General features: G+C 31.7%; 2 long non-coding RNA genes across 2 annotated transcripts in view; both read right to left on the bottom strand.

The window, feature by feature from the left end:
- Nucleotides 1-44,166, bottom strand: part of LOC146992870 (uncharacterized) — a 65,500-nt gene extending 21,334 nt beyond the window's left edge. Inside the window, exons 1-2 of the long non-coding RNA XR_015038958.1 lie at nucleotides 44,057-44,166; nucleotides 40,127-40,229 (exon numbers count right to left, since the gene is read on the bottom strand). This is a non-coding gene — a long non-coding RNA (uncharacterized LOC146992870). The remainder of the gene's footprint in view (nucleotides 1-40,126; nucleotides 40,230-44,056) is intronic.
- Nucleotides 44,167-47,987: 3,821 nt separating this feature from the next.
- Nucleotides 47,988-137,737, bottom strand: LOC146992869 (uncharacterized). Its single transcript, XR_015038932.1, has 7 exons — nucleotides 137,628-137,737; nucleotides 133,694-133,796; nucleotides 114,016-114,118; nucleotides 110,082-110,184; nucleotides 106,148-106,250; nucleotides 51,925-52,027; nucleotides 47,988-48,091 (listed from the first exon to the last, which is right to left on the bottom strand). It is a non-coding gene; the product is annotated as an uncharacterized LOC146992869 (long non-coding RNA).
- Between the last annotated feature and the right edge of the window lie 6,442 nt (nucleotides 137,738-144,179).

Below are 144,179 nucleotides of genomic sequence, written 5' to 3'. Positions count from 1 at the left end.
CAACAATGAACTTGTTAAAATCAATGTTTAGATACGGGATAACAAATCAACATCCCAACGACTGCAAGGATTTAGCCATAACATCGCATGTATCAGAGGCAAAAAAAAAAAAAACTCGCAGAAGAAATGCAGTGTTAAATTTCACATTAAAATACGATTTCCCTGTATTTAACTTTCATCTTGCTGAATTTTTTGTAAATAATGCAAAGAGTATACCTTTTCTTTAACTTATTATACCACACATTTTTATACTTTGTGTAATGTATTTATAACTGAAATATTAAAAGTGCACTAGATACTTGTGCTCGCCAAAATTTTATAAACTCAAAATTGGCTCCCTTTAAGTTAAAGTTGCACATAACTGCACTAAGGGAAGGAATGCAATTTTATTTCTTTGTCTGTATTTGGTTTCATTTTCATATAAAAAGAGTTAAAAATAGGGTTATCTAATTTTGTTATCTAGGTAACAAAATTTAAACACACATTTTCAGTAAAAATTACAGAATAAAAGATTTTGTTTCCCTGAAGATGCAACACCTCCCTATTCCAGGTATGGTACAGACTGCATACTGTCAGAAAGAAATTCCTTTCTTAAACAGGGAATCCATATACTTTAATCTGTTTTTACACAAGTACTGTTTATGACTAATGGTCCAGGAGTAAAATACTTTATAGTTAATCCATCTAAATTTTTATTATTTCCAGTCATCTGTATAGACTGTTTATTTATCACGACTAAACTACCAATCTGCATTCTAGATACCTCATATGATTCTTCAAGTCACGTTTCTTAGCCTATCATTTCTAATACAACAGGTACTTGCTGAGCGCAGACTTGTAAAGCGTGATTTCGCGTATAGCAGTACCTTACAGGATTCCATTTAATTTGTCCACTGCTAGAATTTCATTCATACGTGGTTCAACATTCATCCATCAACACCAGAAAGAATTTATCTGCTACTTTAAACAATTTCCATAGACTGAAAATGAAGTTCAAAAAAATCTTGCAAATCTCAAATGCAAAGCATTCCGAAGAATTTTCACATATGGAAGATAAAGAAGTCAAACAATGAATCAGAAAATTACAAAAGAAGAATTGGGTGCTTATAAAACCCCTTGATAATAAAAGCGCTCATTACGAGAAACAGCTTTTAACTGAAGATTAGATGAAGGAATCGTTAAATAACAGAGAAGCAATGTCTGATCTTCTAGTGGAGATGGACACAATTAAAGAAAAAAACGGACACTTTAAAAGAGCTACTGGGAAATATGTGCTCTTTACAGCGACATGGTTACAGTTGCATCAGTCATTCTTATAAGCAAAAGACATCAGCTTTTTCAAAAAATAATTCTGTCATGTATTTGCCAAGAGAACGAAAACAAGTCCTAAAGAAACTTTCAGAGTGCTTTTCAAAACCAAGTTGAAAGTTAGTCTGCAGAATTTTACTTCGATAATAATAAAACATCTCTGATTTTATTTCAAAATGAATATTTTTTAATCGATTTTAAAGAGATCTTCGCAAATTGGTTCATAAAACTTCACAATATGCCAAAATTGTTCAGATTAGGGACAAAATATAATAAAGTATGCTTAAAACAACTAAGAAAAAGCACATTTTGAGCATCCTTAACAGAAGACAATTTGGCTCCACTAACTTTCTTTACGAGTATACATTAAATTTTTATTTACATTTCTTTTTTATTCAACACTTAACTTTCAATGGTTTTAAGAGAAACAGCACTTGATAGAGAGACTCTAAATTCGGAAAAAACTGAAACAAAATTGGTTTATACCCAGGCAGTGCAATTACACTGGCCTGTTGGGAAGACAAGACCCCGTTGGACATGGAAAATATTAGGCCACACAGAGAGGAAAATGTTTAGCCTCCTCCTCGTAATGTGAAAGGAGGCCACTTGGGAAAAAATTACATCACAGCAGTACTTTTGAAACCACTACGAAGCAACAGAACTCTAACAAATCTCAGACTTCTGATAATTATAGTGTGATTAACAGTTCAACCTCACTTCGAATATTACAATACAATATAGAGAAAGCACCAATTCATACACTTCAATATGAAATTCAAAACCTACGAAATTAATGAACAAATGCTACCCTAAACATTAAAACATAATGTGACACGTTCATGTAAAATAAATAACTAGTAAAGCTTCAATATAAAGCAACATGTGAAAAGGGATGGACAAATTATAACATTCAAGTATTTCTAGTGGAAATAAAGTTGATATAAAACAAGAATTACCAGCCACAGATGTCTTTTTGCTCTGCATTATTCATCCATTCTTTTTCTTTCACGATATCATGTTCTGCATTCCAAGAGTGCACAAAAATGATCACAAATTACACTAGAAGGGGCCAAAAGGGGAAAAAAGGAATCATTAGATTTTAACTACTTTGATATTAAAGAATAATTATACACAAAGAGAAATATCTAATATTGTTTCTTAATATATAAAACTTCAAGAGTCGCCTTCTTTGTTTTAAACTCCAGCAATGTGCTACATTGTTACTAAAAGCATGACTGCAATGCAGGTACTCTCATCCATGAGAGAGGACAGCTTAGTCCGATATACCAGAAATTATCTTGAAATATTACCAGGTGACTTTAATGTAATTATAGAAATATTTCACTCAGGGAAAGAACATATTGTATAGCTGCCCGGGTTCGAGCCCAGCTTTAATATAGCAAGCTAAAACACATCAAATGCCATTGAATGATACAGCATTTTGAAATGTTACAAAAAATTTAAATGCAATTTCGTGGAAGAGCTATTGCAATTACCTACATACTAAAATTTTGACCAAAAATTCAAGAAAACTAAGATACTCCTTTTTCTTTCGAAGGAATCAAAGTCAAATACTAATGTAGGGATGCTCAACCTATTGTACTATGAAACCTACACATAGGAATGAAATTTTGTCACCTATGTGAGATGTCCAATACCCAGAAATTCCGTAAATTGTAGAACAGAACCTGCGTCTGAAAACAGACAAAAGGTAGAACATTATTCAAATACTTTACCTTTAGCCTTGAAGCAGGTGTTCTATATTAAACTGTGTTAATTCACATACAGAATTAGTAATATAATAGCTCAAAATATTTTAAGAACCAAACACACATTAAATAAACATTAAAAAATCTATATACATTTATTAGTGTTATGAGGGTTTATTCTGAAATATTATCAGGTCACTTTCAAAGAAATGATAGAACTTTTCACTCAGGGAAGGGACATTCTGTCTGGCTGCCCGGGTTCCATCCCAGCTTCTGTTACAAAAGTTTCATAGAAGAATTTTAAAAATCCAGAAACAAAACTTATGAAGAAATTATTGAACATACCTGGTTCTATGATTTAGCCATTCTTACAGACATAGTAACTAAATCTTAAATTTGAGGGAGGGGGCGAGAGAACTAAACTAGAGTCTTTGAATTAAAGGGTATTATAAATTCATTTTAAATCAAAATTAATTTTGTGAAAATATTACACAAATATGAGGAATATACATTTTTACCATAATGTAATGTACGTTTTGCCCCATTGAAAATCTGGAGAACTAAGGGATGAAATATAAGAAAACTGAAAGAATCATTTGGAAAATCTCATCGAGCTTAAATTAGTTTCTCAATTAGATGTGTTTAGTGTATTTAAAATTAGGCTAACTACTTCATTCACTTCAAACCCATTACATAATACTAGTATTTAAGAAAAATGGTAAAAGATTGCAAATATGTTAAATAACCATTCTATTGATCAAGAAATGGAAATAACTGATTTTCGTCCTAATTAAGATCAAGAATATCACAAAAAGCCAATTGAATAGTCCTAGAACAGAAACATCATGAACAGTTAAACTTTTAAAAAGATAAATTCCTGCTTCCAATCTGCTTAAAAATGTGAAAGAGGATTTTCAACAATGAACTTGTTAAAATCAATGTTTAGATACGGGATAACAAATCAACATCCCAACGACTGCAAGGATTTAGCCATAACATCGCATGTATCAGAGGCAAAAAAAAAAAAAACTCGCAGAAGAAATGCAGTGTTAAATTTCACATTAAAATACGATTTCCCTGTATTTAACTTTCATCTTGCTGAATTTTTTGTAAATAATGCAAAGAGTATACCTTTTCTTTAACTTATTATACCACACATTTTTATACTTTGTGTAATGTATTTATAACTGAAATATTAAAAGTGCACTAGATACTTGTGCTCGCCAAAATTTTATAAACTCAAAATTGGCTCCCTTTAAGTTAAAGTTGCACATAACTGCACTAAGGGAAGGAATGCAATTTTATTTCTTTGTCTGTATTTGGTTTCATTTTCATATAAAAAGAGTTAAAAATAGGGTTATCTAATTTTGTTATCTAGGTAACAAAATTTAAACACACATTTTCAGTAAAAATTACAGAATAAAAGATTTTGTTTCCCTGAAGATGCAACACCTCCCTATTCCAGGTATGGTACAGACTGCATACTGTCAGAAAGAAATTCCTTTCTTAAATATTAAAAGTGCACTAGATACTTGTGCTCGCCAAAATTTTATAAACTCAAAATTGGCTCCCTTTAAGTTAAAGTTGCACATAACTGCACTAAGGGAAGGAATGCAATTTTATTTCTTTGTCTGTATTTGGTTTCATTTTCATATAAAAAGAGTTAAAAATAGGGTTATCTAATTTTGTTATCTAGGTAACAAAATTTAAACACACATTTTCAGTAAAAATTACAGAATAAAAGATTTTGTTTCCCTGAAGATGCAACACCTCCCTATTCCAGGTATGGTACAGACTGCATACTGTCAGAAAGAAATTCCTTTCTTAAACAGGGAATCCATATACTTTAATCTGTTTTTACACAAGTACTGTTTATGACTAATGGTCCAGGAGTAAAATACTTTATAGTTAATCCATCTAAATTTTTATTATTTCCGGTCATCTGTATAGACTGTTTATTTATCACGACTAAACTACCAATCTGCATTCTAGATACCTCATATGATTCTTCAAGTCACGTTTCGTAGCCTATCATTTCTAATACAACAGGTACTTGCTGAGCGCAGACTTGTAAAGCGTGATTTCGCGTATAGCAGTACCTTACAGGATTCCATTTAATTTGTCCACTGCTAGAATTTCATTCATACGTGGTTCAACATTCATCCATCAACACCAGAAAGAATTTATCTGCTACTTTAAACAATTTCCATAGACTGAAAATGAAGTTCAAAAAAATCTTACAAATCTCAAATGCAAAGCATTCCGAAGAATTTTCACATATGGAAGATAAAGAAGTCAAACAATGAATCAGAAAATTACAAAAGAAGAATTGGGTGCTTATAAAACCCCTTGATAATAAAAGCGCTCATTACGAGAAACAGCTTTTAACTGAAGATTAGATGAAGGAATCGTTAAATAACAGAGAAGCAATGTCTGATCTTCTAGTGGAGATGGACACAATTAAAGAAAAAAACGGACACTTTAAAAGAGCTACTGGGAAATATGTGCTCTTTACAGCGACATGGTTACAGTTGCATCAGTCATTCTTATAAGCAAAAGACATCAGCTTTTTCAAAAAATAATTCTGTCATGTATTTGCCAAGAGAACGAAAACAAGTCCTAAAGAAACTTTCAGAGTGCTTTTCAAAACCAAGTTGAAAGTTAGTCTGCAGAATTTTACTTCGATAATAATAAAACATCTCTGATTTTATTTCAAAATGAATATTTTTTAATCGATTTTAAAGAGATCTTCGCAAATTGGTTCATAAAACTTCACAATATGCCAAAATTGTTCAGATTAGGGACAAAATATAATAAAGTATGCTTAAAACAACTAAGAAAAAGCACATTTTGAGCATCCTTAACAGAAGACAATTTGGCTCCACTAACTTTCTTTACGAGTATACATTAAATTTTTATTTACATTTCTTTTTTATTCAACACTTAACTTTCAATGGTTTTAAGAGAAACAACACTTGATAGAGAGACTCTAAATTCGGAAAAAACTGAAACAAAATTGGTTTATACCCAGGCAGTGCAATTACACTGGCCTGTTGGGAAGACAAGACCCCGTTGGACATGGAAAATATTAGGCCACACAGAGAGGAAAATGTTTAGCCTCCTCCTCGTAATGTGAAAGGAGGCCACTTGGGAAAAAATTACATCACAGCAGTACTTTTGAAACCACTACGAAGCAACAGAACTCTAACAAATCTAAGACTTCTGATAATTATAGTGTGATTAACAGTTCAACCTCACTTCGAATATTACAATACAATATAGAGAAAGCACCAATTCATACACTTCAATATGAAATTCAAAACCTACGAAATTAATGAACAAATGCTACCCTAAACATTAAAACATAATGTGACACGTTCATGTAAAATAAATAACTAGTAAAGCTTCAATATAAAGCAACATGTGAAAAGGGATGGACAAATTATAACATTCAAGTATTTCTAGTGGAAATAAAGTTGATATAAAACAAGAATTACCAGCCACAGATGTCTTTTTGCTCTGCATTATTCATCCGTTCTTTTTCTTTCACGATATCATGTTCTGCATTCCAAGAGTGCACAAAAATGATCACAAATTACACTAGAAGGGGCCAAAAGGGGAAAAAAGGAATCATTAGATTTTAACTACTTTGATATTAAAGAATAATTATACACAAAGAGAAATATCTAATATTGTTTCTTAATATATAAAACTTCAAGAGTCGCCTTCTTTGTTTTAAACTCCAGCAATGTGCTACATTGTTACTAAAAGCATGACTGCAATGCAGGTACTCTCATCCATGAGAGAGGACAGCTTAGTCCGATATACCAGAAATTATCTTGAAATATTACCAGGTGACTTTAATGTAATTATAGAAATATTTCACTCAGGGAAAGAACATATTGTATAGCTGCACGGGTTCGAGCCCAGCTTTAATATAGCAAGCTAAAACACATCAAATGCCATTGAATGATACAGCATTTTGAAATGTTACAAAAAATTTAAATGCAATTTCGTGGAAGAGCTATTGCAATTACCTACATACTAAAATTTTGACCAAAAATTCAAGAAAACTAAGATACTCCTTTTTCTTTCGAAGGAATCAAAGTCAAATACTAATGTAGGGATGCTCAACCTATTGTACTATGAAACCTACACATAGGAATGAAATTTCGTCACCTATGTGAGATGTCCAATACCCAGAAATTCCGTAAATTGTAGAATAGAACCTGCGTCTGAAAACAGACGAAAGGTAGAACATTATTCAAATACTTTACCTTTAGCCTTGAAGCAGGTGTTCTATATTAAACTGTGTTAATTCACATACAGAATTAGTAATATAATAGCTCAAAATATTTTAAGAACCAAACACACATTAAATAAACATTAAAAAATTTATATACATTTATTAGTGTTATGAGGGTTTATTCTGAAATATTATCAGGTCACTTTCAAAGAAATGATAGAACTTTTCACTCACGGAAGGGACATTCTGTCTGGCTGCCCGGGTTCCATCCCAGCTTCTGTTACAAAAGTTTCATAGAAGAATTTTAAAAATCCAGAAACAAAACTTATGAAGAAATTATTGAACATAACTGGTTCTATGATTTAGCCATTCTTACAGACCTATAGTAACTAAATCTTAAATTTGAGGGAGGGGGCGAGAGAACTAAACTAGAGTCTTTGAATTAAAGGGTATTATAAATTCATTTTAAATCAAAATTAATTTTGTGAAAATATTACACAAATATGAGGAATATACATTTTTACCATAATGTAATGTACGTTTTGCCCCATTGAAAATCTGGAGAACTAAGGGATGAAATATAAGAAAACTGAAAGAATCATTTGGAAAATCTCATCGAGCTTAAATTAGTTTCTCAATTAGATGTGTTTAGTGTATTTAAAATTAGGCTAACTACTTCATTCACTTCAAACCCATTACATAATACTAGTATTTAAGAAAAATGGTAAAAGATTGCAAATATGTTAAATAACAATTCTATTGATCAAGAAATGGAAATAACTGATTTTCGTCCTAATTAAGATCAAGAATATCACAAAAAGCCAATTGAATAGTCCTAGAACAGAAACATCATGAACAGTTAAACTTTTAAAAAGATAAATTCCTGCTTCCAATCTGCTTAAAAATGTGAAAGAGGATTTTCAACAATGAACTTGTTAAAATCAATGTTTAGATACGGGATAACAAATCAACATCCCAACGACTGCAAGGATTTAGCCATAACATCGCATGTATCAGAGGCAAAAAAAAAAAAAAAACTCGCAGAAGAAATGCAGTGTTAAATTTCACATTAAAATACGATTTCCCTGTATTTAACTTTCATCTTGCTGAATTTTTTGTAAATAATGCAAAGAGTATACCTTTTCTTTAACTTATTATACCACACATTTTTATACTTTGTGTAATGTATTTATAACTGAAATATTAAAAGTGCACTAGATACTTGTGCTCGCCAAAATTTTATAAACTCAAAATTGGCTCCCTTTAAGTTAAAGTTGCACATAACTGCACTAAGGGAAGGAATGCAATTTTATTTCTTTGTCTGTATTTGGTTTCATTTTCATATAAAAAGAGTTAAAAATAGGGTTATCTAATTTTGTTATCTAGGTAACAAAATTTAAACACACATTTTCAGTAAAAATTACAGAATAAAAGATTTTGTTTCCCTGAAGATGCAACACCTCCCTATTCCAGGTATGGTACAGACTGCATACTGTCAGAAAGAAATTCCTTTCTTAAACAGGGAATCCATATACTTTAATCTGTTTTTACACAAGTACTGTTTATGACTAATGGTCCAGGAGTAAAATACTTTATAGTTAATCCATCTAAATTTTTATTATTTCTGGTCATCTGTATAGACTGTTTATTTATCACGACTAAACTACCAATCTGCATTCTAGATACCTCATATGATTCTTCAAGTCACGTTTCGTAGCCTATCATTTCTAATACAACAGGTACTTGCTGAGCGCAGACTTGTAAAGCGTGATTTCGCGTATAGCAGTACCTTACAGGATTCCATTTAATTTGTCCACTGCTAGAATTTCATTCATACGTGGTTCAACATTCATCCATCAACACCAGAAAGAATTTATCTGCTACTTTAAACAATTTCCATAGACTGAAAATGAAGTTCAAAAAAATCTTACAAATCTCAAATGCAAAGCATTCCGAAGAATTTTCACATATGGAAGATAAAGAAGTCAAACAATGAATCAGAAAATTACAAAAGAAGAATTGGGTGCTTATAAAACCCCTTGATAATAAAAGCGCTCATTACGAGAAACAGCTTTTAACTGAAGATTAGATGAAGGAATCGTTAAATAACAGAGAAGCAATGTCTGATCTTCTAGTGGAGATGGACACAATTAAAGAAAAAAACGGACACTTTAAAAGAGCTACTGGGAAATATGTGCTCTTTACGGCGACATGGTTACAGTTGCATCAGTCATTCTTATAAGCAAAAGACATCAGCTTTTTCAAAAAATAATTCTGTCATGTATTTGCCAAGAGAACGAAAACAAGTCCTAAAGAAACTTTCAGAGTGCTTTTCAAAACCAAGTTGAAAGTTAGTCTGCAGAATTTTACTTCGATAATAATAAAACATCTCTGATTTTATTTCAAAATGAATATTTTTTAATCGATTTTAAAGAGATCTTCGCAAATTGGTTCATAAAACTTCACAATATGCCAAAATTGTTCAGATTAGGGACAAAATATAATAAAGTATGCTTAAAACAACTAAGAAAAAGCACATTTTGAGCATCCTTAACAGAAGACAATTTGGCTCCACTAACTTTCTTTACGAGTATACATTAAATTTTTATTTACATTTCTTTTTTATTCAACACTTAACTTTCAATGGTTTTAAGAGAAACAGCACTTGATAGAGAGACTCTAAATTCGGAAAAAACTGAAACAAAATTGGTTTATACCCAGGCAGTGCAATTACACTGGCCTGTTGGGAAGACAAGACCCCGTTGGACATGGAAAATATTAGGCCACACAGAGAGGAAAATGTTTAGCCTCCTCCTCGTAATGTGAAAGGAGGCCACTTGGGAAAAAATTACATCACAGCAGTACTTTTGAAACCACTACGAAGCAACAGAACTCTAACAAATCTCAGACTTCTGATAATTATAGTGTGATTAACAGTTCAACCTCACTTCGAATATTACAATACAATATAGAGAAAGCACCAATTCATACACTTCAATATGAAATTCAAAACCTACGAAATTAATGAACAAATGCTACCCTAAACATTAAAACATAATGTGACACGTTCATGTAAAATAAATAACTAGTAAAGCTTCAATATAAAGCAACATGTGAAAAGGGATGGACAAATTATAACATTCAAGTATTTCTAGTGGAAATAAAGTTGATATAAAACAAGAATTACCAGCCACAGATGTCTTTTTGCTCTGCATTATTCATCCATTCTTTTTCTTTCACGATATCATGTTCTGCATTCCAAGAGTGCACAAAAATGATCACAAATTACACTAGAAGGGGCCAAAAGGGGAAAAAAGGAATCATTAGATTTTAACTACTTTGATATTAAAGAATAATTATACACAAAGAGAAATATCTAATATTGTTTCTTAATATATAAAACTTCAAGAGTCGCCTTCTTTGTTTTAAACTCCAGCAATGTGCTACATTGTTACTAAAAGCATGACTGCAATGCAGGTACTCTCATCCATGAGAGAGGACAGCTTAGTCCGATATACCAGAAATTATCTTGAAATATTACCAGGTGACTTTAATGTAATTATAGAAATATTTCACTCAGGGAAAGAACATATTGTATAGCTGCCCGGGTTCGAGCCCAGCTTTAATATAGCAAGCTAAAACACATCAAATGCCATTGAATGATACAGCATTTTGAAATGTTACAAAAAATTTAAATGCAATTTCGTGGAAGAGCTATTGCAATTACCTACATACTAAAATTTTGACCAAAAATTCAAGAAAACTAAGATACTCCTTTTTCTTTCGAAGGAATCAAAGTCAAATACTAATGTAGGGATGCTCAACCTATTGTACTATGAAACCTACACATAGGAATGAAATTTTGTCACCTATGTGAGATGTCCAATACCCAGAAATTCCGTAAATTGTAGAACAGAACCTGCGTCTGAAAACAGACAAAAGGTAGAACATTATTCAAATACTTTACCTTTAGCCTTGAAGCAGGTGTTCTATATTAAACTGTGTTAATTCACATACAGAATTAGTAATATAATAGCTCAAAATATTTTAAGAACCAAACACACATTAAATAAACATTAAAAAATCTATATACATTTATTAGTGTTATGAGGGTTTATTCTGAAATATTATCAGGTCACTTTCAAAGAAATGATAGAACTTTTCACTCAGGGAAGGGACATTCTGTCTGGCTGCCCGGGTTCCATCCCAGCTTCTGTTACAAAAGTTTCATAGAAGAATTTTAAAAATCCAGAAACAAAACTTATGAAGAAATTATTGAACATACCTGGTTCTATGATTTAGCCATTCTTACAGACATAGTAACTAAATCTTAAATTTGAGGGAGGGGGCGAGAGAACTAAACTAGAGTCTTTGAATTAAAGGGTATTATAAATTCATTTTAAATCAAAATTAATTTTGTGAAAATATTACACAAATATGAGGAATATACATTTTTACCATAATGTAATGTACGTTTTGCCCCATTGAAAATCTGGAGAACTAAGGGATGAAATATAAGAAAACTGAAAGAATCATTTGGAAAATCTCATCGAGCTTAAATTAGTTTCTCAATTAGATGTGTTTAGTGTATTTAAAATTAGGCTAACTACTTCATTCACTTCAAACCCATTACATAATACTAGTATTTAAGAAAAATGGTAAAAGATTGCAAATATGTTAAATAACCATTCTATTGATCAAGAAATGGAAATAACTGATTTTCGTCCTAATTAAGATCAAGAATATCACAAAAAGCCAATTGAATAGTCCTAGAACAGAAACATCATGAACAGTTAAACTTTTAAAAAGATAAATTCCTGCTTCCAATCTGCTTAAAAATGTGAAAGAGGATTTTCAACAATGAACTTGTTAAAATCAATGTTTAGATACGGGATAACAAATCAACATCCCAACGACTGCAAGGATTTAGCCATAACATCGCATGTATCAGAGGCAAAAAAAAAAAAAACTCGCAGAAGAAATGCAGTGTTAAATTTCACATTAAAATACGATTTCCCTGTATTTAACTTTCATCTTGCTGAATTTTTTGTAAATAATGCAAAGAGTATACCTTTTCTTTAACTTATTATACCACACATTTTTATACTTTGTGTAATGTATTTATAACTGAAATATTAAAAGTGCACTAGATACTTGTGCTCGCCAAAATTTTATAAACTCAAAATTGGCTCCCTTTAAGTTAAAGTTGCACATAACTGCACTAAGGGAAGGAATGCAATTTTATTTCTTTGTCTGTATTTGGTTTCATTTTCATATAAAAAGAGTTAAAAATAGGGTTATCTAATTTTGTTATCTAGGTAACAAAATTTAAACACACATTTTCAGTAAAAATTACAGAATAAAAGATTTTGTTTCCCTGAAGATGCAACACCTCCCTATTCCAGGTATGGTACAGACTGCATACTGTCAGAAAGAAATTCCTTTCTTAAATATTAAAAGTGCACTAGATACTTGTGCTCGCCAAAATTTTATAAACTCAAAATTGGCTCCCTTTAAGTTAAAGTTGCACATAACTGCACTAAGGGAAGGAATGCAATTTTATTTCTTTGTCTGTATTTGGTTTCATTTTCATATAAAAAGAGTTAAAAATAGGGTTATCTAATTTTGTTATCTAGGTAACAAAATTTAAACACACATTTTCAGTAAAAATTACAGAATAAAAGATTTTGTTTCCCTGAAGATGCAACACCTCCCTATTCCAGGTATGGTACAGACTGCATACTGTCAGAAAGAAATTCCTTTCTTAAACAGGGAATCCATATACTTTAATCTGTTTTTACACAAGTACTGTTTATGACTAATGGTCCAGGAGTAAAATACTTTATAGTTAATCCATCTAAATTTTTATTATTTCCGGTCATCTGTATAGACTGTTTATTTATCACGACTAAACTACCAATCTGCATTCTAGATACCTCATATGATTCTTCAAGTCACGTTTCGTAGCCTATCATTTCTAATACAACAGGTACTTGCTGAGCGCAGACTTGTAAAGCGTGATTTCGCGTATAGCAGTACCTTACAGGATTCCATTTAATTTGTCCACTGCTAGAATTTCATTCATACGTGGTTCAACATTCATCCATCAACACCAGAAAGAATTTATCTGCTACTTTAAACAATTTCCATAGACTGAAAATGAAGTTCAAAAAAATCTTACAAATCTCAAATGCAAAGCATTCCGAAGAATTTTCACATATGGAAGATAAAGAAGTCAAACAATGAATCAGAAAATTACAAAAGAAGAATTGGGTGCTTATAAAACCCCTTGATAATAAAAGCGCTCATTACGAGAAACAGCTTTTAACTGAAGATTAGATGAAGGAATCGTTAAATAACAGAGAAGCAATGTCTGATCTTCTAGTGGAGATGGACACAATTAAAGAAAAAAACGGACACTTTAAAAGAGCTACTGGGAAATATGTGCTCTTTACAGCGACATGGTTACAGTTGCATCAGTCATTCTTATAAGCAAAAGACATCAGCTTTTTCAAAAAATAATTCTGTCATGTATTTGCCAAGAGAACGAAAACAAGTCCTAAAGAAACTTTCAGAGTGCTTTTCAAAACCAAGTTGAAAGTTAGTCTGCAGAATTTTACTTCGATAATAATAAAACATCTCTGATTTTATTTCAAAATGAATATTTTTTAATCGATTTTAAAGAGATCTTCGCAAATTGGTTCATAAAACTTCACAATATGCCAAAATTGTTCAGATTAGGGACAAAATATAATAAAGTATGCTTAAAACAACTAAGAAAAAGCACATTTTGAGCATCCTTAACAGAAGACAATTTGGCTCCACTAACTTTCTTTACGAGTATACATTAAATTTTTATTTACATTTCTTTTTTATTCAACACTTAACTTTCAATGGTTTTAAGAGAAACAACACTTGATAGAGAGACTCTAAATTCGGAAAAAACTGAAACAAAATTGGTTTATACCCAGGCAGTGCAATTACACTGGCCTGTTGGGAAGACAAGACCCCGTTGGACATGGAAAATATTAGGCCACACAGAGAGGAAAATGTTTAGCCTCCTCCTCGTAATGTGAAAGGAGGCCACTTGGGAAAAAATTACATCACAGCAGTACTTTTGAAACCACTACGAAGCAACAGAACTCTAACAAATCTAAGACTTCTGATAATTATAGTGTGATTAACAGTTCAACCTCACTTCGAATATTACAATACAATATAGAGAAAGCACCAATTCATACACTTCAATATGAAATTCAAAACCTACGAAATTAATGAACAAATGCTACCCTAAACATTAAAACATAATGTGACACGTTCATGTAAAATAAATAACTAGTAAAGCTTCAATATAAAGCAACATGTGAAAAGGGATGGACAAATTATAACATTCAAGTATTTCTAGTGGAAATAAAGTTGATATAAAACAAGAATTACCAGCCACAGATGTCTTTTTGCTCTGCATTATTCATCCGTTCTTTTTCTTTCACGATATCATGTTCTGCATTCCAAGAGTGCACAAAAATGATCACAAATTACACTAGAAGGGGCCAAAAGGGGAAAAAAGGAATCATTAGATTTTAACTACTTTGATATTAAAGAATAATTATACACAAAGAGAAATATCTAATATTGTTTCTTAATATATAAAACTTCAAGAGTCGCCTTCTTTGTTTTAAACTCCAGCAATGTGCTACATTGTTACTAAAAGCATGACTGCAATGCAGGTACTCTCATCCATGAGAGAGGACAGCTTAGTCCGATATACCAGAAATTATCTTGAAATATTACCAGGTGACTTTAATGTAATTATAGAAATATTTCACTCAGGGAAAGAACATATTGTATAGCTGCACGGGTTCGAGCCCAGCTTTAATATAGCAAGCTAAAACACATCAAATGCCATTGAATGATACAGCATTTTGAAATGTTACAAAAAATTTAAATGCAATTTCGTGGAAGAGCTATTGCAATTACCTACATACTAAAATTTTGACCAAAAATTCAAGAAAACTAAGATACTCCTTTTTCTTTCGAAGGAATCAAAGTCAAATACTAATGTAGGGATGCTCAACCTATTGTACTATGAAACCTACACATAGGAATGAAATTTCGTCACCTATGTGAGATGTCCAATACCCAGAAATTCCGTAAATTGTAGAATAGAACCTGCGTCTGAAAACAGACGAAAGGTAGAACATTATTCAAATACTTTACCTTTAGCCTTGAAGCAGGTGTTCTATATTAAACTGTGTTAATTCACATACAGAATTAGTAATATAATAGCTCAAAATATTTTAAGAACCAAACACACATTAAATAAACATTAAAAAATTTATATACATTTATTAGTGTTATGAGGGTTTATTCTGAAATATTATCAGGTCACTTTCAAAGAAATGATAGAACTTTTCACTCACGGAAGGGACATTCTGTCTGGCTGCCCGGGTTCCATCCCAGCTTCTGTTACAAAAGTTTCATAGAAGAATTTTAAAAATCCAGAAACAAAACTTATGAAGAAATTATTGAACATAACTGGTTCTATGATTTAGCCATTCTTACAGACCTATAGTAACTAAATCTTAAATTTGAGGGAGGGGGCGAGAGAACTAAACTAGAGTCTTTGAATTAAAGGGTATTATAAATTCATTTTAAATCAAAATTAATTTTGTGAAAATATTACACAAATATGAGGAATATACATTTTTACCATAATGTAATGTACGTTTTGCCCCATTGAAAATCTGGAGAACTAAGGGATGAAATATAAGAAAACTGAAAGAATCATTTGGAAAATCTCATCGAGCTTAAATTAGTTTCTCAATTAGATGTGTTTAGTGTATTTAAAATTAGGCTAACTACTTCATTCACTTCAAACCCATTACATAATACTAGTATTTAAGAAAAATGGTAAAAGATTGCAAATATGTTAAATAACAATTCTATTGATCAAGAAATGGAAATAACTGATTTTCGTCCTAATTAAGATCAAGAATATCACAAAAAGCCAATTGAATAGTCCTAGAACAGAAACATCATGAACAGTTAAACTTTTAAAAAGATAAATTCCTGCTTCCAATCTGCTTAAAAATGTGAAAGAGGATTTTCAACAATGAACTTGTTAAAATCAATGTTTAGATACGGGATAACAAATCAACATCCCAACGACTGCAAGGATTTAGCCATAACATCGCATGTATCAGAGGCAAAAAAAAAAAAAAAACTCGCAGAAGAAATGCAGTGTTAAATTTCACATTAAAATACGATTTCCCTGTATTTAACTTTCATCTTGCTGAATTTTTTGTAAATAATGCAAAGAGTATACCTTTTCTTTAACTTATTATACCACACATTTTTATACTTTGTGTAATGTATTTATAACTGAAATATTAAAAGTGCACTAGATACTTGTGCTCGCCAAAATTTTATAAACTCAAAATTGGCTCCCTTTAAGTTAAAGTTGCACATAACTGCACTAAGGGAAGGAATGCAATTTTATTTCTTTGTCTGTATTTGGTTTCATTTTCATATAAAAAGAGTTAAAAATAGGGTTATCTAATTTTGTTATCTAGGTAACAAAATTTAAACACACATTTTCAGTAAAAATTACAGAATAAAAGATTTTGTTTCCCTGAAGATGCAACACCTCCCTATTCCAGGTATGGTACAGACTGCATACTGTCAGAAAGAAATTCCTTTCTTAAACAGGGAATCCATATACTTTAATCTGTTTTTACACAAGTACTGTTTATGACTAATGGTCCAGGAGTAAAATACTTTATAGTTAATCCATCTAAATTTTTATTATTTCTGGTCATCTGTATAGACTGTTTATTTATCACGACTAAACTACCAATCTGCATTCTAGATACCTCATATGATTCTTCAAGTCACGTTTCGTAGCCTATCATTTCTAATACAACAGGTACTTGCTGAGCGCAGACTTGTAAAGCGTGATTTCGCGTATAGCAGTACCTTACAGGATTCCATTTAATTTGTCCACTGCTAGAATTTCATTCATACGTGGTTCAACATTCATCCATCAACACCAGAAAGAATTTATCTGCTACTTTAAACAATTTCCATAGACTGAAAATGAAGTTCAAAAAAATCTTACAAATCTCAAATGCAAAGCATTCCGAAGAATTTTCACATATGGAAGATAAAGAAGTCAAACAATGAATCAGAAAATTACAAAAGAAGAATTGGGTGCTTATAAAACCCCTTGATAATAAAAGCGCTCATTACGAGAAACAGCTTTTAACTGAAGATTAGATGAAGGAATCGTTAAATAACAGAGAAGCAATGTCTGATCTTCTAGTGGAGATGGACACAATTAAAGAAAAAAACGGACACTTTAAAAGAGCTACTGGGAAATATGTGCTCTTTACGGCGACATGGTTACAGTTGCATCAGTCATTCTTATAAGCAAAAGACATCAGCTTTTTCAAAAAATAATTCTGTCATGTATTTGCCAAGAGAACGAAAACAAGTCCTAAAGAAACTTTCAGAGTGCTTTTCAAAACCAAGTTGAAAGTTAGTCTGCAGAATTTTACTTCGATAATAATAAAACATCTCTGATTTTATTTCAAAATGAATATTTTTTAATCGATTTTAAAGAGATCTTCGCAAATTGGTTCATAAAACTTCACAATATGCCAAAATTGTTCAGATTAGGGACAAAATATAATAAAGTATGCTTAAAACAACTAAGAAAAAGCACATTTTGAGCATCCTTAACAGAAGACAATTTGGCTCCACTAACTTTCTTTACGAGTATACATTAAATTTTTATTTACATTTCTTTTTTATTCAACACTTAACTTTCAATGGTTTTAAGAGAAACAACACTTGATAGAGAGACTCTAAATTCGGAAAAAACTGAAACAAAATTGGTTTATACCCAGGCAGTGCAATTACACTGGCCTGTTGGGAAGACAAGACCCCGTTGGACATGGAAAATATTAGGCCACACAGAGAGGAAAATGTTTAGCCTCCTCCTCGTAATGTGAAAGGAGGCCACTTGGGAAAAAATTACATCACAGCAGTACTTTTGAAACCACTACGAAGCAACAGAACTCTAACAAATCTAAGACTTCTGATAATTATAGTGTGATTAACAGTTCAACCTCACTTCGAATATTACAATACAATATAGAGAAAGCACCAATTCATACACTTCAATATGAAATTCAAAACCTACGAAATTAATGAACAAATGCTACCCTAAACATTAAAACATAATGTGACACGTTCATGTAAAATAAATAACTAGTAAAGCTTCAATATAAAGCAACATGTGAAAAGGGATGGACAAATTATAACATTCAAGTATTTCTAGTGGAAATAAAGTTGATATAAAACAAGAATTACCAGCCACAGATGTCTTTTTGCTCTGCATTATTCATCCGTTCTTTTTCTTTCACGATATCATGTTCTGCATTCCAAGAGTGCACAAAAATGATCACAAATTACACTAGAAGGGGCCAAAAGGGGAAAAAAGGAATCATTAGATTTTAACTACTTTGATATTAAAGAATAATTATACACAAAGAGAAATATCTAATATTGTTTCTTAATATATAAAACTTCAAGAGTCGCCTTCTTTGTTTTAAACTCCAGCAATGTGCTACATTGTTACTAAAAGCATGACTGCAATGCAGGTACTCTCATCCATGAGAGAGGACAGCTTAGTCCGATATACCAGAAATTATCTTGAAATATTACCAGGTGACTTTAATGTAATTATAGAAATATTTCACTCAGGGAAAGAACATATTGTATAGCTGCACGGGTTCGAGCCCAGCTTTAATATAGCAAGCTAAAACACATCAAATGCCATTGAATGATACAGCATTTTGAAATGTTACAAAAAATTTAAATGCAATTTCGTGGAAGAGCTATTGCAATTACCTACATACTAAAATTTTGACCAAAAATTCAAGAAAACTAAGATACTCCTTTTTCTTTCGAAGGAATCAAAGTCAAATACTAATGTAGGGATGCTCAACCTATTGTACTATGAAACCTACACATAGGAATGAAATTTTGTCACCTATGTGAGATGTCCAATACCCAGAAATTCCGTAAATTGTAGAATAGAACCTGCGTCTGAAAACAGACGAAAGGTAGAACATTATTCAAATACTTTACCTTTAGCCTTGAAGCAGGTGTTCTATATTAAACTGTGTTAATTCACATACAGAATTAGTAATATAATAGCTCAAAATATTTTAAGAACCAAACACACATTAAATAAACATTAAAAAATTTATATACATTTATTAGTGTTATGAGGGTTTATTCTGAAATATTATCAGGTCACTTTCAAAGAAATGATAGAACTTTTCACTCACGGAAGGGACATTCTGTCTGGCTGCCCGGGTTCCATCCCAGCTTCTGTTACAAAAGTTTCATAGAAGAATTTTAAAAATCCAGAAACAAAACTTATGAAGAAATTATTGAACATAACTGGTTCTATGATTTAGCCATTCTTACAGACCTATAGTAACTAAATCTTAAATTTGAGGGAGGGGGCGAGAGAACTAAACTAGAGTCTTTGAATTAAAGGGTATTATAAATTCATTTTAAATCAAAATTAATTTTGTGAAAATATTACACAAATATGAGGAATATACATTTTTACCATAATGTAATGTACGTTTTGCCCCATTGAAAATCTGGAGAACTAAGGGATGAAATATAAGAAAACTGAAAGAATCATTTGGAAAATCTCATCGAGCTTAAATTAGTTTCTCAATTAGATGTGTTTAGTGTATTTAAAATTAGGCTAACTACTTCATTCACTTCAAACCCATTACATAATACTAGTATTTAAGAAAAATGGTAAAAGATTGCAAATATGTTAAATAACAATTCTATTGATCAAGAAATGGAAATAACTGATTTTCGTCCTAATTAAGATCAAGAATATCACAAAAAGCCAATTGAATAGTCCTAGAACAGAAACATCATGAACAGTTAAACTTTTAAAAAGATAAATTCCTGCTTCCAATCTGCTTAAAAATGTGAAAGAGGATTTTCAACAATGAACTTGTTAAAATCAATGTTTAGATACGGGATAACAAATCAACATCCCAACGACTGCAAGGATTTAGCCATAACATCGCATGTATCAGAGGCAAAAAAAAAAAAAAAACTCGCAGAAGAAATGCAGTGTTAAATTTCACATTAAAATACGATTTCCCTGTATTTAACTTTCATCTTGCTGAATTTTTTGTAAATAATGCAAAGAGTATACCTTTTCTTTAACTTATTATACCACACATTTTTATACTTTGTGTAATGTATTTATAACTGAAATATTAAAAGTGCACTAGATACTTGTGCTCGCCAAAATTTTATAAACTCAAAATTGGCTCCCTTTAAGTTAAAGTTGCACATAACTGCACTAAGGGAAGGAATGCAATTTTATTTCTTTGTCTGTATTTGGTTTCATTTTCATATAAAAAGAGTTAAAAATAGGGTTATCTAATTTTGTTATCTAGGTAACAAAATTTAAACACACATTTTCAGTAAAAATTACAGAATAAAAGATTTTGTTTCCCTGAAGATGCAACACCTCCCTATTCCAGGTATGGTACAGACTGCATACTGTCAGAAAGAAATTCCTTTCTTAAACAGGGAATCCATATACTTTAATCTGTTTTTACACAAGTACTGTTTATGACTAATGGTCCAGGAGTAAAATACTTTATAGTTAATCCATCTAAATTTTTATTATTTCTGGTCATCTGTATAGACTGTTTATTTATCACGACTAAACTACCAATCTGCATTCTAGATACCTCATATGATTCTTCAAGTCACGTTTCGTAGCCTATCATTTCTAATACAACAGGTACTTGCTGAGCGCAGACTTGTAAAGCGTGATTTCGCGTATAGCAGTACCTTACAGGATTCCATTTAATTTGTCCACTGCTAGAATTTCATTCATACGTGGTTCAACATTCATCCATCAACACCAGAAAGAATTTATCTGCTACTTTAAACAATTTCCATAGACTGAAAATGAAGTTCAAAAAAATCTTACAAATCTCAAATGCAAAGCATTCCGAAGAATTTTCACATATGGAAGATAAAGAAGTCAAACAATGAATCAGAAAATTACAAAAGAAGAATTGGGTGCTTATAAAACCCCTTGATAATAAAAGCGCTCATTACGAGAAACAGCTTTTAACTGAAGATTAGATGAAGGAATCGTTAAATAACAGAGAAGCAATGTCTGATCTTCTAGTGGAGATGGACACAATTAAAGAAAAAAACGGACACTTTAAAAGAGCTACTGGGAAATATGTGCTCTTTACAGCGACATGGTTACAGTTGCATCAGTCATTCTTATAAGCAAAAGACATCAGCTTTTTCAAAAAATAATTCTGTCATGTATTTGCCAAGAGAACGAAAACAAGTCCTAAAGAAACTTTCAGAGTGCTTTTCAAAACCAAGTTGAAAGTTAGTCTGCAGAATTTTACTTCGATAATAATAAAACATCTCTGATTTTATTTCAAAATGAATATTTTTTAATCGATTTTAAAGAGATCTTCGCAAATTGGTTCATAAAACTTCACAATATGCCAAAATTGTTCAGATTAGGGACAAAATATAATAAAGTATGCTTAAAACAACTAAGAAAAAGCACATTTTGAGCATCCTTAACAGAAGACAATTTGGCTCCACTAACTTTCTTTACGAGTATACATTAAATTTTTATTTACATTTCTTTTTTATTCAACACTTAACTTTCAATGGTTTTAAGAGAAACAGCACTTGATAGAGAGAATCTAAATTCGGAAAAAACTGAAACAAAATTGGTTTATACCCAGGCAGTGCAATTACACTGGCCTGTTGGGAAGACAAGACCCCGTTGGACATGGAAAATATTAGGCCACACAGAGAGGAAAATGTTTAGCCTCCTCCTCGTAATGTGAAAGGAGGCCACTTGGGAAAAAATTACATCACAGCAGTACTTTTGAAACCACTACGAAGCAACAGAACTCTAACAAATCTAAGACTTCTGATAATTATAGTGTGATTAACAGTTCAACCTCACTTCGAATATTACAATACAATATAGAGAAAGCACCAATTCATACACTTCAATATGAAATTCAAAACCTACGAAATTAATGAACAAATGCTACCCTAAACATTAAAACATAATGTGACACGTTCATGTAAAATAAATAACTAGTAAAGCTTCAATATAAAGCAACATGTGAAAAGGGATGGACAAATTATAACATTCAAGTATTTCTAGTGGAAATAAAGTTGATATAAAACAAGAATTACCAGCCACAGATGTCTTTTTGCTCTGCATTATTCATCCGTTCTTTTTCTTTCACGATATCATGTTCTGCATTCCAAGAGTGCACAAAAATGATCACAAATTACACTAGAAGGGGCCAAAAGGGGAAAAAAGGAATCATTAGATTTTAACTACTTTGATATTAAAGAATAATTATACACAAAGAGAAATATCTAATATTGTTTCTTAATATATAAAACTTCAAGAGTCGCCTTCTTTGTTTTAAACTCCAGCAATGTGCTACATTGTTACTAAAAGCATGACTGCAATGCAGGTACTCTCATCCATGAGAGAGGACAGCTTAGTCCGATATACCAGAAATTATCTTGAAATATTACCAGGTGACTTTAATGTAATTATAGAAATATTTCACTCAGGGAAAGAACATATTGTATAGCTGCACGGGTTCGAGCCCAGCTTTAATATAGCAAGCTAAAACACATCAAATGCCATTGAATGATACAGCATTTTGAAATGTTACAAAAAATTTAAATGCAATTTCGTGGAAGAGCTATTGCAATTACCTACATACTAAAATTTTGACCAAAAATTCAAGAAAACTAAGATACTCCTTTTTCTTTCGAAGGAATCAAAGTCAAATACTAATGTAGGGATGCTCAACCTATTGTACTATGAAACCTACACATAGGAATGAAATTTTGTCACCTATGTGAGATGTCCAATACCCAGAAATTCCGTAAATTGTAGAATAGAACCTGCGTCTGAAAACAGACGAAAGGTAGAACATTATTCAAATACTTTACCTTTAGCCTTGAAGCAGGTGTTCTATATTAAACTGTGTTAATTCACATACAGAATTAGTAATATAATAGCTCAAAATATTTTAAGAACCAAACACACATTAAATAAACATTAAAAAATTTATATACATTTATTAGTGTTATGAGGGTTTATTCTGAAATATTATCAGGTCACTTTCAAAGAAATGATAGAACTTTTCACTCAGGGAAGGGACATTCTGTCTGGCTGCCCGGGTTCCATCCCAGCTTCTGTTAAGTTTCATAGAAGAATTTTAAAAATCCAGAAACAAAACTTATGAAGAAATTATTGAACATAACTGGTTCTATGATTTAGCCATTCTTACAGACCTATAGTAACTAAATCTTAAATTTGAGGGAGGGGGCGAGAGAACTAAACTAGAGTCTTTGAATTAAAGGGTATTATAAATTCATTTTAAATCAAAATTAATTTTGTGAAAATATTACACAAATATGAGGAATATACATTTTTACCATAATGTAATGTACGTTTTGCCCCATTGAAAATCTGGAGAACTAAGGGATGAAATATAAGAAAACTGAAAGAATCATTTGGAAAATCTCATCGAGCTTAAATTAGTTTCTCAATTAGATGTGTTTAGTGTATTTAAAATTAGGCTAACTACTTCATTCACTTCAAACCCATTACATAATACTAGTATTTAAGAAAAATGGTAAAAGATTGCAAATATGTTAAATAACAATTCTATTGATCAAGAAATGGAAATAACTGATTTTCGTCCTAATTAAGATCAAGAATATCACAAAAAGCCAATTGAATAGTCCTAGAACAGAAACATCATGAACAGTTAAACTTTTAAAAAGATAAATTCCTGCTTCCAATCTGCTTAAAAATGTGAAAGAGGATTTTCAAAGAGGATTTTCTGGAGAACTAAGGGATGAAATATAAGAAAACTGAAAGAATCATTTGGAAAATCTCATCGAGCTTAAATTAGTTTCTCAATTAGATGTGTTTAGTGTATTTAAAATTAGGCTAACTACTTCATTCACTTCAAACCCATTACATAATACTAGTATTTAAGAAAAATGGTAAAAGATTGCAAATATGTTAAATAACAATTCTATTGATCAAGAAATGGAAATAACTGATTTTCGTCCTAATTAAGATCAAGAATATCACAAAAAGCCAATTGAATAGTCCTAGAACAGAAACATCATGAACAGTTAAACTTTTAAAAAGATAAATTCCTGCTTCCAATCTGCTTAAAAATGTGAAAGAGGATTTTCAACAATGAACTTGTTAAAATCAATGTTTAGATACGGGATAACAAATCAACATCCCAACGACTGCAAGGATTTAGCCATAACATCGCATGTATCAGAGGCAAAAAAAAAAAAAAAAACTCGCAGAAGAAATGCAGTGTTAAATTTCACATTAAAATACGATTTCCCTGTATTTAACTTTCATCTTGCTGAATTTTTTGTAAATAATGCAAAGAGTATACCTTTTCTTTAACTTATTATACCACACATTTTTATACTTTGTGTAATGTATTTATAACTGAAATATTAAAAGTGCACTAGATACTTGTGCTCGCCAAAATTTTATAAACTCAAAATTGGCTCCCTTTAAGTTAAAGTTGCACATAACTGCACTAAGGGAAGGAATGCAATTTTATTTCTTTGTCTGTATTTGGTTTCATTTTCATATAAAAAGAGTTAAAAATAGGGTTATCTAATTTTGTTATCTAGGTAACAAAATTTAAACACACATTTTCAGTAAAAATTACAGAATAAAAGATTTTGTTTCCCTGAAGATGCAACACCTCCCTATTCCAGGTATGGTACAGACTGCATACTGTCAGAAAGAAATTCCTTTCTTAAACAGGGAATCCATATACTTTAATCTGTTTTTACACAAGTACTGTTTATGACTAATGGTCCAGGAGTAAAATACTTTATAGTTAATCCATCTAAATTTTTATTATTTCCGGTCATCTGTATAGACTGTTTATTTATCACGACTAAACTACCAATCTGCATTCTAGATACCTCATATGATTCTTCAAGTCACGTTTCGTAGCCTATCATTTCTAATACAACAGGTACTTGCTGAGCGCAGACTTGTAAAGCGTGATTTCGCGTATAGCAGTACCTTACAGGATTCCATTTAATTTGTCCACTGCTAGAATTTCATTCATACGTGGTTCAACATTCATCCATCAACACCAGAAAGAATTTATCTGCTACTTTAAACAATTTCCATAGACTGAAAATGAAGTTCAAAAAAATCTTACAAATCTCAAATGCAAAGCATTCCGAAGAATTTTCACATTTGGAAGATAAAGAAGTCAAACAATGAATCAGAAAATTACAAAAGAATTGGGTGCTTATAAAACCCCTTGATAATAAAAGCGCTCATTACGAGAAACAGCTTTTAACTGAAGATTAGATGAAGGAATCGTTAAATAACAGAGAAGCAATGTCTGGTCTTCTAGTGGAGATGGACACAATTAAAGAAAAAAACGGACACTTTAAAAGAGCTACTGGGAAATATGTGCTCTTTACAGCGACATGGTTACAGTTGCATCAGTCATTCTTATAAGCAAAAGACATCAGCTTTTTCAAAAAATAATTCTGTCATGTATTTGCCAAGAGAACGAAAACAAGTCCTAAAGAAACTTTCAGAGTGCTTTTCAAAACCAAGTTGAAAGTTAGTCTGCAGAATTTTACTTCGATAATAATAAAACATCTCTGATTTTATTTCAAAATGAATATTTTTTAATCGATTTTAAAGAGATCTTCGCAAATTGGTTCATAAAACTTCACAATATGCCAAAATTGTTCAGATTAGGGACAAAATATAATAAAGTATGCTTAAAACAACTAAGAAAAAGCACATTTTGAGCATCCTTAACAGAAGACAATTTGGCTCCACTAACTTTCTTTACGAGTATACATTAAATTTTTATTTACATTTCTTTTTTATTCAACACTTAACTTTCAATGGTTTTAAGAGAAACAGCACTTGATAGAGAGAATCTAAATTCGGAAAAAACTGAAACAAAATTGGTTTATACCCAGGCAGTGCAATTACACTGGCCTGTTGGGAAGACAAGACCCCGTTGGACATGGAAAATATTAGGCCACACAGAGAGGAAAATGTTTAGCCTCCTCCTCGTAATGTGAAAGGAGGCCACTTGGGAAAAAATTACATCACAGCAGTACTTTTGAAACCACTACGAAGCAACAGAACTCTAACAAATCTAAGACTTCTGATAATTATAGTGTGATTAACAGTTCAACCTCACTTCGAATATTACAATACAATATAGAGAAAGCACCAATTCATACACTTCAATATGAAATTCAAAACCTACGAAATTAATGAACAAATGCTACCCTAAACATTAAAACATAATGTGACACGTTCATGTAAAATAAATAACTAGTAAAGCTTCAATATAAAGCAACATGTGAAAAGGGATGGACAAATTATAACATTCAAGTATTTCTAGTGGAAATAAAGTTGATATAAAACAAGAATTACCAGCCACAGATGTCTTTTTGCTCTGCATTATTCATCCGTTCTTTTTCTTTCACGATATCATGTTCTGCATTCCAAGAGTGCACAAAAATGATCACAAATTACACTAGAAGGGGCCAAAAGGGGAAAAAAGGAATCATTAGATTTTAACTACTTTGATATTAAAGAATAATTATACACAAAGAGAAATATCTAATATTGTTTCTTAATATATAAAACTTCAAGAGTCGCCTTCTTTGTTTTAAACTCCAGCAATGTGCTACATTGTTACTAAAAGCATGACTGCAATGCAGGTACTCTCATCCATGAGAGAGGACAGCTTAGTCCGATATACCAGAAATTATCTTGAAATATTACCAGGTGACTTTAATGTAATTATAGAAATATTTCACTCAGGGAAAGAACATATTGTATAGCTGCACGGGTTCGAGCCCAGCTTTAATATAGCAAGCTAAAACACATCAAATGCCATTGAATGATACAGCATTTTGAAATGTTACAAAAAATTTAAATGCAATTTCGTGGAAGAGCTATTGCAATTACCTACATACTAAAATTTTGACCAAAAATTCAAGAAAACTAAGATACTCCTTTTTCTTTCGAAGGAATCAAAGTCAAATACTAATGTAGGGATGCTCAACCTATTGTACTATGAAACCTACACATAGGAATGAAATTTTGTCACCTATGTGAGATGTCCAATACCCAGAAATTCCGTAAATTGTAGAATAGAACCTGCGTCTGAAAACAGACGAAAGGTAGAACATTATTCAAATACTTTACCTTTAGCCTTGAAGCAGGTGTTCTATATTAAACTGTGTTAATTCACATACAGAATTAGTAATATAATAGCTCAAAATATTTTAAGAACCAAACACACATTAAATAAACATTAAAAAATTTATATACATTTATTAGTGTTATGAGGGTTTATTCTGAAATATTATCAGGTCACTTTCAAAGAAATGATAGAACTTTTCACTCAGGGAAGGGACATTCTGTCTGGCTGCCCGGGTTCCATCCCAGCTTCTGTTACAAAAGTTTCATAGAAGAATTTTAAAAATCCAGAAACAAAACTTATGAAGAAATTATTGAACATAACTGGTTCTATGATTTAGCCATTCTTACAGACCTATAGTAACTAAATCTTAAATTTGAGGGAGGGGGCGAGAGAACTAAACTAGAGTCTTTGAATTAAAGGGTATTATAAATTCATTTTAAATCAAAATTAATTTTGTGAAAATATTACACAAATATGAGGAATATACATTTTTACCATAATGTAATGTACGTTTTGCCCCATTGAAAATCTGGAGAACTAAGGGATGAAATATAAGAAAACTGAAAGAATCATTTGGAAAATCTCATCGAGCTTAAATTAGTTTCTCAATTAGATGTGTTTAGTGTATTTAAAATTAGGCTAACTACTTCATTCACTTCAAACCCATTACATAATACTAGTATTTAAGAAAAATGGTAAAAGATTGCAAATATGTTAAATAACAATTCTATTGATCAAGAAATGGAAATAACTGATTTTCGTCCTAATTAAGATCAAGAATATCACAAAAAGCCAATTGAATAGTCCTAGAACAGAAACATCATGAACAGTTAAACTTTTAAAAAGATAAATTCCTGCTTCCAATCTGCTTAAAAATGTGAAAGAGGATTTTCAAAGAGGATTTTCTGGAGAACTAAGGGATGAAATATAAGAAAACTGAAAGAATCATTTGGAAAATCTCATCGAGCTTAAATTAGTTTCTCAATTAGATGTGTTTAGTGTATTTAAAATTAGGCTAACTACTTCATTCACTTCAAACCCATTACATAATACTAGTATTTAAGAAAAATGGTAAAAGATTGCAAATATGTTAAATAACAATTCTATTGATCAAGAAATGGAAATAACTGATTTTCGTCCTAATTAAGATCAAGAATATCACAAAAAGCCAATTGAATAGTCCTAGAACAGAAACATCATGAACAGTTAAACTTTTAAAAAGATAAATTCCTGCTTCCAATCTGCTTAAAAATGTGAAAGAGGATTTTCAACAATGAACTTGTTAAAATCAATGTTTAGATACGGGATAACAAATCAACATCCCAACGACTGCAAGGATTTAGCCATAACATCGCATGTATCAGAGGCAAAAAAAAAAAAAAAAACTCGCAGAAGAAATGCAGTGTTAAATTTCACATTAAAATACGATTTCCCTGTATTTAACTTTCATCTTGCTGAATTTTTTGTAAATAATGCAAAGAGTATACCTTTTCTTTAACTTATTATACCACACATTTTTATACTTTGTGTAATGTATTTATAACTGAAATATTAAAAGTGCACTAGATACTTGTGCTCGCCAAAATTTTATAAACTCAAAATTGGCTCCCTTTAAGTTAAAGTTGCACATAACTGCACTAAGGGAAGGAATGCAATTTTATTTCTTTGTCTGTATTTGGTTTCATTTTCATATAAAAAGAGTTAAAAATAGGGTTATCTAATTTTGTTATCTAGGTAACAAAATTTAAACACACATTTTCAGTAAAAATTACAGAATAAAAGATTTTGTTTCCCTGAAGATGCAACACCTCCCTATTCCAGGTATGGTACAGACTGCATACTGTCAGAAAGAAATTCCTTTCTTAAACAGGGAATCCATATACTTTAATCTGTTTTTACACAAGTACTGTTTATGACTAATGGTCCAGGAGTAAAATACTTTATAGTTAATCCATCTAAATTTTTATTATTTCCGGTCATCTGTATAGACTGTTTATTTATCACGACTAAACTACCAATCTGCATTCTAGATACCTCATATGATTCTTCAAGTCACGTTTCGTAGCCTATCATTTCTAATACAACAGGTACTTGCTGAGCGCAGACTTGTAAAGCGTGATTTCGCGTATAGCAGTACCTTACAGGATTCCATTTAATTTGTCCACTGCTAGAATTTCATTCATACGTGGTTCAACATTCATCCATCAACACCAGAAAGAATTTATCTGCTACTTTAAACAATTTCCATAGACTGAAAATGAAGTTCAAAAAAATCTTACAAATCTCAAATGCAAAGCATTCCGAAGAATTTTCACATTTGGAAGATAAAGAAGTCAAACAATGAATCAGAAAATTACAAAAGAATTGGGTGCTTATAAAACCCCTTGATAATAAAAGCGCTCATTACGAGAAACAGCTTTTAACTGAAGATTAGATGAAGGAATCGTTAAATAACAGAGAAGCAATGTCTGGTCTTCTAGTGGAGATGGACACAATTAAAGAAAAAAACGGACACTTTAAAAGAGCTACTGGGAAATATGTGCTCTTTACAGCGACATGGTTACAGTTGCATCAGTCATTCTTATAAGCAAAAGACATCAGCTTTTTCAAAAAATAATTCTGTCATGTATTTGCCAAGAGAACGAAAACAAGTCCTAAAGAAACTTTCAGAGTGCTTTTCAAAACCAAGTTGAAAGTTAGTCTGCAGAATTTTACTTCGATAATAATAAAACATCTCTGATTTTATTTCAAAATGAATATTTTTTAATCGATTTTAAAGAGATCTTCGCAAATCGGTTCATAAAACTTCACAATATGCCAAAATTGTTCAGATTAGGGACAAAATATAATAAAGTATGCTTAAAACAACTAAGAAAAAGCACATTTTGAGCATCCTTAACAGAAGACAATTTGGCTCCACTAACTTTCTTTACGAGTATACATTAAATTTTTATTTACATTTCTTTTTTATTCAACACTTAACTTTCAATGGTTTTAAGAGAAACAGCACTTGATAGAGAGACTCTAAATTCGGAAAAAACTGAAACAAAATTGGTTTATACCCAGGCAGTGCAATTACACTGGCCTGTTGGGAAGACAAGACCCCGTTGGACATGGAAAATATTAGGCCACACAGAGAGGAAAATGTTTAGCCTCCTCCTCGTAATGTGAAAGGAGGCCACTTGGGAAAAAATTACATCACAGCAGTACTTTTGAAACCACTACGAAGCAACAGAACTCTAACAAATCTAAGACTTCTGATAATTATAGTGTGATTAACAGTTCAACCTCACTTCGAATATTACAATACAATATAGAGAAAGCACCAATTCATACACTTCAATATGAAATTCAAAACCTACGAAATTAATGAACAAATGCTACCCTAAACATTAAAACATAATGTGACACGTTCATGTAAAATAAATAACTAGTAAAGCTTCAATATAAAGCAACATGTGAAAAGGGATGGACAAATTATAACATTCAAGTATTTCTAGTGGAAATAAAGTTGATATAAAACAAGAATTACCAGCCACAGATGTCTTTTTGCTCTGCATTATTCATCCGTTCTTTTTCTTTCACGATATCATGTTCTGCATTCCAAGAGTGCACAAAAATGATCACAAATTACACTAGAAGGGGCCAAAAGGGGAAAAAAGGAATCATTAGATTTTAACTACTTTGATATTAAAGAATAATTATACACAAAGAGAAATATCTAATATTGTTTCTTAATATATAAAACTTCAAGAGTCGCCTTCTTTGTTTTAAACTCCAGCAATGTGCTACATTGTTACTAAAAGCATGACTGCAATGCAGGTACTCTCATCCATGAGAGAGGACAGCTTAGTCCGATATACCAGAAATTATCTTGAAATATTACCAGGTGACTTTAATGTAATTATAGAAATATTTCACTCAGGGAAAGAACATATTGTATAGCTGCACGGGTTCGAGCCCAGCTTTAATATAGCAAGCTAAAACACATCAAATGCCATTGAATGATACAGCATTTTGAAATGTTACAAAAAATTTAAATGCAATTTCGTGGAAGAGCTATTGCAATTACCTACATACTAAAATTTTGACCAAAAATTCAAGAAAACTAAGATACTCCTTTTTCTTTCGAAGGAATCAAAGTCAAATACTAATGTAGGGATGCTCAACCTATTGTACTATGAAACCTACACATAGGAATGAAATTTTGTCACCTATGTGAGATGTCCAATACCCAGAAATTCCGTAAATTGTAGAATAGAACCTGCGTCTGAAAACAGACGAAAGGTAGAACATTATTCAAATACTTTACCTTTAGCCTTGAAGCAGGTGTTCTATATTAAACTGTGTTAATTCACATACAGAATTAGTAATATAATAGCTCAAAATATTTTAAGAACCAAACACACATTAAATAAACATTAAAAAATTTATATACATTTATTAGTGTTATGAGGGTTTATTCTGAAATATTATCAGGTCACTTTCAAAGAAATGATAGAACTTTTCACTCAGGGAAGGGACATTCTGTCTGGCTGCCCGGGTTCCATCCCAGCTTCTGTTAAGTTTCATAGAAGAATTTTAAAAATCCAGAAACAAAACTTATGAAGAAATTATTGAACATAACTGGTTCTATGATTTAGCCATTCTTACAGACCTATAGTAACTAAATCTTAAATTTGAGGGAGGGGGCGAGAGAACTAAACTAGAGTCTTTGAATTAAAGGGTATTATAAATTCATTTTAAATCAAAATTAATTTTGTGAAAATATTACACAAATATGAGGAATATACATTTTTACCATAATGTAATGTACGTTTTGCCCCATTGAAAATCTGGAGAACTAAGGGATGAAATATAAGAAAACTGAAAGAATCATTTGGAAAATCTCATCGAGCTTAAATTAGTTTCTCAATTAGATGTGTTTAGTGTATTTAAAATTAGGCTAACTACTTCATTCACTTCAAACCCATTACATAATACTAGTATTTAAGAAAAATGGTAAAAGATTGCAAATATGTTAAATAACAATTCTATTGATCAAGAAATGGAAATAACTGATTTTCGTCCTAATTAAGATCAAGAATATCACAAAAAGCCAATTGAATAGTCCTAGAACAGAAACATCATGAACAGTTAAACTTTTAAAAAGATAAATTCCTGCTTCCAATCTGCTTAAAAATGTGAAAGAGGATTTTCAAAGAGGATTTTCTGGAGAACTAAGGGATGAAATATAAGAAAACTGAAAGAATCATTTGGAAAATCTCATCGAGCTTAAATTAGTTTCTCAATTAGATGTGTTTAGTGTATTTAAAATTAGGCTAACTACTTCATTCACTTCAAACCCATTACATAATACTAGTATTTAAGAAAAATGGTAAAAGATTGCAAATATGTTAAATAACAATTCTATTGATCAAGAAATGGAAATAACTGATTTTCGTCCTAATTAAGATCAAGAATATCACAAAAAGCCAATTGAATAGTCCTAGAACAGAAACATCATGAACAGTTAAACTTTTAAAAAGATAAATTCCTGCTTCCAATCTGCTTAAAAATGTGAAAGAGGATTTTCAACAATGAACTTGTTAAAATCAATGTTTAGATACGGGATAACAAATCAACATCCCAACGACTGCAAGGATTTAGCCATAACATCGCATGTATCAGAGGCAAAAAAAAAAAAAAAAACTCGCAGAAGAAATGCAGTGTTAAATTTCACATTAAAATACGATTTCCCTGTATTTAACTTTCATCTTGCTGAATTTTTTGTAAATAATGCAAAGAGTATACCTTTTCTTTAACTTATTATACCACACATTTTTATACTTTGTGTAATGTATTTATAACTGAAATATTAAAAGTGCACTAGATACTTGTGCTCGCCAAAATTTTATAAACTCAAAATTGGCTCCCTTTAAGTTAAAGTTGCACATAACTGCACTAAGGGAAGGAATGCAATTTTATTTCTTTGTCTGTATTTGGTTTCATTTTCATATAAAAAGAGTTAAAAATAGGGTTATCTAATTTTGTTATCTAGGTAACAAAATTTAAACACACATTTTCAGTAAAAATTACAGAATAAAAGATTTTGTTTCCCTGAAGATGCAACACCTCCCTATTCCAGGTATGGTACAGACTGCATACTGTCAGAAAGAAATTCCTTTCTTAAACAGGGAATCCATATACTTTAATCTGTTTTTACACAAGTACTGTTTATGACTAATGGTCCAGGAGTAAAATACTTTATAGTTAATCCATCTAAATTTTTATTATTTCCGGTCATCTGTATAGACTGTTTATTTATCACGACTAAACTACCAATCTGCATTCTAGATACCTCATATGATTCTTCAAGTCACGTTTCGTAGCCTATCATTTCTAATACAACAGGTACTTGCTGAGCGCAGACTTGTAAAGCGTGATTTCGCGTATAGCAGTACCTTACAGGATTCCATTTAATTTGTCCACTGCTAGAATTTCATTCATACGTGGTTCAACATTCATCCATCAACACCAGAAAGAATTTATCTGCTACTTTAAACAATTTCCATAGACTGAAAATGAAGTTCAAAAAAATCTTACAAATCTCAAATGCAAAGCATTCCGAAGAATTTTCACATTTGGAAGATAAAGAAGTCAAACAATGAATCAGAAAATTACAAAAGAATTGGGTGCTTATAAAACCCCTTGATAATAAAAGCGCTCATTACGAGAAACAGCTTTTAACTGAAGATTAGATGAAGGAATCGTTAAATAACAGAGAAGCAATGTCTGGTCTTCTAGTGGAGATGGACACAATTAAAGAAAAAAACGGACACTTTAAAAGAGCTACTGGGAAATATGTGCTCTTTACAGCGACATGGTTACAGTTGCATCAGTCATTCTTATAAGCAAAAGACATCAGCTTTTTCAAAAAATAATTCTGTCATGTATTTGCCAAGAGAACGAAAACAAGTCCTAAAGAAACTTTCAGAGTGCTTTTCAAAACCAAGTTGAAAGTTAGTCTGCAGAATTTTACTTCGATAATAATAAAACATCTCTGATTTTATTTCAAAATGAATATTTTTTAATCGATTTTAAAGAGATCTTCGCAAATTGGTTCATAAAACTTCACAATATGCCAAAATTGTTCAGATTAGGGACAAAATATAATAAAGTATGCTTAAAACAACTAAGAAAAAGCACATTTTGAGCATCCTTAACAGAAGACAATTTGGCTCCACTAACTTTCTTTACGAGTATACATTAAATTTTTATTTACATTTCTTTTTTATTCAACACTTAACTTTCAATGGTTTTAAGAGAAACAGCACTTGATAGAGAGAATCTAAATTCGGAAAAAACTGAAACAAAATTGGTTTATACCCAGGCAGTGCAATTACACTGGCCTGTTGGGAAGACAAGACCCCGTTGGACATGGAAAATATTAGGCCACACAGAGAGGAAAATGTTTAGCCTCCTCCTCGTAATGTGAAAGGAGGCCACTTGGGAAAAAATTACATCACAGCAGTACTTTTGAAACCACTACGAAGCAACAGAACTCTAACAAATCTAAGACTTCTGATAATTATAGTGTGATTAACAGTTCAACCTCACTTCGAATATTACAATACAATATAGAGAAAGCACCAATTCATACACTTCAATATGAAATTCAAAACCTACGAAATTAATGAACAAATGCTACCCTAAACATTAAAACATAATGTGACACGTTCATGTAAAATAAATAACTAGTAAAGCTTCAATATAAAGCAACATGTGAAAAGGGATGGACAAATTATAACATTCAAGTATTTCTAGTGGAAATAAAGTTGATATAAAACAAGAATTACCAGCCACAGATGTCTTTTTGCTCTGCATTATTCATCCGTTCTTTTTCTTTCACGATATCATGTTCTGCATTCCAAGAGTGCACAAAAATGATCACAAATTACACTAGAAGGGGCCAAAAGGGGAAAAAAGGAATCATTAGATTTTAACTACTTTGATATTAAAGAATAATTATACACAAAGAGAAATATCTAATATTGTTTCTTAATATATAAAACTTCAAGAGTAAAGCTTCAATATAAAGCAACATGTGAAAAGGGATGGACAAATTATAACATTCAAGTATTTCTAGTGGAAATAAAGTTGATATAAAACAAGAATTACCAGCCACAGATGTCTTTTTGCTCTGCATTATTCATCCGTTCTTTTTCTTTCACGATATCATGTTCTGCATTCCAAGAGTGCACAAAAATGATCACAAATTACACTAGAAGGGGCCAAAAGGGGAAAAAAGGAATCATTAGATTTTAACTACTTTGATATTAAAGAATAATTATACACAAAGAGAAATATCTAATATTGTTTCTTAATATATAAAACTTCAAGAGTCGCCTTCTTTGTTTTAAACTCCAGCAATGTGCTACATTGTTACTAAAAGCATGACTGCAATGCAGGTACTCTCATCCATGAGAGAGGACAGCTTAGTCCGATATACCAGAAATTATCTTGAAATATTACCAGGTGACTTTAATGTAATTATAGAAATATTTCACTCAGGGAAAGAACATATTGTATAGCTGCACGGGTTCGAGCCCAGCTTTAATATAGCAAGCTAAAACACATCAAATGCCATTGAATGATACAGCATTTTGAAATGTTACAAAAAATTTAAATGCAATTTCGTGGAAGAGCTATTGCAATTACCTACATACTAAAATTTTGACCAAAAATTCAAGAAAACTAAGATACTCCTTTTTCTTTCGAAGGAATCAAAGTCAAATACTAATGTAGGGATGCTCAACCTATTGTACTATGAAACCTACACATAGGAATGAAATTTTGTCACCTATGTGAGATGTCCAATACCCAGAAATTCCGTAAATTGTAGAATAGAACCTGCGTCTGAAAACAGACGAAAGGTAGAACATTATTCAAATACTTTACCTTTAGCCTTGAAGCAGGTGTTCTATATTAAACTGTGTTAATTCACATACAGAATTAGTAATATAATAGCTCAAAATATTTTAAGAACCAAACACACATTAAATAAACATTAAAAAATTTATATACATTTATTAGTGTTATGAGGGTTTATTCTGAAATATTATCAGGTCACTTTCAAAGAAATGATAGAACTTTTCACTCAGGGAAGGGACATTCTGTCTGGCTGCCCGGGTTCCATCCCAGCTTCTGTTACAAAAGTTTCATAGAAGAATTTTAAAAATCCAGAAACAAAACTTATGAAGAAATTATTGAACATAACTGGTTCTATGATTTAGCCATTCTTACAGACCTATAGTAACTAAATCTTAAATTTGAGGGAGGGGGCGAGAGAACTAAACTAGAGTCTTTGAATTAAAGGGTATTATAAATTCATTTTAAATCAAAATTAATTTTGTGAAAATATTACACAAATATGAGGAATATACATTTTTACCATAATGTAATGTACGTTTTGCCCCATTGAAAATCTGGAGAACTAAGGGATGAAATATAAGAAAACTGAAAGAATCATTTGGAAAATCTCATCGAGCTTAAATTAGTTTCTCAATTAGATGTGTTTAGTGTATTTAAAATTAGGCTAACTACTTCATTCACTTCAAACCCATTACATAATACTAGTATTTAAGAAAAATGGTAAAAGATTGCAAATATGTTAAATAACAATTCTATTGATCAAGAAATGGAAATAACTGATTTTCGTCCTAATTAAGATCAAGAATATCACAAAAAGCCAATTGAATAGTCCTAGAACAGAAACATCATGAACAGTTAAACTTTTAAAAAGATAAATTCCTGCTTCCAATCTGCTTAAAAATGTGAAAGAGGATTTTCAAAGAGGATTTTCTGGAGAACTAAGGGATGAAATATAAGAAAACTGAAAGAATCATTTGGAAAATCTCATCGAGCTTAAATTAGTTTCTCAATTAGATGTGTTTAGTGTATTTAAAATTAGGCTAACTACTTCATTCACTTCAAACCCATTACATAATACTAGTATTTAAGAAAAATGGTAAAAGATTGCAAATATGTTAAATAACAATTCTATTGATCAAGAAATGGAAATAACTGATTTTCGTCCTAATTAAGATCAAGAATATCACAAAAAGCCAATTGAATAGTCCTAGAACAGAAACATCATGAACAGTTAAACTTTTAAAAAGATAAATTCCTGCTTCCAATCTGCTTAAAAATGTGAAAGAGGATTTTCAACAATGAACTTGTTAAAATCAATGTTTAGATACGGGATAACAAATCAACATCCCAACGACTGCAAGGATTTAGCCATAACATCGCATGTATCAGAGGCAAAAAAAAAAAAAAAAACTCGCAGAAGAAATGCAGTGTTAAATTTCACATTAAAATACGATTTCCCTGTATTTAACTTTCATCTTGCTGAATTTTTTGTAAATAATGCAAAGAGTATACCTTTTCTTTAACTTATTATACCACACATTTTTATACTTTGTGTAATGTATTTATAACTGAAATATTAAAAGTGCACTAGATACTTGTGCTCGCCAAAATTTTATAAACTCAAAATTGGCTCCCTTTAAGTTAAAGTTGCACATAACTGCACTAAGGGAAGGAATGCAATTTTATTTCTTTGTCTGTATTTGGTTTCATTTTCATATAAAAAGAGTTAAAAATAGGGTTATCTAATTTTGTTATCTAGGTAACAAAATTTAAACACACATTTTCAGTAAAAATTACAGAATAAAAGATTTTGTTTCCCTGAAGATGCAACACCTCCCTATTCCAGGTATGGTACAGACTGCATACTGTCAGAAAGAAATTCCTTTCTTAAACAGGGAATCCATATACTTTAATCTGTTTTTACACAAGTACTGTTTATGACTAATGGTCCAGGAGTAAAATACTTTATAGTTAATCCATCTAAATTTTTATTATTTCCGGTCATCTGTATAGACTGTTTATTTATCACGACTAAACTACCAATCTGCATTCTAGATACCTCATATGATTCTTCAAGTCACGTTTCGTAGCCTATCATTTCTAATACAACAGGTACTTGCTGAGCGCAGACTTGTAAAGCGTGATTTCGCGTATAGCAGTACCTTACAGGATTCCATTTAATTTGTCCACTGCTAGAATTTCATTCATACGTGGTTCAACATTCATCCATCAACACCAGAAAGAATTTATCTGCTACTTTAAACAATTTCCATAGACTGAAAATGAAGTTCAAAAAAATCTTACAAATCTCAAATGCAAAGCATTCCGAAGAATTTTCACATTTGGAAGATAAAGAAGTCAAACAATGAATCAGAAAATTACAAAAGAATTGGGTGCTTATAAAACCCCTTGATAATAAAAGCGCTCATTACGAGAAACAGCTTTTAACTGAAGATTAGATGAAGGAATCGTTAAATAACAGAGAAGCAATGTCTGGTCTTCTAGTGGAGATGGACACAATTAAAGAAAAAAACGGACACTTTAAAAGAGCTACTGGGAAATATGTGCTCTTTACAGCGACATGGTTACAGTTGCATCAGTCATTCTTATAAGCAAAAGACATCAGCTTTTTCAAAAAATAATTCTGTCATGTATTTGCCAAGAGAACGAAAACAAGTCCTAAAGAAACTTTCAGAGTGCTTTTCAAAACCAAGTTGAAAGTTAGTCTGCAGAATTTTACTTCGATAATAATAAAACATCTCTGATTTTATTTCAAAATGAATATTTTTTAATCGATTTTAAAGAGATCTTCGCAAATCGGTTCATAAAACTTCACAATATGCCAAAATTGTTCAGATTAGGGACAAAATATAATAAAGTATGCTTAAAACAACTAAGAAAAAGCACATTTTGAGCATCCTTAACAGAAGACAATTTGGCTCCACTAACTTTCTTTACGAGTATACATTAAATTTTTATTTACATTTCTTTTTTATTCAACACTTAACTTTCAATGGTTTTAAGAGAAACAGCACTTGATAGAGAGACTCTAAATTCGGAAAAAACTGAAACAAAATTGGTTTATACCCAGGCAGTGCAATTACACTGGCCTGTTGGGAAGACAAGACCCCGTTGGACATGGAAAATATTAGGCCACACAGAGAGGAAAATGTTTAGCCTCCTCCTCGTAATGTGAAAGGAGGCCACTTGGGAAAAAATTACATCACAGCAGTACTTTTGAAACCACTACGAAGCAACAGAACTCTAACAAATCTAAGACTTCTGATAATTATAGTGTGATTAACAGTTCAACCTCACTTCGAATATTACAATACAATATAGAGAAAGCACCAATTCATACACTTCAATATGAAATTCAAAACCTACGAAATTAATGAACAAATGCTACCCTAAACATTAAAACATAATGTGACACGTTCATGTAAAATAAATAACTAGTAAAGCTTCAATATAAAGCAACATGTGAAAAGGGATGGACAAATTATAACATTCAAGTATTTCTAGTGGAAATAAAGTTGATATAAAACAAGAATTACCAGCCACAGATGTCTTTTTGCTCTGCATTATTCATCCGTTATTTTTCTTTCACGATATCATGTTCTGCATTCCAAGAGTGCACAAAAATGATCACAAATTACACTAGAAGGGGCAAAAGGGGAAAAAAGGAATCATTAGATTTTAACTACTTTGATATTAAAGAATAATTATACACAAAGAGAAATATCTAATATTGTTTCTTAATATATAAAACTTCAAGAGTCGCCTTCTTTGTTTTAAACTCCAGCAATGTGCTACATTGTTACTAAAAGCATGACTGCAATGCAGGTACTCTCATCCATGAGAGAGGACAGCTTAGTCCGATATACCAGAAATTATCTTGAAATATTACCAGGTGACTTTAATGTAATTATAGAAATATTTCACTCAGGGAAAGAACATATTGTATAGCTGCCCGGGTTCGAGCCCAGCTTTAATATAGCAAGCTAAAACACATCAAATGCCATTGAATGATACAGCATTTTGAAATGTTACAAAAAATTTAAATGCAATTTCGTGGAAGAGCTATTGCAATTACCTACATACTAAAATTTTGACCAAAAATTCAAGAAAACTAAGATACTCCTTTTTCTTTCGAAGGAATCAAAGTCAAATACTAATGTAGGGATGCTCAACCTATTGTACTATGAAACCTACACATAGGAATGAAATTTTGTCACCTATGTGAGATGTCCAATACCCAGAAATTCCGTAAATTGTAGAATAGAACCTGCGTCTGAAAACAGACGAAAGGTAGAACATTATTCAAATACTTTACCTTTAGCCTTGAAGCAGGTGTTCTATATTAAACTGTGTTAATTCACATACAGAATTAGTAATATAATAGCTCAAAATATTTTAAGAACCAAACACACATTAAATAAACATTAAAAAATCTATATACATTTATTAGTGTTATGAGGGTTTATTCTGAAATATTATCAGGTCACTTTCAAAGAAATGATAGAACTTTTCACTCAGGGAAGGGACATTCTGTCTGGCTGCCCGGGTTCCATCCCAGCTTCTGTTACAAAAGTTTCATAGAAGAATTTTAAAAATCCAGAAACAAAACTTATGAAGAAATTATTGAACATACCTGGTTCTATGATTTAGCCATTCTTACAGACATAGTAACTAAATCTTAAATTTGAGGGAGGGGGCGAGAGAACTAAACTAGAGTCTTTGAATTAAAGGGTATTATAAATTCATTTTAAATCAAAATTAATTTTGTGAAAATATTACACAAATATGAGGAATATACATTTTTACCATAATGTAATGTACGTTTTGCCCCATTGAAAATCTGGAGAACTAAGGGATGAAATATAAGAAAACTGAAAGAATCATTTGGAAAATCTCATCGAGCTTAAATTAGTTTCTCAATTAGATGTGTTTAGTGTATTTAAAATTAGGCTAACTACTTCATTCACTTCAAACCCATTACATAATACTAGTATTTAAGAAAAATGGTAAAAGATTGCAAATATGTTAAATAACAATTCTATTGATCAAGAAATGGAAATAACTGATTTTCGTCCTAATTAAGATCAAGAATATCACAAAAAGCCAATTGAATAGTCCTAGAACAGAAACATCATGAACAGTTAAACTTTTAAAAAGATAAATTCCTGCTTCCAATCTGCTTAAAAATGTGAAAGAGGATTTTCAACAATGAACTTGTTAAAATCAATGTTTAGATACGGGATAACAAATCAACATCCCAACGACTGCAAGGATTTAGCCATAACATCGCATGTATCAGAGGCAAAAAAAAAAAAAACTCGCAGAAGAAATGCAGTGTTAAATTTCACATTAAAATACGATTTCCCTGTATTTAACTTTCATCTTGCTGAATTTTTTGTAAATAATGCAAAGAGTATACCTTTTCTTTAACTTATTATACCACACATTTTTATACTTTGTGTAATGTATTTATAACTGAAATATTAAAAGTGCACTAGATACTTGTGCTCGCCAAAATTTTATAAACTCAAAATTGGCTCCCTTTAAGTTAAAGTTGCACATAACTGCACTAAGGGAAGGAATGCAATTTTATTTCTTTGTCTGTATTTGGTTTCATTTTCATATAAAAAGAGTTAAAAATAGGGTTATCTAATTTTGTTATCTAGGTAACAAAATTTAAACACACATTTTCAGTAAAAATTACAGAATAAAAGATTTTGTTTCCCTGAAGATGCAACACCTCCCTATTCCAGGTATGGTACAGACTGCATACTGTCAGAAAGAAATTCCTTTCTTAAACAGGGAATCCATATACTTTAATCTGTTTTTACACAAGTACTGTTTATGACTAATGGTCCAGGAGTAAAATACTTTATAGTTAATCCATCTAAATTTTTATTATTTCCGGTCATCTGTATAGACTGTTTATTTATCACGACTAAACTACCAATCTGCATTCTAGATACCTCATATGATTCTTCAAGTCACGTTTCGTAGCCTATCATTTCTAATACAACAGGTACTTGCTGAGCGCAGACTTGTAAAGCGTGATTTCGCGTATAGCAGTACCTTACAGGATTCCATTTAATTTGTCCACTGCTAGAATTTCATTCATACGTGGTTCAACATTCATCCATCAACACCAGAAAGAATTTATCTGCTACTTTAAACAATTTCCATAGACTGAAAATGAAGTTCAAAAAAATCTTACAAATCTCAAATGCAAAGCATTCCGAAGAATTTTCACATATGGAAGATAAAGAAGTCAAACAATGAATCAGAAAATTACAAAAGAAGAATTGGGTGCTTATAAAACCCCTTGATAATAAAAGCGCTCATTACGAGAAACAGCTTTTAACTGAAGATTAGATGAAGGAATCGTTAAATAACAGAGAAGCAATGTCTGATCTTCTAGTGGAGATGGACACAATTAAAGAAAAAAACGGACACTTTAAAAGAGCTACTGGGAAATATGTGCTCTTTACAGCGACATGGTTACAGTTGCATCAGTCATTCTTATAAGCAAAAGACATCAGCTTTTTCAAAAAATAATTCTGTCATGTATTTGCCAAGAGAACGAAAACAAGTCCTAAAGAAACTTTCAGAGTGCTTTTCAAAACCAAGTTGAAAGTTAGTCTGCAGAATTTTACTTCGATAATAATAAAACATCTCTGATTTTATTTCAAAATGAATATTTTTTAATCGATTTTAAAGAGATCTTCGCAAATTGGTTCATAAAACTTCACAATATGCCAAAATTGTTCAGATTAGGGACAAAATATAATAAAGTATGCTTAAAACAACTAAGAAAAAGCACATTTTGAGCATCCTTAACAGAAGACAATTTGGCTCCACTAACTTTCTTTACGAGTATACATTAAATTTTTATTTACATTTCTTTTTTATTCAACACTTAACTTTCAAAGGTTTTAAGAGAAACAGCACTTGATAGAGAGACTCTAAATTCGGAAAAACTGAAACAAAATTGGTTTATACCCAGGCAGTGCAATTACACTGGCCTGTTGGGAAGACAAGACCCCGTTGGACATGGAAAATATTAGGCCACACAGAGAGGAAAATGTTTAGCCTCCTCCTCGTAATGTGAAAGGAGGCCACTTGGGAAAAAATTACATCACAGCAGTACTTTTGAAACCACTACGAAGCAACAGAACTCTAACAAATCTAAGACTTCTGATAATTATAGTGTGATTAACAGTTCAACCTCACTTCGAATATTACAATACAATATAGAGAAAGCACCAATTCATACACTTCAATATGAAATTCAAAACCTACGAAATTAATGAACAAATGCTACCCTAAACATTAAAACATAATGTGACACGTTCATGTAAAATAAATAACTAGTAAAGCTTCAATATAAAGCAACATGTGAAAAGGGATGGACAAATTATAACATTCAAGTATTTCTAGTGGAAATAAAGTTGATATAAAACAAGAATTACCAGCCACAGATGTCTTTTTGCTCTGCATTATTCATCCGTTATTTTTCTTTCACGATATCATGTTCTGCATTCCAAGAGTGCACAAAAATGATCACAAATTACACTAGAAGGGGCCAAAAGGGGAAAAAAGGAATCATTAGATTTTAACTACTTTGATATTAAAGAATAATTATACACAAAGAGAAATATCTAATATTGTTTCTTAATATATAAAACTTCAAGAGTCGCCTTCTTTGTTTTAAACTCCAGCAATGTGCTACATTGTTACTAAAAGCATGACTGCAATGCAGGTACTCTCATCCATGAGAGAGGACAGCTTAGTCCGATATACCAGAAATTATCTTGAAATATTACCAGGTGACTTTAATGTAATTATAGAAATATTTCACTCAGGGAAAGAACATATTGTATAGCTGCCCGGGTTCGAGCCCAGCTTTAATATAGCAAGCTAAAACACATCAAATGCCATTGAATGATACAGCATTTTGAAATGTTACAAAAAATTTAAATGCAATTTCGTGGAAGAGCTATTGCAATTACCTACATACTAAAATTTTGACCAAAAATTCAAGAAAACTAAGATACTCCTTTTTCTTTCGAAGGAATCAAAGTCAAATACTAATGTAGGGATGCTCAACCTATTGTACTATGAAACCTACACATAGGAATGAAATTTTGTCACCTATGTGAGATGTCCAATACCCAGAAATTCCGTAAATTGTAGAATAGAACCTGCGTCTGAAAACAGACGAAAGGTAGAACATTATTCAAATACTTTACCTTTAGCCTTGAAGCAGGTGTTCTATATTAAACTGTGTTAATTCACATACAGAATTAGTAATATAATAGCTCAAAATATTTTAAGAACCAAACACACATTAAATAAACATTAAAAAATTTATATACATTTATTAGTGTTATGAGGGTTTATTCTGAAATATTATCAGGTCACTTTCAAAGAAATGATAGAACTTTTCACTCACGGAAGGGACATTCTGTCTGGCTGCCCGGGTTCCATCCCAGCTTCTGTTACAAAAGTTTCATAGAAGAATTTTAAAAATCCAGAAACAAAACTTATGAAGAAATTATTGAACATACCTGGTTCTATGATTTAGCCATTCTTACAGACATAGTAACTAAATCTTAAATTTGAGGGAGGGGGCGAGAGAACTAAACTAGAGTCTTTGAATTAAAGGGTATTATAAATTCATTTTAAATCAAAATTAATTTTGTCAAAATATTACACAAATATGAGGAATATACATTTTTACCATAATGTAATGTACGTTTTGCCCCATTGAAAATCTGGAGAACTAAGGGATGAAATATAAGAAAACTGAAAGAATCATTTGGAAAATCTCATCGAGCTTAAATTAGTTTCTCAATTAGATGTGTTTAGTGTATTTAAAATTAGGCTAACTACTTCATTCACTTCAGACCCATTACATAATACTAGTATTTAAGAAAAATGGTAAAAGATTGCAAATATGTTAAATAACAATTCTATTGATCAAGAAATGGAAATAACTGATTTTCGTCCTAATTAAGATCAAGAATATCACAAAAAGCCAATTGAATAGTCCTAGAACAGAAACATCATGAACAGTTAAACTTTTAAAAAGATAAATTCCTGCTTCCAATCTGCTTAAAAATGTGAAAGAGGATTTTCAACAATGAACTTGTTAAAATCAATGTTTAGATACGGGATAACAAATCAACATCCCAACGACTGCAAGGATTTAGCCATAACATCGCATGTATCAGAGGCAAAAAAAAAAAAAACTCGCAGAAGAAATGCAGTGTTAAATTTCACATTAAAATACGATTTCCCTGTATTTAACTTTCATCTTGCTGAATTTTTTGTAAATAATGCAAAGAGTATACCTTTTCTTTAACTTATTATACCACACATTTTTATACTTTGTGTAATGTATTTATAACTGAAATATTAAAAGTGCACTAGATACTTGTGCTCGCCAAAATTTTATAAACTCAAAATTGGCTCCCTTTAAGTTAAAGTTGCACATAACTGCACTAAGGGAAGGAATGCAATTTTATTTCTTTGTCTGTATTTGGTTTCATTTTCATATAAAAAGAGTTAAAAATAGGGTTATCTAATTTTGTTATCTAGGTAACAAAATTTAAACACACATTTTCAGTAAAAATTACAGAATAAAAGATTTTGTTTCCCTGAAGATGCAACACCTCCCTATTCCAGGTATGGTACAGACTGCATACTGTCAGAAAGAAATTCCTTTCTTAAACAGGGAATCCATATACTTTAATCTGTTTTTACACAAGTACTGTTTATGACTAATGGTCCAGGAGTAAAATACTTTATAGTTAATCCATCTAGATTTTTATTATTTCCGGTCATCTGTATAGACTGTTTATTTATCACGACTAAACTACCAATCTGCATTCTAGATACCTCATATGATTCTTCAAGTCACGTTTCGTAGCCTATCATTTCTAATACAACAGGTACTTGCTGAGCGCAGACTTGTAAAGCGTGATTTCGCGTATAGCAGTACCTTACAGGATTCCATTTAATTTGTCCACTGCTAGAATTTCATTCATACGTGGTTCAACATTCATCCATCAACACCAGAAAGAATTTATCTGCTACTTTAAACAATTTCCATAGACTGAAAATGAAGTTCAAAAAAATCTTACAAATCTCAAATGCAAAGCATTCCGAAGAATTTTCACATATGGAAGATAAAGAAGTCAAACAATGAATCAGAAAATTACAAAAGAAGAATTGGGTGCTTATAAAACCCCTTGATAATAAAAGCGCTCATTACGAGAAACAGCTTTTAACTGAAGATTAGATGAAGGAATCGTTAAATAACAGAGAAGCAATGTCTGATCTTCTAGTGGAGATGGACACAATTAAAGAAAAAAACGGACACTTTAAAAGAGCTACTGGGAAATATGTGCTCTTTACAGCGACATGGTTACAGTTGCATCAGTCATTCTTATAAGCAAAAGACATCAGCTTTTTCAAAAAATAATTCTGTCATGTATTTGCCAAGAGAACGAAAACAAGTCCTAAAGAAACTTTCAGAGTGCTTTTCAAAACCAAGTTGAAAGTTAGTCTGCAGAATTTTACTTCGATAATAATAAAACATCTCTGATTTTATTTCAAAATGAATATTTTTTAATCGATTTTAAAGAGATCTTCGCAAATTGGTTCATAAAACTTCACAATATGCCAAAATTGTTCAGATTAGGGACAAAATATAATAAAGTATGCTTAAAACAACTACGAAAAAGCACATTTTGAGCATCCTTAACAGAAGACAATTTGGCTCCACTAACTTTCTTTACGAGTATACATTAAATTTTTATTTACATTTCTTTTTTATTCAACACTTAACTTTCAATGGTTTTAAGAGAAACAGCACTTGATAGAGAGACTCTAAATTCGGAAAAAACTGAAACAAAATTGGTTTATACCCAGGCAGTGCAATTACACTGGCCTGTTGGGAAGACAAGACCCCGTTGGACATGGAAAATATTAGGCCACACAGAGAGGAAAATGTTTAGCCTCCTCCTCGTAATGTGAAAGGAGGCCACTTGGGAAAAAATTACATCACAGCAGTACTTTTGAAACCACTACGAAGCAACAGAACTCTAACAAATCTCAGACTTCTGATAATTATAGTGTGATTAACAGTTCAACCTCACTTCGAATATTACAATACAATATAGAGAAAGCACCAATTCATACACTTCAATATGAAATTCAAAACCTACGAAATTAATGAACAAATGCTACCCTAAACATTAAAACATAATGTGACACGTTCATGTAAAATAAATAACTAGTAAAGCTTCAATATAAAGCAACATGTGAAAAGGGATGGACAAATTATAACATTCAAGTATTTCTAGTGGAAATAAAGTTGATATAAAACAAGAATTACCAGCCACAGATGTCTTTTTGCTCTGCATTATTCATCCGTTATTTTTCTTTCACGATATCATGTTCTGCATTCCAAGAGTGCACAAAAATGATCACAAATTACACTAGAAGGGGCCAAAAGGGGAAAAAAGGAATCATTAGATTTTAACTACTTTGATATTAAAGAATAATTATACACAAAGAGAAATATCTAATATTGTTTCTTAATATATAAAACTTCAAGAGTCGCCTTCTTTGTTTTAAACTCCAGCAATGTGCTACATTGTTACTAAAAGCATGACTGCAATGCAGGTACTCTCATCCATGAGAGAGGACAGCTTAGTCCGATATACCAGAAATTATCTTGAAATATTACCAGGTGACTTTAATGTAATTATAGAAATATTTCACTCAGGGAAAGAACATATTGTATAGCTGCCCGGGTTCGAGCCCAGCTTTAATATAGCAAGCTAAAACACATCAAATGCCATTGAATGATACAGCATTTTGAAATGTTACAAAAAATTTAAATGCAATTTCGTGGAAGAGCTATTGCAATTACCTACATACTAAAATTTTGACCAAAAATTCAAGAAAACTAAGATACTCCTTTTTCTTTCGAAGGAATCAAAGTCAAATACTAATGTAGGGATGCTCAACCTATTGTACTATGAAACCTACACATAGGAATGAAATTTTGTCACCTATGTGAGATGTCCAATACCCAGAAATTCCGTAAATTGTAGAATAGAACCTGCGTCTGAAAACAGACGAAAGGTAGAACATTATTCAAATACTTTACCTTTAGCCTTGAAGCAGGTGTTCTATATTAAACTGTGTTAATTCACATACAGAATTAGTAATATAATAGCTCAAAATATTTTAAGAACCAAACACACATTAAATAAACATTAAAAAATTTATATACATTTATTAGTGTTATGAGGGTTTATTCTGAAATATTATCAGGTCACTTTCAAAGAAATGATAGAACTTTTCACTCACGGAAGGGACATTCTGTCTGGCTGCCCGGGTTCCATCCCAGCTTCTGTTACAAAAGTTTCATAGAAGAATTTTAAAAATCCAGAAACAAAACTTATGAAGAAATTATTGAACATACCTGGTTCTATGATTTAACCATTCTTACAGACATAGTAACTAAATCTTAAATTTGAGGGAGGGGGCGAGAGAACTAAACTAGAGTCTTTGAATTAAAGGGTATTATAAATTCATTTTAAATCAAAATTAATTTTGTGAAAATATTACACAAATATGAGGAATATACATTTTTACCATAATGTAATGTACGTTTTGCCCCATTGAAAATCTGGAGAACTAAGGGATGAAATATAAGAAAACTGAAAGAATCATTTGGAAAATCTCATCGAGCTTAAATTAGTTTCTCAATTAGATGTGTTTAGTGTATTTAAAATTAGGCTAACTACTTCATTCACTTCAAACCCATTACATAATACTAGTATTTAAGAAAAATGGTAAAAGATTGCAAATATGTTAAATAACAATTCTATTGATCAAGAAATGGAAATAACTGATTTTCGTCCTAATTAAGATCAAGAATATCACAAAAAGCCAATTGAATAGTCCTAGAACAGAAACATCATGAACAGTTAAACTTTTAAAAAGATAAATTCCTGCTTCCAATCTGCTTAAAAATGTGAAAGAGGATTTTCAACAATGAACTTGTTAAAATCAATGTTTAGATACGGGATAACAAATCAACATCCCAACGACTGCAAGGATTTAGCCATAACATCGCATGTATCAGAGGCAAAAAAAAAAAAAAAAAACTCGCAGAAGAAATGCAGTGTTAAATTTCACATTAAAATACGATTTCCCTGCATTTAACTTTCATCTTGCTGAATTTTTTGTAAATAATGCAAAGAGTATACCTTTTCTTTAACTTATTATACCACACATTTTTATACTTTGTGTAATGTATTTATAACTGAAATATTAAAAGTGCACTAGATACTTGTGCTCGCCAAAATTTTATAAACTCAAAATTGGCTCCCTTTAAGTTAAAGTTGCACATAACTGCACTAAGGGAAGGAATGCAATTTTATTTCTTTGTCTGTATTTGGTTTCATTTTCATATAAAAAGGGTTAAAAATAGGGTTATCTAATTTTGTTATCTAGGTAACAAAATTTAAACACACATTTTCAGTAAAAATTACAGAATAAAAGATTTTGTTTCCCTGAAGATGCAACACCTCCCTATTCCAGGTATGGTACAGACTGCATACTGTCAGAAAGAAATTCCTTTCTTAAACAGGGAATCCATATACTTTAATCTGTTTTTACACAAGTACTGTTTATGACTAATGGTCCAGGAGTAAAATACTTTATAGTTAATCCATCTAAATTTTTATTATTTCCGGTCATCTGTATAGACTGTTTATTTATCACGACTAAACTACCAATCTGCATTCTAGATACCTCATATGATTCTTCAAGTCACGTTTCGTAGCCTATCATTTCTAATACAACAGGTACTTGCTGAGCGCAGACTTGTAAAGCGTGATTTCGCGTATAGCAGTACCTTACAGGATTCCATTTAATTTGTCCACTGCTAGAATTTCATTCATACGTGGTTCAACATTCATCCATCAACACCAGAAAGAATTTATCTGCTACATTAAACAATTTCCATAGACTGAAAATGAAGTTCAAAAAAATCTTACAAATCTCAAATGCAAAGCATTCCGAAGAATTTTCACATATGGAAGATAAAGAAGTCAAACAATGAATCAGAAAATTACAAAAGAAGAATTGGGTGCTTATAAAACCCCTTGATAATAAAAGCGCTCATTACGAGAAACAGCTTTTAACTGAAGATTAGATGAAGGAATCGTTAAATAACAGAGAAGCAATGTCTGATCTTCTAGTGGAGATGGACACAATTAAAGAAAAAAACGGACACTTTAAAAGAGCTACTGGGAAATATGTGCTCTTTACAGCGACATGGTTACAGTTGCATCAGTCATTCTTATAAGCAAAAGACATCAGCTTTTTCAAAAAATAATTCTGTCATGTATTTGCCAAGAGAACGAAAACAAGTCCTAAAGAAACTTTCAGAGTGCTTTTCAAAACCAAGTTGAAAGTTAGTCTGCAGAATTTTACTTCGATAATAATAAAACATCTCTGATTTTATTTCAAAATGAATATTTTTTAATCGATTTTAAAGAGATCTTCGCAAATTGGTTCATAAAACTTCACAATATGCCAAAATTGTTCAGATTAGGGACAAAATATAATAAAGTATGCTTAAAACAACTAAGAAAAAGCACATTTTGAGCATCCTTAACAGAAGACAATTTGGCTCCACTAACTTTCTTTACGACTATACATTAAATTTTTATTTACATTTCTTTTTTATTCAACACTTAACTTTCAATGGTTTTAAGAGAAACAGCACTTGATAGAGAGACTCTAAATTCGGAAAAAACTGAAACAAAATTGGTTTATACCCAGGCAGTGCAATTACACTGGCCTGTTGGGAAGACAAGACCCCGTTGGACATGGAAAATATTAGGCCACACAGAGAGGAAAATGTTTAGCCTCCTCCTCGTAATGTGAAAGGAGGCCACTTGGGAAAAAATTACATCACAGCAGTACTTTTGAAACCACTACGAAGCAACAGAACTCTAACAAATCTCAGGCTTCTGATAATTATAGTGTGATTAACAGTTCAACCTCACTTCGAATATTACAATACAATATAGAGAAAGCACCAATTCATACACTTCAATATGAAATTCAAAACCTACGAAATTAATGAACAAATGCTACCCTAAACATTAAAACATAATGTGACACGTTCATGTAAAATAAATAACTAGTAAAGCTTCAATATAAAGCAACATGTGAAAAGGGATGGACAAATTATAACATTCAAGTATTTCTAGTGGAAATAAAGTTGATATAAAACAAGAATTACCAGCCACAGATGTCTTTTTGTTCTGCATTATTCATCCGTTCTTTTTCTTTCACGATATCATGTTCTGCATTCCAAGAGTGCACAAAAATGATCACAAATTACACTAGAAGGGGCCAAAAGGGGAAAAAAGGAATCATTAGATTTTAACTACTTTGATATTAAAGAATAATTATACACAAAGAGAAATATCTAATATTGTTTCTTAATATATAAAACTTCAAGAGTCGCCTTCTTTGTTTTAAACTCCAGCAATGTGCTACATTGTTACTAAAAGCATGACTGCAATGCAGGTACTCTCATCCATGAGAGAGGACAGCTTAGTCCGATATACCAGAAATTATCTTGAAATATTACCAGGTGACTTTAATGTAATTATAGAAATATTTCACTCAGGGAAAGAACATATTGTATAGCTGCCCGGGTTCGAGCCCAGCTTTAATATAGCAAGCTAAAACACATCAAATGCCATTGAATGATACAGCATTTTGAAATGTTACAAAAAATTTAAATGCAATTTCGTGGAAGAGCTATTGCAATTACCTACATACTAAAATTTTGACCAAAAATTCAAGAAAACTAAGATACTCCTTTTTCTTTCGAAGGAATCAAAGTCAAATACTAATGTAGGGATGCTCAACCTATTGTACTATGAAACCTACACATAGGAATGAAATTTTGTCACCTATGTGAGATGTCCAATACCCAGAAATTCCGTAAATTGTAGAATAGAACCTGCGTCTGAAAACAGACGAAAGGTAGAACATTATTCAAATACTTTACCTTTAGCCTTGAAGCAGGTGTTCTATATTAAACTGTGTTAATTCACATACAGAATTAGTAATATAATAGCTCAAAATATTTTAAGAACCAAACACACATTAAATAAACATTAAAAAATTTATATACATTTATTAGTGTTATGAGGGTTTATTCTGAAATATTATCAGGTCACTTTCAAAGAAATGATAGAACTTTTCACTCACGGAAGGGACATTCTGTCTGGCTGCCCGGGTTCCATCCCAGCTTCTGTTACAAAAGTTTCATAGAAGAATTTTAAAAATCCAGAAACAAAACTTATGAAGAAATTATTGAACATACCTGGTTCTATGATTTAGCCATTCTTACAGACATAGTAACTAAATCTTAAATTTGAGGGAGGGGGCGAGAGAACTAAACTAGAGTCTTTGAATTAAAGGGTATTATAAATTCATTTTAAATCAAAATTAATTTTGTGAAAATATTACACAAATATGAGGAATATACATTTTTACCATAATGTAATGTACGTTTTGCCCCATTGAAAATCTGGAGAACTAAGGGATGAAATATAAGAAAACTGAAAGAATCATTTGGAAAATCTCATCGAGCTTAAATTAGTTTCTCAATTAGATGTGTTTAGTGTATTTAAAATTAGGCTAACTACTTCATTCACTTCAAACCCATTACATAATACTAGTATTTAAGAAAAATGGTAAAAGATTGCAAATATGTTAAATAACAATTCTATTGATCAAGAAATGGAAATAACTGATTTTCGTCCTAATTAAGATCAAGAATATCACAAAAAGCCAATTGAATAGTCCTAGAACAGAAACATCATGAACAGTTAAACTTTTAAAAAGATAAATTCCTGCTTCCAATCTGCTTAAAAATGTGAAAGAGGATTTTCAACAATGAACTTGTTAAAATCAATGTTTAGATACGGGATAACAAATCAACATCCCAACGACTGCAAGGATTTAGCCATAACATCGCATGTATCAGAGGCAAAAAAAAAAAAAAAAAACTCGCAGAAGAAATGCAGTGTTAAATTTCACATTAAAATACGATTTCCCTGCATTTAACTTTCATCTTGCTGAATTTTTTGTAAATAATGCAAAGAGTATACCTTTTCTTTAACTTATTATACCACACATTTTTATACTTTGTGTAATGTATTTATAACTGAAATATTAAAAGTGCACTAGATACTTGTGCTCGCCAAAATTTTATAAACTCAAAATTGGCTCCCTTTAAGTTAAAGTTGCACATAACTGCACTAAGGGAAGGAATGCAATTTTATTTCTTTGTCTGTATTTGGTTTCATTTTCATATAAAAAGAGTTAAAAATAGGGTTATCTAATTTTGTTATCTAGGTAACAAAATTTAAACACACATTTTCAGTAAAAATTACAGAATAAAAGATTTTGTTTCCCTGAAGATGCAACACCTCCCTATTCCAGGTATGGTACAGACTGCATACTGTCAGAAAGAAATTCCTTTCTTAAACAGGGAATCCATATACTTTAATCTGTTTTTACACAAGTACTGTTTATGACTAATGGTCCAGGAGTAAAATACTTTATAGTTAATCCATCTAAATTTTTATTATTTCCGGTCATCTGTATAGACTGTTTATTTATCACGACTAAACTACCAATCTGCATTCTAGATACCTCATATGATTCTTCAAGTCACGTTTCGTAGCCTATCATTTCTAATACAACAGGTACTTGCTGAGCGCAGACTTGTAAAGGGTGATTTCGCGTATAGCAGTACCTTACAGGATTCCATTTAATTTGTCCACTGCTAGAATTTCATTCATACGTGGTTCAACATTCATCCATCAACACCAGAAAGAATTTATCTGCTACATTAAACAATTTCCATAGACTGAAAATGAAGTTCAAAAAAATCTTACAAATCTCAAATGCAAAGCATTCCGAAGAATTTTCACATATGGAAGATAAAGAAGTCAAACAATGAATCAGAAAATTACAAAAGAAGAATTGGGTGCTTATAAAACCCCTTGATAATAAAAGCGCTCATTACGAGAAACAGCTTTTAACTGAAGATTAGATGAAGGAATCGTTAAATAACAGAGAAGCAATGTCTGATCTTCTAGTGGAGATGGACACAATTAAAGAAAAAAACGGACACTTTAAAAGAGCTACTGGGAAATATGTGCTCTTTACAGCGACATGGTTACAGTTGCATCAGTCATTCTTATAAGCAAAAGACATCAGCTTTTTCAAAAAATAATTCTGTCATGTATTTGCCAAGAGAACGAAAACAAGTCCTAAAGAAACTTTCAGAGTGCTTTTCAAAACCAAGTTGAAAGTTAGTCTGCAGAATTTTACTTCGATAATAATAAAACATCTCTGATTTTATTTCAAAATGAATATTTTTTAATCGATTTTAAAGAGATCTTCACAAATTGGTTCATAAAACTTCACAATATGCCAAAATTGTTCAGATTAGGGACAAAATATAATAAAGTATGCTTAAAACAACTAAGAAAAAGCACATTTTGAGCATCCTTAACAGAAGACAATTTGGCTCCACTAACTTTCTTTACGACTATACATTAAATTTTTATTTACATTTCTTTTTTATTCAACACTTAACTTTCAATGGTTTTAAGAGAAACAGCACTTGATAGAGAGACTCTAAATTCGGAAAAAACTGAAACAAAATTGGTTTATACCCAGGCAGTGCAATTACACTGGCCTGTTGGGAAGACAAGACCCCGTTGGACATGGAAAATATTAGGCCACACAGAGAGGAAAATGTTTAGCCTCCTCCTCGTAATGTGAAAGGAGGCCACTTGGGAAAAAATTACATCACAGCAGTACTTTTGAAACCACTACGAAGCAACAGAACTCTAACAAATCTCAGACTTCTGATAATTATAGTGTGATTAACAGTTCAACCTCACTTCGAATATTACAATACAATATAGAGAAAGCACCAATTCATACACTTCAATATGAAATTCAAAACCTACGAAATTAATGAACAAATGCTACCCTAAACATTAAAACATAATGTGACACGTTCATGTAAAATAAATAACTAGTAAAGCTTCAATATAAAGCAACATGTGAAAAGGGATGGACAAATTATAACATTCAAGTATTTCTAGTGGAAATAAAGTTGATATAAAACAAGAATTACCAGCCACAGATGTCTTTTTGCTCTGCATTATTCATCCGTTCTTTTTCTTTCACGATATCATGTTCTGCATTCCAAGAGTGCACAAAAATGATCACAAATTACACTAGAAGGGGCCAAAAGGGGAAAAAAGGAATCATTAGATTTTAACTACTTTGATATTAAAGAATAATTATACACAAAGAGAAATATCTAATATTGTTTCTTAATATATAAAACTTCAAGAGTCGCCTTCTTTGTTTTAAACTCCAGCAATGTGCTACATTGTTACTAAAAGCATGACTGCAATGCAGGTACTCTCATCCATGAGAGAGGACAGCTTAGTCCGATATACCAGAAATTATCTTGAAATATTACCAGGTGACTTTAATGTAATTATAGAAATATTTCACTCAGGGAAAGAACATATTGTATAGCTGCCCGGGTTCGAGCCCAGCTTTAATATAGCAAGCTAAAACACATCAAATGCCATTGAATGATACAGCATTTTGAAATGTTAATAAAAATTTAAATGCAATTTCGTGGAAGAGCTATTGCAATTACCTACATACTAAAATTTTGACCAAAAATTCAAGAAAACTAAGATACTCCTTTTTCTTTCGAAGGAATCAAAGTCAAATACTAATGTAGGGATGCTCAACCTATTGTACTATGAAACCTACACATAGGAATGAAATTTCGTCACCTATGTGAGATGTCCAATACCCAGAAATTCCGTAAATTGTAGAATAGAACCTGCGTCTGAAAACAGACGAAAGGTAGAACATTATTCAAATACTTTACCTTTAGCCTTGAAGCAGGTGTTCTATATTAAACTGTGTTAATTCACATACAGAATTAGTAATATAATAGCTCAAAATATTTTAAGAACCAAACACACATTAAATAAACATTAAAAAATCTATATACATTTATTAGTGTTATGAGGGTTTATTCTGAAATATTATCAGGTCACTTTCAAAGAAATGATAGAACTTTTCACTCAGGGAAGGGACATTCTGTCTGGCTGCCCGGGTTCCATCCCAGCTTCTGTTACAAAAGTTTCATAGAAGAATTTTAAAAATCCAGAAACAAAACTTATGAAGAAATTATTGAACATACCTGGTTCTATGATTTAGCCATTCTTACAGACATAGTAACTAAATCTTAAATTTGAGGGAGGGGGCGAGAGAACTAAACTAGAGTCTTTGAATTAAAGGGTATTATAAGTTCATTTTAAATCAAAATTAATTTTCTGAAAATATTACACAAATATGAGGAATATACATTTTTACCATAATGTAATGTACGTTTTGCCCCTTTGAAAATCTGGAGAACTAAGGGGTGAAATATAAGAAAACTGAAAGAATCATTTGGAAAATCTCATCGAGCTTAAATTAGTTTCTAAATTAGATGTTTTTAGTGTATTTAAAATTAGGCTAACTACTTCATTCACTTCAAACCCATTACATAATACTAGTATTTAAGAAAAATGGTAAAAGATTGCAAATATGTTAAATAACAATTCTATTGATCAAGAAATGGAAATAACTGATTTTCGTCCTAATTAAGATCAAGAATATCACAAAAAGCCAATTGAATAGTCCTAGAACAGAAACATCATGAACAGTTAAACTTTTAAAAAGATAAATTCCTGCTTCCAATCTGCTTAAAAATGTGAAAGAGGATTTTCAACAATGAACTTGTTAAAATCAATGTTTAGATACGGGATAACAAATCAACATCCCAACGACTGCAAGGATTTAGCCATAACATCGCATGTATCAGAGGCAAAAAAAAAAAAACTCGCAGAAGAAATGCAGTGTTAAATTTCACATTAAAATACGATTTCCCTGTATTTAACTTTCATCTTGCTGAATTTTTTGTAAATAATGCAAAGAGTATACCTTTTCTTTAACTTATTATACCACACATTTTTATACTTTGTGTAATGTATTTATAACTGAAATATTAAAAGTGCACTAGATACTTGTGCTCGCCAAAATTTTATAAACTCAAAATTGGCTCCCTTTAAGTTAAAGTTGCACATAACTGCACTAAGGGAAGGAATGCAATTTTATTTCTTTGTCTGTATTTGGTTTCATTTTCATATAAAAAGAGTTAAAAATAGGGTTATCTAATTTTGTTATCTAGGTAACAAAATTTAAACACACATTTTCAGTAAAAATTACAGAATAAAAGATTTTGTTTCCCTGAAGATGCAACACCTCCCTATTCCAGGTATGGTACAGACTGCATACTGTCAGAAAGAAATTCCTTTCTTAAACAGGGTATAGACTGTTTATTTATCACGACTAAACTACCAATCTGCATTCTAGATACCTCATATGATTCTTCAAGTCACGTTTCGTAGCCTATCATTTCTAATACAACAGGTACTTGCTGAGCGCAGACTTGTAAAGGGTGATTTCGCGTATAGCAGTACCTTACAGGATTCCATTTAATTTGTCCACTGCTAGAATTTCATTCATACGTGGTTCAACATTCATCCATCAACACCAGAAAGAATTTATCTGCTACATTAAACAATTTCCATAGACTGAAAATGAAGTTCAAAAAAATCTTACAAATCTCAAATGCAAAGCATTCCGAAGAATTTTCACATATGGAAGATAAAGAAGTCAAACAATGAATCAGAAAATTACAAAAGAAGAATTGGGTGCTTATAAAACCCCTTGATAATAAAAGCGCTCATTACGAGAAACAGCTTTTAACTGAAGATTAGATGAAGGAATCGTTAAATAACAGAGAAGCAATGTCTGATCTTCTAGTGGAGATGGACACAATTAAAGAAAAAAACGGACACTTTAAAAGAGCTACTGGGAAATATGTGCTCTTTACAGCGACATGGTTACAGTTGCATCAGTCATTCTTATAAGCAAAAGACATCAGCTTTTTCAAAAAATAATTCTGTCATGTATTTGCCAAGAGAACGAAAACAAGTCCTAAAGAAACTTTCAGAGTGCTTTTCAAAACCAAGTTGAAAGTTAGTCTGCAGAATTTTACTTCGATAATAATAAAACATCTCTGATTTTATTTCAAAATGAATATTTTTTAATCGATTTTAAAGAGATCTTCGCAAATTGGTTCATAAAACTTCACAATATGCCAAAATTGTTCAGATTAGGGACAAAATATAATAAAGTATGCTTAAAACAACTAAGAAAAAGCACATTTTGAGCATCCTTAACAGAAGACAATTTGGCTCCACTAACTTTCTTTACGAGTATACATTAAATTTTTATTTACATTTCTTTTTTATTCAACACTTAACTTTCAATGGTTTTAAGAGAAACAGCACTTGATAGAGAGACTCTAAATTCGGAAAAAACTGAAACAAAATTGGTTTATACCCAGGCAGTGCAATTACACTGGCCTGTTGGGAAGACAAGACCCCGTTGGACATGGAAAATATTAGGCCACACAGAGAGGAAAATGTTTAGCCTCCTCCTCGTAATGTGAAAGGAGGCCACTTGGGAAAAAATTACATCACAGCAGTACTTTTGAAACCACTACGAAGCAACAGAACTCTAACAAATCTCAGACTTCTGATAATTATAGTGTGATTAACAGTTCAACCTCACTTAGAATATTACAATACAATATAGAGAAAGCACCAATTCATACACTTCAATATGAAATTCAAAACCTACGAAATTAATGAACAAATGCTACCCTAAACATTAAAACATAATGTGACACGTTCATGTAAAATAAATAACTAGTAAAGCTTCAATATAAAGCAACATGTGAAAAGGGATGGACAAATTATAACATTCAAGTATTTCTAGTGGAAATAAAGTTGATATAAAACAAGAATTACCAGCCACAGATGTCTTTTTGCTCTGCATTATTCATCCGTTCTTTTTCTTTCACGATATCATGTTCTGCATTCCAAGAGTGCACAAAAATGATCACAAATTACACTAGAAGGGGCCAAAAGGGGAAAAAAGGAATCATTAGATTTTAACTACTTTGATATTAAAGAATAATTATACACAAAGAGAAATATCTAATATTGTTTCTTAATATATAAAACTTCAAGAGTCGCCTTCTTTGTTTTAAACTCCAGCAATGTGCTACATTGTTACTAAAAGCATGACTGCAATGCAGGTACTCTCATCCATGAGAGAGGACAGCTTAGTCCGATATACCAGAAATTATCTTGAAATATTACCAGGTGACTTTAATGTAATTATAGAAATATTTCACTCAGGGAAAGAACATATTGTATAGCTGCCCGGGTTCGAGCCCAGCTTTAATATAGCAAGCTAAAACACATCAAATGCCATTGAATGATACAGCATTTTGAAATGTTACAAAAAATTTAAATGCAATTTCGTGGAAGAGCTATTGCAATTACCTACATACTAAAATTTTGACCAAAAATTCAAGAAAACTAAGATACTCCTTTTTCTTTCGAAGGAATCAAAGTCAAATACTAATGTAGGGATGCTCAACCTATTGTACTATGAAACCTACACATAGGAATGAAATTTCGTCACCTATGTGAGATGTCCAATACCCAGAAATTCCGTAAATTGTAGAATAGAACCTGCGTCTGAAAACAGACGAAAGGTAGAACATTATTCAAATACTTTACCTTTAGCCTTGAAGCAGGTGTTCTATATTAAACTGTGTTAATTCACATACAGAATTAGTAATATAATAGCTCAAAATATTTTAAGAACCAAACACACATTAAATAAACATTAAAAAATTTATATACATTTATTAGTGTTATGAGGGTTTATTCTGAAATATTATCAGGTCACTTTCAAAGAAATGATAGAACTTTTCACTCACGGAAGGGACATTCTGTCTGGCTGCCCGGGTTCCATCCCAGCTTCTGTTACAAAAGTTTCATAGAAGAATTTTAAAAATCCAGAAACAAAACTTATGAAGAAATTATTGAACATACCTGGTTCTATGATTTAGCCATTCTTACAGACATAGTAACTAAATCTTAAATTTGAGGGAGGGGGCGAGAGAACTAAACTAGAGTCTTTGAATTAAAGGGTATTATAAGTTCATTTTAAATCAAAATTAATTTTCTGAAAATATTACACAAATATGAGGAATATACATTTTTACCATAATGTAATGTACGTTTTGCCCCTTTGAAAATCTGGAGAACTAAGGGGTGAAATATTGTAAGGATCTTAAGTTTTACTAACGTTTATTTTATTTTAAATCTTTACTATCACTTCTTATTTTCTACTTCCGGCCAGAATTATAAGCGTGAAGGAGTTTATGCAAAGTTGTCTGGCGAACGCCAAGTATTTAAGTGTGGCCTTTTTGCCAAGCAGAAGAGAGGAAGCCGTGAGTTCGAAGCAGGCCGCTTACCTTAGAAGTTACGCAGTTGCTACTTTGCCTTCCAGGCCAGAGGTTTTAATCCTCTTGATAAATTAAACGTATTGTAGTGTTCACAGTCTCTGTGCTACATACGCTTTCTGTTATTATAAGGCCAATCTTATTCTAAAGTTAAATTAGAGTTTAGTTTTATTTTGATATCTTTTAAGTTAGACCCCGAGTGGAGGGTCATTGTATTCCGAAGTACGGAAGTCATTGTATATAAAGAAAAAAATAAAGGGTTTTGTATACCCTTCGTCTGTATCCTGTCCACTTACTACAATTAGTGAACATAGCTTTAGTAAGCTCTCTGTTCTAGTCAGGTCATTGTATGTTTCCGAAGAAAGTTAGAAGAAACATTGAACCTGATAGTGGCGCCCGACGAAGAATAACCATGGCCGAGTTTCAAGAAGAACCTGTGCTGCCTGCAGAAACAGCTCAGAATCCAGAAATGCCAGCTGCCGCCCTGGAAGGATTTGGGTATATTGTCCAGACCATGCGCGCTTCGATGAAACTGGAAGCAACGTTTAATGGAAACTCACAGGTAACCAGTTTTTTGGAAAAATTGGATGACCACTTCATGCTCTACCCCGTGCACGAGTTTCAAAAAGTTACCTTAGCTACCAGCGCTTTGAGGGGCCAAGCGCTTAACTGGTTCAAATGTATCGGCAGAAGTCTCTTGGGTCAAGCAGGAAGTCCCACCTATACCTACGAAAATTTCAAGACTGCCCTACTAAAAGCCTTCCCTGTTGTAAGGGATCGTGCGAAATTAGAAACAGAACTGTTCAGTATATATCAACAAAGAATGGAAAACCTCTCCAGGTTTATTTTAAGAAAAATTCACGTTTTCAAGCTCTTGTATGGAAACCGTCCGGATCCTGAAATAATTCAAGTGATTTTGCCGAGGTTACTACCCCAAGTGCAAGACTTTATTGAATTGAGAAATCCGACTACACTGGAAAAATTATTTGAGCTAGCAATCCAGTTTGAAAGTAGAAGAACGGCGGACGTCGAAAGAAGACGCCAATATCAACAGCGAAACCAATTTGGTACGCCAAGACTACAGCAAACTCAAGCACATGGCTACGGAGAAAAAGCGAATCAGTGGGCAAGGAAACCCGAGCATTCAAAAACAGCCGGCGAACGTCGACAGTTCAATAGCAACCCAGGAAAAAAGTCTCAAGGCCAGTGGAGAAAGAAGGAAAGCACCGAAAGAAAAAATAATTTAAACTAAAACGGATTTCTGCTGACGAGAGGGTGCGGAAATCCGAAGGCCACGAAAACCCCTCTTCCTACAAGTTAAATACAGTAATGGTGAAAAATTTAACTCTTCCGAAGATTGAAGTCTTGGTAAATAATATCCCGGCCACCGCACTCCTGGATACCGGCGCGCAGTGTTCCTGTGTGGCAGAAGTCTTTTTTAGAAAGTATTTTCACAAATACCGCATATATAATGCGGATAATACAACAGTATTAGCGGCGCAAGGAGAACAATGTAAGTGCGTAGGTAAAGTACCTTTGTACATCCGTATCAAGGACGAACAAGTAAAGGTGATGTTTTTTATAGTAAAGAATTTGCAAGCACACTTAATACTAGGAATAGACTTTCTTTCAGACGCACAAGCTACACTGGATTTTAATGCAGCGTCTCTTAAGCTGACGATGAAGCCAGTGCGTGTAGAAAAGGTTGAACCGCCAAGGGTAAATCTCGACCACCTGCCTAATGACGAGCAAGATAGAATCCGACAAGTGGTAAGTGAATTTGCTTCCTTATTTAGTGATATTCCAGGATTTACCCAGGTTACCAACCATAGTATTGACACCGGAGATGCATTGCCGGTTCGTCAAAAACCATACCGGTATGATAAGAATAAGGAAAAAATTATAGAATGGCATATTACCGATATGCTACGTAAAAAGATCGTAACGCCTATCTCAAGTAGTTATGCTAGTCCGGTGGTTTTATGTAAGAAAAATAATGATTATCCTTTGGAGCATCCAAAAAGGTGGAGATTCGCTATTGATTACCGTAAATTAAATTCCATAACGAAATATCCGGTATATCCGTTACCGATTATAGAAGAAATTTTAAGGAACATAAAATCAACCAAATTTATGACAACTTTAGACTTAACGAATGGTTATTTTCAAATAGGGATCAGGCCTGAGGACGTGCCTAAGACTGCTTTTATAACCAAGTCTGGCACTTATGCATTTTTGCGAATGCCGTTTGGCCTTTCAGGCGCCCCAGCAACATTTCAGCGATGCATGGACATTGTGTTAAGACCTGTTCTCGGAAAGTCCACATTTATCTATTTAGACGATATCATTATTACTAGTGATAATCTAGACCAACATGTACAGGATTTAAGACAGGTGTTTTCTTTATTAAATGAGGCCGGTCTAAAAGTTAATGTCGAAAAATGCAAATTTGCAGCCCCTGAATTAAAATATTTAGGTTACAAAATATCGCAAAAAGGGATCGAGACAGATGAATCAAAAATAATCGCGGTACAAAAGTATCCCACTCCAAACACGGCAAAGAAGCTCTCTTCTTTTCTAGGACTTTGTTCATATTATAGGTCCTTTATAAAAGATTTTGCGGCTATCGCTGAGCCATTGTTAAAATTAAAAAGGAAAAAGGCAAGATTCTCGTGGACGGCCGAAGCCAATAGTGCTTTCGAAAAATTAAAACAAGCATTAACGCAAGCCCCTGTGTTGAAATTTCCTGAAAAGGATGAAAATTTAGAAATTTCAGCGGATGCTTCGGATTATGCGGTAGGAGCGGTACTTTCGCAAAATCAGCAGCCAGTAGCATTTTTTAGCCGAACTTTAAATCAAACACAAAGAAACTATTCCGCGACCGAGAGAGAGGCACTTGCAGTTCTGTTAGCAGTGCAAAAGTTCCGAGTCTATTTTGGAAAGGCGCCGATAACAGTATATTCTGATCATGCGGCGGTAACTAGATTGTACTCTGGAAAAAATTTATCCCCAAGGTTAATAAGATGGGCACTCAAGCTGCAAGAATATAATCTGGTAATCAAGCATACCCCCGGAAAGGAAAATATCGTAGCAGATGCCCTGTCACGAATTAAATTAGACGAACAGGGTAATACCGTAAAAGTTGCAATGCTGACAGCGTGTACAATAAATTCCCGAGAAACTGTAATAACCGAACTGGGTAAGGATCCTGAGTTTGGAAGTATTTATGAGTATTTGAAGGATCCTGAAAATTTTAGCCACCAAGATATTGTGGCGATAAGAAATAGGGCGGCCCATTACGAACTAATAGATGGTCTATTATTTTATACAAAAACTACGAATTCCAACAACGAATTTCGACCTGTTATCCCAGCTAGTCTTAGATTAAATATCCTGCAAGAGCTCCATGACAGCCCTTTAGCTTCTCATGCTGGTATTCGAAAAACTACTCAACGCGTACGCGAGGCAGTCTACTTTCCTGAACTGCAAAAGTTAACAAGGGCGTATGTCCAGTCCTGCCCAACATGTCAAGCCGTTAATTATATTAATTTCCGCCCGGCCGGGTTTCTAAATAGTATTAAATCCGAATTTCCAAATGAAATAATCGGTATCGATTTATTGGGCCCTTTCCCAAAAAGTCAGTTAAACAAAAGTCGCTATCTCCTTGTTATAGTTGATCATTTTAGTAAATGGACCGAAATTGTTCCCTTAAAACGAGCCTCCGCGAAATTAGTTACCGATTCTATTTTAAATAAATATATTTTAAAATACGGGGCGCCCCTAAAAGTTATATCGGATAATGGTCCTCAATTTGTAAGTAATATATTTGAAGACATGTGCCAAAAACTGGGCATACGTCATTTAAAAATGGTCCCGTATCGGCCGCAATCAAATATAGCGGAACGGGTCAACAGAAATATAGTGAAAATTATCCGTAGTTATGTTAAAAATTTTCATAAAAGCTGGGATAACTATGTCAATGAATTTGCTTTCGCCCTTAGGACCGCAAAACATGATACAACGGGCAAAACTCCTGCTGAGTTATTTCTAGGCAGAAAGATTATAACACCGTTAGATAAATTATTTTATGTGCAACAAAGAGCCCCAGAATTTAAAATGGGTGATATAGAAAAACTAATTAAGGAAGCAAAGAAGAATACGGAAGTAGCACAAAGAAAACAGAAGCTCTATTATGATTTGAAACGACGGGGAGTAACTTATAAAGTAGGGGATGAAGTACTAAAAATTAAGCATTCACTTTCTTCAGCACCAGAAGATAAAACTGCCAAATTTTTCCCACGCTTTGAAGGACCATATGTTATAGAAAAAATAACTCACGCTGTTGTAGTATTAAAGGCAAGAAATGGCGAAACCTGTTCCGCAAACATTGACCAGATAAAACCATTCTATGACCGTAATAAAATGCAAATCTTTTCAGATCTTTTGCAGGATCCGGTACGGCAGACACCGCAGGTACAAGTTCCAGAGGTGGGAAAACGACAAGTACAAGGGCAAGCCAATGAGAGACAGAAGCAAGTGAAAAGAAAATTGCCCCGCGGAAAAATTGAAGGTACAAAGAAAAAGAAGTCGTTCCACCGTCCAAAAAACAGAGTTCACGAACACCCCCAGAATGAAGAAGGGAGAAGGACGACGTATGTGGAAAAGACCGGGAGAAAGGACGGCAACTATAACCCGGCTGTGAAACGGAAGATTGACTCATCCGACAGAACTCTCCGCAGCAAAAGTCGCCGAACTGCGGAAGGGCCATCAGCGGCGGAGGAAAAAGTACAAGAAAAATTTGAACGGCCAACAACGAGGTCCAAGCAGGATCACGACAGAAGTTTCCCGGTTCCACCAAGACCAGCTGCCTTCAAGCGGCCAAGACCACAAGCAGAGGACAGAAGGAAGATGTTCAAGGGTGGCCGTAGTGGTGAAAAACGGAAGCTTCCAGAGGAAAGCACTGAAGGGCGAGCCCGTACAAGAAGGAGGATCAACCAAGCAACGGTCTGCAGCACCTTTAAAGACTGGGCCCAGAAAAGGATGTCTGAATATCACAAAGATAAGTAAAATTTTGTGTTACTTTACAAACTTAAGTTAATCTTTCATTCTTACTGCAAGTGGCAGATTTGAAGAAGTTTTACCTCATGCGAGGTCTACCTTTATCGCCAAAAGGGCGAGAAATGAGTTGTGACCGATTTTCTTATTATGTTTTTCAATTACTCGCGCGTAAAACTAAAGTTGATGTATAATAGCGTTGTCTAAAGACTTAAATATTGTAAAAAGTTATTGTATAAATTTTATTTAAAACATTCTAACGAGAAAGACGTTTTAGTCTGAAAGACTTTTTGAAATGTAGTATTATTTCAATGTAGAAAGAATTGGCACTTGCTTTGAAAAGAATAGAAGTTAACAATGTACTACTAATGTATGTTTTCAAATGTGTAAAATTAACGGCATCTTCATATGTTCTTGTATACATGTGAACTGTTATTTTGAATGTTTAGAAATACCGTGATATGGTAAAAGTGAAAGTAATGTTAAAAAATTTTGTTATTCGTGTGACTGTAAAGATTAAATCATGCTGAATATGTGTTAAAGGTTGAATGATGTAGTTAGGCTCTCTGACGCTACACTTTAGAGTTAGCCACTTTCAGAATAGTACCTCAGGGTCTAGAGTTGAAATTAGGGTGTGTTAAGAGGTCTCGTATGTTGAATTTTAACACGTTAGTGTTTTGATTATAGGAGGAAGTGATGAACACATAGACAGAAACACATTCGTGTTTGGTGTTTTTACAACACATGTCAGAGAGCACGGGGAGAGATAATTAAAATAGTCATGAATGAAATAAGAATGTTAAGAAAAGTATATTCTATATGTTATTTGCAATGTCATTCTGTAACATTTCATTAAACTAGTTTTCCTTCCAGATCTCTGGAAGGAACCAGAATTGAATAAAGCTCCTGTTTTGATGCAGTACAGATGAAAAAGAAAAAAGATTGTTGTATATTCCGGGAGCTGCTATTGTAACAAATTTCTTTCTTTTAAATTTTTCTAGTTTCTAGCGAAGCATTTTTTGTTAAAGGTTGGCCTCGCGTTAGTTTCTAGAGCTAAAAGTTTTCAACAAGGTCGTTTTAGACCTCAGTTTCAAACTAATTAACTCTGGCGGGAAGTATGTAAGGATCTTAAGTTTTACTAACGTTTATTTTATTTTAAATCTTTACTATCACTTCTTATTTTCTACTTCCGGCCAGAATTATAAGCGTGAAGGAGTTTATGCAAAGTTGTCTGGCGAACGCCAAGTATTTAAGTGTGGCCTTTTTGCCAAGCAGAAGAGAGGAAGCCGTGAGTTCGAAGCAGGCCGCTTACCTTAGAAGTTACGCAGTTGCTACTTTGCCTTCCAGGCCAGAGGTTTTAATCCTCTTGATAAATTAAACGTATTGTAGTGTTCACAGTCTCTGTGCTACATACGCTTTCTGTTATTATAAGGCCAATCTTATTCTAAAGTTAAATTAGAGTTTAGTTTTATTTTGATATCTTTTAAGTTAGACCCCGAGTGGAGGGTCATTGTATTCCGAAGTACGGAAGTCATTGTATATAAAGAAAAAAATAAAGGGTTTTGTATACCCTTCGTCTGTATCCTGTCCACTTACTACAATTAGTGAACATAGCTTTAGTAAGCTCTCTGTTCTAGTCAGGTCATTGTATGTTTCCGAAGAAAGTTAGAAGAAACATTGAACCTGATAATATAAGAAAACTGAAAGAATCATTTTGAAAATCTCATCGAGCTTAAATTAGTTTCTAAATTAGATGTTTTTAGTGTATTTAAAATTAGGCTAACTACTTCATTCACTTCAAACCCATTACATAATACTAGTATTTAAGAAAAATGGTAAAAGATTGCAAATATGTTAAATAACAATTCTATTGATCAAGAAATGGAAATAACTGATTTTCGTCCTAATTAAGATCAAGAATATCACAAAAAGCCAATTGAATAGTCCTAGAACAGAAACATCATGAACAGTTAAACTTTTAAAAAGATAAATTCCTGCTTCCAATCTGCTTAAAAATGTGAAAGAGGATTTTCAACAATGAACTTGTTAAAATCAATGTTTAGATACGGGATAACAAATCAACATCCCAACGACTGCAAGGATTTAGCCATAACATCGCATGTATCAGAGGCAAAAAAAAAAAAAAAAACTCGCAGAAGAAATGCAGTGTTAAATTTCACATTAAAATACGATTTCCCTGTATTTAACTTTCATCTTGCTGAAGTTTTTGTAAATAATGCAAAGAGTATACCTTTTCTTTAACTTATTATACCACACATTTTTATACTTTGTGTAATGTATTTATAACTGAAATATTAAAAGTGCACTAGATACTTGTGCTCGCCAAAATTTTATAAACTCAAAATTGGCTCCCTTTAAGTTAAAGTTGCACATAACTGCACTAAGGGAAGGAATGCAATTTTATTTCTTTGTCTGTATTTGGTTTCATTTTCATATAAAAAGAGTTAAAAATAGGGTTATCTAATTTTGTTATCTAGGTAACAAAATTTAAACACACATTTTCAGTAAAAATTACAGAATAAAAGATTTTGTTTCCCTGAAGATGCAACACCTCCCTATTCCAGGTATGGTACAGACTGCATACTGTCAGAAAGAAATTCCTTTCTTAAACAGGGAATCCATATACTTTAATCTGTTTTTACACAAGTACTGTTTATGACTAATGGTCCAGGAGTAAAATACTTTATAGTTAATCCATCTAAATTTTTATTATTTCCGGTCATCTGTATAGACTGTTTATTTATCACGACTAAACTACCAATCTGCATTCTAGATACCTCATATGATTCTTCAAGTCACGTTTCGTAGCCTATCATTTCTAATACAACAGGTACTTGCTGAGCGCAGACTTGTAAAGCGTGATTTCGCGTATAGCAGTACCTTACAGGATTCCATTTAATTTGTCCACTGCTAGAATTTCATTCATACGTGGTTCAACATTCATCCATCAACACCAGAAAGAATTTATCTGCTACTTTAAACAATTTCCATAGACTGAAAATGAAGTTCAAAAAAATCTTACAAATCTCAAATGCAAAGCATTCCGAAGAATTTTCACATATGGAAGATAAAGAAGTCAAACAATGAATCAGAAAATTACAAAAGAAGAATTGGGTGCTTATAAAACCCCTTGATAATAAAAGCGCTCATTACGAGAAACAGCTTTTAACTGAAGATTAGATGAAGGAATCGTTAAATAACAGAGAAGCAATGTCTGATCTTCTAGTGGAGATGGACACAATTAAAGAAAAAAACGGACACTTTAAAAGAGCTACTGGGAAATATGTGCTCTTTACAGCGACATGGTTACAGTTGCATCAGTCATTCTTATAAGCAAAAGACATCAGCTTTTTCAAAAAATAATTCTGTCATGTATTTGCCAAGAGAACGAAAACAAGTCCTAAAGAAACTTTCAGAGTGCTTTTCAAAACCAAGTTGAAAGTTAGTCTGCAGAATTTTACTTCGATAATAATAAAACATCTCTGATTTTATTTCAAAATGAATATTTTTTAATCGATTTTAAAGAGATCTTCGCAAATTGGTTCATAAAACTTCACAATATGCCAAAATTGTTCAGATTAGGGACAAAATATAATAAAGTATGCTTAAAACAACTAAGAAAAAGCACATTTTGAGCATCCTTAACAGAAGACAATTTGGCTCCACTAACTTTCTTTACGAGTATACATTAAATTTTTATTTACATTTCTTTTTTATTCAACACTTAACTTTCAATGGTTTTAAGAGAAACAGCACTTGATAGAGAGACTCTAAATTCGGAAAAAACTGAAACAAAATTGGTTTATACCCAGGCAGTGCAATTACACTGGCCTGTTGGGAAGACAAGACCCCGTTGGACATGGAAAATATTAGGCCACACAGAGAGGAAAATGTTTAGCCTCCTCCTCGTAATGTGAAAGGAGGCCACTTGGGAAAAAATTACATCACAGCAGTACTTTTGAAACCACTACGAAGCAACAGAACTCTAACAAATCTCAGACTTCTGATAATTATAGTGTGATTAACAGTTCAACCTCACTTCGAATATTACAATACAATATAGAGAAAGCACCAATTCATACACTTCAATATGAAATTCAAAACCTACGAAATTAATGAACAAATGCTACCCTAAACATTAAAACATAATGTGACACGTTCATGTAAAATAAATAACTAGTAAAGCTTCAATATAAAGCAACATGTGAAAAGGGATGGACAAATTATAACATTCAAGTATTTCTAGTGGAAATAAAGTTGATATAAAACAAGAATTACCAGCCACAGATGTCTTTTTGCTCTGCATTATTCATCCGTTCTTTTTCTTTCACGATATCATGTTCTGCGTTCCAAGAGTGCACAAAAATGATCACAAATTACACTAGAAGGGGCCAAAAGGGGAAAAAAGGAATCATTAGATTTTAACTACTTTGATATTAAAGAATAATTATACACAAAGAGAAATATCTAATATTGTTTCTTAATATATAAAACTTCAAGAGTCGCCTTCTTTGTTTTAAACTCCAGCAATGTGCTACATTGTTACTAAAAGCATGACTGCAATGCAGGTACTCTCATCCATGAGAGAGGACAGCTTAGTCTGATATACCAGAAATTATCTTGAAATATTACCAGGTGACTTTAATGTAATTATAGAAATATTTCACTCAGGGAAAGAACATATTGTATAGCTGCCCGGGTTCGAGCCCAGCTTTAATATAGCAAGCTAAAACACATCAAATGCCATTGAATGATACAGCATTTTGAAATGTTACAAAAAATTTAAATGCAATTTCATGGAAGAGCTATTGCAATTACCTACATACTAAAATTTTGACCAAAAATTCAAGAAAACTAAGATACTCCTTTTTCTTTCGAAGGAATCAAAGTCAAATACTAATGTAGGGATGCTCAACCTATTGTACTATGAAACCTACACATAGGAATGAAATTTTGTCACCTATGTGAGATGTCCAATACCCAGAAATTCCGTAAATTGTAGAATAGAACCTGCGTCTGAAAACAGACGAAAGGTAGAACATTATTCAAATACTTTACCTTTAGCCTTGAAGCAGGTGTTCTATATTAAACTGTGTTAATTCACATACAGAATTAGTAATATAATAGCTCAAAATATTTTAAGAACCAAACACACATTAAATAAACATTAAAAAATCTATATACATTTATTAGTGTTATGAGGGTTTATTCTGAAATATTATCAGGTCACTTTCAAAGAAATGATAGAACTTTTCACTCAGGGAAGGGACATTCTGTCTGGCTGCCCGGGTTCCATCCCAGCTTCTGTTACAAAAGTTTCATAGAAGAATTTTAAAAATCCAGAAACAAAACTTATGAAGAAATTATTGAACATACCTGGTTCTATGATTTAGCCATTCTTACAGACATAGTAACTAAATCTTAAATTTGAGGGAGGGGGCGAGAGAACTAAACTAGAGTCTTTGAATTAAAGGGTATTATAAGTTCATTTTAAATCAAAATTAATTTTCTGAAAATATTACACAAATATGAGGAATATACATTTTTACCATAATGTAATGTACGTTTTGCCCCTTTGAAAATCTGGAGAACTAAGGGGTGAAATATAAGAAAACTGAAAGAATCATTTGGAAAATCTCATCGAGCTTAAATTAGTTTCTAAATTAGATGTTTTTCGTGTATTTAAAATTAGGCTAACTACTTCATTCACTTCAAACCCATTACATAATACTAGTATTTAAGAAAAATGGTAAAAGATTGCAAATATGTTAAATAACAATTCTATTGATCAAGAAATGGAAATAACTGATTTTCGTCCTAATTAAGATCAAGAATATCACAAAAAGCCAATTGAATAGTCCTAGAACAGAAACATCATGAACAGTTAAACTTTTAAAAAGATAAATTCCTGCTTCCAATCTGCTTAAAAATGTGAAAGAGGATTTTCAACAATGAACTTGTTAAAATCAATGTTTAGATATGGGATAACAAATCAACATCCCAACGACTGCAAGGATTTAGCCATAACATCGCATGTATCAGAGGCAAAAAAAAAAAAAAAAACTCGCAGAAGAAATGCAGTGTTAAATTTCACATTAAAATACGATTTCCCTGTATTTAACTTTCATCTTGCTGAAGTTTTTGTAAATAATGCAAAGAGTATACCTTTTCTTTAACTTATTATACCACACATTTTTATACTTTGTGTAATGTATTTATAACTGAAATATTAAAAGTGCACTAGATACTTGTGCTCGCCAAAATTTTATAAACTCAAAATTGGCTCCCTTTAAGTTAAAGTTGCACATAACTGCACTAAGGGAAGGAATGCAATTTTATTTCTTTGTCTGTATTTGGTTTCATTTTCATATAAAAAGAGTTAAAAATAGGGTTATCTAATTTTGTTATCTAGGTAACAAAATTTAAACACACATTTTCAGTAAAAATTTCAGAATAAAAGATTTTGTTTCCCTGAAGATGCAACACCTCCCTATTCCAGGTATGGTACAGACTGCATACTGTCAGAAAGAAATTCCTTTCTTAAACAGGGAATCCATATACTTTAATCTGTTTTTACACAAGTACTGTTTATGACTAATGGTCCAGGAGTAAAATACTTTATAGTTAATCCATCTAAATTTTTATTATTTCCGGTCATCTGTATAGACTGTTTATTTATCACGACTAAACTACCAATCTGCATTCTAGATACCTCATATGATTCTTCAAGTCACATTTCGTAGCCTATCATTTCTAATACAACAGGTACTTGCTGAGCGCAGACTTGTAAAGCGTGATTTCGCATATAGCAGTACCTTACAGGATTCCATTTAATTTGTCCACTGCTAGAATTTCATTCATACGTGGTTCAACATTCATCCATCAACACCAGAAAGAATTTATCTGCTACTTTAAACAATTTCCATAGACTGAAAATGAAGTTCAAAAAAATCTTACAAATCTCAAATGCAAAGCATTCCGAAGAATTTTCACATATGGAAGATAAAGAAGTCAAACAATGAATCAGAAAATTACAAAAGAAGAATTGGGTGCTTATAAAACCCCTTGATAATAAAAGCGCTCATTACGAGAAACAGCTTTTAACTGAAGATTAGATGAAGGAATCATTAAATAACAGAGAAGCAATGTCTGATCTTCTAGTGGAGATGGACACAATTAAAGAAAAAAACGGACACTTTAAAAGAGCTACTGGGAAATATGTGCTCTTTACAGCGACATGGTTACAGTTGCATCAGTCATTCTTATAAGCAAAAGACATCAGCTTTTTCAAAAAATAATTCTGTCATGTATTTGCCAAGAGAACGAAAACAAGTCCTAAAGAAACTTTCAGAGTGCTTTTCAAAACCAAGTTGAAAGTTAGTCTGCAGAATTTTACTTCGATAATAATAAAACATCTCTGATTTTATTTCAAAATGAATATTTTTTAATCGATTTTAAAGAGATCTTCGCAAATTGGTTCATAAAACTTCACAATATGCCAAAATTGTTCAGATTAGGGACAAAATATAATAAAGTATGCTTAAAACAACTAAGAAAAAGCACATTTTGAGCATCCTTAACAGAAGACAATTTGGCTCCACTAACTTTCTTTACGAGTATACATTAAATTTTTATTTACATTTCTTTTTTATTCAACACTTAACTTTCAATGGTTTTAAGAGAAACAGCACTTGATAGAGAGACTCTAAATTCGGAAAAAACTGAAACAAAATTGGTTTATACCCAGGCAGTGCAATTACACTGGCCTGTTGGGAAGACAAGACCCCGTTGGACATGGAAAATATTAGGCCACACAGAGAGGAAAATGTTTAGCCTCCTCCTCGTAATGTGAAAGGAGGCCACTTGGGAAAAAATTACATCACAGCAGTACTTTTGAAACCACTACGAAGCAACAGAACTCTAACAAATCTCAGACTTCTGATAATTATAGTGTGATTAACAGTTCAACCTCACTTCGAATATTACAATACAATATAGAGAAAGCACCAATTCATACACTTCAATATGAAATTCAAAACCTACGAAATTAATGAACAAATGCTACCCTAAACATTAAAACATAATGTGACACGTTCATGTAAAATAAATAACTAGTAAAGCTTCAATATAAAGCAACATGTGAAAAGGGATGGACAAATTATAACATTCAAGTATTTCTAGTGGAAATAAAGTTGATATAAAACAAGAATTACCAGCCACAGATGTCTTTTTGCTCTGCATTATTCATCCGTTCTTTTTCTTTCACGATATCATGTTCTGCATTCCAAGAGTGCACAAAAATGATCACAAATTACACTAGAAGGGGCCAAAAGGGGAAAAAAGGAATCATTAGATTTTAACTACTTTGATATTAAAGAATAATTATACACAAAGAGAAATATCTAATATTGTTTCTTAATATATAAAACTTCAAGAGTCGCCTTCTTTGTTTTAAACTCCAGCAATGTGCTACATTGTTACTAAAAGCATGACTGCAATGCAGGTACTCTCATCCATGAGAGAGGACAGCTTAGTCCGATATACCAGAAATTATCTTGAAATATTACCAGGTGACTTTAATGTAATTATAGAAATATTTCACTCAGGGAAAGAACATATTGTATAGCTGCCCGGGTTCGAGCCCAGCTTTAATATAGCAAGCTAAAACACATCAAATGCCATTGAATGATACAGCATTTTGAAATGTTACAAAAAATTTAAATGCAATTTCGTGGAAGAGCTATTGCAATTACCTACATACTAAAATTTTGACCAAAAATTCAAGAAAACTAAGATACTCCTTTTTCTTTCGAAGGAATCAAAGTCAAATACTAATGTAGGGATGCTCAACCTATTGTACTATGAAACCTACACATAGGAATGAAATTTTGTCACCTATGTGAGATGTCCAATACCCAGAAATTCCGTAAATTGTAGAATAGAACCTGCGTCTGAAAACAGACGAAAGGTAGAACATTATTCAAATACTTTACCTTTAGCCTTGAAGCAGGTGTTCTATATTAAACTGTGTTAATTCACATACAGAATTAGTAATATAATAGCTCAAAATATTTTAAGAACCAAACACACATTAAATAAACATTAAAAAATCTATATACATTTATTAGTGTTATGAGGGTTTATTCTGAAATATTATCAGGTCACTTTCAAAGAAATGATAGAACTTTTCACTCAGGGAAGGGACATTCTGTCTGGCTGCCCGGGTTCCATCCCAGCTTCTGTTACAAAAGTTTCATAGAAGAATTTTAAAAATCCAGAAACAAAACTTATGAAGAAATTATTGAACATACCTGGTTCTATGATTTAGCCATTCTTACAGACATAGTAACTAAATCTTAAATTTGAGGGAGGGGGCGAGAGAACTAAACTAGAGTCTTTGAATTAAAGGGTATTATAAGTTCATTTTAAATCAAAATTAATTTTCTGAAAATATTACACAAATATGAGGAATATACATTTTTACCATAATGTAATGTACGTTTTGCCCCTTTGAAAATCTGGAGAACTAAGGGGTGAAATATAAGAAAACTGAAAGAATCATTTGGAAAATCTCATCGAGCTTAAATTAGTTTCTAAATTAGATGTTTTTAGTGTATTTAAAATTAGGCTAACTACTTCATTCACTTCAAACCCATTACATAATACTAGTATTTAAGAAAAATGGTAAAAGATTGCAAATATGTTAAATAACAATTCTATTGATCAAGAAATGGAAATAACTGATTTTCGTCCTAATTAAGATCAAGAATATCACAAAAAGCCAATTGAATAGTCCTAGAACAGAAACATCATGAACAGTTAAACTTTTAAAAAGATAAATTCCTGCTTCCAATCTGCTTAAAAATGTGAAAGAGGATTTTCAACAATGAACTTGTTAAAATCAATGTTTAGATACGGGATAACAAATCAACATCCCAACGACTGCAAGGATTTAGCCATAACATCGCATGTATCAGAGGCAAAAAAAAAAAAACTCGCAGAAGAAATGCAGTGTTAAATTTCACATTAAAATACGATTTCCCTGTATTTAACTTTCATCTTGCTGAAGTTTTTGTAAATAATGCAAAGAGTATACCTTTTCTTTAACTTATTATACCACACATTTTTATACTTTGTGTAATGTATTTATAACTGAAATATTAAAAGTGCACTAGATACTTGTGCTCGCCAAAATTTTATAAACTCAAAATTGGCTCCCTTTAAGTTAAAGTTGCACATAACTGCACTAAGGGAAGGAATGCAATTTTATTTCTTTGTCTGTATTTGGTTTCATTTTCATATAAAAAGAGTTAAAAATAGGGTTATCTAATTTTGTTATCTAGGTAACAAAATTTAAACACACATTTTCAGTAAAAATTACAGAATAAAAGATTTTGTTTCCCTGAAGATGCAACACCTCCCTATTCCAGGTATGGTACAGACTGCATACTGTCAGAAAGAAATTCCTTTCTTAAACAGGGTATAGACTGTTTATTTATCACGACTAAACTACCAATCTGCATTCTAGATACCTCATATGATTCTTCAAGTCACGTTTCGTAGCCTATCATTTCTAATACAACAGGTACTTGCTGAGCGCAGACTTGTAAAGCGTGATTTCGCGTATAGCAGTACCTTACAGGATTCCATTTAATTTGTCCACTGCTAGAATTTCATTCATACGTGGTTCAACATTCATCCATCAACACCAGAAAGAATTTATCTGCTACTTTAAACAATTTCCATAGACTGAAAATGAAGTTCAAAAAAATCTTACAAATCTCAAATGCAAAGCATTCCGAAGAATTTTCACATATGGAAGATAAAGAAGTCAAACAATGAATCAGAAAATTACAAAAGAAGAATTGGGTGCTTATAAAACCCCTTGATAATAAAAGCGCTCATTACGAGAAACAGCTTTTAACTGAAGATTAGATGAAGGAATCGTTAAATAACAGAGAAGCAATGTCTGATCTTCTAGTGGAGATGGACACAATTAAAGAAAAAAACGGACACTTTAAAAGAGCTACTGGGAAATATGTGCTCTTTACAGCGACATGGTTACAGTTGCATCAGTCATTCTTATAAGCAAAAGACATCAGCTTTTTCAAAAAATAATTCTGTCATGTATTTGCCAAGAGAACGAAAACAAGTCCTAAAGAAACTTTCAGAGTGCTTTTCAAAACCAAGTTGAAAGTTAGTCTGCAGAATTTTACTTCGATAATAATAAAACATCTCTGATTTTATTTCAAAATGAATATTTTTTAATCGATTTTAAAGAGATCTTCGCAAATTGGTTCATAAAACTTCACAATATGCCAAAATTGTTCAGATTAGGGACAAAATATAATAAAGTATGCTTAAAACAACTAAGAAAAAGCACATTTTGAGCATCCTTAACAGAAGACAATTTGGCTCCACTAACTTTCTTTACGAGTATACATTAAATTTTTATTTACATTTCTTTTTTATTCAACACTTAACTTTCAATGGTTTTAAGAGAAACAGCACTTGATAGAGAGACTCTAAATTCGGAAAAAACTGAAACAAAATTGGTTTATACCCAGGCAGTGCAATTACACTGGCCTGTTGGGAAGACAAGACCCCGTTGGACATGGAAAATATTAGGCCACACAGAGAGGAAAATGTTTAGCCTCCTCCTCGTAATGTGAAAGGAGGCCACTTGGGAAAAAATTACATCACAGCAGTACTTTTGAAACCACTACGAAGCAACAGAACTCTAACAAATCTCAGACTTCTGATAATTATAGTGTGATTAACAGTTCAACCTCACTTCGAATATTACAATACAATATAGAGAAAGCACCAATTCATACACTTCAATATGAAATTCAAAACCTACGAAATTAATGAACAAATGCTACCCTAAACATTAAAACATAATGTGACACGTTCATGTAAAATAAATAACTAGTAAAGCTTCAATATAAAGCAACATGTGAAAAGGGATGGACAAATTATAACATTCAAGTATTTCTAGTGGAAATAAAGTTGATATAAAACAAGAATTACCAGCCACAGATGTCTTTTTGCTCTGCATTATTCATCCGTTCTTTTTCTTTCACGATATCATGTTCTGCGTTCCAAGAGTGCACAAAAATGATCACAAATTACACTAGAAGGGGCCAAAAGGGGAAAAAAGGAATCATTAGATTTTAACTACTTTGATATTAAAGAATAATTATACACAAAGAGAAATATCTAATATTGTTTCTTAATATATAAAACTTCAAGAGTCGCCTTCTTTGTTTTAAACTCCAGCAATGTGCTACATTGTTACTAAAAGCATGACTGCAATGCAGGTACTCTCATCCATGAGAGAGGACAGCTTAGTCCGATATACCAGAAATTATCTTGAAATATTACCAGGTGACTTTAATGTAATTATAGAAATATTTCACTCAGGGAAAGAACATATTGTATAGCTGCCCGGGTTCGAGCCCAGCTTTAATATAGCAAGCTAAAACACATCAAATGCCATTGAATGATACAGCATTTTGAAATGTTACAAAAAATTTAAATGCAATTTCATGGAAGAGCTATTGCAATTACCTACATACTAAAATTTTGACCAAAAATTCAAGAAAACTAAGATACTCCTTTTTCTTTCGAAGGAATCAAAGTCAAATACTAATGTAGGGATGCTCAACCTATTGTACTATGAAACCTACACATAGGAATGAAATTTTGTCACCTATGTGAGATGTCCAATACCCAGAAATTCCGTAAATTGTAGAATAGAACCTGCGTCTGAAAACAGACGAAAGGTAGAACATTATTCAAATACTTTACCTTTAGCCTTGAAGCAGGTGTTCTATATTAAACTGTGTTAATTCACATACAGAATTAGTAATATAATAGCTCAAAATATTTTAAGAACCAAACACACATTAAATAAACATTAAAAAATCTATATACATTTATTAGTGTTATGAGGGTTTATTCTGAAATATTATCAGGTCACTTTCAAAGAAATGATAGAACTTTTCACTCAGGGAAGGGACATTCTGTCTGGCTGCCCGGGTTCCATCCCAGCTTCTGTTACAAAAGTTTCATAGAAGAATTTTAAAAATCCAGAAACAAAACTTATGAAGAAATTATTGAACATACCTGGTTCTATGATTTAGCCATTCTTACAGACATAGTAACTAAATCTTAAATTTGAGGGAGGGGGCGAGAGAACTAAACTAGAGTCTTTGAATTAAAGGGTATTATAAGTTCATTTTAAATCAAAATTAATTTTCTGAAAATATTACACAAATATGAGGAATATACATTTTTACCATAATGTAATGTACGTTTTGCCCCTTTGAAAATCTGGAGAACTAAGGGGTGAAATATAAGAAAACTGAAAGAATCATTTGGAAAATCTCATCGAGCTTAAATTAGTTTCTAAATTAGATGTTTTTCGTGTATTTAAAATTAGGCTAACTACTTCATTCACTTCAAACCCATTACATAATACTAGTATTTAAGAAAAATGGTAAAAGATTGCAAATATGTTAAATAACAATTCTATTGATCAAGAAATGGAAATAACTGATTTTCGTCCTAATTAAGATCAAGAATATCACAAAAAGCCAATTGAATAGTCCTAGAACAGAAACATCATGAACAGTTAAACTTTTAAAAAGATAAATTCCTGCTTCCAATCTGCTTAAAAATGTGAAAGAGGATTTTCAACAATGAACTTGTTAAAATCAATGTTTAGATATGGGATAACAAATCAACATCCCAACGACTGCAAGGATTTAGCCATAACATCGCATGTATCAGAGGCAAAAAAAAAAAAAAAAACTCGCAGAAGAAATGCAGTGTTAAATTTCACATTAAAATACGATTTCCCTGTATTTAACTTTCATCTTGCTGAAGTTTTTGTAAATAATGCAAAGAGTATACCTTTTCTTTAACTTATTATACCACACATTTTTATACTTTGTGTAATGTATTTATAACTGAAATATTAAAAGTGCACTAGATACTTGTGCTCGCCAAAATTTTATAAACTCAAAATTGGCTCCCTTTAAGTTAAAGTTGCACATAACTGCACTAAGGGAAGGAATGCAATTTTATTTCTTTGTCTGTATTTGGTTTCATTTTCATATAAAAAGAGTTAAAAATAGGGTTATCTAATTTTGTTATCTAGGTAACAAAATTTAAACACACATTTTCAGTAAAAATTTCAGAATAAAAGATTTTGTTTCCCTGAAGATGCAACACCTCCCTATTCCAGGTATGGTACAGACTGCATACTGTCAGAAAGAAATTCCTTTCTTAAACAGGGAATCCATATACTTTAATCTGTTTTTACACAAGTACTGTTTATGACTAATGGTCCAGGAGTAAAATACTTTATAGTTAATCCATCTAAATTTTTATTATTTCCGGTCATCTGTATAGACTGTTTATTTATCACGACTAAACTACCAATCTGCATTCTAGATACCTCATATGATTCTTCAAGTCACGTTTCGTAGCCTATCATTTCTAATACAACAGGTACTTGCTGAGCGCAGACTTGTAAAGCGTGATTTCGCATATAGCAGTACCTTACAGGATTCCATTTAATTTGTCCACTGCTAGAATTTCATTCATACGTGGTTCAACATTCATCCATCAACACCAGAAAGAATTTATCTGCTACTTTAAACAATTTCCATAGACTGAAAATGAAGTTCAAAAAAATCTTACAAATCTCAAATGCAAAGCATTCCGAAGAATTTTCACATATGGAAGATAAAGAAGTCAAACAATGAATCAGAAAATTACAAAAGAAGAATTGGGTGCTTATAAAACCCCTTGATAATAAAAGCGCTCATTACGAGAAACAGCTTTTAACTGAAGATTAGATGAAGGAATCATTAAATAACAGAGAAGCAATGTCTGATCTTCTAGTGGAGATGGACACAATTAAAGAAAAAAACGGACACTTTAAAAGAGCTACTGGGAAATATGTGCTCTTTACAGCGACATGGTTACAGTTGCATCAGTCATTCTTATAAGCAAAAGACATCAGCTTTTTCAAAAAATAATTCTGTCATGTATTTGCCAAGAGAACGAAAACAAGTCCTAAAGAAACTTTCAGAGTGCTTTTCAAAACCAAGTTGAAAGTTAGTCTGCAGAATTTTACTTCGATAATAATAAAACATCTCTGATTTTATTTCAAAATGAATATTTTTTAATCGATTTTAAAGAGATCTTCGCAAATTGGTTCATAAAACTTCACAATATGCCAAAATTGTTCAGATTAGGGACAAAATATAATAAAGTATGCTTAAAACAACTAAGAAAAAGCACATTTTGAGCATCCTTAACAGAAGACAATTTGGCTCCACTAACTTTCTTTACGAGTATACATTAAATTTTTATTTACATTTCTTTTTTATTCAACACTTAACTTTCAATGGTTTTAAGAGAAACAGCACTTGATAGAGAGACTCTAAATTCGGAAAAAACTGAAACAAAATTGGTTTATACCCAGGCAGTGCAATTACACTGGCCTGTTGGGAAGACAAGACCCCGTTGGACATGGAAAATATTAGGCCACACAGAGAGGAAAATGTTTAGCCTCCTCCTCGTAATGTGAAAGGAGGCCACTTGGGAAAAAATTACATCACAGCAGTACTTTTGAAACCACTACGAAGCAACAGAACTCTAACAAATCTCAGACTTCTGATAATTATAGTGTGATTAACAGTTCAACCTCACTTCGAATATTACAATACAATATAGAGAAAGCACCAATTCATACACTTCAATATGAAATTCAAAACCTACGAAATTAATGAACAAATGCTACCCTAAACATTAAAACATAATGTGACACGTTCATGTAAAATAAATAACTAGTAAAGCTTCAATATAAAGCAACATGTGAAAAGGGATGGACAAATTATAACATTCAAGTATTTCTAGTGGAAATAAAGTTGATATAAAACAAGAATTACCAGCCACAGATGTCTTTTTGCTCTGCATTATTCATCCGTTCTTTTTCTTTCACGATATCATGTTCTGCATTCCAAGAGTGCACAAAAATGATCACAAATTACACTAGAAGGGGCCAAAAGGGGAAAAAAGGAATCATTAGATTTTAACTACTTTGATATTAAAGAATAATTATACACAAAGAGAAATATCTAATATTGTTTCTTAATATATAAAACTTCAAGAGTCGCCTTCTTTGTTTTAAACTCCAGCAATGTGCTACATTGTTACTAAAAGCATGACTGCAATGCAGGTACTCTCATCCATGAGAGAGGACAGCTTAGTCCGATATACCAGAAATTATCTTGAAATATTACCAGGTGACTTTAATGTAATTATAGAAATATTTCACTCAGGGAAAGAACATATTGTATAGCTGCCCGGGTTCGAGCCCAGCTTTAATATAGCAAGCTAAAACACATCAAATGCCATTGAATGATACAGCATTTTGAAATGTTACAAAAAATTTAAATGCAATTTCGTGGAAGAGCTATTGCAATTACCTACATACTAAAATTTTGACCAAAAATTCAAGAAAACTAAGATACTCCTTTTTCTTTCGAAGGAATCAAAGTCAAATACTAATGTAGGGATGCTCAACCTATTGTACTATGAAACCTACACATAGGAATGAAATTTTGTCACCTATGTGAGATGTCCAATACCCAGAAATTCCGTAAATTGTAGAATAGAACCTGCGTCTGAAAACAGACGAAAGGTAGAACATTATTCAAATACTTTACCTTTAGCCTTGAAGCAGGTGTTCTATATTAAACTGTGTTAATTCACATACAGAATTAGTAATATAATAGCTCAAAATATTTTAAGAACCAAACACACATTAAATAAACATTAAAAAATCTATATACATTTATTAGTGTTATGAGGGTTTATTCTGAAATATTATCAGGTCACTTTCAAAGAAATGATAGAACTTTTCACTCAGGGAAGGGACATTCTGTCTGGCTGCCCGGGTTCCATCCCAGCTTCTGTTACAAAAGTTTCATAGAAGAATTTTAAAAATCCAGAAACAAAACTTATGAAGAAATTATTGAACATACCTGGTTCTATGATTTAGCCATTCTTACAGACATAGTAACTAAATCTTAAATTTGAGGGAGGGGGCGAGAGAACTAAACTAGTGTCTTTGAATTAAAGGGTATTATAAGTTCATTTTAAATCAAAATTAATTTTCTGAAAATATTACACAAATATGAGGAATATACATTTTTACCATAATGTAATGTACGTTTTGCCCCTTTGAAAATCTGGAGAACTAAGGGGTGAAATATAAGAAAACTGAAAGAATCATTTGGAAAATCTCATCGAGCTTAAATTAGTTTCTAAATTAGATGTTTTTAGTGTATTTAAAATTAGGCTAACTACTTCATTCACTTCAAACCCATTACATAATACTAGTATTTAAGAAAAATGGTAAAAGATTGCAAATATGTTAAATAACAATTCTATTGATCAAGAAATGGAAATAACTGATTTTCGTCCTAATTAAGATCAAGAATATCACAAAAAGCCAATTGAATAGTCCTAGAACAGAAACATCATGAACAGTTAAACTTTTAAAAAGATAAATTCCTGCTTCCAATCTGCTTAAAAATGTGAAAGAGGATTTTCAACAATGAACTTGTTAAAATCAATGTTTAGATACGGGATAACAAATCAACATCCCAACGACTGCAAGGATTTAGCCATAACATCGCATGTATCAGAGGCAAAAAAAAAAAAACTCGCAGAAGAAATGCAGTGTTAAATTTCACATTAAAATACGATTTCCCTGTATTTAACTTTCATCTTGCTGAAGTTTTTGTAAATAATGCAAAGAGTATACCTTTTCTTTAACTTATTATACCACACATTTTTATACTTTGTGTAATGTATTTATAACTGAAATATTAAAAGTGCACTAGATACTTGTGCTCGCCAAAATTTTATAAACTCAAAATTGGCTCCCTTTAAGTTAAAGTTGCACATAACTGCACTAAGGGAAGGAATGCAATTTTATTTCTTTGTCTGTATTTGGTTTCATTTTCATATAAAAAGAGTTAAAAATAGGGTTATCTAATTTTGTTATCTAGGTAACAAAATTTAAACACACATTTTCAGTAAAAATTTCAGAATAAAAGATTTTGTTTCCCTGAAGATGCAACACCTCCCTATTCCAGGTATGGTACAGACTGCATACTGTCAGAAAGAAATTCCTTTCTTAAACAGGGAATCCATATACTTTAATCTGTTTTTACACAAGTACTGTTTATGACTAATGGTCCAGGAGTAAAATACTTTATAGTTAATCCATCTAAATTTTTATTATTTCCGGTCATCTGTATAGACTGTTTATTTATCACGACTAAACTACCAATCTGCATTCTAGATACCTCATATGATTCTTCAAGTCACGTTTCGTAGCCTATCATTTCTAATACAACAGGTACTTGCTGAGCGCAGACTTGTAAAGCGTGATTTCGCGTATAGCAGTACCTTACAGGATTCCATTTAATTTGTCCACTGCTAGAATTTCATTCATACGTGGTTCAACATTCATCCATCAACACCAGAAAGAATTTATCTGCTACTTTAAACAATTTCCATAGACTGAAAATGAAGTTCAAAAAAATCTTACAAATCTCAAATGCAAAGCATTCCGAAGAATTTTCACATATGGAAGATAAAGAAGTCAAACAATGAATCAGAAAATTACAAAAGAAGAATTGGGTGCTTATAAAACCCCTTGATAATAAAAGCGCTCATTACGAGAAACAGCTTTTAACTGAAGATTAGATGAAGGAATCGTTAAATAACAGAGAAGCAATGTCTGATCTTCTAGTGGAGATGGACACAATTAAAGAAAAAAACGGACACTTTAAAAGAGCTACTGGGAAATATGTGCTCTTTACAGCGACATGGTTACAGTTGCATCAGTCATTCTTATAAGCAAAAGACATCAGCTTTTTCAAAAAATAATTCTGTCATGTATTTGCCAAGAGAACGAAAACAAGTCCTAAAGAAACTTTCAGAGTGCTTTTCAAAACCAAGTTGAAAGTTAGTCTGCAGAATTTTACTTCGATAATAATAAAACATCTCTGATTTTATTTCAAAATGAATATTTTTTAATCGATTTTAAAGAGATCTTCGCAAATTGGTTCATAAAACTTCACAATATGCCAAAATTGTTCAGATTAGGGACAAAATATAATAAAGTATGCTTAAAACAACTAAGAAAAAGCACATTTTGAGCATCCTTAACAGAAGACAATTTGGCTCCACTAACTTTCTTTACGAGTATACATTAAATTTTTATTTACATTTCTTTTTTATTCAACACTTAACTTTCAATGGTTTTAAGAGAAACAGCACTTGATAGAGAGACTCTAAATTCGGAAAAAACTGAAACAAAATTGGTTTATACCCAGGCAGTGCAATTACACTGGCCTGTTGGGAAGACAAGACCCCGTTGGACATGGAAAATATTAGGCCACACAGAGAGGAAAATGTTTAGCCTCCTCCTCGTAATGTGAAAGGAGGCCACTTGGGAAAAAATTACATCACAGCAGTACTTTTGAAACCACTACGAAGCAACAGAACTCTAACAAATCTCAGACTTCTGATAATTATAGTGTGATTAACAGTTCAACCTCACTTCGAATATTACAATACAATATAGAGAAAGCACCAATTCATACACTTCAATATGAAATTCAAAACCTACGAAATTAATGAACAAATGCTACCCTAAACATTAAAACATAATGTGACACGTTCATGTAAAATAAATAACTAGTAAAGCTTCAATATAAAGCAACATGTGAAAAGGGATGGACAAATTATAACATTCAAGTATTTCTAGTGGAAATAAAGTTGATATAAAACAAGAATTACCAGCCACAGATGTCTTTTTGCTCTGCATTATTCATCCGTTCTTTTTCTTTCACGATATCATGTTCTGCATTCCAAGAGTGCACAAAAATGATCACAAATTACACTAGAAGGGGCCAAAAGGGGAAAAAAGGAATCATTAGATTTTAACTACTTTGATATTAAAGAATAATTATACACAAAGAGAAATATCTAATATTGTTTCTTAATATATAAAACTTCAAGAGTCGCCTTCTTTGTTTTAAACTCCAGCAATGTGCTACATTGTTACTAAAAGCATGACTGCAATGCAGGTACTCTCATCCATGAGAGAGGACAGCTTAGTCCGATATACCAGAAATTATCTTGAAATATTACCAGGTGACTTTAATGTAATTATAGAAATATTTCACTCAGGGAAAGAACATATTGTATAGCTGCCCGGGTTCGAGCCCAGCTTTAATATAGCAAGCTAATACACATCAAATGCCATTGAATGATACAGCATTTTGAAATGTTACAAAAAATTTAAATGCAATTTCGTGGAAGAGCTATTGCAATTACCTACATACTAAAATTTTGACCAAAAATTCAAGAAAACTAAGATACTCCTTTTTCTTTCGAAGGAATCAAAGTCAAATACTAATGTAGGGATGCTCAACCTATTGTACTATGAAACCTACACATAGGAATGAAATTTTGTCACCTATGTGAGATGTCCAATACCCAGAAATTCCGTAAATTGTAGAATAGAACCTGCGTCTGAAAACAGACGAAAGGTAGAACATTATTCAAATACTTTACCTTTAGCCTTGAAGCAGGTGTTCTATATTAAACTGTGTTAATTCACATACAGAATTAGTAATATAATAGCTCAAAATATTTTAAGAACCAAACACACATTAAATAAACATTAAAAAATCTATATACATTTATTAGTGTTATGAGGGTTTATTCTGAAATATTATCAGGTCACTTTCAAAGAAATGATAGAACTTTTCACTCGGGGAAGGGACATTCTGTCTGGCTGCCCGGGTTCCATCCCAGCTTCTGTTACAAAAGTTTCATAGAAGAATTTTAAAAATCCAGAAACAAAACTTATGAAGAAATTATTGAACATACCTGGTTCTATGATTTAGCCATTCTTACAGACATAGTAACTAAATCTTAAATTTGAGGGAGGGGGCGAGAGAACTAAACTAGAGTCTTTGAATTAAAGGGTATTATAAGTTCATTTTAAATCAAAATTAATTTTCTGAAAATATTACACAAATATGAGGAATATACATTTTTACCATAATGTAATGTACGTTTTGCCCCTTTGAAAATCTGGAGAACTAAGGGGTGAAATATAAGAAAACTGAAAGAATCATTTGGAAAATCTCATCGAGCTTAAATTAGTTTCTAAATTAGATGTTTTTAGTGTATTTAAAATTAGGCTAACTACTTCATTCACTTCAAACCCATTACATAATACTAGTATTTAAGAAAAATGGTAAAAGATTGCAAATATGTTAAATAACAATTCTATTGATCAAGAAATGGAAATAACTGATTTTCGTCCTAATTAAGATCAAGAATATCAAAAAAAGCCAATTGAATAGTCCTAGAACAGAAACATCATGAACAGTTAAACTTTTAAAAAGATAAATTCCTACTTCCAATCTGCTTAAAAATGTGAAAGAGGATTTTCAACAATGAACTTGTTAAAATCAATGTTTAGATACGGGATAACAAATCAACATCCCAACGACTGCAAGGATTTAGCCATAACATCGCATGTATCAGAGGCAAAAAAAAAAAAACTCGCAGAAGAAATGCAGTGTTAAATTTCACATTAAAATACGATTTCCCTGTATTTAACTTTCATCTTGCTGAATTTTTTGTAAATAATGCAAAGAGTATACCTTTTCTTTAACTTATTATACCACACATTTTTATACTTTGTGTAATGTATTTATAACTGAAATATTAAAAGTGCACTAGATACTTGTGCTCGCCAAAATTTTATAAACTCAAAATTGGCTCCCTTTAAGTTAAAGTTGCACATAACTGCACTAAGGGAAGGAATGCAATTTTATTTCTTTGTCTGTATTTGGTTTCATTTTCATATAAAAAGAGTTAAAAATAGGGTTATCTAATTTTGTTATCTAGGTAACAAAATTTAAACACACATTTTCAGTAAAAATTACAGAATAAAAGATTTTGTTTCCCTGAAGATGCAACACCTCCCTATTCCAGGTATGGTACAGACTGCATACTGTCAGAAAGAAATTCCTTTCTTAAACAGGGAATCCATATACTTTAATCTGTTTTTACACAAGTACTGTTTATGACTAATGGTCCAGGAGTAAAATACTTTATAGTTAATCCATCTAAATTTTTATTATTTCCGGTCATCTGTATAGACTGTTTATTTATCACGACTAAACTACCAATCTGCATTCTAGATACCTCATATGATTCTTCAAGTCACGTTTCGTAGCCTATCATTTCTAATACAACAGGTACTTGCTGAGCGCAGACTTGTAAAGCGTGATTTCGCGTATAGCAGTACCTTACAGGATTCCATTTAATTTGTCCACTGCTAGAATTTCATTCATACGTGGTTCAACATTCATCCATCAACACCAGAAAGAATTTATCTGCTACTTTAAACAATTTCCATAGACTGAAAATGAAGTTCAAAAAAATCTTACAAATCTCAAATGCAAAGCATTCCGAAGAATTTTCACATATGGAAGATAAAGAAGTCAAACAATGAATCAGAAAATTACAAAAGAAGAATTGGGTGCTTATAAAACCCCTTGATAATAAAAGCGCTCATTACGAGAAACAGCTTTTAACTGAAGATTAGATGAAGGAATCGTTAAATAACAGAGAAGCAATGTCTGATCTTCTAGTGGAGATGGACACAATTAAAGAAAAAAACGGACACTTTAAAAGAGCTACTGGGAAATATGTGCTCTTTACAGCGACATGGTTACAGTTGCATCAGTCATTCTTATAAGCAAAAGACATCAGCTTTTTCAAAAAATAATTCTGTCATGTATTTGCCAAGAGAACGAAAACAAGTCCTAAAGAAACTTTCAGAGTGCTTTTCAAAACCAAGTTGAAAGTTAGTCTGCAGAATTTTACTTCGATAATAATAAAACATCTCTGATTTTATTTCAAAATGAATATTTTTTAATCGATTTTAAAGAGATCTTCGCAAATTGGTTCATAAAACTTCACAATATGCCAAAATTGTTCAGATTAGGGACAAAATATAATAAAGTATGCTTAAAACAACTAAGAAAAAGCACATTTTGAGCATCCTTAACAGAAGACAATTTGGCTCCACTAACTTTCTTTACGAGTATACATTAAATTTTTATTTACATTTCTTTTTTATTCAACACTTAACTTTCAATGGTTTTAAGAGAAACAGCACTTGATAGAGAGACTCTAAATTCGGAAAAAACTGAAACAAAATTGGTTTATACCCAGGCAGTGCAATTACACTGGCCTGTTGGGAAGACAAGACCCCGTTGGACATGGAAAATATTAGGCCACACAGAGAGGAAAATGTTTAGCCTCCTCCTCGTAATGTGAAAGGAGGCCACTTGGGAAAAAATTACATCACAGCAGTACTTTTGAAACCACTACGAAGCAACAGAACTCTAACAAATCTCAGACTTCTGATAATCATAGTGTGATTAACAGTTCAACCTCACTTCGAATATTACAATACAATATAGAGAAAGCACCAATTCATACACTTCAATATGAAATTCAAAACCTACGAAATTAATGAACAAATGCTACCCTAAACATTAAAACATAATGTGACACGTTCATGTAAAATAAATAACTAGTAAAGCTTCAATATAAAGCAACATGTGAAAAGGGATGGACAAATTATAACATTCAAGTATTTCTAGTGGAAATAAAGTTGATATAAAACAAGAATTACCAGCCACAGATGTCTTTTTGCTCTGCATTATTCATCCGTTCTTTTTCTTTCACGATATCATGTTCTGCATTCCAAGAGTGCACAAAAATGATCACAAATTACACTAGAAGGGGCCAAAAGGGGAAAAAAGGAATCATTAGATTTTAACTACTTTGATATTAAAGAATAATTATACACAAAGAGAAATATCTAATATTGTTTCTTAATATATAAAACTTCAAGAGTCGCCTTCTTTGTTTTAAACTCCAGCAATGTGCTACATTGTTACTAAAAGCATGACTGCAATGCAGGTACTCTCATCCATGAGAGAGGACAGCTTAGTCCGATATACCAGAAATTATCTTGAAATATTACCAGGTGACTTTAATGTAATTATAGAAATATTTCACTCAGGGAAAGAACATATTGTATAGCTGCCCGGGTTCGAGCCCAGCTTTAATATAGCAAGCTAAAACACATCAAATGCCATTGAATGATACAGCATTTTGAAATGTTACAAAAAATTTAAATGCAATTTCGTGGAAGAGCTATTGCAATTACCTACATACTAAAATTTTGACCAAAAATTCAAGAAAACTAAGATACTCCTTTTTCTTTCGAAGGAATCAAAGTCAAATACTAATGTAGGGATGCTCAACCTATTGTACTATGAAACCTACACATAGGAATGAAATTTTGTCACCTATGTGAGATGTCCAATACCCAGAAATTCCGTAAATTGTAGAATAGAACCTGCGTCTGAAAACAGACAAAAGGTAGAACATTATTCAAATACTTTACCTTTAGCCTTGAAGCAGGTGTTCTATATTAAACTGTGTTAATTCACATACAGAATTAGTAATATAATAGCTCAAAATATTTTAAGAACCAAACACACATTAAATAAACATTAAAAAATCTATATACATTTATTAGTGTTATGAGGGTTTATTCTGAAATATTATCAGGTCACTTTCAAAGAAATGATAGAACTTTTCACTCAGGGAAGGGACATTCTGTCTGGCTGCCCGGGTTCCATCCCAGCTTCTGTTACAAAAGTTTCATAGAAGAATTTTAAAAATCCAGAAACAAAACTTATGAAGAAATTATTGAACATACCTGGTTCTATGATTTAGCCATTCTTACAGACATAGTAACTAAATCTTAAATTTGAGGGAGGGGGCGAGAGAACTAAACTAGAGTCTTTGAATTAAAGGGTATTATAAATTCATTTTAAATCAAAATTAATTTTGTGAAAATATTACACAAATATGAGGAATATACATTTTTACCATAATGTAATGTACGTTTTGCCCCATTGAAAATCTGGAGAACTAAGGGATGAAATATAAGAAAACTGAAAGAATCATTTGGAAAATCTCATCGAGCTTAAATTAGTTTCTCAATTAGATGTGTTTAGTGTATTTAAAATTAGGCTAACTACTTCATTCACTTCAAACCCATTACATAATACTAGTATTTAAGAAAAATGGTAAAAGATTGCAAATATGTTAAATAACAATTCTATTGATCAAGAAATGGAAATAACTGATTTTCGTCCTAATTAAGATCAAGAATATCACAAAAAGCCAATTGAATAGTCCTAGAACAGAAACATCATGAACAGTTAAACTTTTAAAAAGATAAATTCCTGCTTCCAATCTGCTTAAAAATGTGAAAGAGGATTTTCAACAATGAACTTGTTAAAATCAATGTTTAGATACGGGATAACAAATCAACATCCCAACGACTGCAAGGATTTAGCCATAACATCGCATGTATCAGAGGCAAAAAAAAAAAAACTCGCAGAAGAAATGCAGTGTTAAATTTCACATTAAAATACGATTTCCCTGTATTTAACTTTCATCTTGCTGAAGTTTTTGTAAATAATGCAAAGAGTATACCTTTTCTTTAACTTATTATACCACACATTTTTATACTTTGTGTAATGTATTTATAACTGAAATATTAAAAGTGCACTAGATACTTGTGCTCGCCAAAATTTTATAAACTCAAAATTGGCTCCCTTTAAGTTAAAGTTGCACATAACTGCACTAAGGGAAGGAATGCAATTTTATTTCTTTGTCTGTATTTGGTTTCATTTTCATATAAAAAGAGTTAAAAATAGGGTTATCTAATTTTGTTATCTAGGTAACAAAATTTAAACACACATTTTCAGTAAAAATTACAGAATAAAAGATTTTGTTTCCCTGAAGATGCAACACCTCCCTATTCCAGGTATGGTACAGACTGCATACTGTCAGAAAGAAATTCCTTTCTTAAATATTAAAAGTGCACTAGATACTTGTGCTCGCCAAAATTTTATAAACTCAAAATTGGCTCCCTTTAAGTTAAAGTTGCACATAACTGCACTAAGGGAAGGAATGCAATTTTATTTCTTTGTCTGTATTTGGTTTCATTTTCATATAAAAAGAGTTAAAAATAGGGTTATCTAATTTTGTTATCTAGGTAACAAAATTTAAACACACATTTTCAGTAAAAATTACAGAATAAAAGATTTTGTTTCCCTGAAGATGCAACACCTCCCTATTCCAGGTATGGTACAGACTGCATACTGTCAGAAAGAAATTCCTTTCTTAAACAGGGAATCCATATACTTTAATCTGTTTTTACACAAGTACTGTTTATGACTAATGGTCCAGGAGTAAAATACTTTATAGTTAATCCATCTAAATTTTTATTATTTCCGGTCATCTGTATAGACTGTTTATTTATCACGACTAAACTACCAATCTGCATTCTAGATACCTCATATGATTCTTCAAGTCACGTTTCGTAGCCTATCATTTCTAATACAACAGGTACTTGCTGAGCGCAGACTTGTAAAGCGTGATTTCGCGTATAGCAGTACCTTACAGGATTCCATTTAATTTGTCCACTGCTAGAATTTCATTCATACGTGGTTCAACATTCATCCATCAACACCAGAAAGAATTTATCTGCTACTTTAAACAATTTCCATAGACTGAAAATGAAGTTCAAAAAAATCTTACAAATCTCAAATGCAAAGCATTCCGAAGAATTTTCACATATGGAAGATAAAGAAGTCAAACAATGAATCAGAAAATTACAAAAGAAGAATTGGGTGCTTATAAAACCCCTTGATAATAAAAGCGCTCATTACGAGAAACAGCTTTTAACTGAAGATTAGATGAAGGAATCGTTAAATAACAGAGAAGCAATGTCTGATCTTCTAGTGGAGATGGACACAATTAAAGAAAAAAACGGACACTTTAAAAGAGCTACTGGGAAATATGTGCTCTTTACAGCGACATGGTTACAGTTGCATCAGTCATTCTTATAAGCAAAAGACATCAGCTTTTTCAAAAAATAATTCTGTCATGTATTTGCCAAGAGAACGAAAACAAGTCCTAAAGAAACTTTCAGAGTGCTTTTCAAAACCAAGTTGAAAGTTAGTCTGCAGAATTTTACTTCGATAATAATAAAACATCTCTGATTTTATTTCAAAATGAATATTTTTTAATCGATTTTAAAGAGATCTTCACAAATTGGTTCATAAAACTTCACAATATGCCAAAATTGTTCAGATTAGGGACAAAATATAATAAAGTATGCTTAAAACAACTAAGAAAAAGCACATTTTGAGCATCCTTAACAGAAGACAATTTGGCTCCACTAACTTTCTTTACGAGTATACATTAAATTTTTATTTACATTTCTTTTTTATTCAACACTTAACTTTCAATGGTTTTAAGAGAAACAGCACTTGATAGAGAGACTCTAAATTCGGAAAAAACTGAAACAAAATTGGTTTATACCCAGGCAGTGCAATTACACTGGCCTGTTGGGAAGACAAGACCCCGTTGGACATGGAAAATATTAGGCCACACAGAGAGGAAAATGTTTAGCCTCCTCCTCGTAATGTGAAAGGAGGCCACTTGGGAAAAAATTACATCACAGCAGTACTTTTGAAACCACTACGAAGCAACAGAACTCTAACAAATCTAAGACTTCTGATAATTATAGTGTGATTAACAGTTCAACCTCACTTCGAATATTACAATACAATATAGAGAAAGCACCAATTCATACACTTCAATATGAAATTCAAAACCTACGAAATTAATGAACAAATGCTACCCTAAACATTAAAACATAATGTGACACGTTCATGTAAAATAAATAACTAGTAAAGCTTCAATATAAAGCAACATGTGAAAAGGGATGGACAAATTATAACATTCAAGTATTTCTAGTGGAAATAAAGTTGATATAAAACAAGAATTACCAGCCACAGATGTCTTTTTGCTCTGCATTATTCATCCGTTCTTTTTCTTTCACGATATCATGTTCTGCATTCCAAGAGTGCACAAAAATGATCACAAATTACACTAGAAGGGGCCAAAAGGGGAAAAAAGGAATCATTAGATTTTAACTACTTTGATATTAAAGAATAATTATACACAAAGAGAAATATCTAATATTGTTTCTTAATATATAAAACTTCAAGAGTCGCCTTCTTTGTTTTAAACTCCAGCAATGTGCTACATTGTTACTAAAAGCATGACTGCAATGCAGGTACTCTCATCCATGAGAGAGGACAGCTTAGTCCGATATACCAGAAATTATCTTGAAATATTACCAGGTGACTTTAATGTAATTATAGAAATATTTCACTCAGGGAAAGAACATATTGTATAGCTGCCCGGGTTCGAGCCCAGCTTTAATATAGCAAGCTAAAACACATCAAATGCCATTGAATGATACAGCATTTTGAAATGTTACAAAAAATTTAAATGCAATTTCGTGGAAGAGCTATTGCAATTACCTACATACTAAAATTTTGACCAAAAATTCAAGAAAACTAAGATACTCCTTTTTCTTTCGAAGGAATCAAAGTCAAATACTAATGTAGGGATGCTCAACCTATTGTACTATGAAACCTACACATAGGAATGAAATTTTGTCACCTATGTGAGATGTCCAATACCCAGAAATTCCGTAAATTGTAGAATAGAACCTGCGTCTGAAAACAAACGAAAGGTAGAACATTATTCAAATACTTTACCTTTAGCCTTGAAGCAGGTGTTCTATATTAAACTGTGTTAATTCACATTCAGAATTAGTAATATAATAGCTCAAAATATTTTAAGAACCAAACACACATTAAATAAACATTAAAAAATTTATATACATTTATTAGTGTTATGAGGGTTTATTCTGAAATATTATCAGGTCACTTTCAAAGAAATGATAGAACTTTTCACTCAGGGAAGGGACATTCTGTCTGGCTGCCCGGGTTCCATCCCAGCTTCTGTTACAAAAGTTTCATAGAAGAATTTTAAAAATCCAGAAACAAAACTTATGAAGAAATTATTGAACATACCTGGTTCTATGATTTAGCCATTCTTACAGACATAGTAACTAAATCTTAAATTTGAGGGAGGGGGCGAGAGAACTAAACTAGAGTCTTTGAATTAAAGGGTATTATAAGTTCATTTTAAATCAAAATTAATTTTCTGAAAATATTACACAAATATGAGGAATATACATTTTTACCATAATGTAATGTACGTTTTGCCCCTTTGAAAATCTGGAGAACTAAGGGGTGAAATATAAGAAAACTGAAAGAATCATTTGGAAAATCTCATCGAGCTTAAATTAGTTTCTAAATTAGATGTTTTTCGTGTATTTAAAATTAGGCTAACTACTTCATTCACTTCAAACCCATTACATAATACTAGTATTTAAGAAAAATGGTAAAAGATTGCAAATATGTTAAATAACAATTCTATTGATCAAGAAATGGAAATAACTGATTTTCGTCCTAATTAAGATCAAGAATATCACAAAAAGCCAATTGAATAGTCCTAGAACAGAAACATCATGAACAGTTAAACTTTTAAAAAGATAAATTCCTGCTTCCAATCTGCTTAAAAATGTGAAAGAGGATTTTCAACAATGAACTTGTTAAAATCAATGTTTAGATATGGGATAACAAATCAACATCCCAACGACTGCAAGGATTTAGCCATAACATCGCATGTATCAGAGGCAAAAAAAAAAAAAAAAACTCGCAGAAGAAATGCAGTGTTAAATTTCACATTAAAATACGATTTCCCTGTATTTAACTTTCATCTTGCTGAAGTTTTTGTAAATAATGCAAAGAGTATACCTTTTCTTTAACTTATTATACCACACATTTTTATACTTTGTGTAATGTATTTATAACTGAAATATTAAAAGTGCACTAGATACTTGTGCTCGCCAAAATTTTATAAACTCAAAATTGGCTCCCTTTAAGTTAAAGTTGCACATAACTGCACTAAGGGAAGGAATGCAATTTTATTTCTTTGTCTGTATTTGGTTTCATTTTCATATAAAAAGAGTTAAAAATAGGGTTATCTAATTTTGTTATCTAGGTAACAAAATTTAAACACACATTTTCAGTAAAAATTTCAGAATAAAAGATTTTGTTTCCCTGAAGATGCAACACCTCCCTATTCCAGGTATGGTACAGACTGCATACTGTCAGAAAGAAATTCCTTTCTTAAACAGGGAATCCATATACTTTAATCTGTTTTTACACAAGTACTGTTTATGACTAATGGTCCAGGAGTAAAATACTTTATAGTTAATCCATCTAAATTTTTATTATTTCCGGTCATCTGTATAGACTGTTTATTTATCACGACTAAACTACCAATCTGCATTCTAGATACCTCATATGATTCTTCAAGTCACGTTTCGTAGCCTATCATTTCTAATACAACAGGTACTTGCTGAGCGCAGACTTGTAAAGCGTGATTTCGCGTATAGCAGTACCTTACAGGATTCCATTTAATTTGTCCACTGCTAGAATTTCATTCATACGTGGTTCAACATTCATCCATCAACACCAGAAAGAATTTATCTGCTACTTTAAACAATTTCCATAGACTGAAAATGAAGTTCAAAAAAATCTTACAAATCTCAAATGCAAAGCATTCCGAAGAATTTTCACATATGGAAGATAAAGAAGTCAAACAATGAATCAGAAAATTACAAAAGAAGAATTGGGTGCTTATAAAACCCCTTGATAATAAAAGCGCTCATTACGAGAAACAGCTTTTAACTGAAGATTAGATGAAGGAATCGTTAAATAACAGAGAAGCAATGTCTGATCTTCTAGTGGAGATGGACACAATTAAAGAAAAAAACGGACACTTTAAAAGAGCTACTGGGAAATATGTGCTCTTTACAGCGACATGGTTACAGTTGCATCAGTCATTCTTATAAGCAAAAGACATCAGCTTTTTCAAAAAATAATTCTGTCATGTATTTGCCAAGAGAACGAAAACAAGTCCTAAAGAAACTTTCAGAGTGCTTTTCAAAACCAAGTTGAAAGTTAGTCTGCAGAATTTTACTTCGATAATAATAAAACATCTCTGATTTTATTTCAAAATGAATATTTTTTAATCGATTTTAAAGAGATCTTCGCAAATTGGTTCATAAAACTTCACAATATGCCAAAATTGTTCAGATTAGGGACAAAATATAATAAAGTATGCTTAAAACAACTAAGAAAAAGCACATTTTGAGCATCCTTAACAGAAGACAATTTGGCTCCACTAACTTTCTTTACGAGTATACATTAAATTTTTATTTACATTTCTTTTTTATTCAACACTTAACTTTCAATGGTTTTAAGAGAAACAGCACTTGATAGAGAGACTCTAAATTCGGAAAAAACTGAAACAAAATTGGTTTATACCCAGGCAGTGCAATTACACTGGCCTGTTGGGAAGACAAGACCCCGTTGGACATGGAAAATATTAGGCCACACAGAGAGGAAAATGTTTAGCCTCCTCCTCGTAATGTGAAAGGAGGCCACTTGGGAAAAAATTACATCACAGCAGTACTTTTGAAACCACTACGAAGCAACAGAACTCTAACAAATCTCAGACTTCTGATAATCATAGTGTGATTAACAGTTCAACCTCACTTCGAATATTACAATACAATATAGAGAAAGCACCAATTCATACACTTCAATATGAAATTCAAAACCTACGAAATTAATGAACAAATGCTACCCTAAACATTAAAACATAATGTGACACGTTCATGTAAAATAAATAACTAGTAAAGCTTCAATATAAAGCAACATGTGAAAAGGGATGGACAAATTATAACATTCAAGTATTTCTAGTGGAAATAAAGTTGATATAAAACAAGAATTACCAGCCACAGATGTCTTTTTGCTCTGCATTATTCATCCGTTCTTTTTCTTTCACGATATCATGTTCTGCATTCCAAGAGTGCACAAAAATGATCACAAATTACACTAGAAGGGGCCAAAAGGGGAAAAAAGGAATCATTAGATTTTAACTACTTTGATATTAAAGAATAATTATACACAAAGAGAAATATCTAATATTGTTTCTTAATATATAAAACTTCAAGAGTCGCCTTCTTTGTTTTAAACTCCAGCAATGTGCTACATTGTTACTAAAAGCATGACTGCAATGCAGGTACTCTCATCCATGAGAGAGGACAGCTTAGTCCGATATACCAGAAATTATCTTGAAATATTACCAGGTGACTTTAATGTAATTATAGAAATATTTCACTCAGGGAAAGAACATATTGTATAGCTGCCCGGGTTCGAGCCCAGCTTTAATATAGCAAGCTAAAACACATCAAATGCCATTGAATGATACAGCATTTTGAAATGTTACAAAAAATTTAAATGCAATTTCGTGGAAGAGCTATTGCAATTACCTACATACTAAAATTTTGACCAAAAATTCAAGAAAACTAAGATACTCCTTTTTCTTTCGAAGGAATCAAAGTCAAATACTAATGTAGGGATGCTCAACCTATTGTACTATGAAACCTACACATAGGAATGAAATTTTGTCACCTATGTGAGATGTCCAATACCCAGAAATTCCGTAAATTGTAGAATAGAACCTGCGTCTGAAAACAGACGAAAGGTAGAACATTATTCAAATACTTTACCTTTAGCCTTGAAGCAGGTGTTCTATATTAAACTGTGTTAATTCACATACAGAATTAGTAATATAATAGCTCAAAATATTTTAAGAACCAAACACACATTAAATAAACATTAAAAAATCTATATACATTTATTAGTGTTATGAGGGTTTATTCTGAAATATTATCAGGTCACTTTCAAAGAAATGATAGAACTTTTCACTCAGGGAAGGGACATTCTGTCTGGCTGCCCGGGTTCCATCCCAGCTTCTGTTACAAAAGTTTCATAGAAGAATTTTAAAAATCCAGAAACAAAACTTATGAAGAAATTATTGAACATACCTGGTTCTATGATTTAGCCATTCTTACAGACATAGTAACTAAATCTTAAATTTGAGGGAGGGGGCGAGAGAACTAAACTAGAGTCTTTGAATTAAAGGGTATTATAAGTTCATTTTAAATCAAAATTAATTTTCTGAAAATATTACACAAATATGAGGAATATACATTTTTACCATAATGTAATGTACGTTTTGCCCCTTTGAAAATCTGGAGAACTAAGGGGTGAAATATAAGAAAACTGAAAGAATCATTTGGAAAATCTCATCGAGCTTAAATTAGTTTCTAAATTAGATGTTTTTCGTGTATTTAAAATTAGGCTAACTACTTCATTCACTTCAAACCCATTACATAATACTAGTATTTAAGAAAAATGGTAAAAGATTGCAAATATGTTAAATAACAATTCTATTGATCAAGAAATGGAAATAACTGATTTTCGTCCTAATTAAGATCAAGAATATCACAAAAAGCCAATTGAATAGTCCTAGAACAGAAACATCATGAACAGTTAAACTTTTAAAAAGATAAATTCCTGCTTCCAATCTGCTTAAAAATGTGAAAGAGGATTTTCAACAATGAACTTGTTAAAATCAATGTTTAGATATGGGATAACAAATCAACATCCCAACGACTGCAAGGATTTAGCCATAACATCGCATGTATCAGAGGCAAAAAAAAAAAAAAAAACTCGCAGAAGAAATGCAGTGTTAAATTTCACATTAAAATACGATTTCCCTGTATTTAACTTTCATCTTGCTGAAGTTTTTGTAAATAATGCAAAGAGTATACCTTTTCTTTAACTTATTATACCACACATTTTTATACTTTGTGTAATGTATTTATAACTGAAATATTAAAAGTGCACTAGATACTTGTGCTCGCCAAAATTTTATAAACTCAAAATTGGCTCCCTTTAAGTTAAAGTTGCACATAACTGCACTAAGGGAAGGAATGCAATTTTATTTCTTTGTCTGTATTTGGTTTCATTTTCATATAAAAAGAGTTAAAAATAGGGTTATCTAATTTTGTTATCTAGGTAACAAAATTTAAACACACATTTTCAGTAAAAATTTCAGAATAAAAGATTTTGTTTCCCTGAAGATGCAACACCTCCCTATTCCAGGTATGGTACAGACTGCATACTGTCAGAAAGAAATTCCTTTCTTAAACAGGGAATCCATATACTTTAATCTGTTTTTACACAAGTACTGTTTATGACTAATGGTCCAGGAGTAAAATACTTTATAGTTAATCCATCTAAATTTTTATTATTTCTGGTCATCTGTATAGACTGTTTATTTATCACGACTAAACTACCAATCTGCATTCTAGATACCTCATATGATTCTTCAAGTCACGTTTCGTAGCCTATCATTTCTAATACAACAGGTACTTGCTGAGCGCAGACTTGTAAAGCGTGATTTCGCGTATAGCAGTACCTTACAGGATTCCATTTAATTTGTCCACTGCTAGAATTTCATTCATACGTGGTTCAACATTCATCCATCAACACCAGAAAGAATTTATCTGCTACTTTAAACAATTTCCATAGACTGAAAATGAAGTTCAAAAAAATCTTACAAATCTCAAATGCAAAGCATTCCGAAGAATTTTCACATATGGAAGATAAAGAAGTCAAACAATGAATCAGAAAATTACAAAAGAAGAATTGGGTGCTTATAAAACCCCTTGATAATAAAAGCGCTCATTACGAGAAACAGCTTTTAACTGAAGATTAGATGAAGGAATCGTTAAATAACAGAGAAGCAATGTCTGATCTTCTAGTGGAGATGGACACAATTAAAGAAAAAAACGGACACTTTAAAAGAGCTACTGGGAAATATGTGCTCTTTACAGCGACATGGTTACAGTTGCATCAGTCATTCTTATAAGCAAAAGACATCAGCTTTTTCAAAAAATAATTCTGTCATGTATTTGCCAAGAGAACGAAAACAAGTCCTAAAGAAACTTTCAGAGTGCTTTTCAAAACCAAGTTGAAAGTTAGTCTGCAGAATTTTACTTCGATAATAATAAAACATCTCTGATTTTATTTCAAAATGAATATTTTTTAATCGATTTTAAAGAGATCTTCACAAATTGGTTCATAAAACTTCACAATATGCCAAAATTGTTCAGATTAGGGACAAAATATAATAAAGTATGCTTAAAACAACTAAGAAAAAGCACATTTTGAGCATCCTTAACAGAAGACAATTTGGCTCCACTAACTTTCTTTACGAGTATACATTAAATTTTTATTTACATTTCTTTTTTATTCAACACTTAACTTTCAATGGTTTTAAGAGAAACAGCACTTGATAGAGAGACTCTAAATTCGGAAAAAACTGAAACAAAATTGGTTTATACCCAGGCAGTGCAATTACACTGGCCTGTTGGGAAGACAAGACCCCGTTGGACATGGAAAATATTAGGCCACACAGAGAGGAAAATGTTTAGCCTCCTCCTCGTAATGTGAAAGGAGGCCACTTGGGAAAAAATTACATCACAGCAGTACTTTTGAAACCACTACGAAGCAACAGAACTCTAACAAATCTCAGACTTCTGATAATTATAGTGTGATTAACAGTTCAACCTCACTTCGAATATTACAATACAATATAGAGAAAGCACCAATTCATACACTTCAATATGAAATTCAAAACCTACGAAATTAATGAACAAATGCTACCCTAAACATTAAAACATAATGTGACACGTTCATGTAAAATAAATAACTAGTAAAGCTTCAATATAAAGCAACATGTGAAAAGGGATGGACAAATTATAACATTCAAGTATTTCTAGTGGAAATAAAGTTGATATAAAACAAGAATTACCAGCCACAGATGTCTTTTTGCTCTGCATTATTCATCCGTTCTTTTTCTTTCACGATATCATGTTCTGCATTCCAAGAGTGCACAAAAATGATCACAAATTACACTAGAAGGGGCCAAAAGGGGAAAAAAGGAATCATTAGATTTTAACTACTTTGATATTAAAGAATAATTATACACAAAGAGAAATATCTAATATTGTTTCTTAATATATAAAACTTCAAGAGTCGCCTTCTTTGTTTTAAACTCCAGCAATGTGCTACATTGTTACTAAAAGCATGACTGCAATGCAGGTACTCTCATCCATGAGAGAGGACAGCTTAGTCCGATATACCAGAAATTATCTTGAAATATTACCAGGTGACTTTAATGTAATTATAGAAATATTTCACTCAGGGAAAGAACATATTGTATAGCTGCCCGGGTTCGAGCCCAGCTTTAATATAGCAAGCTAAAACACATCAAATGCCATTGAATGATACAGCATTTTGAAATGTTACAAAAAATTTAAATGCAATTTCGTGGAAGAGCTATTGCAATTACCTACATACTAAAATTTTGACCAAAAATTCAAGAAAACTAAGATACTCCTTTTTCTTTCGAAGGAATCAAAGTCAAATACTAATGTAGGGATGCTCAACCTATTGTACTATGAAACCTACACATAGGAATGAAATTTTGTCACCTATGTGAGATGTCCAATACCCAGAAATTCCGTAAATTGTAGAATAGAACCTGCGTCTGAAAACAGACGAAAGGTAGAACATTATTCAAATACTTTACCTTTAGCCTTGAAGCAGGTGTTCTATATTAAACTGTGTTAATTCACATACAGAATTAGTAATATAATAGCTCAAAATATTTTAAGAACCAAACACACATTAAATAAACATTAAAAAATCTATATACATTTATTAGTGTTATGAGGGTTTATTCTGAAATATTATCAGGTCACTTTCAAAGAAATGATAGAACTTTTCACTCAGGGAAGGGACATTCTGTCTGGCTGCCCGGGTTCCATCCCAGCTTCTGTTACAAAAGTTTCATAGAAGAATTTTAAAAATCCAGAAACAAAACTTATGAAGAAATTATTGAACATACCTGGTTGTATGATTTAGCCATTCTTACAGACATAGTAACTAAATCTTAAATTTGAGGGAGGGGGCGAGAGAACTAAACTAGAGTCTTTGAATTAAAGGGTATTATAAGTTCATTTTAAATCAAAATTAATTTTCTGAAAATATTACACAAATATGAGGAATATACATTTTTACCATAATGTAATGTACGTTTTGCCCCTTTGAAAATCTGGAGAACTAAGGGGTGAAATATAAGAAAACTGAAAGAATCATTTGGAAAATCTCATCGAGCTTAAATTAGTTTCTAAATTAGATGTTTTTAGTGTATTTAAAATTAGGCTAACTACTTCATTCACTTCAAACCCATTACATAATACTAGTATTTAAGAAAAATGGTAAAAGATTGCAAATATGTTAAATAACAATTCTATTGATCAAGAAATGGAAATAACTGATTTTCGTCCTAATTAAGATCAAGAATATCACAAAAAGCCAATTGAATAGTCCTAGAACAGAAACATCATGAACAGTTAAACTTTTAAAAAGATAAATTCCTGCTTCCAATCTGCTTAAAAATGTGAAAGAGGATTTTCAACAATGAACTTGTTAAAATCAATGTTTAGATACGGGATAACAAATCAACATCCCAACGACTGCAAGGATTTAGCCATAACATCGCATGTATCAGAGGCAAAAAAAAAAAAACTCGCAGAAGAAATGCAGTGTTAAATTTCACATTAAAATACGATTTCCCTGTATTTAACTTTCATCTTGCTGAATTTTTTGTAAATAATGCAAAGAGTATACCTTTTCTTTAACTTATTATACCACACATTTTTATACTTTGTGTAATGTATTTATAACTGAAATATTAAAAGTGCACTAGATACTTGTGCTCGCCAAAATTTTATAAACTCAAAATTGGCTCCCTTTAAGTTAAAGTTGCACATAACTGCACTAAGGGAAGGAATGCAATTTTATTTCTTTGTCTGTATTTGGTTTCATTTTCATATAAAAAGAGTTAAAAATAGGGTTATCTAATTTTGTTATCTAGGTAACAAAATTTAAACACACATTTTCAGTAAAAATTACAGAATAAAAGATTTTGTTTCCCTGAAGATGCAACACCTCCCTATTCCAGGTATGGTACAGACTGCATACTGTCAGAAAGAAATTCCTTTCTTAAACAGGGAATCCATATACTTTAATCTGTTTTTACACAAGTACTGTTTATGACTAATGGTCCAGGAGTAAAATACTTTATAGTTAATCCATCTAAATTTTTATTATTTCCGGTCATCTGTATAGACTGTTTATTTATCACGACTAAACTACCAATCTGCATTCTAGATACCTCATATGATTCTTCAAGTCACGTTTCGTAGCCTATCATTTCTAATACAACAGGTACTTGCTGAGCGCAGACTTGTAAAGCGTGATTTCGCGTATAGCAGTACCTTACAGGATTCCATTTAATTTGTCCACTGCTAGAATTTCATTCATACGTGGTTCAACATTCATCCATCAACACCAGAAAGAATTTATCTGCTACTTTAAACAATTTCCATAGACTGAAAATGAAGTTCAAAAAAATCTTACAAATCTCAAATGCAAAGCATTCCGAAGAATTTTCACATATGGAAGATAAAGAAGTCAAACAATGAATCAGAAAATTACAAAAGAAGAATTGGGTGCTTATAAAACCCCTTGATAATAAAAGCGCTCATTACGAGAAACAGCTTTTAACTGAAGATTAGATGAAGGAATCGTTAAATAACAGAGAAGCAATGTCTGATCTTCTAGTGGAGATGGACACAATTAAAGAAAAAAACGGACACTTTAAAAGAGCTACTGGGAAATATGTGCTCTTTACAGCGACATGGTTACAGTTGCATCAGTCATTCTTATAAGCAAAAGACATCAGCTTTTTCAAAAAATAATTCTGTCATGTATTTGCCAAGAGAACGAAAACAAGTCCTAAAGAAACTTTCAGAGTGCTTTTCAAAACCAAGTTGAAAGTTAGTCTGCAGAATTTTACTTCGATAATAATAAAACATCTCTGATTTTATTTCAAAATGAATATTTTTTAATCGATTTTAAAGAGATCTTCGCAAATTGGTTCATAAAACTTCACAATATGCCAAAATTGTTCAGATTAGGGACAAAATATAATAAAGTATGCTTAAAACAACTAAGAAAAAGCACATTTTGAGCATCCTTAACAGAAGACAATTTGGCTCCACTAACTTTCTTTACGAGTATACATTAAATTTTTATTTACATTTCTTTTTTATTCAACACTTAACTTTCAATGGTTTTAAGAGAAACAGCACTTGATAGAGAGACTCTAAATTCGGAAAAAACTGAAACAAAATTGGTTTATACCCAGGCAGTGCAATTACACTGGCCTGTTGGGAAGACAAGACCCCGTTGGACATGGAAAATATTAGGCCACACAGAGAGGAAAATGTTTAGCCTCCTCCTCGTAATGTGAAAGGAGGCCACTTGGGAAAAAATTACATCACAGCAGTACTTTTGAAACCACTACGAAGCAACAGAACTCTAACAAATCTAAGACTTCTGATAATTATAGTGTGATTAACAGTTCAACCTCACTTCGAATATTACAATACAATATAGAGAAAGCACCAATTCATACACTTCAATATGAAATTCAAAACCTACGAAATTAATGAACAAATGCTACCCTAAACATTAAAACATAATGTGACACGTTCATGTAAAATAAATAACTAGTAAAGCTTCAATATAAAGCAACATGTGAAAAGGGATGGACAAATTATAACATTCAAGTATTTCTAGTGGAAATAAAGTTGATATAAAACAAGAATTACCAGCCACAGATGTCTTTTTGCTCTGCATTATTCATCCGTTATTTTTCTTTCACGATATCATGTTCTGCATTCCAAGAGTGCACAAAAATGATCACAAATTACACTAGAAGGGGCCAAAAGGGGAAAAAAGGAATCATTAGATTTTAACTACTTTGATATTAAAGAATAATTATACACAAAGAGAAATATCTAATATTGTTTCTTAATATATAAAACTTCAAGAGTCGCCTTCTTTGTTTTAAACTCCAGCAATGTGCTACATTGTTACTAAAAGCATGACTGCAATGCAGGTACTCTCATCCATGAGAGAGGACAGCTTAGTCCGATATACCAGAAATTATCTTGAAATATTACCAGGTGACTTTAATGTAATTATAGAAATATTTCACTCAGGGAAAGAACATATTGTATAGCTGCCCGGGTTCGAGCCCAGCTTTAATATAGCAAGCTAAAACACATCAAATGCCATTGAATGATACAGCATTTTGAAATGTTACAAAAAATTTAAATGCAATTTCGTGGAAGAGCTATTGCAATTACCTACATACTAAAATTTTGACCAAAAATTCAAGAAAACTAAGATACTCCTTTTTCTTTCGAAGGAATCAAAGTCAAATACTAATGTAGGGATGCTCAACCTATTGTACTATGAAACCTACACATAGGAATGAAATTTTGTCACCTATGTGAGATGTCCAATACCCAGAAATTCCGTAAATTGTAGAAAAGAACCTGCGTCTGAAAACAGACGAAAGGTAGAACATTATTCAAATACTTTACCTTTAGCCTTGAAGCAGGTGTTCTATATTAAACTGTGTTAATTCACATACAGAATTAGTAATATAATAGCTCAAAATATTTTAAGAACCAAACACACATTAAATAAACATTGAAAAATCTATATACATTTATTAGTGTTATTAGGGTTTATTCTGAAATATTATCAGGTCACTTTCAAAGAAATGATAGAACTTTTCACTCACGGAAGGGACATTCTGTCTGGCTGCCCGGGTTCCATCCCAGCTTCTGTTACAAAAGTTTCATAGAAGAATTTTAAAAATCCAGAAACAAAACTTATGAAGAAATTATTGAACATACCTGGTTCTATGATTTAGCCATTCTTACAGACATAGTAACTAAATCTTAAATTTGAGGGAGGGGGCGAGAGAACTAAACTAGAGTCTTTGAATTAAAGGGTATTATAAATTCATTTTAAATCAAAATTAATTTTGTGAAAATATTACACAAATATGAGGAATATACATTTTTACCATAATGTAATGTACGTTTTGCCCCATTGAAAATCTGGAGAACTAAGGGATGAAATATAAGAAAACTGAAAGAATCATTTGGAAAATCTCATCGAGCTTAAATTAGTTTCTCAATTAGATGTGTTTAGTGTATTTAAAATTAGGCTAACTACTTCATTCACTTCAAACCCATTACATAATACTAGTATTTAAGAAAAATGGTAAAAGATTGCAAATATGTTAAATAACAATTCTATTGATCAAGAAATGGAAATAACTGATTTTCGTCCTAATTAAGATCAAGAATATCACAAAAAGCCAATTGAATAGTCCTAGAACAGAAACATCATGAACAGTTAAACTTTTAAAAAGATAAATTCCTGCTTCCAATCTGCTTAAAAATGTGAAAGAGGATTTTCAACAATGAACTTGTTAAAATCAATGTTTAGATACGGGATAACAAATCAACATCCCAACGACTGCAAGGATTTAGCCATAACATTGCATGTATCAGAGGCAAAAAAAAAAAAAAAACTCGCAGAAGAAATGCAGTGTTAAATTTCACATTAAAATACGATTTCCCTGTATTTAACTTTCATCTTGCTGAATTTTTTGTAAATAATGCAAAGAGTATACCTTTTCTTTAACTTATTATACCACACATTTTTATACTTTGTGTAATGTATTTATAACTGAAATATTAAAAGTGCACTAGATACTTGTGCTCGCCAAAATTTTATAAACTCAAAATTGGCTCCCTTTAAGTTAAAGTTGCACATAACTGCACTAAGGGAAGGAATGCAATTTTATTTCTTTGTCTGTATTTGGTTTCATTTTCATATAAAAAGAGTTAAAAATAGGGTTATCTAATTTTGTTATCTAGGTAACAAAATTTAAACACACATTTTCAGTAAAAATTACAGAATAAAAGATTTTGTTTCCCTGAAGATGCAACACCTCCCTATTCCAGGTATGGTACAGACTGCATACTGTCAGAAAGAAATTCCTTTCTTAAACAGGGAATCCATATACTTTAATCTGTTTTTACACAAGTACTGTTTATGACTAATGGTCCAGGAGTAAAATACTTTATAGTTAATCCATCTAAATTTTTATTATTTCCGGTCATCTGTATAGACTGTTTATTTATCACGACTAAACTACCAATCTGCATTCTAGATACCTCATATGATTCTTCAAGTCACGTTTCGTAGCCTATCATTTCTAATACAACAGGTACTTGCTGAGCGCAGACTTGTAAAGCGTGATTTCGCGTATAGCAGTACCTTACAGGATTCCATTTAATTTGTCCACTGCTAGAATTTCATTCATACGTGGTTCAACATTCATCCATCAACACCAGAAAGAATTTATCTGCTACTTTAAACAATTTCCATAGACTGAAAATGAAGTTCAAAAAAATCTTACAAATCTCAAATGCAAAGCATTCCGAAGAATTTTCACATATGGAAGATAAAGAAGTCAAACAATGAATCAGAAAATTACAAAAGAAGAATTGGGTGCTTATAAAACCCCTTGATAATAAAAGCGCTCATTACGAGAAACAGCTTTTAACTGAAGATTAGATGAAGGAATCGTTAAATAACAGAGAAGCAATGTCTGATCTTCTAGTGGAGATGGACACAATTAAAGAAAAAAACGGACACTTTAAAAGAGCTACTGGGAAATATGTGCTCTTTACAGCGACATGGTTACAGTTGCATCAGTCATTCTTATAAGCAAAAGACATCAGCTTTTTCAAAAAATAATTCTGTCATGTATTTGCCAAGAGAACGAAAACAAGTCCTAAAGAAACTTTCAGAGTGCTTTTCAAAACCAAGTTGAAAGTTAGTCTGCAGAATTTTACTTCGATAATAATAAAACATCTCTGATTTTATTTCAAAATGAATATTTTTTAATCGATTTTAAAGAGATCTTCGCAAATTGGTTCATAAAACTTCACAATATGCCAAAATTGTTCAGATTAGGGACAAAATATAATAAAGTATGCTTAAAACAACTAAGAAAAAGCACATTTTGAGCATCCTTAACAGAAGACAATTTGGCTCCACTAACTTTCTTTACGAGTATACATTAAATTTTTATTTACATTTCTTTTTTATTCAACACTTAACTTTCAATGGTTTTAAGAGAAACAGCACTTGATAGAGAGACTCTAAATTCGGAAAAAACTGAAACAAAATTGGTTTATACCCAGGCAGTGCAATTACACTGGCCTGTTGGGAAGACAAGACCCCGTTGGACATGGAAAATATTAGGCCACACAGAGAGGAAAATGTTTAGCCTCCTCCTCGTAATGTGAAAGGAGGCCACTTGGGAAAAAATTACATCACAGCAGTACTTTTGAAACCACTACGAAGCAACAGAACTCTAACAAATCTCAGACTTCTGATAATTATAGTGTGATTAACAGTTCAACCTCACTTCGAATATTACAATACAATATAGAGAAAGCACCAATTCATACACTTCAATATGAAATTCAAAACCTACGAAATTAATGAACAAATGCTACCCTAAACATTAAAACATAATGTGACACGTTCATGTAAAATAAATAACTAGTAAAGCTTCAATATAAAGCAACATGTGAAAAGGGATGGACAAATTATAACATTCAAGTATTTCTAGTGGAAATAAAGTTGATATAAAACAAGAATTACCAGCCACAGATGTCTTTTTGTTCTGCATTATTCATCCGTTCTTTTTCTTTCACGATATCATGTTCTGCATTCCAAGAGTGCACAAAAATGATCACAAATTACACTAGAAGGGGCCAAAAGGGGAAAAAAGGAATCATTAGATTTTAACTACTTTGATATTAAAGAATAATTATACACAAAGAGAAATATCTAATATTGTTTCTTAATATATAAAACTTCAAGAGTCGCCTTCTTTGTTTTAAACTCCAGCAATGTGCTACATTGTTACTAAAAGCATGACTGCAATGCAGGTACTCTCATCCATGAGAGAGGACAGCTTAGTCCGATATACCAGAAATTATCTTGAAATATTACCAGGTGACTTTAATGTAATTATAGAAATATTTCACTCAGGGAAAGAACATATTGTATAGCTGCCCGGGTTCGAGCCCAGCTTTAATATAGCAAGCTAAAACACATCAAATGCCATTGAATGATACAGCATTTTGAAATGTTACAAAAAATTTAAATGCAATTTCGTGGAAGAGCTATTGCAATTACCTACATACTAAAATTTTGACCAAAAATTCAAGAAAACTAAGATACTCCTTTTTCTTTCGAAGGAATCAAAGTCAAATACTAATGTAGGGATGCTCAACCTATTGTACTATGAAACCTACACATAGGAATGAAATTTTGTCACCTATGTGAGATGTCCAATACCCAGAAATTCCGTAAATTGTAGAATAGAACCTGCGTCTGAAAACAGACGAAAGGTAGAACATTATTCAAATACTTTACCTTTAGCCTTGAAGCAGGTGTTCTATATTAAACTGTGTTAATTCACATACAGAATTAGTAATATAATAGCTCAAAATATTTTAAGAACCAAACACACATTAAATAAACATTAAAAAATTTATATACATTTATTAGTGTTATGAGGGTTTATTCTGAAATATTATCAGGTCACTTTCAAAGAAATGATAGAACTTTTCACTCACGGAAGGGACATTCTGTCTGGCTGCCCGGGTTCCATCCCAGCTTCTGTTACAAAAGTTTCATAGAAGAATTTTAAAAATCCAGAAACAAAACTTATGAAGAAATTATTGAACATACCTGGTTCTATGATTTAACCATTCTTACAGACATAGTAACTAAATCTTAAATTTGAGGGAGGGGGCGAGAGAACTAAACTAGAGTCTTTGAATTAAAGGGTATTATAAATTCATTTTAAATCAAAATTAATTTTGTGAAAATATTACACAAATATGAGGAATATACATTTTTACCATAATGTAATGTACGTTTTGCCCCATTGAAAATCTGGAGAACTAAGGGATGAAATATAAGAAAACTGAAAGAATCATTTGGAAAATCTCATCGAGCTTAAATTAGTTTCTCAATTAGATGTGTTTAGTGTATTTAAAATTAGGCTAACTACTTCATTCACTTCAAACCCATTACATAATACTAGTATTTAAGAAAAATGGTAAAAGATTGCAAATATGTTAAATAACAATTCTATTGATCAAGAAATGGAAATAACTGATTTTCGTCCTAATTAAGATCAAGAATATCACAAAAAGCCAATTGAATAGTCCTAGAACAGAAACATCATGAACAGTTAAACTTTTAAAAAGATAAATTCCTGCTTCCAATCTGCTTAAAAATGTGAAAGAGGATTTTCAACAATGAACTTGTTAAAATCAATGTTTAGATACGGGATAACAAATCAACATCCCAACGACTGCAAGGATTTAGCCATAACATTGCATGTATCAGAGGCAAAAAAAAAAAAAAAACTCGCAGAAGAAATGCAGTGTTAAATTTCACATTAAAATACGATTTCCCTGTATTTAACTTTCATCTTGCTGAATTTTTTGTAAATAATGCAAAGAGTATACCTTTTCTTTAACTTATTATACCACACATTTTTATACTTTGTGTAATGTATTTATAACTGAAATATTAAAAGTGCACTAGATACTTGTGCTCGCCAAAATTTTATAAACTCAAAATTGGCTCCCTTTAAGTTAAAGTTGCACATAACTGCACTAAGGGAAGGAATGCAATTTTATTTCTTTGTCTGTATTTGGTTTCATTTTCATATAAAAAGAGTTAAAAATAGGGTTATCTAATTTTGTTATCTAGGTAACAAAATTTAAACACACATTTTCAGTAAAAATTACAGAATAAAAGATTTTGTTTCCCTGAAGATGCAACACCTCCCTATTCCAGGTATGGTACAGACTGCATACTGTCAGAAAGAAATTCCTTTCTTAAACAGGGAATCCATATACTTTAATCTGTTTTTACACAAGTACTGTTTATGACTAATGGTCCAGGAGTAAAATACTTTATAGTTAATCCATCTAGATTTTTATTATTTCCGGTCATCTGTATAGACTGTTTATTTATCACGACTAAACTACCAATCTGCATTCTAGATACCTCATATGATTCTTCAAGTCACGTTTCGTAGCCTATCATTTCTAATACAACAGGTACTTGCTGAGCGCAGACTTGTAAAGCGTGATTTCGCGTATAGCAGTACCTTACAGGATTCCATTTAATTTGTCCACTGCTAGAATTTCATTCATACGTGGTTCAACATTCATCCATCAACACCAGAAAGAATTTATCTGCTACTTTAAACAATTTCCATAGACTGAAAATGAAGTTCAAAAAAATCTTACAAATCTCAAATGCAAAGCATTCCGAAGAATTTTCACATATGGAAGATAAAGAAGTCAAACAATGAATCAGAAAATTACAAAAGAAGAATTGGGTGCTTATAAAACCCCTTGATAATAAAAGCGCTCATTACGAGAAACAGCTTTTAACTGAAGATTAGATGAAGGAATCGTTAAATAACAGAGAAGCAATGTCTGATCTTCTAGTGGAGATGGACACAATTAAAGAAAAAAACGGACACTTTAAAAGAGCTACTGGGAAATATGTGCTCTTTACAGCGACATGGTTACAGTTGCATCAGTCATTCTTATAAGCAAAAGACATCAGCTTTTTCAAAAAATAATTCTGTCATGTATTTGCCAAGAGAACGAAAACAAGTCCTAAAGAAACTTTCAGAGTGCTTTTCAAAACCAAGTTGAAAGTTAGTCTGCAGAATTTTACTTCGATAATAATAAAACATCTCTGATTTTATTTCAAAATGAATATTTTTTAATCGATTTTAAAGAGATCTTCGCAAATTGGTTCATAAAACTTCACAATATGCCAAAATTGTTCAGATTAGGGACAAAATATAATAAAGTATGCTTAAAACAACTAAGAAAAAGCACATTTTGAGCATCCTTAACAGAAGACAATTTGGCTCCACTAACTTTCTTTACGAGTATACATTAAATTTTTATTTACATTTCTTTTTTATTCAACACTTAACTTTCAATGGTTTTAAGAGAAACAGCACTTGATAGAGAGACTCTAAATTCGGAAAAAACTGAAACAAAATTGGTTTATACCCAGGCAGTGCAATTACACTGGCCTGTTGGGAAGACAAGACCCCGTTGGACATGGAAAATATTAGGCCACACAGAGAGGAAAATGTTTAGCCTCCTCCTCGTAATGTGAAAGGAGGCCACTTGGGAAAAAATTACATCACAGCAGTACTTTTGAAACCACTACGAAGCAACAGAACTCTAACAAATCTCAGACTTCTGATAATTATAGTGTGATTAACAGTTCAACCTCACTTCGAATATTACAATACAATATAGAGAAAGCACCAATTCATACACTTCAATATGAAATTCAAAACCTACGAAATTAATGAACAAATGCTACCCTAAACATTAAAACATAATGTGACACGTTCATGTAAAATAAATAACTAGTAAAGCTTCAATATAAAGCAACATGTGAAAAGGGATGGACAAATTATAACATTCAAGTATTTCTAGTGGAAATAAAGTTGATATAAAACAAGAATTACCAGCCACAGATGTCTTTTTGTTCTGCATTATTCATCCGTTCTTTTTCTTTCACGATATCATGTTCTGCATTCCAAGAGTGCACAAAAATGATCACAAATTACACTAGAAGGGGCCAAAAGGGGAAAAAAGGAATCATTAGATTTTAACTACTTTGATATTAAAGAATAATTATACACAAAGAGAAATATCTAATATTGTTTCTTAATATATAAAACTTCAAGAGTCGCCTTCTTTGTTTTAAACTCCAGCAATGTGCTACATTGTTACTAAAAGCACGACTGCAATGCAGGTACTCTCATCCATGAGAGAGGACAGCTTAGTCCGATATACCAGAAATTATCTTCAAATATTACCAGGTGACTTTAATGTAATTATAGAAATATTTCACTCAGGGAAAGAACATATTGTATAGCTGCACGGGTTCGAGCCCAGCTTTAATATAGCAAGCTAAAACACATCAAATGCCATTGAATGATACAGCATTTTGAAATGTTACAAAAAATTTAAATGCAATTTCGTGGAAGAGCTATTGCAATTACCTACATACTAAAATTTTGACCAAAAATTCAAGAAAACTAAGATACTCCTTTTTCTTTCGAAGGAATCAAAGTCAAATACTAATGTAGGGATGCTCAACCTATTGTACTATGAAACCTACACATAGGAATGAAATTTTGTCACCTATGTGAGATGTCCAATACCCAGAAATTCCGTAAATTGTAGAATAGAACCTGCGTCTGAAAACAGACGAAAGGTAGAACATTATTCAAATACTTTACCTTTAGCCTTGAAGCAGGTGTTCTATATTAAACTGTGTTAATTCACATACAGAATTAGTAATATAATAGCTCAAAATATTTTAAGAACCAAACACACATTAAATAAACATTAAAAAATTTATATACATTTATTAGTGTTATGAGGGTTTATTCTGAAATATTATCAGGTCACTTTCAAAGAAATGATAGAACTTTTCACTCACGGAAGGGACATTCTGTCTGGCTGCCCGGGTTCCATCCCAGCTTCTGTTACAAAAGTTTCATAGAAGAATTTTAAAAATCCAGAAACAAAACTTATGAAGAAATTATTGAACATACCTGGTTCTATGATTTAACCATTCTTACAGACATAGTAACTAAATCTTAAATTTGAGGGAGGGGGCGAGAGAACTAAACTAGAGTCTTTGAATTAAAGGGTATTATAAATTCATTTTAAATCAAAATTAATTTTGTGAAAATATTACACAAATATGAGGAATATACATTTTTACCATAATGTAATGTACGTTTTGCCCCATTGAAAATCTGGAGAACTAAGGGATGAAATATAAGAAAACTGAAAGAATCATTTGGAAAATCTCATCGAGCTTAAATTAGTTTCTCAATTAGATGTGTTTAGTGTATTTAAAATTAGGCTAACTACTTCATTCACTTCAAACCCATTACATAATACTAGTATTTAAGAAAAATGGTAAAAGATTGCAAATATGTTAAATAACAATTCTATTGATCAAGAAATGGAAATAACTGATTTTCGTCCTAATTAAGATCAAGAATATCACAAAAAGCCAATTGAATAGTCCTAGAACAGAAACATCATGAACAGTTAAACTTTTAAAAAGATAAATTCCTGCTTCCAATCTGCTTAAAAATGTGAAAGAGGATTTTCAACAATGAACTTGTTAAAATCAATGTTTAGATACGGGATAACAAATCAACATCCCAACGACTGCAAGGATTTAGCCATAACATCGCATGTATCAGAGGCAAAAAAAAAAAAAAACTCGCAGAAGAAATGCAGTGTTAAATTTCACATTAAAATACGATTTCCCTGTATTTAACTTTCATCTTGCTGAATTTTTTGTAAATAATGCAAAGAGTATACCTTTTCTTTAACTTATTATACCACACATTTTTATACTTTGTGTAATGTATTTATAACTGAAATATTAAAAGTGCACTAGATACTTGTGCTCGCCAAAATTTTATAAACTCAAAATTGGCTCCCTTTAAGTTAAAGTTGCACATAACTGCACTAAGGGAAGGAATGCAATTTTATTTCTTTGTCTGTATTTGGTTTCATTTTCATATAAAAAGAGTTAAAAATAGGGTTATCTAATTTTGTTATCTAGGTAACAAAATTTAAACACACATTTTCAGTAAAAATTACAGAATAAAAGATTTTGTTTCCCTGAAGATGCAACACCTCCCTATTCCAGGTATGGTACAGACTGCATACTGTCAGAAAGAAATTCCTTTCTTAAACAGGGAATCCATATACTTTAATCTGTTTTTACACAAGTACTGTTTATGACTAATGGTCCAGGAGTAAAATACTTTATAGTTAATCCATCTAAATTTTTATTATTTCCGGTCATCTGTATAGACTGTTTATTTATCACGACTAAACTACCAATCTGCATTCTAGATACCTCATATGATTCTTCAAGTCACGTTTCGTAGCCTATCATTTCTAATACAACAGGTACTTGCTGAGCGCAGACTTGTAAAGCGTGATTTCGCGTATAGCAGTACCTTACAGGATTCCATTTAATTTGTCCACTGCTAGAATTTCTTTCATACGTGGTTCAACATTCATCCATCAACACCAGAAAGAATTTATCTGCTACTTTAAACAATTTCCATAGACTGAAAATGAAGTTCAAAAAAATCTTACAAATCTCAAATGCAAAGCATTCCGAAGAATTTTCACATATGGAAGATAAAGAAGTCAAACAATGAATCAGAAAATTACAAAAGAAGAATTGGGTGCTTATAAAACCCCTTGATAATAAAAGCGCTCATTACGAGAAACAGCTTTTAACTGAAGATTAGATGAAGGAATCGTTAAATAACAGAGAAGCAATGTCTGATCTTCTAGTGGAGATGGACACAATTCAAGAAAAAAACGGACACTTTAAAAGAGCTACTGGGAAACATGTGCTCTTTACAGCGACATGGTTACAGTTGCATCAGTCATTCTTATAAGCAAAAGACATCAGCTTTTTCAAAAAATAATTCTGTTATGTATTTGCCAAGAGAACGAAAACAAGTCCTAAAGAAACTTTCAGAGTGCTTTTCAAAACCAAGTTGAAAGTTAGTCTGCAGAATTTTACTTCGATAATAATAAAACATCTCTGATTTTATTTCAAAATGAATATTTTTTAATCGATTTTAAAGAGATCTTCGCAAATTGGTTCATAAAACTTCACAATATGCCAAAATTGTTCAGATTAAGGACAAAATATAATAAAGTATGCTTAAAACAACTAAGAAAAAGCACATTTTGAGCATCCTTAACAGAAGACAATTTGGCTCCACTAACTTTCTTTACGAGTATACATTAAATTTTTATTTACATTTCTTTTTTATTCAACACTTAACTTTCAATGGTTTTAAGAGAAACAGCACTTGATAGAGAGACTCTAAATTCGGAAAAAACTGAAACAAAATTGGTTTATACCCAGGCAGTGCAATTACACTGGCCTGTTGGGAAGACAAGACCCCGTTGGACATGGAAAATATTAGGCCACAAAGAGAGGAAAATGTTTAGCCTCCTCCTCGTAATGTGAAAGGAGGCCACTTGGGAAAAAATTACATCACAGCAGTACTTTTGAAACCACTACGAAGCAACAGAACTCTAACAAATCTCAGACTTCTGATAATTATAGTGTGATTAACAGTTCAACCTCACTTCGAATATTACAATACAATATAGAGAAAGCACCAATTCATACACTTCAATATGAAATTCAAAACCTACGAAATTAATGAACAAATGCTACCCTAAACATTAAAACATAATGTGACACGTTCATGTAAAATAAATAACTAGTAAAGCTTCAATATAAAGCAACATGTGAAAAGGGATGGACAAATTATAACATTCAAGTATTTCTAGTGGAAATAAAGTTGATATAAAACAAGAATTACCAGCCACAGATGTCTTTTTGCTCTGCATTATTCATCCGTTCTTTTTCTTTCACGATATCATGTTCTGCATTCCAAGAGTGCACAAAAATGATCACAAATTACACTAGAAGGGGCCAAAAGGGGAAAAAAGGAATCATTAGATTTTAACTACTTTGATATTAAAGAATAATTATACACAAAGAGAAATATCTAATATTGTTTCTTAATATATAAAACTTCAAGAGTCGCCTTCTTTGTTTTAAACTCCAGCAATGTGCTACATTGTTACTAAAAGCATGACTGCAATGCAGGTACTCTCATCCATGAGAGAGGACAGCTTAGTCCGATATACCAGAAATTATCTTGAAATATTACCAGGTGACTTTAATGTAATTATAGAAATATTTCACTCAGGGAAAGAACATATTGTATAGCTGCCCGGGTTCGAGCCCAGCTTTAATATTGCAAGCTAAAACACATCAAATGCCATTGAATGATACAGCATTTTGAAATGTTACAAAAAATTTAAATGCAATTTCGTGGAAGAGCTATTGCAATTACCTACATACTAAAATTTTGACCAAAAATTCAAGAAAACTAAGATACTCCTTTTTCTTTCGAAGGAATCAAAGTCAAATACTAATGTAGGGATGCTCAACCTATTGTACTATGAAACCTACACATAGGAATGAAATTTCGTCACCTATGTGAGATGTCCAATACCCAGAAATTCCGTAAATTGTAGAATAGAACCTGCGTCTGAAAACAGACGAAAGGTAGAACATTATTCAAATACTTTACCTTTAGCCTTGAAGCAGGTGTTCTATATTAAACTGTGTTAATTCACATACAGAATTAGTAATATAATAGCTCAAAATATTTTAAGAACCAAACACACATTAAATAAACATTAAAAAATTTATATACATTTATTAGTGTTATGAGGGTTTATTCTGAAATATTATCAGGTCACTTTCAAAGAAATGATAGAACTTTTCACTCACGGAAGGGACATTCTGTCTGGCTGCCCGGGTTCCATCCCAGCTTCTGTTACAAAAGTTTCATAGAAGAATTTTAAAAATCCAGAAACAAAACTTATGAAGAAATTATTGAACATACCTGGTTCTATGATTTAGCCATTCTTACAGACATAGTAACTAAATCTTAAATTTGAGGGAGGGGGCGAGAGAACTAAACTAGAGTCTTTGAATTAAAGGGTATTATAAATTCATTTTAAATCAAAATTAATTTTGTGAAAATATTACACAAATATGAGGAATATACATTTTTACCATAATGTAATGTACGTTTTGCCCCATTGAAAATCTGGAGAACTAAGGGATGAAATATAAGAAAACTGAAAGAATCATTTGGAAAATCTCATCGAGCTTAAATTAGTTTCTCAATTAGATGTGTTTAGTGTATTTAAAATTAGGCTAACTACTTCATTCACTTCAAACCCATTACATAATACTAGTATTTAAGAAAAATGGTAAAAGATTGCAAATATGTTAAATAACAATTCTATTGATCAAGAAATGGAAATAACTGATTTTCGTCCTAATTAAGATCAAGAATATCACAAAAAGCCAATTGAATAGTCCTAGAACAGAAACATCATGAACAGTTAAACTTTTAAAAAGATAAATTCCTGCTTCCAATCTGCTTAAAAATGTGAAAGAGGATTTTCAACAATGAACTTGTTAAAATCAATGTTTAGATACGGGATAACAAATCAACATCCCAACGACTGCAAGGATTTAGCCATAACATCGCATGTATCAGAGGCAAAAAAAAAAAAAAAAAAAACTCGCAGAAGAAATGCAGTGTTAAATTTCACATTAAAATACGATTTCCCTGTATTTAACTTTCATCTTGCTGAATTTTTTGTAAATAATGCAAAGAGTATACCTTTTCTTTAACTTATTATACCACACATTTTTATACTTTGTGTAATGTATTTACAACTGAAATATTAAAAGTGCACTAGATACTTGTGCTCGCCAAAATTTTATAAACTCAAAATTGGCTCCCTTTAAGTTAAAGTTGCACATAACTGCACTAAGGGAAGGAATGCAATTTTATTTCTTTGTCTGTATTTGGTTTCATTTTCATATAAAAAGAGTTAAAAATAGGGTTATCTAATTTTGTTATCTAGGTAACAAAATTTAAACACACATTTTCAGTAAAAATTACAGAATAAAAGATTTTGTTTCCCTGAAGATGCAACACCTCCCTATTCCAGGTATGGTACAGACTGCATACTGTCAGAAAGAAATTCCTTTCTTAAACAGGGAATCCATATACTTTAATCTGTTTTTACACAAGTACTGTTTATGACTAATGGTCCAGGAGTAAAATACTTTATAGTTAATCCATCTAAATTTTTATTATTTCCGGTCATCTGTATAGACTGTTTATTTATCACGACTAAACTACCAATCTGCATTCTAGATACCTCATATGATTCTTCAAGTCACGTTTCGTAGCCTATCATTTCTAATACAACAGGTACTTGCTGAGCGCAGACTTGTAAAGCGTGATTTCGCGTATAGCAGTACCTTACAGGATTCCATTTAATTTGTCCACTGCTAGAATTTCTTTCATACGTGGTTCAACATTCATCCATCAACACCAGAAAGAATTTATCTGCTACTTTAAACAATTTCCATAGACTGAAAATGAAGTTCAAAAAAATCTTACAAATCTCAAATGCAAAGCATTCCGAAGAATTTTCACATATGGAAGATAAAGAAGTCAAACAATGAATCAGAAAATTACAAAAGAAGAATTGGGTGCTTATAAAACCCCTTGATAATAAAAGCGCTCATTACGAGAAACAGCTTTTAACTGAAGATTAGATGAAGGAATCGTTAAATAACAGAGAAGCAATGTCTGATCTTCTAGTGGAGATGGACACAATTCAAGAAAAAAACGGACACTTTAAAAGAGCTACTGGGAAACATGTGCTCTTTACAGCGACATGGTTACAGTTGCATCAGTCATTCTTATAAGCAAAAGACATCAGCTTTTTCAAAAAATAATTCTGTTATGTATTTGCCAAGAGAACGAAAACAAGTCCTAAAGAAACTTTCAGAGTGCTTTTCAAAACCAAGTTGAAAGTTAGTCTGCAGAATTTTACTTCGATAATAATAAAACATCTCTGATTTTATTTCAAAATGAATATTTTTTAATCGATTTTAAAGAGATCTTCGCAAATTGGTTCATAAAACTTCACAATATGCCAAAATTGTTCAGATTAAGGACAAAATATAATAAAGTATGCTTAAAACAACTAAGAAAAAGCACATTTTGAGCATCCTTAACAGAAGACAATTTGGCTCCACTAACTTTCTTTACGAGTATACATTAAATTTTTATTTACATTTCTTTTTTATTCAACACTTAACTTTCAATGGTTTTAAGAGAAACAGCACTTGATAGAGAGACTCTAAATTCGGAAAAAACTGAAACAAAATTGGTTTATACCCAGGCAGTGCAATTACACTGGCCTGTTGGGAAGACAAGACCCCGTTGGACATGGAAAATATTAGGCCACAAAGAGAGGAAAATGTTTAGCCTCCTCCTCGTAATGTGAAAGGAGGCCACTTGGGAAAAAATTACATCACAGCAGTACTTTTGAAACCACTACGAAGCAACAGAACTCTAACAAATCTCAGACTTCTGATAATTATAGTGTGATTAACAGTTCAACCTCACTTCGAATATTACAATACAATATAGAGAAAGCACCAATTCATACACTTCAATATGAAATTCAAAACCTACGAAATTAATGAACAAATGCTACCCTAAACATTAAAACATAATGTGACACGTTCATGTAAAATAAATAACTAGTAAAGCTTCAATATAAAGCAACATGTGAAAAGGGATGGACAAATTATAACATTCAAGTATTTCTAGTGGAAATAAAGTTGATATAAAACAAGAATTACCAGCCACAGATGTCTTTTTGCTCTGCATTATTCATCCGTTCTTTTTCTTTCACGATATCATGTTCTGCATTCCAAGAGTGCACAAAAATGATCACAAATTACACTAGAAGGGGCCAAAAGGGGAAAAAAGGAATCATTAGATTTTAACTACTTTGATATTAAAGAATAATTATACACAAAGAGAAATATCTAATATTGTTTCTTAATATATAAAACTTCAAGAGTCGCCTTCTTTGTTTTAAACTCCAGCAATGTGCTACATTGTTACTAAAAGCATGACTGCAATGCAGGTACTCTCATCCATGAGAGAGGACAGCTTAGTCCGATATACCAGAAATTATCTTGAAATATTACCAGGTGACTTTAATGTAATTATAGAAATATTTCACTCAGGGAAAGAACATATTGTATAGCTGCCCGGGTTCGAGCCCAGCTTTAATATTGCAAGCTAAAACACATCAAATGCCATTGAATGATACAGCATTTTGAAATGTTACAAAAAATTTAAATGCAATTTCGTGGAAGAGCTATTGCAATTACCTACATACTAAAATTTTGACCAAAAATTCAAGAAAACTAAGATACTCCTTTTTCTTTCGAAGGAATCAAAGTCAAATACTAATGTAGGGATGCTCAACCTATTGTACTATGAAACCTACACATAGGAATGAAATTTCGTCACCTATGTGAGATGTCCAATACCCAGAAATTCCGTAAATTGTAGAATAGAACCTGCGTCTGAAAACAGACGAAAGGTAGAACATTATTCAAATACTTTACCTTTAGCCTTGAAGCAGGTGTTCTATATTAAACTGTGTTAATTCACATACAGAATTAGTAATATAATAGCTCAAAATATTTTAAGAACCAAACACACATTAAATAAACATTAAAAAATTTATATACATTTATTAGTGTTATGAGGGTTTATTCTGAAATATTATCAGGTCACTTTCAAAGAAATGATAGAACTTTTCACTCACGGAAGGGACATTCTGTCTGGCTGCCCGGGTTCCATCCCAGCTTCTGTTACAAAAGTTTCATAGAAGAATTTTAAAAATCCAGAAACAAAACTTATGAAGAAATTATTGAACATACCTGGTTCTATGATTTAGCCATTCTTACAGACATAGTAACTAAATCTTAAATTTGAGGGAGGGGGCGAGAGAACTAAACTAGAGTCTTTGAATTAAAGGGTATTATAAATTCATTTTAAATCAAAATTAATTTTGTGAAAATATTACACAAATATGAGGAATATACATTTTTACCATAATGTAATGTACGTTTTGCCCCATTGAAAATCTGGAGAACTAAGGGATGAAATATAAGAAAACTGAAAGAATCATTTGGAAAATCTCATCGAGCTTAAATTAGTTTCTCAATTAGATGTGTTTAGTGTATTTAAAATTAGGCTAACTACTTCATTCACTTCAAACCCATTACATAATACTAGTATTTAAGAAAAATGGTAAAAGATTGCAAATATGTTAAATAACAATTCTATTGATCAAGAAATGGAAATAACTGATTTTCGTCCTAATTAAGATCAAGAATATCACAAAAAGCCAATTGAATAGTCCTAGAACAGAAACATCATGAACAGTTAAACTTTTAAAAAGATAAATTCCTGCTTCCAATCTGCTTAAAAATGTGAAAGAGGATTTTCAACAATGAACTTGTTAAAATCAATGTTTAGATACGGGATAACAAATCAACATCCCAACGACTGCAAGGATTTAGCCATAACATCGCATGTATCAGAGGCAAAAAAAAAAAAAAAAAAAACTCGCAGAAGAAATGCAGTGTTAAATTTCACATTAAAATACGATTTCCCTGTATTTAACTTTCATCTTGCTGAATTTTTTGTAAATAATGCAAAGAGTATACCTTTTCTTTAACTTATTATACCACACATTTTTATACTTTGTGTAATGTATTTACAACTGAAATATTAAAAGTGCACTAGATACTTGTGCTCGCCAAAATTTTATAAACTCAAAATTGGCTCCCTTTAAGTTAAAGTTGCACATAACTGCACTAAGGGAAGGAATGCAATTTTATTTCTTTGTCTGTATTTGGTTTCATTTTCATATAAAAAGAGTTAAAAATAGGGTTATCTAATTTTGTTATCTAGGTAACAAAATTTAAACACACATTTTCAGTAAAAATTACAGAATAAAAGATTTTGTTTCCCTGAAGATGCAACACCTCCCTATTCCAGGTATGGTACAGACTGCATACTGTCAGAAAGAAATTCCTTTCTTAAACAGGGAATCCATATACTTTAATCTGTTTTTACACAAGTACTGTTTATGACTAATGGTCCAGGAGTAAAATACTTTATAGTTAATCCATCTAAATTTTTATTATTTCCGGTCATCTGTATAGACTGTTTATTTATCACGACTAAACTACCAATCTGCATTCTAGATACCTCATATGATTCTTCAAGTCACGTTTCGTAGCCTATCATTTCTAATACAACAGGTACTTGCTGAGCGCAGACTTGTAAAGCGTGATTTCGCGTATAGCAGTACCTTACAGGATTCCATTTAATTTGTCCACTGCTAGAATTTCATTCATACGTGGTTCAACATTCATCCATCAACACCAGAAAGAATTTATCTGCTACTTTAAACAATTTCCATAGACTGAAAATGAAGTTCAAAAAAATCTTACAAATCTCAAATGCAAAGCATTCCGAAGAATTTTCACATATGGAAGATAAAGAAGTCAAACAATGAATCAGAAAATTACAAAAGAAGAATTGGGTGCTTATAAAACCCCTTGATAATAAAAGCGCTCATTACGAGAAACAGCTTTTAACTGAAGATTAGATGAAGGAATCGTTAAATAACAGAGAAGCAATGTCTGATCTTCTAGTGGAGATGGACACAATTAAAGAAAAAAACGGACACTTTAAAAGAGCTACTGGGAAATATGTGCTCTTTACAGCGACATGGTTACAGTTGCATCAGTCATTCTTATAAGCAAAAGACATCAGCTTTTTCAAAAAATAATTCTGTCATGTATTTGCCAAGAGAACGAAAACAAGTCCTAAAGAAACTTTCAGAGTGCTTTTCAAAACCAAGTTGAAAGTTAGTCTGCAGAATTTTACTTCGATAATAATAAAACATCTCTGATTTTATTTCAAAATGAATATTTTTTAATCGATTTTAAAGAGATCTTCGCAAATTGGTTCATAAAACTTCACAATATGCCAAAATTGTTCAGATTAGGGACAAAATATAATAAAGTATGCTTAAAACAACTAAGAAAAAGCACATTTTGAGCATCCTTAACAGAAGACAATTTGGCTCCACTAACTTTCTTTACGAGTATACATTAAATTTTTATTTACATTTCTTTTTTATTCAACACTTAACTTTCAATGGTTTTAAGAGAAACAGCACTTGATAGAGAGACTCTAAATTCGGAAAAAACAAACAAAATTGGTTTATACCCAGGCAGTGCAATTACACTGGCCTGTTGGGAAGACAAGACCCCGTTGGACATGGAAAATATTAGGCCACAAAGAGAGGAAAATGTTTAGCCTCCTCCTCGTAATGTGAAAGGAGGCCACTTGGGAAAAAATTACATCACAGCAGTACTTTTGAAACCACTACGAAGCAACAGAACTCTAACAAATCTCAGACTTCTGATAATTATAGTGTGATTAACAGTTCAACCTCACTTCGAATATTACAATACAATATAGAGAAAGCACCAATTCATACACTTCAATATGAAATTCAAAACCTACGAAATTAATGAACAAATGCTACCCTAAACATTAAAACATAATGTGACACGTTCATGTAAAATAAATAACTAGTAAAGCTTCAATATAAAGCAACATGTGAAAAGGGATGGACAAATTATAACATTCAAGTATTTCTAGTGGAAATAAAGTTGATATAAAACAAGAATTACCAGCCACAGATGTCTTTTTGCTCTGCATTATTCATCCGTTCTTTTTCTTTCACGATATCATGTTCTGCATTCCAAGAGTGCACAAAAATGATCACAAATTACACTAGAAGGGGCCAAAAGGGGAAAAAAGGAATCATTAGATTTTAACTACTTTGATATTAAAGAATAATTATACACAAAGAGAAATATCTAATATTGTTTCTTAATATATAAAACTTCAAGAGTCGCCTTCTTTGTTTTAAACTCCAGCAATGTGCTACATTGTTACTAAAAGCATGACTGCAATGCAGGTACTCTCATCCATGAGAGAGGACAGCTTAGTCCGATATACCAGAAATTATCTTGAAATATTACCAGGTGACTTTAATGTAATTATAGAAATATTTCACTCAGGGAAAGAACATATTGTATAGCTGCCCGGGTTCGAGCCCAGCTTTAATATAGCAAGCTAAAACACATCAAATGCCATTGAATGATACAGCATTTTGAAATGTTACAAAAAATTTAAATGCAATTTCGTGGAAGAGCTATTGCAATTACCTACATACTAAAATTTTGACCAAAAATTCAAGAAAACTAAGATACTCCTTTTTCTTTCGAAGGAATCAAAGTCAAATACTAATGTAGGGATGCTCAACCTATTGTACTATGAAACCTACACATAGGAATGAAATTTCGTCACCTATGTGAGATGTCCAATACCCAGAAATTCCGTAAATTGTAGAATAGAACCTGCGTCTGAAAACAGACGAAAGGTAGAACATTATTCAAATACTTTACCTTTAGCCTTGAAGCAGGTGTTCTATATTAAACTGTGTTAATTCACATACAGAATTAGTAATATAATAGCTCAAAATATTTTAAGAACCAAACACACATTAAATAAACATTAAAAAATTTATATACATTTATTAGTGTTATGAGGGTTTATTCTGAAATATTATCAGGTCACTTTCAAAGAAATGATAGAACTTTTCACTCACGGAAGGGACATTCTGTCTGGCTGCCCGGGTTCCATCCCAGCTTCTGTTACAAAAGTTTCATAGAAGAATTTTAAAAATCCAGAAACAAAACTTATGAAGAAATTATTGAACATACCTGGTTCTATGATTTAGCCATTCTTACAGACATAGTAACTAAATCTTAAATTTGAGGGAGGGGGCGAGAGAACTAAACTAGAGTCTTTGAATTAAAGGGTATTATAAATTCATTTTAAATCAAAATTAATTTTGTGAAAATATTACACAAATATGAGGAATATACATTTTTACCATAATGTAATGTACGTTTTGCCCCATTGAAAATCTGGAGAACTAAGGGGTGAAATATAAGAAAACTGAAAGAATCATTTGGAAAATCTCATCGAGCTTAAATTAGTTTCTAAATTAGATGTGTTTAGTGTATTTAAAATTAGGCTAACTACTTCATTCACTTCAAACCCATTACATAATACTAGTATTTAAGAAAAATGGTAAAAGATTGCAAATATGTTAAATAACAATTCTATTGATCAAGAAATGGAAATAACTGATTTTCGTCCTAATTAAGATCAAGAATATCACAAAAAGCCAATTGAATAGTCCTAGAACAGAAACATCATGAACAGTTAAACTTTTAAAAAGATAAATTCCTGCTTCCAATCTGCTTAAAAATGTGAAAGAGGATTTTCAACAATGAACTTGTTAAAATCAATGTTTAGATACGGGATAACAAATCAACATCCCAACGACTGCAAGGATTTAGCCATAACATCGCATGTATCAGAGGCAAAAAAAAAAAAAAAAACTCGCAGAAGAAATGCAGTGTTAAATTTCACATTAAAATACGATTTCCCTGTATTTAACTTTCATCTTGCTGAATTTTTTGTAAATAATGCAAAGAGTATACCTTTTCTTTAACTTATTATACCACACATTTTTATACTTTGTGTAATGTATTTATAACTGAAATATTAAAAGTGCACTAGATACTTGTGCTCGCCAAAATTTTATAAACTCAAAATTGGCTGCCTTTAAGTTAAAGTTGCACATAACTGCACTAAGGGAAGGAATGCAATTTTATTTCTTTGTCTGTATTTGGTTTCATTTTCATATAAAAAGAGTTAAAAATAGGGTTATCTAATTTTGTTATCTAGGTAACAAAATTTAAACACACATTTTCAGTAAAAATTACAGAATAAAAGATTTTGTTTCCCTGAAGATGCAACACCTCCCTATTCCAGGTATGGTACAGACTGCATACTGTCAGAAAGAAATTCCTTTCTTAAACAGGGAATCCATATACTTTAATCTGTTTTTACACAAGTACTGTTTATGACTAATGGTCCAGGAGTAAAATACTTTATAGTTAATCCATCTAAATTTTTATTATTTCCGGTCATCTGTATAGACTGTTTATTTATCACGACTAAACTACCAATCTGCATTCTAGATACCTCATATGATTCTTCAAGTCACGTTTCGTAGCCTATCATTTCTAATACAACAGGTACTTGCTGAGCGCAGACTTGTAAAGCGTGATTTCGCATATAGCAGTACCTTACAGGATTCCATTTAATTTGTCCACTGCTAGAATTTCTTTCATACGTGGTTCAACATTCATCCATCAACACCAGAAAGAATTTATCTGCTACTTTAAACAATTTCCATAGACTGAAAATGAAGTTCAAAAAAATCTTACAAATCTCAAATGCAAAGCATTCCGAAGAATTTTCACATATGGAAGATAAAGAAGTCAAACAATGAATCAGAAAATTACAAAAGAAGAATTGGGTGCTTATAAAACCCCTTGATAATAAAAGCGCTCATTACGAGAAACAGCTTTTAACTGAAGATTAGATGAAGGAATCATTAAATAACAGAGAAGCAATGTCTGATCTTCTAGTGGAGATGGACACAATTAAAGAAAAAAACGGACACTTTAAAAGAGCTACTGGGAAATATGTGCTCTTTACAGCGACATGGTTACAGTTGCATCAGTCATACTTATAAGCAAAAGAAATCAGCTTTTTCAAAAAATAATTCTGTCATGTATTTGCCAAGAGAACGAAAACAAGTCCTAAAGAAACTTTCAGAGTGCTTTTCAAAACCAAGTTGAAAGTTAGTCTGCAGAATTTTACTTCGATATTAATAAAACATCTCTGATTTTATTTCAAAATGAATATTTTTTAATCGATTTTAAAAAGATCTTCGCAAATTGGTTCATAAAACTTCACAATATGCCAAAATTGTTCAGATTAGGGACAAAATATAATAAAGTATGCTTAAAACAACTAAGAAAAAGCACATTTTGAGCATCCTTAACAGAAGACAATTTGGCTCCACTAACTTTCTTTACGAGTATACATTAAATTTTTATTTACATTTCTTTTTTATTCAACACTTAACTTTCAATGGTTTTAAGAGAAACAGCACTTGATAGAGAGACTCTAAATTCGGAAAAAACTGAAACAAAATTGGTTTATACCCAGGCAGTGCAATTACACTGGCCTGTTGGGAAGACAAGACCCCGTTGGACATGGAAAATATTAGGCCACACAGAGAGGAAAATGTTTAGCCTCCTCCTCGTAATGTGAAAGGAGGCCACTTGGGAAAAAATTACATCACAGCAGTACTTTTGAAACCACTACGAAGCAACAGAACTCTAACAAATCTCAGACTTCTGATAATTATAGTGTGATTAACAGTTCAACCTCACTTCGAATATTACAATACAATATAGAGAAAGCACCAATTCATACACTTCAATATGAAATTCAAAACCTACGAAATTAATGAACAAATGCTACCCTAAACATTAAAACATAATGTGACACGTTCATGTAAAATAAATAACTAGTAAAGCTTCAATATAAAGCAACATGTGAAAAGGGATGGACAAATTATAACATTCAAGTATTTCTAGTGGAAATAAAGTTGATATAAAACAAGAATTACCAGCCACAGATGTCTTTTTGCTCTGCATTATTCATCCGTTCTTTTTCTTTCACGATATCATGTTCTGCATTCCAAGAGTGCACAAAAATGATCACAAATTACACTAGAAGGGGCCAAAAGGGGAAAAAAGGAATCATTAGATTTTAACTACTTTGATATTAAAGAATAATTATACACAAAGAGAAATATCTAATATTGTTTCTTAATATATAAAACTTCAAGAGTCGCCTTCTTTGTTTTAAACTCCAGCAATGTGCTACATTGTTACTAAAAGCATGACTGCAATGCAGGTACTCTCATCCATGAGAGAGGACAGCTTAGTCCGATATACCAGAAATTATCTTGAAATATTACCAGGTGACTTTAATGTAATTATAGAAATATTTCACTCAGGGAAAGAACATATTGTATAGCTGCCCGGGTTCGAGCCCAGCTTTAATATAGCAAGCTAAAACACATCAAATGCCATTGAATGATACAGCATTTTGAAATGTTACAAAAAATTTAAATGCAATTTCGTGGAAGAGCTATTGCAATTACCTACATACTAAAATTTTGACCAAAAATTCAAGAAAACTAAGATACTCCTTTTTCTTTCGAAGGAATCAAAGTCAAATACTAATGTAGGGATGCTCAACCTATTGTACTATGAAACCTACACATAGGAATGAAATTTCGTCACCTATGTGAGATGTCCAATACCCAGAAATTCCGTAAATTGTAGAATAGAACCTGCGTCTGAAAACAGACGAAAGGTAGAACATTATTCAAATACTTTACCTTTAGCCTTGAAGCAGGTGTTCTATATTAAACTGTGTTAATTCACATACAGAATTAGTAATATAATAGCTCAAAATATTTTAAGAACCAAACACACATTAAATAAACATTAAAAAATTTATATACATTTATTAGTGTTATGAGGGTTTATTCTGAAATATTATCAGGTCACTTTCAAAGAAATGATAGAACTTTTCACTCACGGAAGGGACATTCTGTCTGGCTGCCCGGGTTCCATCCCAGCTTCTGTTACAAAAGTTTCATAGAAGAATTTTAAAAATCCAGAAACAAAACTTATGAAGAAATTATTGAACATACCTGGTTCTATGATTTAGCCATTCTTACAGACATAGTAACTAAATCTTAAATTTGAGGGAGGGGGCGAGAGAACTAAACTAGAGTCTTTGAATTAAAGGGTATTATAAATTCATTTTAAATCAAAATTAATTTTGTGAAAATATTACACAAATATGAGGAATATACATTTTTACCATAATGTAATGTACGTTTTGCCCCATTGAAAATCTGGAGAACTAAGGGGTGAAATATAAGAAAACTGAAAGAATCATTTGGAAAATCTCATCGAGCTTAAATTAGTTTCTAAATTAGATGTGTTTAGTGTATTTAAAATTAGGCTAACTACTTCATTCACTTCAAACCCATTACATAATACTAGTATTTAAGAAAAATGGTAAAAGATTGCAAATATGTTAAATAACAATTCTATTGATCAAGAAATGGAAATAACTGATTTTCGTCCTAATTAAGATCAAGAATATCACAAAAAGCCAATTGAATAGTCCTAGAACAGAAACATCATGAACAGTTAAACTTTTAAAAAGATAAATTCCTGCTTCCAATCTGCTTAAAAATGTGAAAGAGGATTTTCAACAATGAACTTGTTAAAATCAATGTTTAGATACGGGATAACAAATCAACATCCCAACGACTGCAAGGATTTAGCCATAACATCGCATGTATCAGAGGCAAAAAAAAAAAAAAAAAACTCGCAGAAGAAATGCAGTGTTAAATTTCACATTAAAATACGATTTCCCTGTATTTAACTTTCATCTTGCTGAATTTTTTGTAAATAATGCAAAGAGTATACCTTTTCTTTAACTTATTATACCACACATTTTTATACTTTGTGTAATGTATTTATAACTGAAATATTAAAAGTGCACTAGATACTTGTGCTCGCCAAAATTTTATAAACTCAAAATTGGCTGCCTTTAAGTTAAAGTTGCACATAACTGCACTAAGGGAAGGAATGCAATTTTATTTCTTTGTCTGTATTTGGTTTCATTTTCATATAAAAAGAGTTAAAAATAGGGTTATCTAATTTTGTTATCTAGGTAACAAAATTTAAACACACATTTTCAGTAAAAATTACAGAATAAAAGATTTTGTTTCCCTGAAGATGCAACACCTCCCTATTCCAGGTATGGTACAGACTGCATACTGTCAGAAAGAAATTCCTTTCTTAAACAGGGAATCCATATACTTTAATCTGTTTTTACACAAGTACTGTTTATGACTAATGGTCCAGGAGTAAAATACTTTATAGTTAATCCATCTAAATTTTTATTATTTCCGGTCATCTGTATAGACTGTTTATTTATCACGACTAAACTACCAATCTGCATTCTAGATACCTCATATGATTCTTCAAGTCACGTTTCGTAGCCTATCATTTCTAATACAACAGGTACTTGCTGAGCGCAGACTTGTAAAGCGTGATTTCGCATATAGCAGTACCTTACAGGATTCCATTTAATTTGTCCACTGCTAGAATTTCTTTCATACGTGGTTCAACATTCATCCATCAACACCAGAAAGAATTTATCTGCTACTTTAAACAATTTCCATAGACTGAAAATGAAGTTCAAAAAAATCTTACAAATCTCAAATGCAAAGCATTCCGAAGAATTTTCACATATGGAAGATAAAGAAGTCAAACAATGAATCAGAAAATTACAAAAGAAGAATTGGGTGCTTATAAAACCCCTTGATAATAAAAGCGCTCATTACGAGAAACAGCTTTTAACTGAAGATTAGATGAAGGAATCATTAAATAACAGAGAAGCAATGTCTGATCTTCTAGTGGAGATGGACACAATTAAAGAAAAAAACGGACACTTTAAAAGAGCTACTGGGAAATATGTGCTCTTTACAGCGACATGGTTACAGTTGCATCAGTCATACTTATAAGCAAAAGAAATCAGCTTTTTCAAAAAATAATTCTGTCATGTATTTGCCAAGAGAACGAAAACAAGTCCTAAAGAAACTTTCAGAGTGCTTTTCAAAACCAAGTTGAAAGTTAGTCTGCAGAATTTTACTTCGATATTAATAAAACATCTCTGATTTTATTTCAAAATGAATATTTTTTAATCGATTTTAAAAAGATCTTCGCAAATTGGTTCATAAAACTTCACAATATGCCAAAATTGTTCAGATTAGGGACAAAATATAATAAAGTATGCTTAAAACAACTAAGAAAAAGCACATTTTGAGCATCCTTAACAGAAGACAATTTGGCTCCACTAACTTTCTTTACGAGTATACATTAAATTTTTATTTACATTTCTTTTTTATTCAACACTTAACTTTCAATGGTTTTAAGAGAAACAGCACTTGATAGAGAGACTCTAAATTCGGAAAAAACTGAAACAAAATTGGTTTATACCCAGGCAGTGCAATTACACTGGCCTGTTGGGAAGACAAGACCCCGTTGGACATGGAAAATATTAGGCCACACAGAGAGGAAAATGTTTAGCCTCCTCCTCGTAATGTGAAAGGAGGCCACTTGGGAAAAAATTACATCACAGCAGTACTTTTGAAACCACTACGAAGCAACAGAACTCTAACAAATCTCAGACTTCTGATAATTATAGTGTGATTAACAGTTCAACCTCACTTCGAATATTACAATACAATATAGAGAAAGCACCAATTCATACACTTCAATATGAAATTCAAAACCTACGAAATTAATGAACAAATGCTACCCTAAACATTAAAACATAATGTGACACGTTCATGTAAAATAAATAACTAGTAAAGCTTCAATATAAAGCAACATGTGAAAAGGGATGGACAAATTATAACATTCAAGTATTTCTAGTGGAAATAAAGTTGATATAAAACAAGAATTACCAGCCACAGATGTCTTTTTGCTCTGCATTATTCATCCGTTATTTTTCTTTCACGATATCATGTTCTGCATTCCAAGAGTGCACAAAAATGATCACAAATTACACTAGAAGGGGCCAAAAGGGGAAAAAAGGAATCATTAGATTTTAACTACTTTGATATTAAAGAATAATTATACACAAAGAGAAATATCTAATATTGTTTCTTAATATATAAAACTTCAAGAGTCGCCTTCTTTGTTTTAAACTCCAGCAATGTGCTACATTGTTACTAAAAGCATGACTGCAATGCAGGTACTCTCATCCATGAGAGAGGACAGCTTAGTCCGATATACCAGAAATTATCTTGAAATATTACCAGGTGACTTTAATGTAATTATAGAAATATTTCACTCAGGGAAAGAACATATTGTATAGCTGCACGGGTTCGAGCCCAGCTTTAATATAGCAAGCTAAAACACATCAAATGCCATTGAATGATACAGCATTTTGAAATGTTACAAAAAATTTAAATGCAATTTCGTGGAAGAGCTATTGCAATTACCTACATACTAAAATTTTGACCAAAAATTCAAGAAAACTAAGATACTCCTTTTTCTTTCGAAGGAATCAAAGTCAAATACTAATGTAGGGATGCTCAACCTATTGTACTATGAAACCTACACATAGGAATGAAATTTCGTCACCTATGTGAGATGTCCAATACCCAGAAATTCCGTAAATTGTAGAATAGAACCTGCGTCTGAAAACAGACGAAAGGTAGAACATTATTCAAATACTTTACCTTTAGCCTTGAAGCAGGTGTTCTATATTAAACTGTGTTAATTCACATACAGAATTAGTAATATAATAGCTCAAAATATTTTAAGAACCAAACACACATTAAATAAACATTAAAAAATTTATATACATTTATTAGTGTTATGAGGGTTTATTCTGAAATATTATCAGGTCACTTTCAAAGAAATGATAGAACTTTTCACTCACGGAAGGGACATTCTGTCTGGCTGCCCGGGTTCCATCCCAGCTTCTGTTACAAAAGTTTCATAGAAGAATTTTAAAAATCCAGAAACAAAACTTATGAAGAAATTATTGAACATACCTGGTTCTATGATTTAGCCATTCTTACAGACATAGTAACTAAATCTTAAATTTGAGGGAGGGGGCGAGAGAACTAAACTAGAGTCTTTGAATTAAAGGGTATTATAAGTTCATTTTAAATCAAAATTAATTTTCTGAAAATATTACACAAATATGAGGAATATACATTTTTACCATAATGTAATGTACGTTTTGCCCCTTTGAAAATCTGGAGAACTAAGGGGTGAAATATAAGAAAACTGAAAGAATCATTTGGAAAATCTCATCGAGCTTAAATTAGTTTCTAAATTAGATGTTTTTAGTGTATTTAAAATTAGGCTAACTACTTCATTCACTTCAAACCCATTACATAATACTAGTATTTAAGAAAAATGGTAAAAGATTGCAAATATGTTAAATAACAATTCTATTGATCAAGAAATGGAAATAACTGATTTTCGTCCTAATTAAGATCAAGAATATCACAAAAAGCCAATTGAATAGTCCTAGAACAGAAACATCATGAACAGTTAAACTTTTAAAAAGATAAATTCCTGCTTCCAATCTGCTTAAAAATGTGAAAGAGGATTTTCAACAATGAACTTGTTAAAATCAATGTTTAGATACGGGATAACAAATCAACATCCCAACGACTGCAAGGATTTAGCCATAACATCGCATGTATCAGAGGCAAAAAAAAAAAAAAAACTCGCAGAAGAAATGCAGTGTTAAATTTCACATTAAAATACGATTTCCCTGTATTTAACTTTCATCTTGCTGAAGTTTTTGTAAATAATGCAAAGAGTATACCTTTTCTTTAACTTATTATACCACACATTTTTATACTTTGTGTAATGTATTTATAACTGAAATATTAAAAGTGCACTAGATACTTGTGCTCGCCGAAATTTTATAAACTCAAAATTGGCTCCCTTTAAGTTAAAGTTGCACATAACTGCACTAAGGGAAGGAATGCAATTTTATTTCTTTGTCTGTATTTGGTTTCATTTTCATATAAAAAGAGTTAAAAATAGGGTTATCTAATTTTGTTATCTAGGTAACAAAATTTAAACACACATTTTCAGTAAAAATTTCAGAATAAAAGATTTTGTTTCCCTGAAGATGCAACACCTCCCTATTCCAGGTATGGTACAGACTGCATACTGTCAGAAAGAAATTCCTTTCTTAAACAGGGAATCCATATACTTTAATCTGTTTTTACACAAGTACTGTTTATGACTAATGGTCCAGGAGTAAAATACTTTATAGTTAATCCATCTAAATTTTTATTATTTCCGGTCATCTGTATAGACTGTTTATTTATCACGACTAAACTACCAATCTGCATTCTAGATACCTCATATGATTCTTCAAGTCACGTTTCGTAGCCTATCATTTCTAATACAACAGGTACTTGCTGAGCGCAGACTTGTAAAGCGTGATTTCGCGTATAGCAGTACCTTACAGGATTCCATTTAATTTGTCCACTGCTAGAATTTCATTCATACGTGGTTCAACATTCATCCATCAACACCAGAAAGAATTTATCTGCTACTTTAAACAATTTCCATAGACTGAAAATGAAGTTCAAAAAAATCTTACAAATCTCAAATGCAAAGCATTCCGAAGAATTTTCACATATGGAAGATAAAGAAGTCAAACAATGAATCAGAAAATTACAAAAGAAGAATTGGGTGCTTATAAAACCCCTTGATAATAAAAGCGCTCATTACGAGAAACAGCTTTTAACTGAAGATTAGATGAAGGAATCGTTAAATAACAGAGAAGCAATGTCTGATCTTCTAGTGGAGATGGACACAATTAAAGAAAAAAACGGACACTTTAAAAGAGCTACTGGGAAATATGTGCTCTTTACAGCGACATGGTTACAGTTGCATCAGTCATTCTTATAAGCAAAAGACATCAGCTTTTTCAAAAAATAATTCTGTCATGTATTTGCCAAGAGAACGAAAACAAGTCCTAAAGAAACTTTCAGAGTGCTTTTCAAAACCAAGTTGAAAGTTAGTCTGCAGAATTTTACTTCGATAATAATAAAACATCTCTGATTTTATTTCAAAATGAATATTTTTTAATCGATTTTAAAGAGATCTTCGCAAATTGGTTCATAAAACTTCACAATATGCCAAAATTGTTCAGATTAGGGACAAAATATAATAAAGTATGCTTAAAACAACTAAGAAAAAGCACATTTTGAGCATCCTTAACAGAAGACAATTTGGCTCCACTAACTTTCTTTACGAGTATACATTAAATTTTTATTTACATTTCTTTTTTATTCAACACTTAACTTTCAATGGTTTTAAGAGAAACAGCACTTGATAGAGAGACTCTAAATTCGGAAAAAACTGAAACAAAATTGGTTTATACCCAGGCAGTGCAATTACACTGGCCTGTTGGGAAGACAAGACCCCGTTGGACATGGAAAATATTAGGCCACACAGAGAGGAAAATGTTTAGCCTCCTCCTCGTAATGTGAAAGGAGGCCACTTGGGAAAAAATTACATCACAGCAGTACTTTTGAAACCACTACGAAGCAACAGAACTCTAACAAATCTAAGACTTCTGATAATTATAGTGTGATTAACAGTTCAACCTCACTTCGAATATTACAATACAATATAGAGAAAGCACCAATTCATACACTTCAATATGAAATTCAAAACCTACGAAATTAATGAACAAATGCTACCCTAAACATTAAAACATAATGTGACACGTTCATGTAAAATAAATAACTAGTAAAGCTTCAATATAAAGCAACATGTGAAAAGGGATGGACAAATTATAACATTCAAGTATTTCTAGTGGAAATAAAGTTGATATAAAACAAGAATTACCAGCCACAGATGTCTTTTTGCTCTGCATTATTCATCTGTTCTTTTTCTTTCACGATATCATGTTCTGCATTCCAAGAGTGCACAAAAATGATCACAAATTACACTAGAAGGGGCCAAAAGGGGAAAAAAGGAATCATTAGATTTTAACTACTTTGATATTAAAGAATAATTATACACAAAGAGAAATATCTAATATTGTTTCTTAATATATAAAACTTCAAGAGTCGCCTTCTTTGTTTTAAACTCCAGCAATGTGCTACATTGTTACTAAAAGCATGACTGCAATGCAGGTACTCTCATCCATGAGAGAGGACAGCTTAGTCCGATATACCAGAAATTATCTTGAAATATTACCAGGTGACTTTAATGTAATTATAGAAATATTTCACTCAGGGAAAGAACATATTGTATAGCTGCCCGGGTTCGAGCCCAGCTTTAATATAGCAAGCTAAAACACATCAAATGCCATTGAATGATACAGCATTTTGAAATGTTACAAAAAATTTAAATGCAATTTCGTGGAAGAGCTATTGCAATTACCTACATACTAAAATTTTGACCAAAAATTCAAGAAAACTAAGATACTCCTTTTTCTTTCGAAGGAATCAAAGTCAAATACTAATGTAGGGATGCTCAACCTATTGTACTATGAAACCTACACATAGGAATGAAATTTTGTCACCTATGTGAGATGTCCAATACCCAGAAATTCCGTAAATTGTAGAATAGAACCTGCGTCTGAAAACAGACGAAAGGTAGAACATTATTCAAATACTTTACCTTTAGCCTTGAAGCAGGTGTTCTATATTAAACTGTGTTAATTCACATACAGAATTAGTAATATAATAGCTCAAAATATTTTAAGAACCAAACACACATTAAATAAACATTAAAAAATTTATATACATTTATTAGTGTTACGAGGGTTTATTCTGAAATATTATCAGGTCACTTTCAAAGAAATGATAGAACTTTTCACTCACGGAAGGGACATTCTGTCTGGCTGCCCGGGTTCCATCCCAGCTTCTGTTACAAAAGTTTCATAGAAGAATTTTAAAAATCCAGAAACAAAACTTATGAAGAAATTATTGAACATACCTGGTTCTATGATTTAGCCATTCTTACAGACATAGTAACTAAATCTTAAATTTGAGGGAGGGGGCGAGAGAACTAAACTAGAGTCTTTGAATTAAAGGGTATTATAAATTCATTTTAAATCAAAATTAATTTTGTGAAAATATTACACAAATATGAGGAATATACATTTTTACCATAATGTAATGTACGTTTTGCCCCATTGAAAATCTGGAGAACTAAGGGATGAAATATAAGAAAACTGAAAGAATCATTTGGAAAATCTCATCGAGCTTAAATTAGTTTCTCAATTAGATGTGTTTAGTGTATTTAAAATTAGGCTAACTACTTCATTCACTTCAAACCCATTACATAATACTAGTATTTAAGAAAAATGGTAAAAGATTGCAAATATGTTAAATAACAATTCTATTGATCAAGAAATGGAAATAACTGATTTTCGTCCTAATTAAGATCAAGAATATCACAAAAAGCCAATTGAATAGTCCTAGAACAGAAACATCATGAACAGTTAAACTTTTAAAAAGATAAATTCCTGCTTCCAATCTGCTTAAAAATGTGAAAGAGGATTTTCAACAATGAACTTGTTAAAATCAATGTTTAGATACGGGATAACAAATCAACATCCCAACGACTGCAAGGATTTAGCCATAACATCGCATGTATCAGAGGCAAAAAAAAAAAAAAAACTCGCAGAAGAAATGCAGTGTTAAATTTCACATTAAAATACGATTTCCCTGTATTTAACTTTCATCTTGCTGAAGTTTTTGTAAATAATGCAAAGAGTATACCTTTTCTTTAACTTATTATACCACACATTTTTATACTTTGTGTAATGTATTTATAACTGAAATATTAAAAGTGCACTAGATACTTGTGCTCGCCAAAATTTTATAAACTCAAAATTGGCTCCCTTTAAGTTAAAGTTGCACATAACTGCACTAAGGGAAGGAATGCAATTTTATTTCTTTGTCTGTATTTGGTTTCATTTTCATATAAAAAGAGTTAAAAATAGGGTTATCTAATTTTGTTATCTAGGTAACAAAATTTAAACACACATTTTCAGTAAAAATTTCAGAATAAAAGATTTTGTTTCCCTGAAGATGCAACACCTCCCTATTCCAGGTATGGTACAGACTGCATACTGTCAGAAAGAAATTCCTTTCTTAAACAGGGAATCCATATACTTTAATCTGTTTTTACACAAGTACTGTTTATGACTAATGGTCCAGGAGTAAAATACTTTATAGTTAATCCATCTAAATTTTTATTATTTCCGGTCATCTGTATAGACTGTTTATTTATCACGACTAAACTACCAATCTGCATTCTAGATACCTCATATGATTCTTCAAGTCACGTTTCGTAGCCTATCATTTCTAATACAACAGGTACTTGCTGAGCGCAGACTTGTAAAGCGTGATTTCGCGTATAGCAGTACCTTACAGGATTCCATTTAATTTGTCCACTGCTAGAATTTCATTCATACGTGGTTCAACATTCATCCATCAACACCAGAAAGAATTTATCTGCTACTTTAAACAATTTCCATAGACTGAAAATGAAGTTCAAAAAAATCTTACAAATCTCAAATGCAAAGCATTCCGAAGAATTTTCACATATGGAAGATAAAGAAGTCAAACAATGAATCAGAAAATTACAAAAGAAGAATTGGGTGCTTATAAAACCCCTTGATAATAAAAGCGCTCATTACGAGAAACAGCTTTTAACTGAAGATTAGATGAAGGAATCGTTAAATAACAGAGAAGCAATGTCTGATCTTCTAGTGGAGATGGACACAATTAAAGAAAAAAACGGACACTTTAAAAGAGCTACTGGGAAATATGTGCTCTTTACAGCGACATGGTTACAGTTGCATCAGTCATTCTTATAAGCAAAAGACATCAGCTTTTTCAAAAAATAATTCTGTCATGTATTTGCCAAGAGAACGAAAACAAGTCCTAAAGAAACTTTCAGAGTGCTTTTCAAAACCAAGTTGAAAGTTAGTCTGCAGAATTTTACTTCGATAATAATAAAACATCTCTGATTTTATTTCAAAATGAATATTTTTTAATCGATTTTAAAGAGATCTTCGCAAATTGGTTCATAAAACTTCACAATATGCCAAAATTGTTCAGATTAGGGACAAAATATAATAAAGTATGCTTAAAACAACTAAGAAAAAGCACATTTTGAGCATCCTTAACAGAAGACAATTTGGCTCCACTAACTTTCTTTACGAGTATACATTAAATTTTTATTTACATTTCTTTTTTATTCAACACTTAACTTTCAATGGTTTTAAGAGAAACAGCACTTGATAGAGAGACTCTAAATTCGGAAAAAACTGAAACAAAATTGGTTTATACCCAGGCAGTGCAATTACACTGGCCTGTTGGGAAGACAAGACCCCGTTGGACATGGAAAATATTAGGCCACACAGAGAGGAAAATGTTTAGCCTCCTCCTCGTAATGTGAAAGGAGGCCACTTGGGAAAAAATTACATCACAGCAGTACTTTTGAAACCACTACGAAGCAACAGAACTCTAACAAATCTAAGACTTCTGATAATTATAGTGTGATTAACAGTTCAACCTCACTTCGAATATTACAATACAATATAGAGAAAGCACCAATTCATACACTTCAATATGAAATTCAAAACCTACGAAATTAATGAACAAATGCTACCCTAAACATTAAAACATAATGTGACACGTTCATGTAAAATAAATAACTAGTAAAGCTTCAATATAAAGCAACATGTGAAAAGGGATGGACAAATTATAACATTCAAGTATTTCTAGTGGAAATAAAGTTGATATAAAACAAGAATTACCAGCCACAGATGTCTTTTTGCTCTGCATTATTCATCTGTTCTTTTTCTTTCACGATATCATGTTCTGCATTCCAAGAGTGCACAAAAATGATCACAAATTACACTAGAAGGGGCCAAAAGGGGAAAAAAGGAATCATTAGATTTTAACTACTTTGATATTAAAGAATAATTATACACAAAGAGAAATATCTAATATTGTTTCTTAATATATAAAACTTCAAGAGTCGCCTTCTTTGTTTTAAACTCCAGCAATGTGCTACATTGTTACTAAAAGCATGACTGCAATGCAGGTACTCTCATCCATGAGAGAGGACAGCTTAGTCCGATATACCAGAAATTATCTTGAAATATTACCAGGTGACTTTAATGTAATTATAGAAATATTTCACTCAGGGAAAGAACATATTGTATAGCTGCACGGGTTCGAGCCCAGCTTTAATATAGCAAGCTAAAACACATCAAATGCCATTGAATGATACAGCATTTTGAAATGTTACAAAAAATTTAAATGCAATTTCGTGGAAGAGCTATTGCAATTACCTACATACTAAAATTTTGACCAAAAATTCAAGAAAACTAAGATACTCCTTTTTCTTTCGAAGGAATCAAAGTCAAATACTAATGTAGGGATGCTCAACCTATTGTACTATGAAACCTACACATAGGAATGAAATTTCGTCACCTATGTGAGATGTCCAATACCCAGAAATTCCGTAAATTGTAGAATAGAACCTGCGTCTGAAAACAGACGAAAGGTAGAACATTATTCAAATACTTTACCTTTAGCCTTGAAGCAGGTGTTCTATATTAAACTGTGTTAATTCACATACAGAATTAGTAATATAATAGCTCAAAATATTTTAAGAACCAAACACACATTAAATAAACATTAAAAAATTTATATACATTTATTAGTGTTATGAGGGTTTATTCTGAAATATTATCACGTCACTTTCAAAGAAATGATAGAACTTTTCACTCACGGAAGGGACATTCTGTCTGGCTGCCCGGGTTCCATCCCAGCTTCTGTTACAAAAGTTTCATAGAAGAATTTTAAAAATCCAGAAACAAAACTTATGAAGAAATTATTGAACATACCTGGTTCTATGATTTAGCCATTCTTACAGACATAGTAACTAAATCTTAAATTTGAGGGAGGGGGCGAGAGAACTAAACTAGAGTCTTTGAATTAAAGGGTATTATAAATTCATTTTAAATCAAAATTAATTTTGTGAAAATATTACACAAATATGAGGAATATACATTTTTACCATAATGTAATGTACGTTTTGCCCCATTGAAAATCTGGAGAACTAAGGGATGAAATATAAGAAAACTGAAAGAATCATTTGGAAAATCTCATCGAGCTTAAATTAGTTTCTCAATTAGATGTGTTTAGTGTATTTAAAATTAGGCTAACTACTTCATTCACTTCAAACCCATTACATAATACTAGTATTTAAGAAAAATGGTAAAAGATTGCAAATATGTTAAATAACAATTCTATTGATCAAGAAATGGAAATAACTGATTTTCGTCCTAATTAAGATCAAGAATATCACAAAAAGCCAATTGAATAGTCCTAGAACAGAAACATCATGAACAGTTAAACTTTTAAAAAGATAAATTCCTGCTTCCAATCTGCTTAAAAATGTGAAAGAGGATTTTCAACAATGAACTTGTTAAAATCAATGTTTAGATACAGGATAACAAATCAACATCCCAACGACTGCAAGGATTTAGCCATAACATCGCATGTATCAGAGGCAAAAAAAAAAAAAACTCGCAGAAGAAATGCAGTGTTAAATTTCACATTAAAATACGATTTCCCTGTATTTAACTTTCATCTTGCTGAATTTTTTGTAAATAATGCAAAGAGTATACCTTTTCTTTAACTTATTATACCACACATTTTTATACTTTGTGTAATGTATTTATAACTGAAATATTAAAAGTGCACTAGATACTTGTGCTCGCCAAAATTTTATAAACTCAAAATTGGCTCCCTTTAAGTTAAAGTTGCACATAACTGCACTAAGGGAAGGAATGCAATTTTATTTCTTTGTCTGTATTTGGTTTCATTTTCATATAAAAAGAGTTAAAAATAGGGTTATCTAATTTTGTTATCTAGGTAACAAAATTTAAACACACATTTTCAGTAAAAATTTCAGAATAAAAGATTTTGTTTCCCTGAAGATGCAACACCTCCCTATTCCAGGTATGGTACAGACTGCATACTGTCAGAAAGAAATTCCTTTCTTAAACAGGGAATCCATATACTTTAATCTGTTTTTACACAAGTACTGTTTATGACTAATGGTCCAGGAGTAAAATACTTTATAGTTAATCCATCTAAATTTTTATTATTTCCGGTCATCTGTATAGACTGTTTATTTATCACGACTAAACTACCAATCTGCATTCTAGATACCTCATATGATTCTTCAAGTCACGTTTCGTAGCCTATCATTTCTAATACAACAGGTACTTGCTGAGCGCAGACTTGTAAAGCGTGATTTCGCGTATAGCAGTACCTTACAGGATTCCATTTAATTTGTCCACTGCTAGAATTTCATTCATACGTGGTTCAACATTCATCCATCAACACCAGAAAGAAT

This window comes from Stegodyphus dumicola, chromosome X2 (genome assembly GCF_044657685.1).
Source record: "Stegodyphus dumicola isolate Sdum_Otavi_A_Nest chromosome X2, ASM4465768v1".
Lineage (NCBI taxonomy): Eukaryota > Metazoa > Arthropoda > Arachnida > Araneae > Eresidae > Stegodyphus > Stegodyphus dumicola.
The sequence above is the reverse complement of the archived record's forward strand: the minus strand, read 5'-3'. Positions and strand labels throughout refer to the sequence as shown.